Raw genomic sequence first — 144,179 nt, forward strand, 5'->3', positions numbered from 1 at the left:
ATCAAAGGGAAAAGTTTAAAGCAAATGTGCAAGGCAACTCTTTTTACACAGAAAGTGATGGGTGCCTGGAATGCGTTGCCAGGTGGTAGTGGAAGTAGATACAATAGTTATGTTTAAAGCTTTTGGATAGGCACATGGATATGCCGGGTATAAAGGGGATATAAAGGGCATCATGTTCGACTTTGTCATTGTGGACTGTGGGCATGCTCCTGCGCTGTAGTATTCTATATTCCATTAGGAGCAAACGGATGACTTAAAAATGGACTTTATTACACTCAGTTGATCAGATCCAATTATCTCTTGTCTTTTCCGGTCATCAGATTACTCACTTGGGCCTCATCTACAGACGGGCCAAACTGCAATAATCTAGAATGTATGTTAAAAGTATTCGAGATATATTTCTTAAGGCTACTGTGTTCACTGGATTCAGTCCAGAGATGATGAATTTGTTATTATTATTTCAAGTTTTTCCACGACATATGAATGAACCATTTAGACAATTGGGCCTTTGGCAGAACTCTGAGCAACTACTATTCTTTCATTGTAATCTATTCTCTCTATCTATTCGCCTTGACCAGGAGCAATTTATAGAAGCCAATTAACTTACCAACCAGTAGATGTTTGGGATCTGGAGAAACCCATGGGGTTTCTAGAAGAATACTAACTCTATGCAGATAGTACTTGAGGTGGGGATTGAACCTAGGTCACTGAAGCTGAGAATGTGCCACAATGCTCTACCAACTTGTCATATGAGGAGAGATTAAGCAGACTATATCCATACACCATAAAACTTAAAAGAATGAGAGGTGATCTCATTGAAAATTACAGAATTCTTATGGTGATTGATATGATAGAAGTGAAGATAATGTTTCCGCAGGGTTGGGATATCTAGAACCGGCGACCATAGAATAAGATCTCAAAATAAGGGATTGGCCATACAAAACAAGGATGAGGATTTTTCTTTCACCCAGGGAATGGTGAATCTAAGCACTTCTCTACCCAAGAGAGTTGTGAAGACGAAGTATATGTAGGATAAATATAGTTATTAAGATATGAAATTAGTGGGTGAAAATAGCCCTGCGTTAAAGATCAGCCATATTCTTATTGAGTGGCAGAGAAAGCTTAAGAGAACAATTAAAAGTAGTCCATATTTATTTAAATAAAGCTCATCCCACAAAATTGAGATCAATAGACTAATCGGTGAATGAGTACTTGCATCACTGCTGAAAGCCCTGCAAGGACTGAACAAACTAAAGGTATCCTCCAGACACAAAAAACAATTGATAATTCAATACTGGACTGCATATTACCAATAACTTTAAATATTAGATTAGATTGACAACATAAACATCACGCAATTTCCTTGCATCTTCCCAAGAAGACTCACTTGCGCATTCTAAATTATTCTGTGAAAATGAGTCAGCATATATATTCAATAAAATATTTAAATGAGTAGGATGTGTAGGAAGGAACTGGAGATGCTGATTACACCGAAGACAGACACAAAATGCTGGAGGGGCAGGCAGCATCTCTGGATAGCAGAAATGGGTGACGTTTCAGGTCGAGACCCTTCTTCAGACTAGAAGGGTCACGACCTGAAATGTCACCCATTCCTTCGGTCCAGATATTTAAATAGGATTCTCTTTGAATTTTTTTCAGCATTGTTATCTTTTTCTTTTTGCTGCAGGTTCAGCACCTTCAGGAATGGCAGGTGTCCACGACCCATAAAGAAAATGAACTACTGCTTGCGAATGCTACAAAAGAACCCATACTTCTGCAGCCTAACGTTATTCATCCTTCTGCGCACACATCCTTGAATAACCATAAAAGCCTCCCTTCCAGACCAAATGCTCACTCAGAGGTCTCACTGCAAGCATTTCCAGATTCTGGCTTTCACTCTTCAGACATCACCCACAATTGTTTACAAGATTCTCAGAATTTTTGTAAGAGTTCCTCAGATGAGAGTATGAGCACAGTTTTAGAAGCCACATGTGAGCTTAAAAAAATCGACACCAAGTGTTTTAAGAATGATCCTGCCGAGCAAGAAATCCAAGAATCCGTCCACACAAAATGGAATAAGGAGAACTCCAATGGCGAACAGGACAGCAGCCTTATACAGCAGTATCTCAATTCTGTAAGGCAGCTGGAGGCTGCAGAGGATGAATCCAATTTTAGCGGGAGAACAGAGTGTAATAGTCAAAATGATGTTCATGATTCCCTTTGTGGTTCTCCAATGGAAATGCCTGAAGATGACTGCACTGGAATTCCAGATTCCTTATGTCAAGCAGAAGAATGTGTCAGTGATGGACAAGATAAAGACATCGAGTGAATCGTTGACATTATGAGTTGATGGCGATAACTGAAACTGATCATGTAAGAGCAATGCTAATAAGCCCAGAATATTTATGTGAAAGCAATACTAAGAAGGCCTAAATTGTCTAAAGTGCAGGAAAAATATCGGATTCAATGCTTGTTCTTCCAAAGAAACCTATTCCAAATTGTTATTGTGCTAATTAAATTTGTTAGTTTAGTTTTATCTGTTGGCATTCCACAGCATTGATTTGTATTCAAGGTCCACTTTTTAGACTTTCTTTGTTGATTATTATTTTTTCTGACAAGTATTCTCCATTCTCTTCTGGACTTCCAGTTATCTATAATTTGTGGTTCAAAGTATGAATGTGCAATTCTACATCTCTCATTTCAGCATGAGCACGATCAAGATTATTAACTTTTTGCATCTTATTTGGAAGGGGCAAAATTGTATTGTGTTCTATGACAAAACGTTGTATAAAAGCTTCATTATTTATTTTGACATGTTGCGTGGAATGATGATCTGATCTTAAGAGTCCAGGTCTATGTTATTAAACCTATATGTAACTATGTCTGAAAAAATATGATTACTTCCCTTTATTTGAGTAATTTATTTTATTTACCAAAAATGCAAGTGCAAATGTATATACTTGTAAAATTAGGATCAGTGATAAATGCATAAAGATCTTCCTTATTAACATATTTATTTAAAGTCATGGTAAATAATTGAACACTAAAATATATTTAAGTTTGCTCAGAAAAAAATGTACGTTTATAATAGCAGTTTCGAAATAACAAAATCCAGACACTTCTCAAGTGATCAATTTTATTTTATTTATGGTTCTGTGTATTTTCAGTGGCAACTCTTGCTGTTTATCATGCAAGATACAATATTTCTGGCCCATACTTTGTTTTATTTTATTAAATGAAGAGCTCTCATCAGGGAAGTTAAATGGCAAGGGTGCAAACTTCATCATTAATACTGTCTTGCCATCATGAATGGCTAACTGTACAAGGGGGTAGAAGTTGAGATAATCCTACAAATTTAGTATATAATCGTCATAGAATGAACAAAAGTTGTGGATACATCCCAATACATTATACATTAAGTATTCTAAATTTTCCACATGGAAGTTTCATGGTGCCTTCACCATTCTAACCTGAAGGGATTTAAGTCAGTCAAAATTGTTTATTCTTGGATAAAAAGCATTATGCTCAGATGTGTACAGAAGTGAAAATGCAAAAGACTTCCCCTTAAAGGGACACAGATTTAAAATGTTATGTCAAACATACAAGCAGGAATAAAGATATTTGAATTCTGAGAGTTTCTGAGCACTTCAAACATCTTTTTTTGCAATGTTTTTTGTGAAAATTATTATTTTGTTTCTTTTTCAAACATTGCATCCCTGTAGGATCAATGATACTTTGATCAATAAAGCATACCATTATTGAATTTCAGCTCTACAGTCATCTTTATCTGGATAGGCAATGTAATATTCTGCATTCAACTTAAACATTAATGTTTCTGTTTATATTTGACACTGTAAACAGGTTTTGTGATCTTTGTTTGGTCTTCTAAAGACTGTCCTCGGGATTCATTTTATATTATCTAGTGTAAATACATCAGCGAGGAGGTTGACTGGACTTTGGTTCCTTCCCTCACAATGGGGACTTTGGTGCCGCTGTGGGGATGTTTGTGTTGTGGACTATTGTGCTCGGTGTTTTTGCCTTTTTTTTTTATTCGTATGACTGTATGGGAAATAGCATTTTGTTGTCTCTTACTTGAAGACAATGACAATAAATTGAATCAAATCAAATCAAATCAAATATAACAGGGTCAGTCCAAAAATCAAAATATTAAAACAATTCATGAATTTCCAATCATACTTTGATTCTAAAATGTTATATATGATATGAATTTACTTAAGGTTCAAGTAATTAGAGATCATCATCCTTGTGGGTCTGCCTTTCAATTTTGCCCCAAGTTGATCATAATTCCTCTGGCGTACCTCCTTAGTTCTACCTACGTTGTTGGTGCCGACTTAGTACATTATAACTGGACCCACCCTTTCAAGTTCTACTCCACTTCACAAGAGATGTCCTTAATCCTGGAGGGAGAGATAGCCTTCAGGACTCTGTCCTGGAGAGAACAGTGTCCTTTTCCATCATTATACCTTCTCCAATGGCTATTGCATCACTCTTTACTCCCCCCCCCCCTCTGCCATGGTGCAACAGACAGTGTGCACATCATCCATGCAGTCACCACCTTCAAACACACTGGGAACAAGAAACTCTTATTTGTTAGACAAGGTGAAGGGCTGAGATTCCTCCAAGACTATCTTTTGAATCACTCTATCTGTAGTTTTTATAATCACACCCTCAAATCTCTGACCACTGAACATATTTGAGCAAATTAATCTAAAGGTTGTGACGGCCACCTGGAACCACGTACCAGGGTTATCTGTCCCCTCCCGCCAGATGCTTTTCTGCACTTTTTCTAGGTGCAAATCCTTTTCACACCTGGAGAGGGTGCAGAACAGATTTGCATCTGTAGTTGCAGGGATCGGTGATTTCAGCTAAAGTTTAGGTGGTTCTGCTTGGAGCATAGAAGATCAGATAGTGGTACACGAGACCATGACTGGTTTAGGTAAGGTCTTCACTTTGGAAGGTGGTTTGGGAACAAGGGACACAGATTTAAAATGTTATGTCAAACATACAAGCAGGAAGGTTATTTACTCAGATGATAATTCTACTGAGGAACTAACTGTCAATAAGAGTAGTGGAAAGAAAATAATCTTCAAAATGGAATTGAATAGGCGTTTGAGTGGAAAAGAATTTGCAGGTCTCTAGTAAAAAGGAACAACCCAATTGCTCTACTGGGACCTAAGAAGGATCTGATGAGCTAAATGGCCTCTTTCTGTGTTGGATCAGTTCTACATTTTTTTATAGATCATACATTTTGGAGGACAAACAAGAAACAGAAATAATGAAAAGAGTACTATTCTAATGTGCATTCAGGAACGGGGATAGACACAAAATGCTGAGTAACTGCAGTATAACAGGCACCATCTCTGGAGAGAAGGAATGGGTGACATTTCGGGCCGAGATCCTTCTTCAGATTGATATCTGGGGAGTGGGCGGTACAGACATAAAATGTAGTCGGAGACAGTAAGACTGGTGGGAGAACTGGGAAGGAGGAGGGGTTGGAGAGAGAGGGAAAGCAAGGGCTACTTGAAGTTAGAGAAGTCAATGTTCATACCACTGGGGTATAAGCTACCCAAGCAAAATATGAGGTGCTGTTCCTCCAATTTGCACTGGGCCTCACTCTGACAATGGAGGAGGCATACAGCGGATACAGTAGATGAGGTTGGAGGAGGTGCGAGTGAACCTCTGCCTCACATGAAAAGACTCGGGGTCCTTGGACAGTCGAGGGATGAGGTAAAGGGACAGGTGTTGCATCTCCTGCGGTTGCAGGGGAAAGTACCTGGGGAGGGGGTGGTTTGGGTGGGAAGGGACAAGTTGATCAGGGAGTTGCGGAGGGCAAACAGAAAGCAAAGAGTAGGAGTAAACGGGTCCTTTTCACAATGGCAGGCAGTGACTAGTGGGGTACCGCAAGGCTCAGTGCTGGGACCCCAGCTATTTACAATATATATTAATGATCTGGATGAGGGAATTGAAGGCAATATCTCCAAGTTTGCGGATGACACTAAGCTGGGGGGCAGTGTTAGCTGTGAGGAGGATGCTAGGAGACTGCAAGGTGACTTGGATAGGCTGGGTGAGTGGGCAAATGTTTGGCAGATGCAGTATAATGTGGATAAATGTGAGGTTATCCATTTTGGTGGCAAAAACAGGAAAGAAGACTATTATCTAAATGGTGGCCGACTAGGAAAAGGGGAGATGCAGCGAGACCTGGGTGTCATGGTACACCAGTCATTGAAAGTGGGCATGCAGGTGCAGCAGGCAGTGAAGAAAGCGAATGGTATGTTAGCTTTCATAGCAAAAGGATTTGAGTATAGGAGCAGGGAGGTTCTACTGCAGTTGTACAGGGTCTTGGTGAGACCACACCTGGAGTATTGCGTACAGTTTTGGTCTCCAAATCTGAGGAAGGACATTATTGCCATAGAGGGAGTGCAGAGAAGGTTCACCAGACTGATTCCTGGGATGTCAGGACTGTCTTATGAAGAAAGACTGGATAGACTTGGTTTATACTCTCTAGAATTTAGGAGATTGAGAAACTTACAAAATTCTTAAGGGGTTGGACAGGCTAGATGCAGGAAGATTGCTCCCGATGTTGGGGAAGTCCAGGACAAGGGGTCACAGCTTAAGTATAAGGGGGAAATCCTTTAAAACCGAGATGAGAAGAACTTTTTTCACACAGAGAGTGGTGAATCTCTGGAACTCTCTGCCACAGAGGGTAGTCGAGGCCAGTTCATTGGCTATATTTAAGAGGGAGTTAGATGTGGCCCTTGTGGCTAAGGGGATCAGAGGGTATGGAGAGAAGGCAGGTACGGGATACTGAGTTGGATGATCAGCCATGATCATATTGAATGGCGATGCAGGCTCGAAGGGCCGAATGGCCTACTCCTGCACCTAATTTCTATGTTTCTATGTTATAGTGTTTGTACTGCAATGAGATGACACAGATGGTGCTGCAACTCTTACATCCGTTTTGGTATCTTTTAGAGTATTTTGTGTAATTTTGTATCCTTTGGAGCAATTTGTTATGATTCTGCCAGAGTCAAAATAGTCAGCCAAAATCCAATTACACAGAGGGCTGCGGAAATTAGAAAAATAGAAAATAAGTGCAGGAGGAGGCCATTCGACCCTTCGAGCCAGCACCGCCATTCATTGTGATCATGGCTGATTGTCCTCTATCAATAACCCGTGCCTGCCTTCTCCCCATACCCTTTGACTCCACAAGCCCCTAGAGCTCTATCTAACACTTAAATCCATCCAGTGACTTGGCCTCCACTGCCCTCTGTGTGGCAGGGAATTCCATAAATTCACATCTCTCTGGGTGAAAAAGTTTTTTCTCACCTCAGTCTTAAATGACCTCCCCTTTATTCTAAGACTGTGGCCCCTGGTTCGGGACTCGCCCAACATTGGGAAAAAATTTTCTGCATCTAGCTTGTCCAGATAAGGACAAGATTTTTGCGAATATAAGCCTAGTCTTTTAAATCTTTCCTCATTTTTATTGTTTGACATGATACCATACCACTTTGACCAAGACCTTGTACACTGAGGGGCTTGCTTTATCAACTGCAGAATTGGGTTCAGAATATATGGGGGACAGAAAAGTACTTGGTTGCTGAATCCTGAGCATAACCTGGGGGGGGGCCTTCTGGAGCGCTAACATGGGTATTGTGGGCTGAAGGGACTGGTTTCCAGAGGACTAGTATGGACATTGTGGGCCAAATGGATTCTTGGGGTGACAGCCCAGTCACTCACGCCTGATGTGCTGGCAGCTCACTCACGGCTGGTGGGCGAGCAGTTGACTTATGGCTATTCCTTGAAATTCCATTTCAAGCAGGGTGCAAGGCCACCAAATTCAAATGCAGTTTCCTACCATTTCAAGCAGGGTGCAAGGCCACCAAATTCAAGTGCAGTTTCTTACCACTTCAAGCAGGGTGCAAGGCCACCAAATTCAATTGCAGTTTCATGCCACTTCAAGCAGGGTGCAAGGCCACCAAATTCAGGTGCAGTTTCCGACCACTTCAAGTTGGGTGCAAGACCACCGAATTCAAGTGCAGCTTCATACCACTTCAACCAGGCTACAGGGCCAGCAAACTCAAGTGCAGTTTCCTACCATTTCAAGCAGGCTGCAGGGCTACCAAACTCAAGTGCAGTTTCCTACCACTTCAAGCAGGGTGTAGGGCCACCAAACTCAAGTGCAGTTTCATGCCACTTCAAGCAGGGTGCAAGGCCACCAAATTCAAGTGCAGTTTCATACCATTTAATGCAGGGTGCAAGGCCACCAAATCCAAATGCAGTTTCTTACCATTTCATGCAGGGTGCAAGGCCACCACATTTAAATGCAGTTTCATACCATTTCAAGCTGGGTGAAACCACCATAAAACCACACAAAACATCACATAAACACCACACTCACAGTTCGGTAGACATTCAGTGTGTTCAGTTGATTCACAGCTCAGACAGTCACGACCTCTCCCTCCCCCATCTTGCAGAGATTGAGCCACACCCACACTTCTGGGTTTATAATCCCTCCCCTCCTACCGGAAGGGGCGTGGCTGACAGGAGAGAGATTCTCAACATTTTTTTAAACACTAATAACACTTTTATTTTCCATTGATGAGAAGAATCCTCTGCACCTGATGAGCAGAGGGGGACTGAGTAAATGGCCAAAAATCACAGCCGTAAGTGGTAGCGTTTTATCTAAAATCAATATACAGTGCAAACAGGAAGTTCAGATTCAGATTCTATTTTATTGTCATTGCACTTTTCAGTGCAACAAAATGTTTTAGCCTGCAGTCATAACATAGAATAAATAACAAAACACACACTCAACACAGTTTAACATCCACCACAGTGAGTCCACCAGGCACCTCCTCACTGTGATGGATGGCAAAGAGTCCCAAAGTCCTCGTCTGTTCCCTCCTTGCTCTCCCTCTGCGCTGAGGTGATCCAGGCATCCGATGTTGTGACCCCGCCGGGTGATGGTAAGCATGTCCCGTGGCTGAATCCGAGCTCCGCGAAAGGGCTGGTTCAAACTCCGCGGCCCGGGGCAGTCGAAGCTGCCGAAGCTGCCACCGTCCAGTCCAGCAGACGAAGCTGTTGTTGCGGGAGCGCCGGAAAAACAGGTCACCAACTTGTGACCTGCGAGCTCCCGACGATGTCATCCACTGAACCCGCGGCCGAGCATTCGAGGCTCCGAAGTCGGGTCGGAATTCGGGTCGCAATGCCACCACAGCACCGAAATCGGCCAGCCTCGCATTGGTAAGTCCTGGTTCTGCCTGCGGAACCTCGAGGTCGGTCCCAGTTGGAGGCCGCCAGCTCCGCGATAGGCCTCAGCACAGACAGAGACGGAGACAGGGAATACGGCAAGAAAGGTCGCATCCCCCCCAAAGGAAGAGTCAAAAACAAGTTTCTCCCACCCCCCCACACATACACAAATAAATTAAACCAAAACAAACTGTAAAAACGGGACAAAGGAAAACAAAAAAAGAAAAATATAAACGGACTGCAGGCGAGCCGCAGCTGCAAGTTACCACCACCAACAGCCATTTGCAAGTGCAGCATTTCAAATCCGTTACCACCACCAACAGCCATTTGCAAGTGCAGCATTTCAAATGAGTTACCACCACCCACAGCCATTTGCAAGTGCAGCATTTCAAAGCAGTTACCACCACCAATAACCATTTGCTGTGCAGCATTTCAAAGCAACCACATTTTCATTTTCAAACCACATTAAGGGCACTCACAGTTGAGTAGACATGAGTTCAGTGTTATCAGAGAGACATGACCTTCTCGCTTCCTCCATCTTGCAGAGACTGAGTGAGGCACAACACTTCCGGATTTTATAGTCCATCCCCCCTCCCACCAGCAGGGGCAGCAGAGAGAATGTCAACATTTTTTATACATTAATAACTCTTTTATTTTTCATAGATGGGAAAAAATCCTCTTGTCCTGCACAGCAGAGGGGGGCTCTGAGTAAGATGGCCAAAAATCACAGCCGTATGTGGCAGTGTTTTTTTTTCCAAAATCATGAACCAGAAAAGCAGGAAGTGGTCAAGATCTTACTTTTAGTAATATAGATTGTCATATGAATTGAGGTACCAAACGAGCCTGTGCTTGGTCTCGCCGATATAAAGGAGTAATACCTTGGCTTCATGTTCAGGTCAGAAATTTTACAGGGGGAGAGGGCGGGGGGAGAAGGGGAGAGGAGGGGGGAGAGAGGAGGGGGAGAGAGGAGGGGGAGAGGAGAGCAGCGGGGTCGGGGAGGAGCGGGTTGCAGCGGGGAGGAGCGTTTGGCAGCGGGGAGCGGCGGGGAGATGCGGGTTGCGGCGGGGAGGATCGGGTTGCAGCGGGATGAGCGGGTTGCAGCTGGGAGGAGCGTTTAGAAGCGGGGGGGGCAAGGAGGAGCGGGTTGCAGCGGGGGGAGGAGAGCGGGTAGAGCCGGGGAGGAGCCCACTTGCTCGTTCGTTTTGCATCTTTTGAAGAACCGGGGAGAGGGGGAAGGTGGTGACCACTCCTGGAAATCAGTGCCCAGCATTGATTTGAAATTGAAAATTCTGCGTAGCTTGCCGTGAGGAGCAGAGGCATTGTTACTTCATCCAGCTCACTTCAGCACGTTAGATTTTAAAAAGATCTCAGATTGGTGAACAATTTTAGTAAAAAACTCTGTAAATAATTAATCATATTTTCAGACGAGGCGATTTTCGACATCATGAGGTAAATCTCTACCGGAATATGTAAGAATGTTACGATTAGCGCGTTGGGTCTTGGAGAGGATGTGATTCACAAGCAAACTAACAAAAGATGAGATCAGAGGTTTATAAGTATACTAGAACAAGTGCAGACCCATGGGGTCTGTTCCCCTAATACGTGTTTGCTGGGGGAGGGGCGGGCGGGGTGGCATGCGGCGACACACGCACTAACCACCCCCACACACACACTAGCTACCCCCCTTGATATTATATTAATATTATTAATTTGCTCCTTTACCCCAAAACCGCCCTATCCACTGACGCATAGCCCCCAACTCGCAGGCGCGTCTAGAGAGGGGGAGGGGTAGAGAGTGAGGGCAGAGAGAGAAAGGGGAGAGACAGAGAGAGAGGCAGAGAAAGAAGGGCAAGAGACAGAGGGAGGGGGGAGTGGAGGGGAGGAGGAGAGGGGGGGGGGGGTGGGTGAGGGGGTGAGGGTGGGGGAGGAGGGGAGAGAGAGATGGGAGGAGAGAGAGGGGAGGAGAGAGAGGGGCGGAGAGAGAGGGGAGCTGAGAGGGGGGCAAGGGAAGGGGAGAGGGGGTGGGAAGAGAGGGGGAGAAGTGGGGGGAAGGGAGGGGAAGGGGAGGGGGTGGAGGGAAGGTGAGAGGGGAGGGGGTGGAGGGAAGGTGGGAGGGGGTGGAGGGGAGGGGGAAGGGGGTTTAGGGGAGGGGGAAGAGGGTTTAGGGGAGGGAGGGTGGGAGAGGGCAGGGGGGTGGGGGAGAGGAAGGGGGAGAGAGGGATGGAGGGGGAGAGAGAGAAAGGGAGGGGGTTGAGAGAGAGGGAGGGGGAGAGAGAGCACGGGGAGAGAGAACGGAGAGAGAGAGGGGGAGAGATGGGAGAAAGAGGGGGCGAAAGAGGGGGGTACAGAGGGGAGAGAGAGGTGGGGAGAGGGCGGAGAGAGATGGGGAGAGAGAGGGGGGAGAGAGAGAGGGGGGAGAGAGGGCGGGACGGAGAGAGAGGGGGAGAGAGAGAGAGGGAGAGAGACAGGGGTGGAGAGTGAGGAGGGGAGAGAGAAGACGAGAGTGAGAGAGAGAAGAGAGAGAGAGGAGAGGGGTGGGGAGGCAGCTCGTGGGGGCCCGAGTGAGGCACGGAGCGATCTGTGGACGGTGAAAAACAGCGGGGGCACCAGCCGATCGTGGCTTCTGCAGAAGGAAGCACACCCACCAGCGTGACAGAGCTGAGCCAGGGTTGGGGGGGGGAGGGGGTACAGAGGTTGTCCCCTGTGACGGGTAGAGAGGAGAGCGGAGAGCGGGAGGGAGGAGAGGGGAGGAGGTGAGAAGACAAGGGGGGAGTGGGCGGACATTTGCCGTGGAGATTTAAAGATCCAAAATATCGGGAATTATCGCGTTTGCTCGCTGCATTTCATCAAAAGTAAGGCATTATTGACTTTTTATCTTTATTCATTTGTTATATGAAAAGTATTAAAAGTTAAAAATCCGTCAGTAAAATTGCAAAATCGCCCATGGTTCTCAGGTGGGTTTTAACATGCAAAATGAAAACGCTTCTGATGCTCCATTTACCATTTAAATAATCGTAAACTATCAATGCGTTTTGAAATAAATTTTACTGAGATGCAAGCTGTCAGCTGTTAGTTGGACAAAAGCAGGACATTTTATTATTTGCCAAAATATATTTCTCAATGTTTCTTGTTTAAAGCCTACACAATCACCCAAACTACTTATTTATTTATTTATCATCTAATAACAGACAAGCCTGCAGCATGGAATGATGTCAACAATCCTGATTGGGCACCCACTGTGAGCAGGATAGACAATGTGCACAAGAACGCCATGCACGTGCAACAAGAAGAGAGTATTAAAGCAGTTTTGGTTGTAGCTCAATCATCTATAGCTCTGCAAGTTGATGGCGTTCTTGTGCACATTGTCTATCCTGCTCACAGTGGGTGCCCAATCAGGATTGTTGACATCATTCCATGCTGTAGGCTTGTCTGTTATTAGATGACAAATAAATAAATAAGTAGTTTGGGTGATTGTGCAGGCTTTAAACAAGAAACATTGAGAAATATATTTTGGCAAATAATAAAATGTCCTGCTTTTGTCCAACTAACAGCTGACAGCTTGCATCTCAGTAAAATTTATTTCAAAACGCATTGATAGTTTACGATTATTTAATTGGTAAATGGAGCTTCAGAAGCGTTTTCATTTTGCATGTTAAAACCCACCTGAGAACCATGGGCGATTTTGCAATTTTACTGACGGATTTTTAACTTTTAATACTTTTCATATAACAAATGAATAAAGATAAAAAGTCAATAATGCCTTACTTTTGATGAACTGCAGCGAGCAAACGCGATAATTTCCGATATTTTGGATCTTTAAATCTACACGGCGAATGTCCGCTAGCACTTCCGCTGTATTTACACCTTCAGCTCCCTCTTGAATTTACCTTAGTTTCTATCTTTTGTTTGGACTGTAAATTTAGGTAGCTGTTCCTCACGGTCACCCCGACTAGTACAGTAAATTGCAGCTCAAAACCGGGCCGTTTTCGATGTTTTTAACGGGTGTGAAAGTGCGTGTTTTCCCATTCACTAACATGTACCGGAAGTGACGCTTGTCCCCCAGTTAAAAATTTCGGTCAAGTGGGTGCGGATCTACGCTCCAGTGACCTTTCGTGAAATCACCCTATAGGGAGAGAGTAATCTCTCTCCCTCCCTCCCTCCCCCTCAGAAGTGATGAGAATGGGTTCTAACTTGCTGCTGGTATCCGTTTCGATCCTTTTGATTTCCTCCTTCAGGGAGGAATTCACCTCCTCTATGTGAACTTGTACCGTGTCAATCTTATCACAATCTTATCACAATCTGATCACCGTTGGTTCCCATGTTCACACGGGAGGGCTGGTCCCCTGACGCAATATTCCACCTCTCCACCAATTCCAATATTGGTGGCCAGTGGGGGGGCTTTCTGGAGCACTGGTATGGGTTCTTGGGGTGGCAGCTCAGTCCCTTAAGCCTGATGTGCTTGCAGCTCACTCACGGCTGATGGGCTGGCAGTTGACTTATGGCTATTCCTTGAAATTCCATTTCAAGCAGGGTGCAAGGCCACCGAATTCAAGTGCAGTTTCCAACCACTTCAAGCAGGGTGCAAGGTCACCAAATTCAAGTACAGTTTCAAACCACTTCAAGCTGGATCCAAGGCCACAAAATTCAAGTGCAGTTTCATACCACTTTCAGCAGGGTGCAAGGCCACCAAATTCAAATGCAGCTTCATACCATTTCATGCAGGGTGCAATGCCACCACATTCGAATGCAGTTTCATACCATTTAATGCACGGTGCAGGGCCACCACATTCAAATGCAGTTTCATACCATTTCAAGCAGGGTGAAACCACCATAAAACCACACAAAACACCAAACTCACAGTTCAGTAGACATTCAGTGTGTTCAGTTGATTCACAGCTCAGGCAGAGCCGTGACCTCTCCCTCCTCCATCATGCAGAGACTGAGTCACACCCACACTTCTGAGATTTTATAACCCCTCCCCCTCCCACCGGAAAAGGTGTGGCCTTCATGGCGTGATTGACAGGAGAGAGATTCTCAACATTTTTTAAACACTAATAACACTTTTTTAAATTGATGGGAAGAATCCTCTGCACCTGCTGAACGGAGGGGGACTGAGTAAGATGGTCAAAAATCACAGCCGTAAGCCATTTGCAGGAGTGCCTTTTAACTTCAAGCCAAAGCACCCAAACCACCATTTGCAGGAGTGCCTTTTAACTTCAAGCCAAAGCACCCAAACCACCATTTGCAGGCGTGCCTTTTAACTTCAAGCCAAAGCACCCAAACCACCATTTGCAGGCGTGCCTTTTAACTTCAAGCCAAAGCACCCCAACCACCATTTGCAGGAGTGCCTTTTAACTTCAAGCCAAAGCACCCAAACGACCATTTGCAGGAGTGCCTTTTTACTTCAACCCAACCCCCCTAAACAACCATTTGCAGGAGTGCCTTTTTACTTCAAACCAACCATATTTTCATTTTCAAACCACATTAAGGGGACTCACAGTTGAGTAGACATGTGTTCAGTGTTATTCAGAGCTCAGAGAGACGTGACCCTCAGGCTTCCTCAATCTTGCAGAGACTGAGTGAGGCACACCACTTCCTGGTTTTATAGTCCCTCCCCCTCCCTCCAGCAGGGGCAGCAGAGAGAATGGTGAATTAAAAAAAACATTAATATCTCTCTGATTTTTCATCGATGGGAAAAATCCTCTGGTCCAGGAAGGCAGACTGGGCTCTGAGCAAAGTGGCCAAAAATGACGGCTGTAGGTGGCGCCGTTCTCTTGGAAATCGCACCACAGTGGGCCAAAAGCTGTCAAGATCAGACTTTTAGTAATATAGATTTCTGATCTACCAGCAGCAATGATCAGCTTTACGGCAGTAAGTTGCTCACCCAGTTTCGTGTCCAGCTTTTTGAGCTTTTCAGCCAGTAAATCTTTGATATCTTGCACCAAAACTTGTCTTAATGTTTGCTGTTGTTCTTGTTCCATAGTCAGAGTAGAGACTTCTTCCTCAGAGACTTGAGAAACTTCCTCACCTTCCCCTTATAGTTTTTTCCCTCGTGTGGTTTTGGGTCTTCTCGGAGGTGGCATGGGAAGATTCCTTTTCGGCTACCATCTACTCATTTAAGATACCGGAGTCGAGTCGATTTCTGCTGACGTCACTTACGCGAAAGCGGGTATCTGCCGTAAGCGTTTTCTTCAGTCCGTTTTATATTTTCGGCCTTTTTTGCAAGTTTTGCGGAGCGGAGCTAAATGGCGCACATCTCAGCTCTGCATAGCGCCACCGGATGTTCACCCATTCCTTTTCTACAGAGATGCTGCCTGTCCTGCTGAGTTACTCCAGCTTTTTGTGGCTATCTTCTGTGTATGGTATGGCGTCATTACCTAAAAAAAATGATAAGGGTTTGCATAGCAGGCTGCACGGATACAGAAATGGCATCATGGAAAGAAGCATAGCGTGTGGTGGAAGGTTTTTTTTTCGGCCTGGAGGCCTGTGATTAGTGGTGTGCCTCGGGGATCAGTGCTGCGCCCATTGCTGTTTTGTGATTCATATCAACGATTTAGGTGTGATTGTGCAAGGTGTGATTACTAAGATTGTAGATGACCTTAAAGAAGGTGGTATCGTAGATGAGTTACACGTGTACCAATTAAGATACAGAGATATGCGAATTACCGTACAGCCATACTAAAAAAAAGCAACAGACACACCTTTACCACCTCAGGCAATTGAGGAAATTCAGAGTGTCTCCAAGGATCCTCCAGTGCTTCTACTCAGCGGCTGTGGAAAGCATTTTGTCCGGAAATATTACAATCTGGTTTGTGAATTGCTCTGCCCAGGACAAGAAGGCTCTGCAGAGAGTAGTGCGTTTGGCCGAACGCACTATGGGAACTTCACTCGCCCCCCTGCAGGAACTATACATCAGGAGGTGCAACTCCAGAGCCAATAAAATCATGGGAGACCCCTTCCACCCCTGCAACGGCCTGTTCCAGCTGCTACGGTCAGGCAAACGCCTCCGTTGCCATGCTGTGAGAACGGAGAGGTTGAGAAGGAGTTTCTTCCCAGAGGCCATTAGGACTGTAAACTCCTATCTCACCAGGGACTAACTTTTACTGTACCACTCTACTGCTTTTTTTTAAATTGCTGTTTTTTTCTCTTTTTCCTTCCGCCCACAACATTTAATATGTAAAATAATATGTGATTCTGTTCCATTCAGTTTGTAGTTTGTTTGGTTGTTTGTTTGTTTGTTTTTTTGCACATTCCTCACTGTGATGGAAGGCAATAAAGTCCAATCTTCTTCCTCTATTCTCCCACGGTCGGGGCAGTTGAACCATCCATCGGGGTGATCGAAGCTCCTGCAGCCGATGGTTGAAACCCCAGTCAGGGCGAAGCTCCCATGTCAGGGCGGTCAAAACTCCTGCGTTGGGGTGATCGAAGCTCCGACGTCGTGGCGGTCGAAGCTCCTGTGGCTTGGATCTCCCGAAGTCGGCCTCTAACCAGAGACCGTGAGCTCCATGATGTTAAGTCTGCAGGTTCCCGTGGCTGGAGCTCAGAGGTCGATCCCTGGCAAAGGGAACGCGAGCTCCGCAATGGTAAGTTCGCAGGCTCCCGCGGTTGGAGCTCCTTACGTTGGTCTCCAGCAAAGGCCGCCAACTCCTCGATGTTAGGCCGCAGTGCGGATGGAGATGGGATAATCACATCTCAGTCGAGGAAGAGACAGATAGACTGTTGGCGAGGCAGCCATTGCTTGCGCCACCTGGTGATTTCTAGGGAAAATGGTTGTCAAAAATTATAGCAGGGTGTGTGAGCTAAAAAAATGGCTAATGGAGTTTAATGCAGATAAGTGTGAGGTGTTGCATTTAGGGAAGTCAAAACAGGGCAGAACCTTCACAGTGAATGGTAGAACACTGGGGAGTGTTGTAGAGTCCCTGAAAGTGGCATCACAGATGGATAATGTGCTAAAGAAGGCTTTTGGTATATTGGCCTTCATGCTTCAGGGAATTGAGCACAGTAGTTTGAACGTCATGTTACAGTTGTAGAAGATGTTGATGAGGCCGCATTTCGAGTACTTTGATCACTTTTGGTCATCATGCTATAGGAAGGATGTCATTAAGTTGGAAAAGGGTGCAGTGAAGATTTTGATGATATTGCCAGGAATTGAGGGCCTGAGCAAAAGGGAGTGATTGGGCAAGCTAGGACTTTATTGCATGGAGCAGAGGAATCTAAGGGATGTTTTTATTGAGGTGTACAAAAAATCTTTGACCCAGGGTAGAGGAATCAAAAACCAGAAGACATAGGTTTAAGGCTAGAGGGGAAAGATTTAATAGGAAACGGTGGGGCACTCTCACTCTCACTGATGGGCATTTGGAATGAGTTGTGAGAGGAAGAATGTGTTGGAGGGAACTGCAGATGCTGGTTTAACCTGAAGATAGGAACAAAATGCTCAGCATCCAGACAGCATCTCTGGAGAGAAGGAATGGGTGATCTTTAGGGTCGAGATCCTTCTTCAGATGGAAAGTCACGGGAAAGGGGAACGAGAGATATAGATGATGCAGACAGAGAACAAACGAATGAAAGATATGCAAAAAATTAACAATGATAAATAGAAAGATTAAACGAGAACTTACCAGTTTGAAGTTTGATCTTTATTTTATGAGAAGTTGCGATGAGGGATTACGTGAAGAAGCCCGCCAGCCCGCATTTGCGTCAACCTTCAAAGCAGCGGTGTGAAATCACAGAAACAATTGCTGAACTGATTATAGGAAGATTCGAGAACTAGAACTACCACATGATCTTTTTGAGAAGAGGGTTGGGAGTGGAGGGCACGTAATCCCTCATTGCAACTTCTCATAAAATAAAGATCAAACTTCAAACTGATAAGTTCTCGTTTAATCTTACTATTTTACTTCAAAGTCACGTGAGTGACTACGTGAAGACTTTAAAGCTCTGTAATTTCATGCCGCGAACTCGAGTCCATGCAACACACTGCATTAGTTGACCAGAAATGATTGAAAAGACAATGCATTCAGACATGACATAGATTTAAAGCATGCTGATGGTTTTAATAAACAAATGATAATAATAATAATAGTGATCCCTTACATCCGGGAAAGCAAATTATTGAACAGAACTTAAAATTGAGTTGGCAAACGAACCCGGCCTGGCAATCGTTTTTTTATAAAAGGTTTGGAAAGTCCGCTCATTCGACCATCCTGCTGTCGCTAGGATACGGCCCAGCGGAACCTCCATGAACCTCGCTGCTGATGTTGTTGCAGCCCTGGTGGAGTGAGATTTAAAAGCATCAGTGTCCACTCCTGCACAAGCCAATAACCATATACCATATACCAATTACAGCACGGAAACAGGCCATCTCGGCCCTTCTAGTCCGTGCCGAACACTTATTCTCCCTAGTCCCATCTGCCTGCGCTCAGACCATAACCCTCCATTCCTTTCCCGTCCATATACCTATCCAAATTATTTTTAAATGATAAAATCGAACCTGCCTCCACCACTTCCACTGGAAGCTCATTCCACACAGCTACCACTCTCTGAGTAAAGAAGTTCCCCCTCATGTTACCCCTTAACTTCTGTCCCTTAATTCTCAAATCATGCCCTCTTATTTGAATCTTCCCTACTCTCAATGGAAAAAGCTTATCCACGTCAACTCTGTCTATCCCTCTCATCATTTTAAAGACCTCTATCAAGTCCCCCCTTAAACTTCTGCGCTCCAAAGAATAAAGATCTAACTTGTTCAACCTTTCTCTGTAACTTAGTTGCAGATACCCAGGCAACATTCTGGTAAATCTCCTCTGTACTCTCTCTATTTTGTTGACATCCTTCCTATAATTTGGCGACCAAAAGTGTACACCATACTCCAGAATTGGCCTCACTAATGCCTTGTACAATTTTAACATTACATCCCAACTTTTATTTTGTTTCCAACTGCGGCAGGACATCAACCACCTCAACCTTTCCACTCCCTAACTTATTCTAACCTCTCCCATCTTGAACGTACAGCCTTCCGCTCACTCTGCAGCAACCCCGGCTGGGTGATCAAACCTGCCGACAAGGGAGGTGCCGTGGGAGCCTGGTGCGCTGACCTCTAACGGGCTAAGGCCAGGCGACAACTCTTAGACACCTGCTACCTACTTATCCTTGGACCATGACCCCACACACAAGCATCAGACCTTAATATTACACACCATTTCTGATTTTATTACTTCCAGCTCTCTGCCATCCAAAGCCTCCAACCTTATCGTTCCCCAGCCCCGCACGGCCTGATTTTATCTAATCCCCAAAATCCACAAACAGAACTGTCCTGGTGGACCCATTGTTTCTGCTTGTTCATGTCCCACTGAATTCATTTCCACATACCTTGACTCCATCCTATCCCCCCTGGTCCAATCCCTCCCTACCTATGTCCAAGACACCTCACACTCCCTTCCGTTTCTCCAATAACTTCCATTTTCTAAGCCCCCACTCCCTCATCTTTACTCTCGATGTCCAGTCACTCTACACCTGCATACACCACCAGGAAGGTATTAAAGCCCTCCATTTCTTCCTCGACCGCAGAACCAGACAATTTCTATCCACTAAGTGATGAATGCTGTGGTGGATGTTTGTGTTACATTTTTATTGTGTATTGTGTGTTATTTTTATATTGTACCGCTGCTGGCAAGTTCATTTCACTGCACTTTATTATGCACATGACGAATACATCTGACTTGACTGACTTGACTTGACTAATACTCTCCTTCGTCTAGCAGAGCTGGTCCTTACCCACAACATCTTAGAAACATAGAAACATAGAAAATAGGTGCAGGAGTAGGCCATTCGGCCCTTCGAGCCTGCACCGCCATTTGATATGATCATTATTATTATTATATTATCAATACATGTCTTAACCATCTGGAGATGGTCTGCACTGATACCCTCTTGTGTGGTTTTTTGTGGCTAACGAACATTGCCAGCTCAGTGCCTCTAAGGTTCTTTGTAGCCTTAAAATATTGTTGAATATGTGTGACAACACACAATCTATGGTCCATAGGATATGCCAAAAATTCCAGCTTTAGACCTAACACCCCCGGTCTGCTTTGTTTAATTAGCTCATTTACATAGAACGTTATTTTGTTGGTAGATATAACCATTCTGTCCAGCCGTAGTTTATGCAATGACTGGACGCGTTGCGCTGAAACTAGCGCCATGAGCAAAACTACCTTATATGTGAGCCGGACCAAAGATAAGGATGTAGCTGGAGCCCACCGGTGAAGCAGTGTTAACACAATGTTAACGTCCCATACTTCCGTGTACCTGGGCCTGGGAGGATTTGTGTTAAAGATACCCTTCATAAATTTGGATATCAGAGGGTGAGACCCGACAGAGTGGTGTCCCAATCCCAGCAGCAAGTATGATGACAAGGCACTTATGGCACAGTTAATGGTACTATAACTTAATCTTTCGTCAAAGAACAATTTTGAAAGAAACTCTAAGACATCAGTTATCCGTGCCGTATTATACGTTATATTAGAATTTAAACAAATAACGTCCCATCTATTGATGTAGGAAATGTACTGCTTCTTGGTGCTATCCCTCCAAGCTGCAGTGATCACATCCACGGTTCGGTCTGACAATCCGAGCCGCAGAAAAGGTCTTCTTGAACTCTGCAAATCAATAAATTGATTCTATCATGCAGAGGGTGGGATTCCCGAGTCACGGGATGAATCAGCAAATCTTTGTGTTTAGAAATAACCATATAAGGTTCTATTATCATTCCCAACATCAGCGGGAACCATGGCTGTGTAGGCCAGTCAGGCACTACCAAAATGCCTGAAGTGGAATCTTGCTGGATTTTTTGCAAGCACTGACTGATGAGGCAAAATGGAGGAAAGGCATAAAAGAACATTCCTCCCCAGTGTAGCGAGAATGCATCTATCGCCGCTGCCCCTGGGTCTGGCTCCCATGCAACATATTTTGGCAACTGGTGATTGAGCCTGGGTGCAAACAAATCGATATCCGGTGTTCCATACCGAGCAACAATGTCGTTAAATATTTTGTGATCCAACTTCCATTCTGTGTTGTCATTAAATCTACGTGACCTAGTGTCCGCCACCATATTAAACCTACCTGGCAAGTAGGTAGCTGAAATCCAAATGCTTTATTCGATACACCAGTGCAAAATGAGGTTAGCTAAACTATTACAGGATACTGACTTGATTCCACCCATGTGATTAATATATGCCACCGCTGTAGTGTTGTCAATTTGTAGTTAAACATGCAGATTATGCATATTCCCACAATAAGCCTTTAACCCATAGAATGCCCCCAGCATCTCCAGGTATTGATCCCATATAACTGAAGAATTGGTAGCTCATGCACATCCCATCTGCCACCACAACTAGAGATGGCATTAGTAGCTCCCCATCCTTGAGCACTCGCATCAGTTTGTAATATAACTGAAGGTTTACTGACCAAAATGTTATTGGAGCAATGCTGAATACTGGTCATCCATCATTGTAATTCTGATATAGCTTCAGCTGGTAATAGCATAGGTCTGTTAAAATGACCTAAATGGTACTTGAGTGCTTGTTCCTTTGCACGCTGTAAATTCTGATAATGCAAAGGCCCAAATTGTGCAGCTGGAAAAACAGCCACTATTTTGCCAATTACACTAGCCACCTGGTGAATAGATGGCTGCTCCAGAACAACAAGGTTGTTACAGGCTTCTATTAATTCTAATCTCTTGCCCCAGGGCAGAGTCACAGACATATTAATAGAGTTAATGGTAAATCCCAAATAATTAATAACTCTAGTTGGTATCAACCTGGATGGATGAGAAACCCCAATTTCTCAAATATGAGTTTTGTGGCTGAAACAGCTAATTTAGCCAAATACAGCATTTTCCCTATAATTAGAATATCATCCAGATAGGCCATAACAATGTGTTTTTGAGCTCTGAGCAGCCCAAGCACTGGCTTTAGTAATTTGGTAAATAACCTGGGAGCTGAAGTTAACTCATTAGGCAACGCTTTAAATTGCCATTGTTGCCCCATCCAGCTAAATTTCAAATATCTCTGGTGATCCCTGTGAATGGGAACTGAATAGTATGCATCTTTGAGATCGATACATGCCATAAAGCATCCTTTGGAAATCAGTTGTTTGGCAGTAACAAAGTTTTCCATTTTTAAATGTCTATACTGCACATGTGAGTTAAGTTGTGTTAAATCAAGGATGATCCGACATCCTTCATCTTTCTTTTGCCTAGAGAATATATTGGAAACGAATTGATGATGTTCATGACTTGACCTCGATTACCCCTTTTGTGTGTAATGTATGAATTTCTGCTTGTATATCCAAACCTTCTTGTTTGGAATGAATAAATACACGACTTGGTGTATGTTGTGTGGGTGGCAATGAGTTAGGAAGAAATTCAATTTTGAACCCTTGTATACCGTGCAGTATAAACGGATCTGATGTTATCCACTGCCATTCGTGCAAAAACAAGTGCAATCTACCACCAACTTGTAACTGGTCCACACACCCCATGTTCCGGAAAGAACCAGACCTCACCTACCTCCATGGTTACCGGTGGTCCAATAGTAGGCCCAACGTCCCCTAATACGGGTTCTATTTCCGTCCTCAAGGTTTGGAGGGTAGGACTGCTAGGGTGCGAGGATTGCGCATTTTCCATGCCGGCCGGCCTGGGCCTTGGCCTAAAAAAGACCTCTGCCCAGAAAAATCAACTTTCGAGCTGCCACCAGCTTCAGCTAACCGCTTATTGCTGATGGAGGCGTAGGGGTGTTGTCGCCGAAACAGTGAAGCTTTGCTTGTCGTGGGTGCTTTGATTAACCCGACAGCTTTGGCTTCCTCATCCAGGTCTTTTACTTGTTTGGGTAGGTCTTCCCCGAACAGAAGATTAGGCGGCTGGACATTGCTGGACTTACATAGGCCTGCAAATTTTGGATTTAAGGCAAGCCTGATGGCGTTCTTTCGGACACAGTTCATTTCAAAGTGTGCATTACACATTAACGCCATGGCATCCTGCTGAACATCCGATAATGGCCTGCTATCCACAGATCTGGCAAACGCCGTGATGCCTGAAGCCAGTAATTTTTAAATTCGCTAGAGCTTCATTTTCTGGGCCTTGATGCCCCCTCCAATGTATCCCCAAATAGAACTGTTGACTGCCGGCACTTATAGGGATGCACAATTTACAGGCGTGTGGTATTTTGCAGCCGTTTCAACCATAATCTGTTCTTGTAACTGATGTGACATGAGGTAGTTGATGCTGGAAGCCAGCTCTTCTTGAAGCGGCTCCCCTGTTTGCGAGGGTATCACAAATCTCGACGCCATGACAGGCGCCTCCCGCATCTCATGCATCCCAGTATGTTCCACCGACATACCTCCGAATTCAGAGTCAGTCATATACTGACCCCTGACACTCCTCTCCTCAGAGTGGGAGGCATTAAGCAGCCCTGGACCAGGCACTGCCGCAGGCACGCAAGGAGACCTGCGCTGATATGTCTCCGTATCACGGAGCATATTATGATGGAGCATCCTCTCCATGAGGTGCTCCATCCGGGATAAACGCCCGAAGACGTTATCCATGGTTGTAGGAGGGGAATCCTCCTGGCTTGACTCGTCTGAGTACACAGGCCTCTCAGACTTGCGTTTGGCTTTGCCCCCTTTCGGGGTTGCCAAAGTGCTTTAGGCAAGCACCAATTCTGAAGTCACTGTCAGCGACTCTGACGGCGAAACAGACAGCCGCCGGCTACCCGCACTCCCGTGGTCCTCCGTAGCCGGTTTCCCCGCGGCCTGTCTGGATTTCGCCCTGGACTTATCCATCCTCCGTCAGCAAACACTGTAAAGCCAAGATTTCCAACAGAAAACACGACCTCAGAATAAGTTTGAAACTTACCTGCGAGGTTTTTAACTTACCGCTGGAGGAGCGACACTCCTCCCAGCCAGTCGTGCGCCATGCGTTAGACGTATTGATGCGCATGCGGGCTGGCTTTATCCTTGGAAACCTTGCTATTGCTATTGATGTAATGAGGAAGCAGCCATGATCCCAGCGTCCTCGCTGCCTGGCGATCATAAAACAAAGCGCGGGATTGGCCAATTTGTGTCTGACCTCAATGTCAAACCTGCATTGATTGGGCAATTACTACTCAGAAAATTTGAGGTTTTTCTCATATATCTTAAAAATGTGCAGGTTTTGGTCTTGACGAGTTTCAGGTATGATTTATATATTTTTACACAATATTTTAAAAATTCAGGTAGTTCTGTGAGTTGGGTCACAAAACTAAGCTCCTCGGCCCACACCTAAAAGGAAACATGCCCTGCTAGATGAGGTAGTTGGGGCAGGAACAACAACAACAACATTTAAAAGACACTTGGACAAATAGATAGGAAAGATTTAGAGGGCTTTGGGCCCAATGCAGACAAATTAATCTAGCTTAGATGGGACATTTTGGTCTGTCAACTACCCACTCTGTCAAGACTCTCAGGATCCTGTATTGGGGGGTTGCACGTTAGGTCATCGGGTCAAAGGGCGTGAAGCACAGAGCAGCTCAATCCTTCTGGAGGACATGGCGGCCTCCAGCATAAACTGCTAACACACGAAACGAGTACTTTCTTACCTGTTAAAAACCGCCAAAATGGTCAATTTTTGCGGTGTAAATAATTGTGGAGGGTGACTGAGCACTCTGAACAAATGCTCTAGTATCTTTGCTCTGAACCCAAGCAAGGTGTAAGCGGCCGAAGGAGCTCATCCACTCTTTATTATTTACTATTTATATTAATAGTCTAGATCATAAAGCTCCGAACGCAAATTTTCACTTTTATGCTGACGACACAGTGATATATTGCTCTGCGTCTACCCCAAATCAGGCTCTCTGTCAGCTCCAAACTGCTTTTAACACTGTGCAACGTAACCTGTGTGATTTAAAACTTGTTTTAAATGCTGACAAGACAAAGCTCATGCTGTTCACTAAAGCTAAATCAAAGCCCTCGGACCTCCCTCCTATCACCACTTTGCAGGGCTCTGTGGTTGAATCTGTGTCTCAATATAAATATCTGGGAATTATAATTGACGATTCTCTCTCTTTTAAACCTCATATCCAGCAACTTGTGAAAAAACTAAAGATAAAATTAGGTTTTTACTTTAGAAACAAATCTTGTTTTTCTTTTGAAGCCAAAAAAAGACTTGTTGCTGCAACGTTTATGTCTGTGTTGGACTATGGTGATGTTTTATATATGAATGCATCTTCAAAATGCCTAGTCTTTGGACACGGTCTACCACGGAGCACTGAGATTTGTTACTAATTTTAAAACCCTCACGCACCACTGCACTTTGTATGCTCAAATTGGATGGTTTGCCCTGTCCACCCGCAGACTCCATCATTGGCATATCCTTATTTATAAGACTATCCTCGGTGTTCTTCCTTCATACCTGCAGAAGTATGTAATTTGAAAAAGCACAGGAACTTATCAGCTCCGCTCTGAGGACTTGTTCTTACTAACTGTACCTAAAGTCCGTACTGAACTGGGGAAAAGAGCATTTAGTTATGCTGTTTCCTTCACATGGAACCAGCTGCAGAATGAACTAAAACTTAAGGAGCTGGTTTCTATAAACAGATTTAAATCCCTTCTTAATGATGTTGAAGCGGGCTCTTCTGTCTGTACATGCTTTGTTTGATGATGTTATGACTGTGACTCTATTTATATGTTCTCTGTTGTTTTTAAATTATTGTCTGTAACTGTGGAACTGTGCTGCTGCCTGTCTTGGCCAGGACTCTCTTGTAAAAGAGATTTTTAATCTCAATGAGACTTCTCCTGGTTAAATAAAAATAAAACTCTCCCTCTGGGGTCAGCGCTGTCTGGCCACGGTCTCCCCCTGTGCGGCCGCACTGTCACAGGCTGTAGGTTGGCGGGGAGCCGGGTAGAGCTGGGCCGTTGTTCTGGTCAGCGGACACATGAGGACGAAAACCTGGCAACGTCCCCGTCAGCTGCAGCAGAGTTGGGGACAGTCTGGTCCCTCCGCCCACCCAGAGTCACTGACCGCGTTGCACCGGCAGTTGATACATGGACAGAAGATCGGCCCGCTGTGCTGGAAATCTCAACATTTTGTAACATTGCTACAATACGAGTACCTACAATACCTCGACTGCCGTGCAACCTCCCTATATTTTAATCGTTCACCCTCTCTGCTCTAATCTCATGTGGATAGAAAACACAAACAGTCGAAAGTGCAAAATCGAGTCCACGTTTTGGAAGTTCTGGAGCTCCCCTGATCCAGGTAAGCCGAAGTGAGTCCAACGAACCCAACGTCTCTCTCCTCAGCTGACCGCATGTTGTCCCGGGAGGGGCGCATCCTACAGGCGCTGGAGATGTTTCCCCATTCCCTCTCCTCCCGGTTCACCGGGAGCTTCCCTTCAAATCTGCAAGTCGAACGGCAGCTTATTACTATAAGCTGCCGTTCGACTTTTCCGAGCCAACATCAAGGAAGATGCACCCTTCCTCTGCTGATTCGCATACTCCTATTTAAATGTGAATGTCTTAATAATAAATCAGATGATAACGCATCGCTATATTATTTCTCCACACTTGCAACATTGAATACTGGTTGCATGCATTTGTTCTTGCCTTGTATCTGCGCTTTTTAGTACACGCTGCCCTCTAGAAGGTCGCTACCATTATTTGCATTTCCTATCTGCCTGGTTTAAATACACCACACTCTTCAACACTGCATTCCTTGTACCCAAGTCAAAGTCATTTAATAATACGGTACAATAATCAGTTACAGAAGCAGAGAAAGACGATTCAACGTAGGCTATTGCGGTTATAGAAAAATTACAAGGAGAACTGGTAATTTGGCACTTAGCGATGAACATAGGGCAATGCAAGTTCCTTTACTATTAATAAATACTCCTAAAAACTTCTCTGAAGGTTGCAATCTTCGCGTTTTTCGACTGCGGATGCGCAGATGTCGATTGCGCTTTAAGGCCGCATGACAATATCGGCATTTTGCTGCAGAAACCTGGGGGGTTGAATTATACTCCTCGCCCTCGTAGCAATCAAAGGTAGCAATCACGAAAGCGTTTCAACCCCCCCCCCCCCCCGCCCCGACGATTAGAGACGGATGGTTTAGATTGGTTGGGGTTTTTTTTGCAGTCGAATAATTCCTAAAATCTGAAGGGATTTGAGAAAGAAGTAGCTTTCCCTTGCCCACCGTGTAGAGGCAGAGCGGGGGAGATAGGATCTCTCCCCCTGCGATCAGGTCAGTCAGATAGGCAGCGGCTCTGTCAATCTTCCGGGTGAGAGGAGGCCGTGCCTCCAAACCCTGCTTTGGAGTGACACCACCAAAGATAGCTCCTCTAGTATCTTTGGACACCAGGCTCACTCCGCCTTCATTGATAAGGGGTTAGAGCAGTTTTGCAGCGGTATAAAGCAAAGATCTGTGGTATAAAGTACTGTCAATTGCGAAGCACTGCGGCGCGGATGTGAGGTCGGAGCTCATCCGTGTGACACAAGGCAGCCACACTAGCTCGCCGTTACATTCTGGTAAATCCCGCATCCCTTTTTGCACGATGTTGTTTCCTGCTCGAAATACTGGAATCTGTGGCGCAAAACGAACCGACCCCCCACCCTAAAGTGTAGGTCGAGGTGTGTGAGGATTGGGGCTGGATGTGCTATTTGCAAATACAAAAAACCCGAGCTGAATTTCTGGTGTACATTGAACATGTTTGGACTCCTCACCTCGAATCTGCATTGTTGATGACTTCGAGTCTTTCAAATCTGCAAACGTTTGTTAATGCACCTGCAAGACTTGTGCATTGTTGGTTTTAAAAGTAAGTAGTATTTTGTTTGTAAATAAGACAATATTTAAGTGTAGGTTTGTTAATTGATTTCTGCGTGCAGACGGGAAGGTCCCTCTAACTTTCCTTCAGCGGTATTAGGCATTCTGTTGTTGCTCAGTGCATCTTTTATCAATGCATCTCAATGTAACTTTTATCACCGCCTGTTCTAGATCAGCCTACCTTTTCATCAAATAAACTTGTATTGGTTTATTGGTGCGACGAGAGTATTTCGTTCTTATGTGCCTCGAAACAGAACAATGAAATTCTTGCTTGCAGCAGCAGCACAACGGGTTTGTACGGAAGAGTAGTCATAGAAGCATAGAAAATATGTGCAGGAGTAGGCCACTCGGCCCTTCGAGCCAGCACCGCCACTCAATGTGATCATGGCTGATCATCCATAATCAGTACCCCGTTCCTGTCTTCTCCCCATATCCATTGATTCCTCTAGCCCTAAGAGCTCTATCTGACTCTCTTGAATGAGGCAGTGAATTCCACAAATTCACAACTCTCTGGGTGAAAACGTTTTTCTTCATCTCAGTTCTAAATGGCCCACCTCTTATTCATAAACTGTGGCCCGTGGTTCTGGTCTGCCCAACATCGGTAACATGTTTCCTGCGTCTAGCTTGTCCAATCCCTTAATAATCTTATGTTTCTATAAGAATCCCTCTCATCCTTCTAAATTCCAGTGAATACAAGCCCAGTCATTCCATTCTTTCATCATATGACAGTCACGCCATCTCGGGAATTAACCTCCTGAACTTACGCTACACTCTCTCAATAGCAAGGATGTCCTTCCTCAAATGAGGAGACCAAAACTGCACACAATACTCCAGGTGTGGTCTCACCAGGGTCCTGTACAACTGCTCCTATACTCCTCTTTGCTCCTATACTTAAATCCTCTTGTTATGCCAATAGCTTTCTTCATTGCCTGCTGTACCTGCATGCTTACTTTCAGTGACTGATGTACAAGGACACCCAGGTTTCGTTGCACTTTCCCTTTTCCTAATCTGACACCATTCAGATAATAATCTGCCTTCTTTTTCTTGCCACCAAAGTGGATAACATCACATTTATCCACATTATACTGCATTTCCCCACTCTCCCAACCCATCCAAGTCACCCTGCATCTCCATAGCATCCTCTTCACAGTTCACACTGCCACCCAGCTTTGTGTCATCTGCAAATTTGCTAACGTTACTTTTAATTCCTTCATCTAAATCATTAAATATATTGTAAATAGCTGCAGTCCCAGCACCGAGTCTTGCGGCGCCCCATTAGTCACTGCCTGCTATTTTGAAAGGGACCCGTTAATTCCTACTCTTTGTTTCCTGTCTGCCAACCAATTTTCTATCCATGTCAATACCCTACCCCCAATACCATGTGCTCTAATTTTGCCCACTAATCTCCTGTGTGGGACCTTATCAAAGGCAGCAAAATGAAAGCATGGCCCTGATGGTATGGTTCTTTGATGACCTTCACTGCTTTCTTGAGGTAGTCCTGTAGACCCCATCAATGGTATGGGGCCAGTACCAATGAAGGACCGGACATTGTTCACCAATTTCTGCAGCCTCCTTTGTTTTTGGACGTTCATGTTACCAAACCAGGTCATGTTGCAGCCAGTTGATATGTTTTCCACAGTGCACCCGTAGAAGTTTGATAGAAGATGATATGCTGAATCTCCTCAAGTTGCTAGGTGTAATTAACTCCATGGACACCCAAAGGGCTATAATGCTGAGAACTATATTTTACACTCTGTATCTTCCCCTTTGCTCTATCTACTGTACTTGAGTTTGAACTGATGTATCTATCTATGTATGGTATATCTGATCAGTTTAAATAGGATCCAAAAGAAAGCTTTTCACTGAACATGTGACAATAATAAATCTAAACCTAAAGGTGGTATTCTTAAACCAGGTGTGAGCCTTGGATTGGAGTAAGGAGAGGTTAAAGATGTCTGTAAATCCACTTGTCAGCAGGTCTGGGCTGGGGCTCGATATGGGCCAGTAGCTTTCTACGGGATCACTCTCGGCAAGGCTGATCTGTTGTCGACGGCAAGTGCACCCAGAGCTGTTGAAGTGAGTAATGTCGTTCCACTGACCCGCTGCTAAAATATGAGCATATAATGCATTGTGCTTGTCGTGGAGGGATGCATTGCAGCCAGCAATACTACGTGACTTAATGTGGCCAATGCAAGGCTTGTCGAAAAAAACTTCAGCTTTTTGTGTGGAATTTTCTCTTGGCATCCTTGATGACAAGGTGAAGGTCATCACACATGTTCCCGATGTTGGGTGAGTCCAGAACCAGGGGCCACAGTTTAAGAATAAGGAGTAAGCCATTTAGAACGGAGACGAGGAAACACTTTTTCTCACAGAGAGTGGTGAGTCTGTGGAATTCTCTGCCTCAGAGGGCGGGGATATGGGGAGAAGGCAGGAACGGGGTACTGACTTGGGATGATCAGCCATGATCACATTGAATGGCAGTGCTGGCTCGAAGGGCCAAATGGCCTACTCCTGCACCTATTGTCTATTGTCATGCCTAGAATTTCTGTACATTTTGGGATTGCCTGTCTTGAACACCACAGTTTTTTTACTTCAGGGCATGGATCACAACCATGGTTTTCAGTTGGGATTCTCTTCTTGGGCATTAAATTGGCAAGACTTCTTTAGGTATGTGAAGAAGAAAAAACTAGTTAAGGCCAAAGTTCGCCCCTTGTAGACTGAAAAGGGTCAATTTATTATGGGGAACAAGGAAATAGCAAATGAGTTGAACAGGTACTTTGGATCCGTCTTCACTGAGGAAGACACAAACACTCTCCCAGATGTACTAGTGGCCAGAGGATCTAGTGTGACGGATGAACTGAAGGAGATTCACATTAGGCAGGAAATGGTGTTGGGTGGACTGATGGGACTGAAGGCTAATAAATCCCCTGGGCCTGATGACCTGCATTTACTCAGAGCTCCCGTGGATTTTGAAGCAACAGCAACAAAGAGAAGCAGGAGAAAACACTGATTGTCTCTAACCCGAGTGGTAGGAGAGTTAGAAGTGAGTCAGAGGGGGAAAACATTTGAAAAGGAGAGGCAAAGCACAGGCAGACTTTACTCAGAGCTCCCGTGGATTTTGAAGCAACAGCAACAAAGAGAAGCAGGAGAAAACACTGATTGGCTCTAGCCCGAGTGAGAGGAGAGTTAGAAGTGAGTCGGGGAAAACAGTTGAAAACTGAGGAATTTAGTTTGTAAATTGGTAAATTAGGCAATTTATCAGTCAATATAAGCAAGACGGCTCTTAGGGAGCGGCAGTGAGGGAAGTGCCTTGTGATAAAAGTGCGAGTCTTTGGCTCGAGAGTCTTCGGCAAGGAGGCTGAGGAGAGGAGGCTACGCAAAATGCTGGAGAGGGAGAGATGAAAGAAGGAGATGTCAAGCAAGCTGATTCAGTGTGATGCTTGCAGTATGTGGGAGGTCAAGGACACTGCTGGTGCCACTGGCTGCTACAAATGTGAGAAGTGCATCCAGGTACAGCACCTGAAGGACCGTGTTGGGGAACTGGAGAAGCAAGTGGATGACCTCAGGTTCGTCTGAGAAACTGAGTTGTTCCTCGACAAGTCCTACAGTAAGATTGTTACACCTAAGGTACTGGAAGAGAGTAGGTGGGTGACGGTGAGAAAGGGAGGGAAACATGGAATGCAAACGTCCCCGGGTGTTGTACCTCTTGTGAACAGGTTCACCCACTTAGAAACTGTCGGGACAGAAGACATTAATGCACTGAGTGGCGGACTGGCTTGCGAAGCAAAAAGGGCTGTTGAGCCAAAACCAAAGAGGCCAACATCAGGCAACGCCATTGTAGTTGGAGACTCCCTTGTGAGAGGTACGGACAGGGGTTTCTGCGGCAACAGACGGGATTCGACGATGGTGTGCTGCCTTCCTGGTGCCAGGATCCAGGTTGTCACGGACAGAGTGCCGAAAATCCTCAAGGGCGAAGGTGAACAGCCGGAAGTGGTAGTGCATGTCGGCACAAACGATGTCGGAAAGAAGGGATGAATATTCTGCAGCGTGACTTTTGAGAGCTCGGAAAAATGCTGAAAAGCAGGACCTCCAGGGTTGTTATCTCCGGTTTGCTTCCAGTTCCTTGTGTTGCCGAGAGCAGGAACAGGGAAATACGGGACCTGAATGTGTGGCTGAGGAACTGGTGCAGGGGGGAAGGATTTAGATTTTTAGATCACTGGCATCTGTTTTGGAGTAAGGGGGAACTGTACAAAAGGGACGGATTGCATCTTAACAGGTGGGGGACCAGCATTCTGGCAGGCAGGTTTGCCACTACTACACGGGTGGTTTTAAACTGAATAAGGTGGGTGGGGTGTCAAATGGGATAGTTGAGGATGGAGTTAAAGGGAACGAGTAAAGGGATAGTTAATGACCCCAAAATTAATGGGAAAAGAAGCTCACAAAGGGATAGGAGAGTATGGCCAAGTGTAATAGGGATCGATGTGAAAGGTGAGATGCGTAGGGAATTAAAAGTATTGTATATGAATGCGCAAAGTATAAGAAGTAAAGTAGATGAGCTTGAGGCTCAGTTAGAGGTTGGTAGATATGACATTGTGGGGATTACTGATACGTGGCTGCAGGAGGATCGGGCCTGGGAACTTAATATTCAGGGTTATACATCCTACAGAAAGGGCAGGCAGGTGGGCAGAGGAGGGGGGGTAACCCTGCTGGTGATGAATGGAATTCAGTCCTTTGTGAAAGGACAGAGGGGGCAGACATACCCCCATCCATATAAACGGGACTGATGTGGAGCGCGTCTCCAACTACAAATTCCTCGGGGTACACATCTCGGAGGATCTGTCCTGGTCCCTCAACACCTCCAAGCTGATCAAAAAGGCGCAGCAGCGCCTTTACTTCCTGAGGAGGCTCAAGAAAGCTCACCTGTCCCCCCAGATCCTGACCAACTTTTACCGCTGTACCATCAAAAGCATCCTGACCACGTGCTTCACGGTATGGCACAGCAGTTGCACCGTAGCGGACAGGAAGGCACTACAACGGGTGGTGAAAACCGCTCAGTACATCATCGGTGCCCCGCTCCCTGCCATGGATGCCCTCCACCGAAAACGGTGTCTGAGACGGGTCGGGAAGATCATCAAAGACCCCTCCCACCCCAACCATGGACTGTTTGCCCTCCTCCCATCAGGGAGGCGGTACAGGAGCCTCAGTTCTCGTACTAGTAGGATGAGGAACAGCTTCTACAACAACACTATCACATTGCTGAACTCGGAGTCCCGCCGATAGATTTCTCCAGTCTCTCCGTCCACATTGTTTGCTTATTCTGTATTTTTATTTCTATATTGCACTATTACTACGGACTGACGCTAAACTGCATTTCGTTGTACCCATACTTGTATCTGTGCAATGACATTAAAGTTGAATTGAATTGAAGACATAGGGACTGACGAGGTAGAGTCACTGTGGATTGAGTTGAGGAATTGTAAAGGCAAGAGAACACTAATTGGTGTTATTTACAGACCCCCAAATAGTAGCCCGGATGTAGGGTGTAAGTTGCAGCAGGAGTTAAAACTGGCAAGTAACAAAAGTAATGCCACTGTGGTGATTGGGGATTTCAATATGCAGGTAGACTGGGAAAATCAGGTTGGTTCAGGACCCCAAGAAAGAGAGTTTGTAGAATGCCTCTGAGATGGATTCTTAGAGCAGCTTGTAATGGAGCCGACCAGACAAAAGGCAATTCTGGATTTAGTGTCGTCCAATGAACCAGATATGATAAGAGAACTCGAGGTAAAGGAACCGCTTGGAGGTAGTGATCATAACATGATTAGTTTTAATCTGCAATTTGAGAAGGAGAACGTTAAATTGGAAGTGGCAGTGATGCAGTTGAACAAAGGATACTATGAAGGCATGAGAGGGGAGCTGGCCAAAGTAGACTGGAAAGGGATCCTAGCAGGAATGACGGTGGAACAGCAATGGCAGGAATTTCTGGGCATAATCCAGGAGACGCAGGATCATTTCATTCCAAAAAGGAAGAAAGATTCTAAGGGGAGTAGGAGGCAACCGTGGCTGACAAGAGAAGTTAGGGATAGAATAAAACTAAAAGAAAAGATGTATAACACAGCAAAGAGTAGCCGGAAGCCAGAAGATTGGGAAACTTTCATAGGACAACAGAAGGAAACAAAACGGACAATACGGGCTGAAAAGATGAAGTACGAGGGGAAGCCTGCCAGGAATATAAAGAAGGACAGTAAAAGCTTCTTTAGATATGTTAAGGGAAAAAGAGTAGCAAAGTCAAATGTGGGTCCCTTGAAGGCAGACACGGGTGAAATTATTATGGGCAACAAGAAAATGGCAGAAGAGTTGAATAGGTACTTCGGATCTGTCTTCACTAAGGAAGACAAACAATCTCCCAGGGGTACTGGAGGACAGAGGATCTAAGGGGGTAGAGGAACTGAAAGAAATTTTCATTAGGCGAGAAATAGTATTGGGTAGGCTAATGGGACTGATGATGATAAATCCCCTGGGCCTGATGGTCTGCATCCCAGGGTCCTCAGGGAGGTGGCTCCAGAAATAGTGGACGCATTGGTGATCATTTTCCAATGTTCAATAGATTCAGGATCAGTTCCTGTGGATTGGAGGATAGCTAATGTTATCCCACTTTTCAAGAAAGGAGCGAGAGAGAAAACGGGGAATTACAGACCAGTTAGCCTGACTTTGGTGGTGGGAAAGATGCTGGAGTCAATTATTAAAGAGGTAATAATGGGGCATTTGGATAGCAGTAAAAGGATTCTTCCAAGTCAACATGGATTTATGAAAGGGAAATCATGCTTGACTAATCTTCTGGAATTTTTTGAAGATGTGACAAGTAAAATGGATGAAGGGGAGCCAGTGGATGTAGTGTATCTAGACTTTCAGAAAGCCTTTGATAAGGTCCCGCACGGGAGACTGGTGACTAAAATTAGAGCACATGGTATTGGCGGTAGTGTGTTGACATGGATAGAAAATTGGTTGTCAGATCGGAAGCAAAGAGTAGGAGTGAACGGGCCCTTTTCAGAATGGCAGGCAGTGGCGAGTGGAGTGCCGCAAGACTCGGTGTTGGGGCCGCAACTGTTTACCATATATTAGTGATTTGGAAGAGGGAATTAGGAGCAACACTAGCAAGTTTGCGGATGACACAAAGCTGGGTGAGAGTATGAACTGTGAAGAGGATGCTATGGAGAAGCAGGGTGACTTGGATAGGTTGGGAGAGTGGGGAGATGCAGTATAATGTGGATAAATGTGAGGTTATCCGCTTTGGTGGCAAGAACAAGAAGGCAGATTATTATCTGAATGGTATCAGATTATAAAAAGGGGAAGTGCAACGAGACCTGAGTGTCCTTGTACATCAGTCACTGAAAGTAAGCATGCAGGTACAGCAGGCAATGAAGAAAGCTATTAGCATAAAGAGAGGATTTGAGTATAGGAGCAAAGAGGTTCTTCTGCAGTTGTACAGGATCCTGGTGAGACCTGGAGTATTGTGTGCAGTTTTGGTCTTCTAATTTGAGGAAGGACATTCTTGCTATTGAGAGAGTGTAGCGTAAGTTCAGGAGGTTAATTCCCGAGATGGCGGGACTGTCATATGATGAAAGATTGGAATGACTGGGCTTGTATTCACTGGAATTTAGAAGGAAGATCTTGAAGGATGAGAGGGAATCTTATAGAAACATAAAATTATTAAGGGACTGGACAAGCTAGACGCAGGAAACATGTTACCGATGTGGAATTTTCTGCCTCAGAGGGTGGTGGGGGCTGGTTCTCTGGATGCTTTCAAGAGAGAGATAGATAGAGCTCTTAGGGATAGCGGAGTTAAGGGATATGGAGAGAAGGCAGGGATGGGGTACTGATTGTGGATGATCAGCCATGATTACATTGAATGGCTCAAAGGGCCCGAATGGCCTACTCCTGCACCTATTGTCTATTGACTGAAGTAGCAATCTTCAATTATCTGGTCAGTGACTTTGTGCTTTTGCAAGGTGGGGCAAAACTCTTTGCTGTTTATGCTTTTCCACCAATCTAAAATTGTTAGATCTTATACTATTTCAGCCCATCTGCTGAACTTCGCATGCGTCACTTTGTTGCCTCGACACTCCAAACTCCAGTTTGATTTCTCTGTTACACTTGAAATGACATAAAGCTCCATGACTTTACTTGCACTGTCCTGCTTTCCTATCAACATGCCAATGCTTGCTCCGGGTAAAACCATGCCTTGGTGTTTAAAAAAACCACGGCATGGATGTTAGAAATGGGAGAAGGAGAAGATCGCTCTACCCCTTGAGCCCAGACACTCTCCGTTTGCATAAAAGGAGCAAACGGCATAGCTCCAGTTGTGTTCCTCCTGCAGTTTGGTTTTGACTCCAGAGGCCAGCAACTATTGTCTCTTGTGTCAATGTATGTGTGAAAGAAATTAGAAAAGCTAAAAGAAGATATGAGGTTGCTTTGGCAAGTAAGGTGAAAGTAAATCCAAAGGGTTTCTACAGCTATATTAATAGCAAAAGAATAACGAGGGATAAAATTGGTCCATTGGAGAAACAGAGTGGGCAGCTATCTGCAGAGCCAAAAGAGATGGGGGAGATATTGAACAATTTCTTTTCTTCGGTATTCACCAAGGAGAAGGATGTTGAATTATGTGAGGTGAGGGAAACGAGTAGAGTAGTTATGGATACTATAATAATAATATAATAATAGATTTTATTTAATGGGCGCCTTTCATACATCTCAAGGACACCTTACATAGTAATCGGAATAAAAACATATAATCGGAGTAAAACAAGTAATTAAAGACATCACAATGACACAAATTAAAAACAGAATTCAATCCAAAAACAGAAAATCAAAAACACAGTGTGAAGAGAGAGCAGCGGCAACCAAATCGTGCCAGCGTCCACTCTCTCTTCACGGCAGCCATCTTGGACACAGACCTACAAGACTACAGTTAGACAAAAAAAATCATCCCCCCACAGTGGATAGCACTGTGGAGGAAGGCACAATGTCCAGTCCCCACCCCATGTTCACCCCAAAGTCAGGCCTATTGAGGCCACCGCAAGTGCCTCTACGGAGGCCCGATGTCCCTGGCCGTTCTCACCGGGTGGTCTTGCCCCGGCGTCGGGAGAGTCCTTTCGGCGGCTGGGCCACTTGGAACGGCCGCTTCTTGGTTGGAGCCCGCGGCTGCCGAAGCCGACAAGGCCGCGTCGGTTTGGCGCTCCCAGGCTCCAGATGAAAAAGTCGGCGCCCGCTCTCCTCACTGCCGCCTTGCCGCCTCTACGCACGCCGTCTCTCCGCACGCCGCCTCTCCGCTCCGCAAACCCGCAGCCCGGAGATGTTGCTCACGGCGGTCCAGCTCGCCAGAGCTCCAGCGCGGCGACCCAGGCAAGGCATCGCCCGCTCCGCTCCGCTCCGCTCCGCTCCAGCGCTCCAGCGCTCCAATGCAGTGCCGCCACCCAGGCCGAGGTGCTGGGTGGTTCCCGCCAAGAAACGGCGCTCCAAGCCCGCTGGTAGGCCACGACGACGGGTCGACGGGCAGCCCGGAAAAAAGGCTGCCACACCGACCAGGTAGGGACCTATAAATAAAGTAACACCTACCCCCCCACATTAAAAGACCATATCCCCTACAAACAAAAAAACAGGACTCACTAAAAACTAAAAAAAAAACGAATTTAAGACGGACGGCTGCTGCTAGCAGCCGTTCACCAAGATGGCTCCTCCTCCAATGAGTTTCTATGAGTTTCAATGTAAAAGAAGTACTGACACTTTTGAAAAATATAAAAGTGGATAAGTCTCCAGGTCCTGACAGGATATTCCCTAGGACATTGAGGGAAGTTAGTGTAGAAATAGCCGGGGCTATGACAGAAATATTTCAAATGTCATTACAAACGGGAATAGCCCCCGAGGATTGGCGTACTGCGCATGTTGTTCCATTGTTTAAAAAGGGTTCTAAGAGTAAACCTAGCAATTATAGACCTGTTAGTTTGACTTCAGTGGTGGGCAAATTAATGGAAAAGATACTTAGAGATAATATATATAAGCATCTGGATAAACAGGGTCTGATTAGGAACAGTCAACATGGATTTGTGCCTGGAATGTCATGTTTGACTAATCTTCTTGAATTTTTTGAAGAGGTTACTAGGGAAATTGACGAGGGTAAAGCAGTGGATGTTGTCTATATGGACTTTAGTAAGGCCTTTGACAAGGTTCCTCATGGAAGGTTGGTTAAGAAGGTTAAACTGTTGGGTATAAATGCAGGAATAGCAAGATGGATTCAGCAGTGGCTGAATGGGAGAAGCCAGAGGGTAATGGTGGATGGCTGTTTGTCGGGTTGGAGGCAGGTGACTAGTGGGGTGCCTCAGGGATCTGTGTTGGGTCCTTTGTTGTTTGTCATGTACATCAATGATCTGGATGAAGGGGTGGTAAATTGGATTAGTAAGTATGCAGATGATACCAAGATAGGGGGTGTTGTGGATAATGAAGAGGATTTCCAAAGTCTACAGAGTGATTTAGGCCATTTGGAAAAATGGGCTGAAAGATGGCAGATGGAGTTTAATGCTGATAAATGTGAGGTGTTACACCTTGGCAGGACAAATCAAAATAGGACGTACATGATAAATGGTAGGGTATTGAAGAATACAGTTGAACAGAGGGATCTGGGAATAACCGTGCATAGTTCCTTGAAGGTGGAATCTCATATAGATAGGGTGGTAAAGAAAGCTTTTGGTATGCTAGCCTTTATAAATCAGAGCATTGAGTATAGAAGCTGGGATGTAATGTTAAAATTGTACAAGGCATTGGTGAGACCAAATCTGGAGTATGGTGTACAATTTTGGTCGCCCAATTATAGGAAGGATGTCAACAAAATAGAGAGAGTACAGAGGAGATTTACTAGAATGTTGCCTGGGTTTCAACAACTAAGTTACAGAGATAGGTGAATAAGTTAGGTCTTTATTCTCTGGAGTGCAGAAGGTTAAGGGGGGACTTGATAGAGGTCTTTAAAATGATGAGAGGGATAGACAGAGTTGATGTGATCAAGCTTTTCCCTTTGAGAATAGGGAAGATTCAAACAAGAGGACATGACTTCAGAATTAAGGGACAGAAGTTTAGGGGTAACATGAGGGGGAACTTCTTTACTCAGAGAGTGGTAACGGTGTGGAATGAGCTTCCAGTGGAAGTGGCGGCGGCAGGTTCGTTGGTATCATTTAAAAATAAATTGGATAGGCATATGGATGAGAAGGGAATGGAGGGTTATGGTATGAGTGCAGGCAGGTGGGACTAAGGGAAAAAAGTTGTTCGGCACGGCCTTGTAGGGCCGAGATGGCCTGTTTCCGTGCTGTAATTGTTATATGGTTAATGTTATTTCCTGATTGCTATGTAGTCTAGAAATCTATCCATCTGAGCTTTGAATGTACATTGACAGAGTCTCCATGACTCCTTGGAGTAAACAATTCCAGACGTTCACCATTCTCTTGAGTGAATGAAATTATTTGCATTGGTATCAGCTGCCTCCTACTTATTCTGAAACTCTAATCCCTGGTTCTAGTCATCTGTTCAGAATAACTATGTTTCCCCGTGTCTCATTTGTCAGGACCTTTTAAAGAATTTTAACATTGCAAAGAGTTCTCCTTTTAATTTTCAAAACTCCAGAGAATGCAGTTGAATGCACCCTATCTCTCCAAAAACTCTCGGTTGCATTCCCTTCTGTGGCAAGTAAATCCTCTGTCCTCTGAGATCAAAACTGTACAAAATTCTCCAGGTGTGGTCAAATCAAGCTCCAATGCAAACGTAATAAAATGTAGTTTAGAGATACAGCACGGAAACAGATCCTTCGTCCCACTGAGTCTGCACCGACGTGTGATCCCCACACACTTACACCATCCTATACACACTAGGGCCAATTTTACTTTCATGCCAAGCCAATTAACCTACAAACCTGTATGTCTTTGGAGTGTGGGAGAAAACTGAAGATCTCAGAGAAAACCCACGCAGGTCACGGGGAGAACGTGCAAACTCCGTACAGACAGCACCCATAGTCAGGATCGAATCCGGGTATCTAGCTCTACTGCAGTGTCACAGGTTTATTCCTGTATACAAATCCTCTTTTAATAAAATTAACCATTTAATTTGCCCACCTAATTGTTTATCTATTTGCATTCACTGCGGACTCTTTTGAATGCTCTCAATCCCTGATCTCCACCAAAAACAAATACTGCGCTCTTCTGTTATGTGACTCAAAGTGGATACCCTCTCATTTTCCCACACTGTTCTGCCTACTTACCATGTTTATGTTGCCTTGAAGCATCTTTACATACTTTGAACTCACAACCCACCTCATTTTAATATTGTTAGCAAACATGAAAGTGTAACATTTTACCCCCTTGATCAAGTTATTGATGTAGATTGTAAAAAGTTGGATACCAATTGCTGCGTTACCCCTCTAGTCACAGCCTGTCATTCTGAGAACAATGTGTTATTTCTTTTCAAGATTTCTGTCTGATAGCCTGGGTACCGCCATGTGTAGTTCTTTTGGACACACAACTGTGCTCTCCCTCTCGTGAGAATCTTCATATGTTGCCATGAACCTACCGGGCCACATTCCTTCCTTTGTACTTTGATGATTGAGAGGAATAGACATCTTAGTATTGGCAGTAGTGGTGGAATTTACAGAGCGCTACATTGCAATAGTTAACCGTGCAAACAAGTGTATGATTAACTTCACATTTCTGCTATCAAAAAATGATATAAAAATGATAGTTCTTATCGTGGAGTCACACTTGCTTTTCTATAAAAATTTTGACCTATGTGGGGGGGGGGGGGGTAAAGGACGGGGGGGTTTAAGTTGCCCCTCGGGTTCCTATTGAATTTTGCCCCTCTCGTCTTCAATTTATATCCTCTAATTCTTGATTCCCCTACCCTGAGAAATGGAACCTGACGGGCAATTCCCCCCACCCCCACATAGAGGTATCAGAGGAAGTGAGCACAAGTCCTCAAGTCCTGACAATATCCTTTGTAAATCTTCTTGACAGCTTTTCTAGCTTAATGGTATCTTTCCTATTACAGGGTGCCCAAAACTGAACACGATGTTCCAAATGCAGCCTCGCTAAGGTCTTGTACACAACTGCAACACAATGTCCTAAACTCTATACTTGGGTTCCTTGACGGATGAAGGGCAATGTGCCAAAAACCACCTTCCCTACTCCATCTACAATGCCCTCCATAATGTTTGGGACAAAGACCCATCATTTATTTATTTGCTTCTGCACTCCACGATTTGAGATTTGTAATAGAAAAAAAAATGACATGTGGTTAAAGTCTACATTGTCAGATTTTAATAAAGGTCATTTTTATACATTTTGGTTTCACCATGTAGAAATTACAGCTGCATTTATACATTGTCCCCCCACATTTCAGGGCACCATAATGCTTGGGACACAGCAATGTCATGTAAATGAAAGTAGTCATGTTTAGTATTTTGTTGCATATTCTTTGCATGCAATGACTGAAGTCTGCGATTCATGGACACCAGTTGCTCGGTGTCTTCTCTGGTGATGCTCTGCCAGGCCTGTATTGCAGCCATCTTTAGCCTATGCTTGTTTTGGGGGCTAGTCCCCTTCAGTTTTCTCTTCAGCATATAAAAGGCATTCCCAATCGGGTTCAGATCAGGTGATTGACTTGGCCACTCAAGAACTGACCATTTTTTAGCTTTGAAAAACTCCTTTGTTGCTTTAGCAGTATGTTTGGGATCATTGTCTTGCTGTGGAATGAACCAACAGCTAATGCGTTTTGAGGCATTTGTTTGAACATGAGCAGATAGGATGTGTCTATACACTTCAGAATTCATTATGCCACTACCATCAGCAGTTGTATCATCAATGAAGATATGTGAGCCAGTACCTTCAGCAGCCATACATGCCCAGGCCATAACACCCCCTCCCCCATGTTTCACAGAAGAGGTGGTATGCTTTGGATCTTGAGCAGTTCCTTCTCTCCTCCATACTTTGCTCTTGCCATCATTCTGATAGAAGTTAATCTTCTGTTCACAAGACCTTTTTCCAGAACTGAGGTTGCTCTTTTAAGTACTTCTTGGCAAACTGCAACCTGGCCATCCTATTTTTGTGGCTAACCAGTGATTTGCATCTTGCAGTGTAGCCTTTGTATTTCTGTTCATGACGTCTTCTGCGGACTGTGGTCATTGACAAACCCACATCCGACTCCTGAAGAATGTTTCTGATCTGCCAGACAGCAATTTGGATTTTTTTTCTATTATAGAGAGAATTCTGTCATCAGCTGTGGAGGTCTTCCTTGGCTTGGCAGTCCCTTTGCGATTAGTAAGCTCACCAGTGCTTCCTTACTTCTTAATGATGTTCCAAACAGTTGATTTTGGTAAACCTAAGGTTTGGCTGATGTCTAACAGTTTTATTCTTGTTTCTCAGTCTCATAATGGCTTCTTTGACTCTCATTGGCACAACTTTGGTCCTCATGTTGATAAACAGCAATAAAAGTTTCCAAAGGTGATGAAATGACTGGAGGAAAGACTAGGTGCTGAGAACTCTCTTATACCTGCATTAAGGAGGCAATTAAACAAACCTGACCAGTTACAAACCCTGTGAAGCCATGTGTCCCAAACATTATGGTGCCCTGAAATGGGGGGACTATGTATAAGCACAGCTATAATTTCTACATGGTGAAATCAAAATGTATAAAAATGGCCTTTATTAAAATCTGCACTTTAACCACATGTGATTTTTTCTCTTTACTGGAACATTTTACTGGAACTTGTTGGATTCCTTTGATCATCAATACTCCCCAACGCTCTTGACATTCACTGTAAAAGATCTGCCTACGACTTCCCAAAAGTCTCACACTTAACCGAGTTATCTTCCTGAACCATTCCTTGGCCCACTTGTCCAGCTGATCAAGATCCTGTTGTAATTCTTGATAACCAGCCTCACTGTATACGATGCCACCTATTTTAGTCATCTGAAGCATGCCTTATAGATCCTCTTCCAAATTATTGATGTAGATGGCAAAGGACAATGGGCCCATCACTGATCCCTGGAGCACACTGCTAATCAGAGGATTCCAGTCCAAACAACAACCTTCCACCAATACCCTCTGCTTCCTAACGTGAAGCCAATTCTGTATCCATTTAGCTAATTCTTCCTGGATCCCATGCAATCTAACCTTCCAGATTAGCCAACAATACAGAAGCTAATCAAAGGCTGTGCTTGTCCATGTAGGCTACATCCACGGGGAAGTCCAGAACGAGGGGTCACAGTTTAAGGATAAGGGGGAAATCTTTTAGGACCGAGATGAGGAAAACTTTTTTCACACAGAGAGTGGTGAATCTCTGGAATTCTCTGCCGCAGAAGGTAGTTGAGGCCAGTTCATTGGCTATATTTAAGAGGGAGTTAGATGTGGCCCTTGTGGCTAAAGGGATCAGGGGGTATGGAGAGAAGGCAGGTACAGGATACTGAGTTGGATGATCAGCCATGATCATATTGAATGGCGGTGCAGGCTCGAAGGGCCGAATGGCCTACTCCTGCACCTATTTTCTATGTTTCTATGAACCTGCCTGCATCAATTTTCTTGGTTACTTCAAAACACTCAATTCAATTTGTGAGCCATGACCTCCCACATGCCAAGCCATGCTGATTATCCCTAATCAACCCCTGTCTGTCCAAATGCATTTTTATATTATAAAGGTAGACACAAAATGCTGGGGTAACAGAAGAACTGGTAGCATCTCTGGAGATCTCTTATTACTCAGAATCCTTTCTGGTAACTTTCCTAATGGAGATACTTGGCTTACTGGTCAATAGTTTTGAGTTTTTCCTCTGTAGCCCTTCTTAAATAGAGATAATATATTAACCACTTTGCAGTTTTCCACCACCTCTCATGTTCAATAATGATTCATGTATCTCAGCCAGGACCTGTGCCATCTCTTCTCTTGCTTCTCTTGCACAGTCGTCTTGGATTTATCTAATCAGGCCTGGGAGATTTATCTAATTTCATACGCCTTGGGACATCCAGCAACTCCATGACTGTATTATGGACTGTCCTCGAGACATCTCCATTAACTGTTTTCATGTTCCCTTGTCTTGTTTCTCCCCATCTTAAAAATAAGAGATAGACACAAAGTGCTGGAGTAACTCGGTGTGTCAGGCAGCACCTCTGGAGAAAAAGGTTGGGGGACGTTTCATGTCGGGACCCTTCTTCAGACAGAAAGTAGAGGGAAGGGAACTGGAGGTAACAAAAGGCCAGAACAAAGCAGGTCTGGTAACAGATGATCAAGGAAGGGTGGAGCCCATTGTGGCCTGTTGATGGCTGGAGAAGATGTGATACAATGATGCGGACAGTGGAACCAGTAGGACAATTTGGACAGAGGGGGGAAGGGGGGGAGGGAAAGAAATGCAAGGGTGACTTGAAATTGGAGAAATTAATGTCCATACCATTACATTGTAAGCTGTCCAAGCAAAATATGAAGTGCTGGTCCTTATTAAAAATTACACATAGTGATTGGGGGCCTTGCACATATATGTTTCCACAAAAGTTGACCACTTTGGTTTCTGATGGGCCCCAAAGCTCTCTCTAATTACCCTAGCCATCTCATGCTCCCTATTTGCTCTCCTGATGTTCTTAAGTTTGCTCATCAAACCCCTATGTTCCAGGGAGATGCTTGATCCCATCTGCCTATTACCTGTCATGCTTGTGTTTTTTTTCCTGACCAGAGCCTCAATTTCTCTTGCCATCCAGGGTCCCTTACTCCTACCTGTCTTTCCCTTCACTCTAGCAGTGACATGCATATCTTGAACTCTTGCTGTTACACTTTCTAAAAGCATAATGCCTGCAAATTACCTACTTTTGTAAGTTCCTATTTAATACCATCAGTTGATTTTACCCCAATTTAAAACTTTAATGTGGGCCAGCCTGTCCTTATCCATATCTATTATAAAGTTAATAGAGTTGGTTGTTGGTCCCAAAAGACACTTGCCCTTCCCAATTCCCTAAAAGTAGGTGAAGCCCTAAAAATTCATAAATTCTGGGAGCAGAAATAGGCCAGTCGGCCCATCAAGTCTACTCCGCCATTCAATGATGGCTGATCTATCTTTTCCTCTCGACCCCATTTCCTCTCAACTCCTGCCTTCTTCCCATAACGCCTGACACCCTTGCTAATCAAGAATCTGTGAACATGTGATTTTAAAATATCCATTGACTTGGCCTCCACAGCCATCTGTTGCAATGAATTCCACAGATTTGCCACCCCCTGACTAAAGACATTTCTTCTCATCTCCTTTCGAAAGGTCCTTTTACTCTGAGGCAATGGCCTCTGGTCCTCTAGACTCTCACACCTGATCAGATCCAAAAACTTGCTTCAAATCGGATCACAGTTTATGCAAAATTGATCTGTACACGTGCATATCAAAAACTTAAATTAATTTTATCATCCTGTTGTTGTACAGAACTCCTTGGATTAAAGGACCTTTGTGTGCAAATGCTTTCCTCGTTATTTTTGATCTTCTGTTCCTTTGTGCTTATACTTGGGGAATCTTGTGGGCTTTGTATTATGAGCAAGTACATCCTGGATATATTAAATTAATTATTTATACCTTTCTGTTTTCCAATTACTGTGAGACATGTACATCACATAGGCCTCTTCCAGCTCTAACTTCATACTGGGATCTCGTATCTATGTTTATTGTGTTGCTTTGTTTATCATAAAACAGTGCTTGATGTACTTAGAACTTTAGAAGGGCGTTTCAGATCAAGACCTTCCTTCAGATTGATTACTGAGTGCTTTTGTTTCACACTCAGCCTCCAGGTATCTATTGCTCAATTGTTTTACTTTTAGCCACATAGATTTTGTTTGTATGTGAACACTTGCAGCTTAAAGGGCCTGTCCTACCAGCATGTGATTGCATGCGTCTAGCGCGACCAAACGTGGTGGCTTGAGGCGCACGGCCTCGCGGGACCGGTCCCACTTCCAACCGCGGAGCCGTCTGGAGTTGTGCGGAGCTGGTCCCGACATCATACTCACCAATCAGCTGGGCAGGCGGGCCGACTGGATTACGGCGTCGGGCGGCTACGTCATCGCGCAACGGCATGCCAGGCGGTGACGTCATAGTGCGACGCCACGCGCTAGGCGTACGCCGCCAAGATGCTGCGTACGGCGTCAAGACGCTGTGTACAGCGTTAAGACGGTGCGTATGGCGTCGAGACGGTATGTACACCCGTCGAGGCGCTGCGTACGGCCTCAATGTGGCTGCGGGCCGACAGGCCGTTGCCGCGCGGAATTTTTGGACAGTGTCAGTTTTTCGGTGCCCCGGGCGATGTCGGGACCAGATCCGCACAACTCCATACGGCTTCGGCGATCGAAGTGGGACCGGCCCCGCGAGGCCGTACGGCTCAAGCGACCACATGCTGGTGGGACAGGCTCTTAAGTTTGTATCTAAGGAATATTGTATGACCGTTCTGATAAGATTACTTCGTAATTTTCTTTAGATTTGAAATTGCACAATTCATTGCACTTTTTAGGAATGAGATGACTGGGAGGAGAAGAAAAGACACAAGGGAATCATTGATCAGTTAAGATAGACACAAAATGCTGGAGTAACTCAGCGGGTCAGGCAGCTGGAGAAAAGGATTAGGTGACTTTTCGGGTCAAGATCCTCCTTCAGATTGAGAGTCGGGGTGAGGGAAACTAGAGACATGAAATGGTACAGAACAAATCTGAGCCAGTACTGATGGCCAAGGAGTCCACAATGGTCCATTGTTGGCTGTGGTTTATAAATTATAGGAGCAGAATTAGGCCATTTGGCCCATTGCCACTCTGCCATGCAATTGTGGCTGATCTATCTTTCTCTCTCAACCCCGTTCTCGTGCCTTCTTCCCATAACCCCTGACGCGCTTACTAATCTAGAATCTGTCAATCTCCAACGAAGGGACATGAACAGTGAAACTAGCAGGACAAGTAGGGTGGGGGAGGGATGGCGAGAGAGAGGGAATACAAGGGTTACTTAAAATGAGAGAAATTGGTATTCATACCGCTGGGTTGTAAGCTGCTTAAGCTAAATATGGGATCAGGCAATTTAATTCCTGCTGTTGACAGATTACCAGAGTCTGTGGTTAAGAAAAATCCCCTTTCCTATGCCCCTCTTTCTAATTCCATCTAGCTATTTAAGACACATTTCACCCACAGGTTTCCACTGCCCTGAGCATCCCAGGTGTTACTTTGCCCGCAAACAACCTACTCCAATCGACCGTAGCAAACTATTGTCTAATAGCTTCAAAGTTAGCCTTGCCCCAATTCAGAATTTTAGCTTGTGGGCCCACCCTTCCTCAGTCAATATTTATTATATCCGTTTCCCTCTGCATATTATGTTAAATTGATTCTGCTCCTTAACTGAAAATAAATAACCGGATCATCAGCAATCTGCAACTGAACTTTAAAATCCACGGTGAGAAACGGGATGGAAGAAACAGATGGAGGCAGCTTATTTATCTAATAGACGTTTGTATAACAGGAATGGGTATGCCAATTGTGTAGACAGGGAGAAGGGGGAAGGGCAGCTGTGCTAAAACGACAAACTGCTGGAGAAACTCAGTGGGTCCAGCAGCGGTTGTGGAAGCAAAGGAATAGTCAACGTTTCAGGTCGAGACCCTGCACCAGGACTGAGTGTAGAAGGGGTAGGAGGGAGGAGTGAGATGGGAACTGGAAGGTACCAGGTGAAGGGGGAGAGGAAGGGGGATGTTTAGAGACAAAGGCTGATGAGTGATAGGTAGAAACAGATAAGGAGAGAAATTCATCAGATGGGGCGAGGGGAGAGAGAGGTGCCAGAAGCTGGAAAGAGAGTCCAGAATGTCTTAACTGAGTTACAGCAAATGTTCATGAAATGGAGGAGATGTGAGTGAGGGCAACGTCAACTATGGTATTCGAAAAAGGAACTAATATATTTAGGGTGATGGACACACAAATGATTAATATTTCAATAGAAGGTAAATAAAATAAAAAGTCAAATTGAAAGCAAAAAATTGCAAGGAAAAGAAAATAATTCTGTCGGCACTTAAACAACAAAAGAAAAATTAAGATCGGGATAAGTACATACCATTTCCCGGCAATGAAGACGCTATTTTTTACCCAAAAATAAGGCACGATAATTTACCTGTGTCTTGGAAGCCGAAGGTTAGGTTGTTAGCCAAGAAAGATAGACTTGGCTATCCCTCAGTACAGCAACAACAAGAACGGTGTGCTGTACTGAGGGATAGCCAAGTCTATCCCTCATTGCTGGCAGCTGATTTGAAGCGGCTGTAAAGTGGGAAGCAGCTGTAAAAGGACATCGCCACTGGGGGGGGATAGTTCCTTTCACAGCGTGTGGGGAGTCTGGCCCGGGTCAGCACAGCCTGGGCTGCACAAATTGACTGGGCAGCCAGGGGTAAACTTGCGGGGAGGGCAGGAGTATTGAGAAGGAGGGGGTCGGGGATCATGCCAGTAACTCACTCACCGCTACCGCGCACTCCGGGCGCGGAGCCACCGCGTTGCGGCCGCCAGGATCAGACAGAGGAACCGGCCGCCACCTCAGCGCCTTCTGCCGGCCCACCCGCCAGCCAGCCACGGTGTCCTTTGGCACAGGCGCAACTAGTGGAGGTGGTGGTTGGCGGGTAGCTACTGGGCGGAAGGCTGGCTACTACGTCCCGGGCTCGCGCTCTCTCTCTCTCTCTCTCACCCTCTACTAGTCCCAGGGCTGACGACCTGGGCGCTACAGCCAGTCCTGGGACGAGAGGGCCGACCTGGGCGCAACCGGCAGACTGGGGCACGCAGCCGACCTGGGTGTCATAGCCAGACCTGGGGCAAGCGAGCCGACCTGGGCGATACAGCTAGTCCTGGGGCAGGCGACGTGAACTGCAGCTAGTCCTGGGGCTCGCAGGCGACCTCGGAACTGCAGCTAGTCCCAGGGACGCGAGGGATCTGGGAACTGCAGCCAGTCCCGGGCGCACACAGGCGATGTTGCCGACCCCTGGATTAAACCAAGCCCTTGATCCTGTCCCGCCATCATTTTTTTTAAAATTTAGCAACTTAAATTGGGGATGCATCTTTGATGCAGGTGCCTCTTCAGTGCCGGGAAATACGGTAAGTCTAGTTTATTGTCACGGTACAGTTTAAAGCTTATGTCCCGTGCTAACCAGTCAGCCGAAAGACAATACATGATTACAATTGAGTAATTTATAGTGTATAGATCATGATAAGGGAATAATGTTCAGTGCAAGGTAAAGTCTGATCAAAGATAGTCCAAGGGCCTTCAATAACGTAGATAGTGGTTCAGAATTGCTCTCTGGTTGTTGGTGATAATAGATGCTGTCTCACAGGGCCAACCTTAGGGAACAATTTTGGTGAGCCCCAGGTTCCCAGCCAAGGTCTGTAGATTCATAGAAATCTAATTAAAGTCTATTATAGACTTTATATCTCTATGGTAAAATGGACAGTAATCAAAATGTGCGCTTAAAAAGTGCCTGCGACTTAATGGACCAAACAGATCTAAGCTACATCTATATATTACTAAAAGTCTGTTCTTGACCGGTTTTGGCTTTCTGTGCTGCGATTTCCGAGAGTACGCCGCCACCTACGGCTGTCATTTTTGGCCACCTTGCTCGGAGCCCCCCTCTGCCGCATGTGTGCCGAGGATTTTTCCCGTCGATGAAAATTGACAGAGATATTAATCCTCCCCCTCTCCTCCTCCCCCTCTCCTCCCCCTCTCTCACTCCCCCTCTCTCACTCCCCCTCCTCACCTCCATTAGCGTGAGTGCGGGGGGGGGGGGGTAGTTAGTGTGTGATGCTGCATGCCGTATCCCCCCCCCCACAACCGCACATTGGGGGAACAGACCCAACGGGTCTGCACTTGGTCTAGTTTTAATATAAAATTACATACATGTAAGCCTACAAGTAACAAACAAAATGTGTAGATCTACAAGTAAAAATGTGTAAACCTACGAGTAAAAAAAGTATCAGAATTTTCCATGGCGACCTTTTACTCGCGGGCATTTTTTAACATATTGAAAAAAACGCCGCGACCTAGCTGAGGCCTCGTGTATGCGGAGACCACTCTCGAGCATGAAGGAGAGTTACGAAGACCTCCTACGACCTGCGAGTATGAGTCGAGGGCACCCCGGCCTCGCGGATTAGGTCGCCCAAGTGGGACTGGCCCTTAACTTCCTATTTCCGCTGCACACCAAGATTCTTGGCAATAAAATATGAGAGTGATTTTCTGTACTGTTTATAGGAAAGTCATCTTTTATTGTGATGGAACAGATGATCTTGACATAAGATAAAATAGAAAGATTAAACGAGAACTTACCATTTGAAGTTTGATCTTTATTTTATGAGAAGTTGAAGTGAGGGACTACGTGAAGAGCCCGCCAGCCCGCAGGCGCGTCAATCTTCAGAGCAACTGTATGAAACCACAGACCACCTGAACGAACTTAAACTATAGAAAGATTAATAACCCTAGACTTACCGAATGATCTTTATTAGAATCAGGGTTGGGAGTGGGCACGTCACTTCAACTTCTCATAAAATAAAGATCAAACTTCAAACGGTAAGTTCTCGTTTAGTCTTTCTATTTTATATCGAAGTCACGTGAATGACTATGTGAAGCCTTCGAGGCTCTGTGGTTTCATGCAGTTAACCAATCTGTGTGTGAAACACTTAAACAGATAAACCATAAATGGTAGAAAAGACATAGGCTATTAACAACATGATGCTAACTTACATACATGTCCATGCCCTTAATCGGACCAGACAATAACTCATGCAACATTGTTCTGAATTCTATCTGAAACCATCCAGACATGTTTAACACAATTTATAACTTCTGAAAGTGCACTATGATAGCCTCCTGCTGTTGCAAGAAGATGATCAAAGGGGAATATCCATTCTATTGGCTGCTAATGAACCAGCCCCCCCCCCCCCCCCCCCCCCCCCCCGTAGTGAGACACTTGAAATTATTTGAATTCACTCCCGCTATTAGCCGCTTACACACTATTCATGTTGAGATAGTCTGCACCAGTAATTTCTTGTGAAACTATTGAATAACAACGATGAAATCTATCCTTCATCTCAAAGGTACTAGTAAGCTCAGTGTACCTGTATATTTAATAAACACCCCCAATCTCCGATCTGGTAGGTATGCTGTCAACTCCAAATTGTACCAAGCTGTGCCCGTTTAGCTTTATGAGATCATTCCCATAACATGCTACCCTCATGTCATATATGACCCAGAGATGCAGCCGGAGATTGAGTAAAGTCTGTGTTCTTTCTGCTGAAATCAGTTGCTAACAACATAATTAACTTAAAAGATACTGCTCCACTTTAGGAATATAGTAGATGAATATCTGCATACTATTTTTTACATACATATTCCACACTATTATGAGTTTAGGCTTTAGAGTGTTCATATAAAAGACACCTTGCATAATGGAATTTTTTTAGCGTAGATTTTAATGGCTGGCTCAGTGGTAGAGTGCTCGGCTCATATCCGCAAGGTCGCGAGTTTGCGCCTTGATCCCGGCAGTAAACTCGGTCGCGAGTTTGAGTCTTCAATGTAGTTTTTTCTTGCAGAATAAATGTTTGTATGAAATGCAGTGTAGGAGAGGTGTACTGACTGTGTGGGCAGAACTTTGGAAGTGATTGCCCACCAGTCTAAAAAGCCGCTGTGCCCTGTCCCTGGGATAGCAGGGGGCGATCAAACAGCACAATACTCCCTGTCCCTGGGATAGCAGGGGGCGATCAAACAGCACAATACCTCCCTCCCCCTCCAACTCCAGAGGAATCCGCTCCCTAATGGGCCGCTACGGCGACAAGTGGCAGTATGCCCACAGCCCGAGCTGCGCCCCCTCATCCGCCACCCCAAGAACAAGACGTACCTTGCACACCATCAGCTTCTGCCCCTACGTGTTCCTCTGGAGTTGGAGCGGGGCTGGGCTGGAGTTGCTGCTGGCTGTGCGTCTCTGGGATCTCCGTGCTTGCAGTGGGCCTGGGGGTCGGTGTCCCGTTGGTCCTGACGTCTCCGGCCACCCCCCTGGACTGGAGCTGAGACTGGAAACTGTACCGCCCTTGCCCCCTCCCTCTGCAACTGCAAACAACCCCACTCTCCTGCAAGGGCGGTACGGTTCCCGGAGGATGGCAGGTGGCCGGAGACGTCAGGACCAACAGGAACCCGCTCCCCGATGGGCCCCTACGACGCCCCGAGCTGCGCCCCGTCATCCGCAACCCAGGTTCCTCTGTAGTTGGAGCGGGGCTGGGCTGGGCTGCTGTTGGCTGTGGGTCTCTGGGATCTCCGTGCTTGCAGTGGGCCTGGGGGTCGGTGTCCCGATGAGGGGGCGCAGCTCGGGGAACGGCTTCTGGTGGTCCTGACGTCTCCGGCCAGTTTGCAATTTTCCTCTGGAGTTGGAACGGGGCTGGGCTGCTGCTGGCTGTGGGTCTCTGGGATCTCCGTGCTTGCAGTGGGCCTGGGGGTCGGTGTCCCGTTGGTCCTGACGTCTCCGGTGACAGTGCAAAGCCCCCGCGCCGGTGCAATGAGCGGGGAGCTGGAGAGGGGAGGGAAGGGGTCACACACATGGCCGGGAAGCAGAGGGGTGTAGGTGGGGTGAAACTGAAGGGAGCGACAATCTGCTGCTGCCTGCCCCGCTGAGTTAAAAAGTTCCCACGCAAGACTCACGAAACACTGTGTATCGTGAGTCTACCGTGGGAACATTTTAACTCAGCGGGCAGGCAGCAGCATATTGTCAATTATTAACCCTCCCGCGCAATATACCCTCACCTTCTCTTTTATGAATGGGGATTTAGTTCCCCTTTCTTCGAGGACCGACCGGAGGTTCCGCTGTCACCTCTGCGGGCCGCCCTCGGTGAACGTTTTCAAGGACCTTTCTTCAAGGACCGAAAAAATGTCCGCTATTCGGAGGTTTTCGTTATTTGGATCTTCGGATAAAAGGTTGTGCACCTGTACAACCGTACAGAGCTAGCTGCATGAGGAATAGGCTGAATTAGCCACACTCGTGACTTTGAGTAATTAGGAGGTTCTTTCAGCCGCCTTTTACAATGGACGCCCTGAATGAGTCTGCCAAATTGGCACTGTTAAAATTTATGTCGCCTCATCTTTAATATCGTAAGAGACATCTACTGATAAAACCCCTGAGTCTTATCAGCTACAACAGCATGTCGTCTATAAACTCCATGACACAATGCCCTTTTGATCTGAGTACGGCAGCATTAACTTTAGAATCTTTGTAAATAGGCTAGGCCAGAACCCCTAGGTAGAGCCTAAAATTTCCACCACTGGCTTTGGCATAAAAAAACACCATATATATCTGTGCCTCTCATGTAAAGATATGGAAAAGTATGCATCTTCAAGATCGACTGAGGCCCTAAATCCCCTGAATCAGCTAAATTGCTGAATGACCATTATCCATCTTAAACTCAGAACTGCTGTAGTTTTTTTTATTTTTTTTTTATTTTTTATTTATTTATTTATTAGAAGTAGACATATTATACAATGTAATTACATATTATAGTAGAAAAAAAAAACTTTTCATATACATCAGTCATACATTATTAAAATTTTCCATTATCAATTACTTCTGCTTCTAGTATTTTTATTTTTTATAGAAAGCGAGAAAAAGAGAGGGTAGAAAGTTACAAATAAAAGAGGAAGCAAAAAAAAAAAAAAAAAAAAAAAAAAAAAAACCACAACAGAAAAACAAGGAAGGTGGAATGGGTTACCTGTGATACATCAATGGAGATAGGTTCGTAGGTTATAAAGTATAGAGTATAGTTTTTCATCTGTTCCTGAGTTCAAGTTTCAGCTGGGTCCTCGTGCTGTGCCAGTCTATCCCTTCAGATAGTTAATGAATGGAGCCCAAATTTTATGGAAAAGATCTTGTTTGTCCATTAAGACAAGTCTAATTCTTTCTAAGTATAGGGTCTCCGACATTTCCGTAATCCACATTTTGATTGTGGGGGTTGTAGGGCCTTTCCAAAATTTTAATATTAATTTTTTTCCGGTTATTATACTGTAATTGAGGAAGTTTCTTTGGTTTGTTGTGAGTGTTAAGCTTTGTTCTGATATTCCAAGTATTATTAATTTTGTGTCTGGGTCCAGTTTTGTATTAATAACTTTTGAAGTTATTTCAAAAATATCTGTCCAGAAATGTTTAAGTTTTATACAGTTTGCAAAAGTATGTGTTAAATTAGCCTCTAAATGTAGACATTTATCACAAATAGGAGAGATTTGTGGGAAAATTCTATTTAGTTTTATTTTAGAGAAGTGTAGTCTATGTAAGACCTTGAATTGTATTAAAATATGTCTGGCATTTAATGAACATTGATGTATTTGTTGTAAACTTTCGTCCCACATATCTTTCGTGATAGGATGACCTATTTCAATTTCCCATTTGTATCTATGTAGTTCGGTCGGTGGTACCTCGTTATTTAGTAGGGTGTTATAAATATAAGCTATTAGTTTTTCAGTATTAGGATGCTTGTTCAGACACTCATCAAGAATTTCTGATTCCCTATTCTTGTAAACTTGTGTATTAGATTTAACATAATCTCTAATTTGTAGATATCTGAAAAAATTATTTGAGTGCAGTCCATAATTCAGTTGTAACTCTTGAAATGAAAGAAAAGTACCTTTCCCATAAAGATGTCCTATATTTTTGATTCCATGATTTTTCCATTGTGTGAAACCTTTGTCCATAAAGGATGATTTGAACAAAGGATTATTTACAATGGGAAGGCAGAGTGGTATATTATTCAATTTTAAATCTTTTTTTATTTGTTTCCAAATTCGTATTCCACTATGTATTATGGGGTTTTCTTTATAGGTTTTTTTGTGCTGTTTTGTGGGGGCAAATATGATCGGTCCAATTTCAAAAGGTAGACAGTCTTCCTTTTCCATCATTAGCCAATCTGGTTGTTGGTCCATTTCTTCCAGCCAAAAATTCATGTTTTTAATATGGACTGCCCAAAAATAAAATAAGAAATTTGGCAAAGCCAGACCTCCATTTATCTTTGATTTACATAAGTGTTTTTTACTTATTCTATGATTCTTATAATCCCAGACAAAACTTGTAACAATGGAGTCGACTTTTTTGAAAAAAGTTTTTGGGATATATATCGGAATTAATTGAAGTAGGTACAGTAGTTGCGGTAAAAAAATCATTTTTATAGCATTAATTCTCCCAAGCATTGAAATGGGGAGTGTTTTCCAGTATTGAATATTCTTATGTAGTTTATTCAGTAAGGGTGGGAAATTTAGTTTAAATAAAGAGGTATATGTCTTAGTTACCCAGATTCCTAAGTATTTAAATTTATCTTTAACTATTTTAAAAGGGGATTGTTGTATTGTATGTAAATTAAATTTTGTTATTGGCATGATTTCGCTTTTATTCCAATTGATTCTATATCCCGAAAACGGACCAAATTGAGTTATTAGATTTAATAGGTTTGGAATACTAGTTTCTAATTTTGTAATATATATTAGTATATCATCTGCATATAAGGAGATTTTATTCCTTGTGTCTCTAGTATTGTATCCAAATATTCCTGGATGGTTTCTAACGCTTTCTGCTAGGGGTTCAATTGCAAGAGCAAATAATAGTGGGGATAGTGAACATCCTTGTCTACAGCCTCTAGAGAGATTAAATTTAGTTGATAACATTTTGTTTGTTAATATTCTAGCTGTTGGGTTAGAATATAACAATTTAACCCATGTGCAGTACTTCTCTCCTAGTTGAAATTTTTCCATCACCGAAAATAAATATGGCCATTCTACCTGGTCAAATGCTTTTTCAGCATCTAACGAGATAATTGCTAGCTCTGCGTTGGGGATTCTATTGGAGTATATAATATTAAATAATCTTCTCAGATTAAAAAATGAATACCGTTTGGGGATAAACCCTGTTTGGTCAGGATGTATTAATTTACTGATCACTAAGCTCAATCTATTAGATAGAATCTTAGTTAATATTTTCTGATCAGTATTTAAGAGGGCTATAGCTCTGTATGAACCTGGGTCTTCAAGATCCTTGTCCGTTTTTGGTATAAGTATGATTGTTGATTCATTTAGAGTTTCTGGGAGTTTCTGTTGAGTATAAGCATATTTGTACATTGTCTGTAGGCGTGGGGAAAGCAAGTCATAAATTTTTTTATAAAATTCCGAATTTAGTCCATCGGGTCCTGCCGACTTTCCATTTTTTAAGGACTTTATTGATTCTTCAATGTCTTTTATCGTAATTTCAGCCCCTAGCAATTCTCTCTCTTTCTGATCTAGACCCGTAAACTTACAATTCTGTAAAAATGTTTCCATTCCCGTTGATTGTTCTGTTATTTTAGATGAATACAATTTTTGATAGTATTGTAGAAATCTATCATTAATATCTTTAGGCAATGTTAATGTTTCTCCCTTATCTGTTCTAATTTTGTATATTGTTTTTTCCCCGTCCAATTTGCGAAGTTGACGCGCTAATAGTTTTTGTGGTTTGTCACCAAATTCAAAATTTAATTGTTTTGTATGTTGATAAAGTTTTATAACTTGGTCTGAGTAAATCTTGTTTAATTTATATTTCAATACTGCAATTTTATTGTGTTTTATCGTGGATGGTGCTGCTGCATTTTCTGTGTCTAATTGCTTTATTTCCATTTCCAGTTTCTTTTGTTTGGCCCTATTCTCTTTATTAAAAAATGATTGGGAAGAAATTAATGCTCCTCGTACAAATGCTTTAAATGTTTCCCAAAGAAGCGAGGCAGAGATTTCAGGGCTATCGTTAGCCTCAAAAAACATTTTAATCTGTTTTACTAGATATTCATTACATGACTTATCTTTTAAGATTTGGGGATTAAATCTCCATTGTGACTGTGTCTCTGCCATTCCGTTTACTTTGATCATAAATGTTAATGGGGCATGGTCTGAGATTATGATGTTGTGATATTGTGAGTTATAGGTGAATGGGATAAGTTTTGAATCTACCAAAAAATAGTCTATCCTTGAGTAAGTTTTATGTACTGGTGAGTAAAATGAATATTCTCGGCCCGATGGGTTTTCAATTCTCCAGACGTCCTTAATATTAGTGGTATTAATGTATGAATTTAAAAATTCACTTGATCGAGATTTTAGTTTTCTTTGAGTTGATGATCTGTCCAAACAAGCATCCAATGTACAATTTAAATCTCCACCAATTATTAAGTTTTGTTGTGTACCTTCCGGGATATTGTTAAGAATTCTCTTAAAAAACAGAGGGCTATCAAAATTTGGTCCATACACATTGAGGAGAGTCACCTTTTTTAAGTATAACTCCCCTATTATTATAATATATCTGCCTTCAATGTCTTCTATCGTTGATATATGTTTAAAGGGTATACCTTTACGAATTAATATTGCAACACCTCTTGATTTATGTGAGAATGAAGAATGGTACGCTTTAGCAATCCATTTTGCTTTCAGTCTATGTTGTGCTTCCTTTTTAAGATGTGTCTCCTGGAGAAATATTATATCTGTTTTCAATGATTTTAAATGTGCTAACACTTTGCCTCTCTTGATAGGTTCATTAATTCCCTTAACATTCCAACTACAGAATTTAATTCCCTCACCCCCAATTTTTATATTCATGTCTTGCATCTTGTGATTAAGTGGTAGAGCAGATGATTCAGCACACTCAACCCTACCTTATACTTGAACTTCAGGTAGATGAATTTTAGGTCACGTCTGTTTTCCATCCGAACGTATCTCCTTAAATAAAATATGCAATTCCATTCCATATACAAAATATAATGTGATATAAGATAAAAAAGGTGATAGCTAATAGGGTTAGTAAAGTGTGGAAAGTAAGAAAGAAAAGCAACTACAACTACAATTAGTGCAGTTAGTGATAGCCACCCTAATGTGGCTAAGCATCTATGGACTTCCGTAGCTTTTGGTTTATAAAAATACTAGCTCCGTGCTTTCCTTAAAAGGAAAGTTTCCAATTCGATGCATACAATTTGTGGGGGGGAAAGAAATATTGATTATATTCCATTAATGGTATAATTAATAGTCTCAAATTGAGATATTAGTTTTGTATAATCTAAACATTTATCAAAGAATAATCAAAAACGAAAACATCAGGGCAAGGGCCATCAGACATTTCTCATTATAAAATACCTGAATCATACTTTACTTATATTTCATACTTTTAATTAATTCTTAAATAATCTAAATAATCTTGTTATCATTAGTTAGTGTTAGTTAATATTCTTGATTATTAATAGTTGTTAGAGGTTAGAGGTTAGTACTAGAATGTTAGTTTTATATATATCCGTTGTAGGAAATATACCCAATTCTTATTGCGAATTTTAGGCAACTCTTAAATATAATAGTTTAAAGTTTAGAGTTCCATATCTTCTCTGCGAGATAGGTAGGTGTTAAGAGTTGAATATTTTTCAATCTTCGATCTTGTCCTCGACGTTCTTGGCAAATTCAAATGCTTCCGTGTGCTTGATGAAGAAGTATTCCTTCTTCTCGTAACTGACTCTCAGTGTTGCGGGGTATAACAGTCCATATCTCAGATTCTTTATGTTCTTCAGTATTCTTCTTGTTTCTGTGAACAACGCTCTTTTCTTAGCAACTTCCACGGGGTAATCTCTGAATACGCTAATCTTGTCTCCTTCATATACAAGATTTCTGCTTTTACCAATTTTCCTCATCATGTCATCCAATACATGGTCATATTGGACCTTTACTATCATTATTCTTGGTCGGTCGCCCACCTTTGGGCGACCCACTCTGCGCGCTCGGGCAAGTAATGGCGCCTGATCCAGGTTCAAAATTGTTTTCAGTACTTCTGCAGCAAATTCACGGGGGTCACGAGTCCCCTCTCTGCCTTCCTGGATGCCCACGATTCTTAAATTCTGACGCCTCTGTCGTCCCTCCAAGTCTGTACATTTTTCAGTTATTTGATACAATAACTTTGATAGGCGTTGGTTCTCAGTGATGAGTTTTTTTGTAGTTGCGGTGCTTGTCTCAGCAAGTTCCTCAAGTTCTTTTACAATCTTGTAGTGTTGGTCTAATGTCAGGAGAATAGGTTCAAGTTTAGAATCAAATCTGGATTCCATCTTATTCAGTTTTTCATTTACTTCTTCAACATTTTGGGTCATATCTCTTTCCATATCTAATTTCCAGTCTTCAAGGACTTCGTAGTTTTGGGAGCAACAGCAGCAGGAGTTTAGCAAGAGATACGACTGATTGGCTCTAGCCCAAGTGGGAGGAGAGAAGTGAAAAACAGTTAAAGTAGAGGCCAAGGGCAGGCAGACTTTGCTCAGAACTGCTGTAGCTTTGGGAGCAACAGCAGCAGGAGGTTAGCAAGAGATAAGACTGATTGGCTCTAGCCCAAGTGAGTCAGTGCTGGGAAAACAGTTGAAAACTGAGGAATTTGGTTTGTAAATTGGTAAATCAGGCAATTTATCAGTCAATTTAAGCAAGACGGCTCTTAGCGAGCGGCAGTGAGTGAGCGGCCTTGTGAGGGAAGTGTGAGTCTTTGGCTCGAGAGTCTTCGGAGGCTGAGGAGAGGAGACTACGCAAAACACTGCAGAGGGACAGACGAAAGAAGGAGATGTCAGGCAAGCTGATTCAGTGTGATGCTTGCAGTATGTGGGAGGTCAAGGACACCGCTGGTGCCTCTGGCTGCTACAAATGCGAGAAGTGCATCCAGGTAGAGCTCCTGAAGGGCCGTGTTGGGGAACTGGAGAAGCTAGTGGATGACCTCCGGTTCGTCCGAGAAACGGAGTCGTTCCTCGACAAGTCCTACAGTATGATTGTTACACCTAAGGTACTGGAAGAGAGAAGGTGGGAGACAGTGAGAACGGGAGGGAAGCATGGAATGCCAACGTCCCCGGGTGTTGTACCTCTTGTGAACAGGTTCACCCACTTAGAAGCTGTCGGGACAGAAGTGTGTTTACACTGGGCGGCGGACTGGCTTGTGATGCGAATAGGGCTGTTGAGCCAAAACCAAAAAGGCCTAAGGCAGGCAACGCCATTGTAGTGGGAGACTCCATTGTGAGAGGTACGGACAGGGGTTTCTGCGGCAACAGACGGGATGCGAGGATGGTGTGCTGCCTTCCTGGTGCCAGGATCCAGGATGTCACGGACAGAGTGCAGAAAATCCTCAAGGGCGAAGGTGAACATCCGGAAGTGGTAGTGCATGTCGGCACAAACGATGTCGGAAAGAAGGGGATGAATATTCTGCAGCGTGACTTTAGAGAGCTCGGAAAAATGCTGAAAAGCAGGACCTCCAGGGTTGTTATCTTCGGTTTGCTTCCAGTTCCTCGTGCTGGCGAGAGCAGGAACAGGGAGATACGGGACCTGAACGTGTGGCTGAGGAACTGGTGCACGGGGCAGGGATTTAGATTCTTAGATCACTGGGATCTGTTTTGGGGTAAGGGGGAACTGTACAAAAGGGACGGATTGCATCTTAACAGGTGTGGGACCAGCATTCTGGCAGACACCACTGCTACACGGTTGATTTAAACTGAATAAGGGGGGTGGGGTGTCGAATGGGATAGTGGTGGATGGAGTTAAAGGGAAAGGGTTTCTTAAATGTGTGAGCGTAGAGACAGAGGGGTGTAAAATGAGGGTAGAAGCAATAGGTAGCAAGGTGAAAAGTAAAAGTGGCAGGCCGGCAAATCCAGGGCAAAAATTAAAGAGGGCCACTTTTCAGCATAATAGTATAAGGGGTAAGAGTGTTGTAGAATCAAGCCTGAAGGCTTTGTGTCACAATGCAAGGAGCATTCGTAATAAGGTGGATGAGTTGAATGTGCAGATAGCTATTTATGACTATGATATAGTTGGGATCACGGAGACATGGCTCCAGGGTGACCAAGGCTGGGAGCTGAACATCCAGGGATATTCAATATTCAGGAGGGATAGAGAGACAGGAAAAGGAGGTGGGGTAGCGTTGCTGATTAGAGAGGAGATTAACGCAATGGAAAGGAAGGACATTAGTTTGGAGGATGTGGAATCGGTATGGGTAGAGCTGCGAAACACTAAGGGGCAGAAAACGCTGGTGGGTGTTGTGTACAGGCCACCTAACAGTAGTAGTGAAATTGGAGATGGTATCAAACAGGAAATTAGAAATGCGTGCGACAAAGGCAAAACCGTTATAATGGGTGACTTCAATCTACATATAGATTGGGTGAATCAAATTGGCAGGGGTGGTGAGGAAGAGGATTTCTTGGAATGTATGCGGGATAGTTATCTAAATCAACATGCAGAGGAACCAACGAGAGAGCAGGCTATTTTAGACTGGGTATTGAGTAATGAGGAAGGGTTAGTTAGCAGTCTTGTTGTACGTGCCCCCTTGGGCAAGAGTGACCATAATATGGTTGAGTTCTTCATTAGGATGGAGAGTGACATTGTTAATTCAGAAACAATGGTTCTGAACTTAAAGAAAGGTAACTTTGAGGGTATGAGACGTGAATTGGCCAAGATTGACTGGCAATTAATTCTAAAAGGGTTGACGGTGGATATGCAATGGAAGACATTTAAAGACTGCATGGATGAATTACAAAAATTGTTCATCCCAGTTTGGCAAAAGAATAAATCAGGGAAGGTAGTACATCCGTGGATAACAAGGGAAATCAGGGATAGTATCAAAGCGAAGGATGATGCGTACAAATTAGCCAGAAAAAGCAGCATACCGGAGGACTGGGAGAAATTCAGAGACCAGCAGAGGAGGACAAAGGGCTTAATTAGGAAAGGAAAAATAGATTATGAAAGAAAACTGGCAGGGAACATAAAAACTGACTGCAAAAGTTTTTATAGATATGTGAAAAGAAAGAGATTAGTTAAAACAAATGTAGGTCCCTTGCAGTCAGAAACAGGTGAGTTGATCATGGGGAACAAGGATATGGCGGACCAATTGAAAGACTACTTTGGTTCCGTCTTCACTAAGGAAGACATAAATAATCTGCCGGAAATAGCAGGGGACCGCGGGTCAAAGGAGTTGGAGGAATTGAGTGAAATCCAGGTTAGCCGGGAAGTGGTGTTGGGTAAATTGAATGGATTAAAGGCCGATAAATCCCCAGGGCCAGATAGGCTGCATCCCAGAGTACGTAAGGAAGTAGCTCCAGAAATAGTGGATGCATTTGTAATCATCTTTCAAAACTCTTTAGATTCTGGAGTAGTTCCTCAGGATTGGCGGGTAGCAAACGTAACCCCACTTTTTAAGAAGGGAGGGAGAGAGAAAACGGGGAATTACAGACCAGTTAGTCTAACATCGGTAGTGGGGAAACTACTAGAGTCAGTTATTAAAGATGGGATAGCAGCACATTTGGAAAGTGGTGAAATCATTGGACAAAGTCAGCATGGATTTACAAAAGGTAAATCATGTCTGACGAATCTTATAGAATTTTTCGAGGATGTAACTAGTAGCGTGGATAGGGGAGAACCAGTGGATGTGGTGTATCTGGACTTCCAGAAGACTTTCGACAAGGTCCCACATAAAGATTAGTATACAAACTTAAAGCACACGGCATTGGGTGTTCAGTATTGATGTGGATAGAGAACTGTCTGGCAAACAGGAAGTAAAGAGTAGGAGTAAACGGGTCCTTTTCACAATGGTAGGCAGTGACTAGTGGGGTACCGCAAGGCTCAGTGCTGGGACCCCAGCTATTTACAATATATATTAATGATCTGGATGAGGGAATTGAAGGCAATATCTCCAAGTTTGCGGATGACACTAAGCTGGGGGGCAGTGTTAGCTGTGAGGAGGATGCTAGGAGACTGCAAGGTGACTTGGATAGGCTGGGTGAGTGGGCAAATGTTTGGCAGATGCAGTATAATGTGGATAAATGTGAGGTTATCCATTTTGGTGGCAAAAACAGGAAAGCAGACTATTATCTAAATGGTGGCCGACTAGGAAAAAGGGAGATGCAGCGAGACCTGGGTGTCATGGTACACCAGTCATTGAAAGTAGGCATGCAGGTGCAGCAGACAGTGAAGAAAGCGAATGGTATGTTAGCTTTCATAGCAAAAGGATTTGAGTATAGGAGCAGGGAGGTTCTACTGCAGTTGTACAGGGTCTTGGTGAGACCACACCTGGAGTATTGCGTACAGTTTTGGTCTCCAAATCTGAGGAAGGACATTATTGCCCTAGAGGGAGTGCAGAGAAGGTTCACCAGACTGATTCCTGGGATGTCAGGACTGTCTTATGAAGAAAGACTGGATAGACTTGGTTTATACTCTCTAGAATTTAGGAGATTGAGAGGGGATCTTATAGAAACTTATAAAATTCTTAAGGGGTTGGACAGGCTAGATGCAGGAAGATTGCTCCCGATGTTGGGGAAGTCCAGGACAAGGGGTCACAGCTTAAGGATAAGGGGGAAATCCTTTAAAACCGAGATGAGAAGAACTTTTTTCACACAGAGAGTGGTGAATCTCTGGAACTCTCTGCCACAGAGGGTAGTCGAGGCCAGTTCATTGGCTATATTTAAGAGGGAGTTAGATGTGGCCCTTGTGGCTAAGGGGATCAGAGGGTATGGAGAGAAGGCGGGTACGGGATACTGAGTTGGATGATCAGCCATGATCATATTGAATGGCGGTGCAGGCTCGAAGGGCCGAATGGCCTACTCCTGCACCTAATTTCTATGTTTCTAGACTCATGATCAGACTAGCCAAATCCTAACCTGATTTGGCATGTTCCACTTTTCTTCAACCTTGAGAAAATATTAGAAATATTCTTGTTCTTGGGCAGACTACTCATCCTTTGTGAGATGTCTGTTTCCACTTGGGTAGCCATAGTTTCCTCTATTACCCGTAAGGACGGAAATTTTTGGCTTCTCTTGCCGCGGAGGAATAATCAACCAGAAACTGAATCTAATAATCGGTTGTGATTTGTAAACTGGAAAAATTCCGGAGGATATCTGCCCCCACCTGTTTGTAGAACCCCGACTTGAATATCGACAGCAGCTCTCATAATGTAATAACATTCGCATGCTCAAACCACCTCTAGCCCATTGTTGCTTTGCTGTCCATGACAAGAGAGACGATGACTGAAGATGAGATCAAGGCAGTTTCTGAGAAAGCACTTGCTATAAATCCACCAAGAAGATTCTTGGCCTCAGACAGAAGACTAACAGTCAGCTGATCCTAGACATTGCTCTGTCCCTTTGCACAGATATCATCACACGCTGGGGACGGTACTGAGCATGAAGAGAGCACAGCAACCATGGTGAGCGCTGACCCTGCGGATAAAAAGCCCTCTGGCTTTGATAGAAGAGTAGGCCTGTTGCTCCAACCAGCCTCCGTGGAGGGGTATCTGCCACTCACTAGGGTAGAGCTGAAAAGTATGCAGGGAAACGGAAGTTTACCCTCAAAAGGTGTATTATTTGATAGGCCTCAGGCCTATACCATCCTAACAGAATTGAGTTTAGACTGCGTATAACACAGAAGATCCTCTACTGACCTTGTAAAGGCGAATCCTTCCCTGAGAAATCTCAAAACTTTCTGGGGTTAAAGCCTTTCGACTTTGATTTTGCCTCAACTGATGGCATTAACCTACAACCTCCAGTGTCTGACCGCCTCAGAACATACATCAGCTCCTTATGCGACTAGAATTGAAGCATAGCATCCGCTTGGTGTGGGAATACGAGTTTCCTGTCAACTCCTCACACTCAGAATCACCCTCAGGGTGGAAAATATCATTATGCAACCCTGAACTAGGAATTTCTGCCACAGTCCTCTGGCTGGAAACCCTATCTCAGTCACCAGAGAGCACAACACATTCTCTTCACCACAGTGAGCGCCATGGCCCTGGGCTGAACAAAGGCTTCTGGCTAGGTCTGAATTTAGTAGGCTTGGTGTTCCAACCAACCTCAGAGCAGCGATTCCAGCTGTTAGTTTATATATATAGAGGTGATATGCCCGCCGGGATACTGGAGCCCTACCCACATAGGATGGTTCCACCACCCCCGCAGCCGCCTACATTTCTCCGTGCAAGTCTTAAACTTGCTAACATAAGTCCTCTCCGAAGAGATACATTGCAGGCTGCATGTTACTGGCCCTGCATAAATGAGCAATTTTGGTGGGAATTACCTTTTAGCTTCAACTGTGTATTACATAGAAGTGCTAAAGCAACTTCTGCACTATCAAAAGCTGAACCCATCTACTGCCCTTGCAAAGGCTGAAATGGCATCAGTTAATAGAAACATAGAAAATAGGTGCAGGAGTAGGCCATTCGGCCCTTCGAGCCTGCACCGCCATTCAATATGATCATGGCTGATCATCCAACTCATTTCTTTGGATACGCTGAAATTGTAATTCCTGCCCACGTATCACCACTGAGACATCCTAAATGGTGAGATTGACTTTTGGAACATCCAAAGTCTGGCAGTTCATTTGGACTGGTGTATTTCCCAGCCATATCCAACACATACCCCTCCTTAGCTGATGAGAAGCTAAATCACTGATGCTCTTAGCCAGATCTCCTCCAGTGGATCTCTTATCCCCAAAGGGATGGCAAATTGTGTGACTCCTTCATATGATTAAACTGAAACATATCCCCCATAAGTTCAGGGGATTCGAATTCCTTGTCGATATCCCCATAGTCAGAGTTAGTTACATGTAATAATCTCCAGTACTCCCCTCTACTGAGCTGGAGATAAAAGAATGCAACCCTGAACCAGTTGTTGCTTCCCTTCATTTGAGCGGGAGATATTGTAACGCAAACCTGAGCCAGGTATTGCTTCCCCTCTGCTGAGCGGGAGATATATAACGCAATCCTGAGCCAGGTGTTGCTTCCACAGGCAGGAGCACAATTCTATTATACTGTATACTCACAGGACAGGTTGCGCCTGCTAATGACTCCGAGTCCGGGCTTGCTCCCTTCTGGAGCCTCAACGGAGTCTAGAGGGGAGGAATATAATGCCACCTTGAGCCAGGTGTTGCTTCCTTCAGGCATTTGGCTGGCTCTCTTTTTGAGCCTCAACCAGTCGCCTGCTCCCTTGGAGCCCCAAACTGCTCCTTCTCGGAGCCTCAATGGCGGTAGCCGCCAGCTGTGCCGTCAGCCGACTGAATTGGCCCGCCTGCCTTAATGGCAATAGCTGCACCAGCCAATAAATTCAAGGCGCCAGCTCCTTTACGGAACCTCCATGGCGGTCGCTGCACCGGCCAAGCCGTCAGCCGATTAATTTGAGCCGCCAGCTTCTTACGGAGCCTCCACGGCGGCAGCCGCACAGGCTGTGCCAGCTTCTCCGGGCCCCCTGCACCTATTTTTGGAACAGCGGCCCGTTCCTGAAACAAAAATCCCTTACCTGCCGGAACAGCTTCGAACTGCTCCGATTCTCGCGCCATGCGTCGACGTATTGACGCGCATGCGGGCTGGCGGGCTCTTCATGTAGTCACTCGCATGACTTTGATATAAAATAAACATGGTACTTGGTGAATCAAAGGACGATTAATGTTGCAACAAAAAAACTGCTGGAATTCTAAAACATGAACCAGGAATGCTGGAGACACGAGTAGGTCGGGCAACATCATTGGGTGAGAAGGAGTTGATTTCAGGTCTATGACCTTTCATTGGAAATGGAAATGTGTGTTAAGTTGCAGAGAGAGAGAGGTAGAAAAATGAAAGGAAACATCTGTGATAGACTGCTGACCAGCATTATCAAGGCAGTGATTACTTACAAATCTGCAGTTGGATTCGAAAGGAGAACGGAACTGAAACACGAAAAGCTACATCTGCAGAGAGGCATGAAGAAATTGTGGTTGGATGAGGGGGAGGCATGTGGAAATAGTTAGGAAATAGTCCCAAAGATTGCAAAGTGTTTAGAGGGAAGTTATGGCGCTGTTCCTCTGGCTTGTGCTAGTATGACTTCAGTCTCCAGTTTCCTACGTTAACCCAACCATTTGGGTTAACGTAGGAAGCTGGAGACTGACGTCATACTATGCGTGGATCAGAGAATTAAAGTGGTAGGCCACGGGAACACCAGGGTCGCTCTTGTGGACTGTATAGATGTGTTCTGCAAACCAGTCATCCAGTTTGCATTTGATGTTTCCACTGTAAAGTGGTCCCGTGTAAATACCCTAAGCTACTCCAAGTTTTTTAGCTTGGACAAAGTGAATGGTGAATGCGCCAGTGTCTTCGGCCAGGCAAATAAAAGTGATGCTGCATGGTGTTTGATAGATTTTTGTTCAAGACCCCCAAGATGCCTAATCCCATCACCGTGTTACACATAAAGAAATGTGTGGAGGACTGCATCCCTACAAAAACCTTCCGAGTGTTTCCCAATCAGAAACCTTGGATGAACTTTGAGATCCGCACTCTCCTGAAGTCCAGACACAGGGCATTCACCTCCGATGATACAGTGGCCTACATGAAGTCCAGATACGACCTTGGTAAGGCCATCAAAAAGGCCAAAAGGGACTTCTGCTCCAAACTGGAGGACGAGACAGATGTTCGGCAGCTGTGGCAGGGTCTGAATGCAATCACCTCCTACAAGGCAAAACCAGGAGGCAGCTCGAATGCCGGTGTAACATCACTCCCTGACGAGCTCAATGCGTTTTACGCACGCTTTGACAGGGAGAATACTGATGTGCCTTCCCGATCCCCCATTCGCTGCGATGGCATTTCAGTCTCAGTCACAGAGGCCGATGTCAGGAAATCCTTCAGAGGGTTGAACCCCCGAAAAGCACCTGGACCTGATGGTATACCCGGTCGTGTTCTAAAAACCTGTGTGGACCAACTGGCGGGAGTTTTTACGGACATTTTCAACCTCTCACTTCTGAGGTCTGAGGTCCCCACCTGCTTTAAAAGGGCATCAATTATACCGGTGCCCAAGAAGAGTAAGGTGACATGCCTCAATGACTATCGACCAGTGGCACTAACGCCGGTGGTGATGAAGTGCTTTGAGAGGTTGATCATGGAGCAAATCAACTCCTACATCGACAAAAACCTGGACCCACTGCAGTTCGCGTACCGCCACAACAGATCAACGGTGGATGCGATCTCGCTGGCCCTCCACTCCGCACTGGACCACTTGGACAACAAAAACTCATATGTCAGGCTGTTATTCATTGATTACAGCTCGGCATTTAACACAATCATCCCCTCCAAACTGGTTACCAAACTCGCAGAACTGGGTCTCTGCGCATCCCTCTGCAACTGGATCCTTGCCTTCCTCATCCACAGACCACAGTCTGTTCGTATTGGTGGAAATGTGTCAGCCTCAATAACAATCAGCACGGGAGCACCTCAAGGCTGCGTGCTCAGCCCCCTGCTGTACTCACTCTATACCCATGACTGCGTAGCGAACCACAGTGCGAACTCCATCATCAAGTTCGCTGACGACACCACTATTGTGGGGCGTATCACTGATAGGGATGAGTCAGAGTACAGAAGAGAGATCGAGCAACTGTCCATATGGTGCCAGCGCAATAACCTGGCCCTCAACACCAGCAAAACCAAGGAACTGATTGTGGACTTTGGAAGGAGTAGGAGGGGGACCCACAGCCCCATTTATATCAACGGGTCGATGGTTGAAAGGGTCAAGAGCTTCAAATTCCTGGGCGTGCACATCTCTGAAGATCTTTCCTGGTCCGAGAACACTAATGCAATCATCAAAAAAGCACATCAGCGCCTCTACTTCCTGAGAAGATTACGGAGAGTCGGATTGTCAAGGAAGACTCTCTCTAACTTCTACAGGTGCACAGTCGAGAGCATGCTGACCGGTTGCATCGTGGCTTGGTTCGGCAATTTGAGCGCCCTGGAAAGGAAAGGACTACAAAAAGTAGTAAACACTGCCCAGTCCATCATCGGCTCTGACCTTCCTTCCATCGAGGGGATTTATCGCAGTCGCTGCCTCAAAAAGGCTGGCAGTATCATCAAAGACCCACACCATCCTGGCCACACACTCATCTCCCTGCTACCTTCAGGTAGAAGGTACAGGAGCCTGAAGACTGCAACAACCAGGTTCAGGAATAGTTACTTCCCCTCAGCCATCAGGCTATTAAACCTGGCTCGGACAAAACTCTGATTATTACCAACCACTTTCTGTTATTTGCACTATCAGTTTATTTATTCATGTGTGTATATATTTATATCATGGTATATGGACACATTTATCTGTTTTGTAGTAAATGCCTACTATTTTCTGTGTGCTTAAGCAAAGCAAGAATTTCATTGTCCTATACAGGGACACATGACAATAAACTCACTTGAACTTGAACTTGTTGAATACATGGGCTGAATCAGTTGCAAAGAGTTGTGGAAACAGTGAGGTGCCAAAAATCATCTGAGTTTTTTTTAAGGTCAACATAAAAATGTTTATGTTGACCATAACTTTTTTTTTAAAACTGTATTTAAAATGCAAGAAGAAAGTTTGTTTCATTAAGGGTGGCACAGCGATAGAGTTGCTGTCTTGCGGCATCAAAGTCCCAGGGTCTATCCTGACTCCATGTGTTGTCTGTACGGAGGTTGTATGTTCTCACTGTGACCATGTGGGTTTTCTTCAGGTGCTCTGGTTTCCTCCCACACTCCAAAGCTGTACAAGTTTGCAGGTTAAAATTTGGTTAAAATTCCCAATATGTAGGTCAATGCTAGTGTTGATCGCTCTTCGGTGCGGACTCAGTAGGCCAAAGGGTCTGTTTCTCCACTGTATCTCTAAAGTATTAAAAAAAGGTCAAGGAAAAAATGACGTTCAAGCTGTTAATCACCTATGGATATCCAAGATAGATTAGTAACAAACTTGCATGCAATATTCTGATATTGACTAGGTTGGCTGTATAAGAGCCTACGCCGCCCATGTCTCTGCACTTTGCATTTGCTAATCAGAAAGATTACAGCATAATTCAAATGTGAAATGACCATCTGGTTTTATAGCCTGGCAGCAGAGCTGCATCCCAAATACATGTGAGTTGGCACTGCGGAGGTTTAAAAGGCAGCTGTTCGATCGGCTCATTGAAAGATACAGCATGAAGAAGGGAAGCTACAATGGAGTGGCTGTGCTGGGAGAGGTTGTGTATTGAGGCGCAAGTGCTGTCTGCAAAGGTAAATATTGAGGCTTGGGCACTTCGAGGCTGAGCGTAAAATAAGATCAGATCTTTTATTTTCACAGGTTTCTCTCGTGGTCGTGCAGTGAAAATGGCAGTTAGGGCTTTGGTATGTTCCTGCAGAATGCAGGGAGTCGGAGAGACCTCCAGTGTCCCTGAGCATCTCGCACGTGGGAGGTGCGTCCAGTTGCAGCTCCTTACTAACCGCGAGAGGGGAAGTGAAAGCGTGAGGGAAGAATGAGAGTTATAGTCAGGTGGTCATACCTGAGATGCAGGTAGAAAGCAGATGGGAGTACTCAAAGAACGCAGGAATGCCCTGTGGCCATTCCCTTTCCAAACAGGTATATCTTTTTGGATATTGTTGGGGAGAGGGAGGGGGGGGGTGACTGTTTAAGGGAGAGCACCAGCAGCAGTCAGTCTGTGGCAACAGGCCTAACTCTGAGGCACAGCGGGGAAGGTGAAGTACTAGGTGTTAGAGGGACAGACGGGAGATTCTGTGGCTGCAAACGGGACTCTAGGATGGAGTGTTGTCACCCTGATGCCAGGTGTCCAGGATGTCGTGGAGTGGCTGCACAACATTCTCAAAGGGAGAGGGTGGGCAGCCCGAGTCATTGCGCACGTGGCCACAAATGGCATGGGTATGAAAAGGTATGAGGTCCTGCAGAGTGAATATAGGGGATTAGGCAAAAGGTGATGAAGCAGGACCTTGAGGTACTACATGCAAGTGAGGATAGGAATGGGAAGATAGGGTAGACAAATGAGTGGCTAAAGAGTTGGTGCAGGAGGCAGAGATACAGATTTTTGGACCATTGGCATCTCTTCTGGGCAGCGGTGATCTGTACAAGAGAGACGGGTTGCACCTGAACTGGTGGGGAACCCACATCCTTGCAGGAGGTTCTGCTAGTGCTACTTGGGAGGGTTTAAACTAGAGAGGCAGAGACAGGGAAGTGGGTACCAGAGCAGTATGTCAAAAATTGGAAAGAATGTATGAAGCTAGAGGTTATGACCAGTAAGTCTCAAAGGAAGGGCAGGCAGAGAGTGGACAAGGAACATGGTGAAACTGATGGTCTGTAGTGTGTTTATTTCAACACGAGGAGTATTGTGGCTAAAGCAGATGAACTACAGTGCTTCTTAAACTGGTGAATGGTTCACCCAAGGGTGAATTAAATTATTTTGGGGTGAATGAGTTAATTTATGTTTTTTGCTCATGTGACAAAATAAATTATATATAAAATTATACACAAGGGAGATTATGATGAAAATTACCAAAAAACATAAGGAAATTTAGTCGAGGGTGAATTAAATTTTGTGATAAAGACTCAAGGGTGAATGACACTGAAATAGTTTATGAGGCACTGAACTAGGATCGTGGATCAGTGCTGGGGACACTGGTGTTGTGGCTGTTTTGGAGACTTGGTTGCGAGACGGACACAACAGGGTCATCATTGCACGGTTTTGATGTTTCGGATTTGATAGAGGGAGGTAAAAGAGGTGGTGGATTTACTCAACTAATCGGGGAGAATAACACTTAGAGAAGACCTTCAGGAAGACAATCTGGGTAGAGCTGAAAAATTGGAAAGGTGCAGTCACTCTCATGGGATTGTACAATGCGCCTCCCATGTATATCTCTTGTCTTTGTGGTCAGGATTGATATGGATAATGTGCAGGAGGAGGAGATGAGCTAAACTTGGCAACATGTTTGGCATGCACATTGTGTGCTGAAGGGCCTGTTATTGTACTGTTCTATGTTCCGGAATGAATAATCAATTCATTTAATGGTTGCAAATGACTAGATGTAATAAGAGTTGTGTGTGCTGGACCATGGAAGGAATGATTTGTATATAAATTAGCTTGTGGACACTGCAGATACTGGAAGTTTGCTTAGAGTGCTGGAGTAACTCAGCGGGTCGGGTACCAACTCTGAAGGGCATGAATAGGCGATGCTTTGGGTCAGGACTCTTTAGGCTAAATGAGCTTCCTTAGCTGCCAAACCATTGATCAGTGTGAAGAAGTGTCCCAAACCAAAGTGTCACCTATACGTGTTCTCCACAGATGCTGCCTGACTCGCTGAATTACTCCAGTGCTTGGTGTCTTTCTTTGTAAACCAGCATTTGCAGTTCCTACTACCAGCTACATTCAAAATCCCCAGTGAAATGAATGTGGCAATTGAACACCATTGCCAATCACTTAATGCAATTCCTGGATGAAATAGCAGTGTATTTGAGTGACCCAGGAGTATAAATCTGAGATATAATGATCACGGTATGTTCCCTTTCTGTTGTTTCAACTCTTCATACTCTGCTTCATATTAATATGGTAAGTGATTGTTGACTTGGTGCCAAAATCCCAGTCGATTACCTGTGGAAAATTTAAGCATGCTTGAAATATCATACCCAAAGGTTCAAGTCCCTGACCTACATTAAGGAAATCCTGTAAGTCAGAGGAAGGCAAAGATGCGGTGCCAATTGCTTGCTAACAGTTTAAATTGACTGTGAACACAATTGGAAGTTGAGTGTCCGCAGTGACAAGAACTTCTTGTTCTGATAAGGTTGAGAAGCTCCTTAATCTCTGGATGCATAAAATGACTGATATGGGCAGCACAGTGGCACAGCGGTAGAGTTGCTGCCTTAGTGTCAGAGACCAGTGTTGATCCTGACTACGGGTGCTGTCTGTACGGAGTTTGTACGCTCTCCCTGTGACTGCGTTGGGTTTTCTCTGGATCTGACATTGGCCTTGATATGTGAGATTAATGTTGTCTGAGACTATGGGGCCCCACGAGAAGGCACATCGATGTTCTCTCTTGCGAAGCAAGCTTAAAAAGCATTGAGCTACTACTTGGTTTCGCCCTGCAGGAAGCAAGGGCTTTTTCAAAACCAGCCTTGTTGAAGTCTCAGGCTGTGATGAGAAAGGTGTTGGGATGCACCGTACTGTGTTTGTTGACCAGGGTGTGCTGCTCTTCCAGTGCTAACCGAAAGTCAGAAAGGGGGAATTATGTTGACTGCAGTCAGGATGATGGAGTTGAATTCCCCAAGGTGGTAGCTAGGGCAGCACTTCACAGCTAAATGCTCCAAGCGCAGTCAGCTTGAGTTGGACAAGACTGCTATGTTCGAGCACTGCAAGGCTTTCCCATGAGTCAGATGCAGCTGCCTCTCCAACTGCAATATAGCAAGCAGTATGCTGCCTTTTATTCCAAGAGTTCGGTACAAGTGTAAATCCATCTCATTGAAATGTATGAAATTCTTGTAGGGTATGACAGAGTAGATTCCCCTCTGGATGTGGAGTTTAGAAACTCACAGTTCACAGTCTTGAAACAATGGGGCATATTATTCGGGATGGCATTTCTTCAGCCAGCAGATGGTAAATTTTTAGCATTCCCTATGGGAGAGGCTGTTGAATTAAAATACAATGTTCAGGACTGTGTGTTTAATGGGTGTATAAGTGTTTAAGAAAATGTTCAAAGTGCATATAAGCGAATCTGAGTAAAGATCAGCCATAATTTAGTTAAATAGCAGAACAGACCAAAATGGAGAAATGTTTTACTTTTAGCTCTCAGCTCTCCTTCATTTCTCCTCATAAAAGCAACAGCCACAACCTGCTTCCTTGTGTGTGAAGTGTGATTCCAAAAGATCAATCTAATTGATGGTTGATCAATGTTGTACTATCTTTTGCAATCCTTTAATAAAGAATTCATATTAACTTCAGCTGCTTTCTCTAGAAGCTGTCGGGACAGAAGAGGTGTTTACACTGGGCGGCGGACTGGCTTGTGATGCGAATAGGGCTGTTGAGCCAAAACCAAAAAGGCCTAAGGCAGGCAACGCCATTGTAGTGGGAGACTCCATTGTGAGAGGTCAGGGGTTTCTGCGGCAACAGACGGGATGCGAGGATGGTGTGCTGCCTTCCTGGTGCCAGGATCCAGGATGTCACGGACAGAGTGCAGAAAATCCTCAAAGGCGAAGGTGAAACATAGAAACATAGAAACATAGAAATTAGGTGCAGGAGTAGGCCATTCGGCCCTTCGAGCCTGCACCGCCATTCAATATGATCATGGCTGATCATCCAACTCAGTATCCCGTACCTGCCTTCTCTCCATACCCTCTAATCCCCTTAGCCACAAGGGCCACATCTAACTCCCTCTTAAATATAGCCAATGAACTGGCCTCGACCACCCTCTGTGGCAGGGAGTTCCAGAGATTCACCACTCTCTGTGTGAAAAAAGTTCTTCTCATCTCGGTTTTAAAGGATTTCCCCCTTATCCTTAAGCTGTGACCCCTTGTCCTGGACTTCCCCAACATCGGGAGCAATCTTCCTGCATCTAGCCTGTCCAACCCCTTAAGAATTTTGTAAGTTTCTATAAGATCCCCTCTCAATCTCCTAAATTCTAGAGAGTATAAACCAAGTCTATCCAGTCTTTCTTCACAAGACAGTCCTGACATCCCAGGAATCAGCCTGGTGAACCTTCTCTGCACTCCCTCTATGGCAATAATGTCCTTCCTCAGATTTGGAGACCAAAACTGTACGCAATACTCCAGGTGTGGTCTCACCAAGACCCTGTACAACTGCAGTAGAACCTCCCTGCTCCTGTACTCAAATCCTTTTGCTATGAAAGCTAACATACCATTCGCTTTCTTCACTGCCTGCTGCACCTGCGTGCCCACTTTCAATGACTGGTGTACCATGACACCCAGGTCTCGCTGCATCTCCCCTTTTCCTAGTCGGCCACCATTTAGATAATAGTCTGCTTTCCTGTTTTTGCCACCAAAATGGAGAACCTCACATTTATCCACATTATACTGCATCTGCCAAACATTTGCCCACTCACCCAGCCTATCCAAGTCACCTTGCAGTCTCCTAGCATCCTCCTCACAGCTAACACTGCCCCCCAGATTAGTGTCATCCGCAAACTTGGAGATATTGCCTTCAATTCCCTCATCCAGATCATTAATATATATTGTAAATAGCTGGGGTCCCAGCACTGAGCCTTGCGGTACCCCACTAGTCACTGCCTGCCATTGTGAAAAGGACCCGTTTACTCCTACTCTTTGCTTCCTGTTTGCCAGCCAGTTCTCTATCCACATCAATACTGAACCCCCAATGCCGTGTGCTTTAAGTTTGTAAACTAATCTCTTATGTGGGACCTTGTCGAAAGCCTTCTGGAAGTCCAGATACACCACATCCACTGGTTCTCCCCTATCCACGCTACTAGTTACATCCTCGAAAAATTCTATAAGATTCGTCAGACATGATTTACCTTTTGTAAATCCATGCTGACTTTGTCCAATGATTTCACCACTTTCCAAATGTGCTGCTATCCCATCTTTAATAACTGACTCTAGCAGTTTCCCCACTACCGATGTTAGACTAACTGGTCTGTAATTCCCCGTTTTCTCTCTCCCTCCCTTCTTAAAAAGTGGGGTTACGTTTGCTAAAAGTGGGGTTACGTTTGCTAAAAGTGGGGTTACGTTTGCTACGTGAACATCCGGAAGTGGTAGTGCATGTCGGCACAAACGATGTCGGAAAGAAGGGGATGAATATTCTGCAGCGTGACTTTAGAGAGCTCGGAAAAATGCTGAAAAGCAGGACCTCCAGGGTTGTTATCTCCGGGTTGCTTCCAGTTCCTCGTGCTGGCGAGAGCAGGAACAGGGAGATACGGGACCTGAACGTGTGGCTGAGGAACTGGTGCACGGGGCAGGGATTTAGATTCTTAGATCACTGGGATCTGTTTTGGGGTAAGGGGGAACTGTACAAAAGGGACGGATTGTATCTTAACAGGTGTGGGACCAGCATTCTGGCAGGCAGGTTTGCCACTGCTACACGGGTGGTTTTAAACTGAATAAGGGGGGTGGGGTGTTTAATGGGCTAGTGGAGGATGGAGTTAAAGGGAAAGGGTTTCTTAAATGTGTGAGCGTAGAGACAGAGGGGTGTAAAATGAGGGTAGAAGCAATAGGTAGCAAGGTGAAAAGTAAAAGTGGCAGGCCGGAAAATCCAGGGCAAAAATCAAAAAGGGCCACTTTTCAACAAAATTGTATAAGGGGTAAGAGTGTTGTAAAAACAAGCCTGAAGGCTTTGTGTCTCAATGCAAGGAGCATTCGTAATAAGGTGGATGAGTTGAATGTGCAGATAGCTATTAATGACTATGATATAGTTGGGATCACGGAGACATGGCTCCAGGGTGACCAAGGCTGGGAGCTGAACATCCAGGGATATTCAATATTCAGGAGGGATAGAGAGAAAGGAAAAGGAGGTGGGGTAGCATTGCTGATTAGAGAGGAGATTAACGCAATGGAAAGGAAGGACATTAGTTTGCAGGATGTGGAATCGGTATGGGTAGAGCTGCGAAACACTAAGGGGCAGAAAACGCTGGTGGGTGTTGTGTACAGGCCACCTAACAGTAGTAGCGAAGTTGGAGATGGTATCAAACAGGAAATTAGAAATGCGTGCGACAAAGGCAAAACCGTTATAATGGGTGACTTCAATCTACATATAGATTGGGTGAATCAAATTGGCAGGGGTGCTGAGGAAGAGGATTTTTTGGAATGTATGCGGGATAGTTATCTAAATCAACATGTAGTGGAACCAACGAGAGAGCAGGCTATTTTAGACTGGGTATTGAGTAATGAGGAAGGGTTAGTTAGCAGTCTTGTTGTACGTGCCCCCTTGGGCAAGAGTGACCATAATATGGTTGAGTTCTTCATTAGGATGGAGAGTGACATTGTTAATTCAGAAACAATGGTTCTGAACTTAAAGAAAGGTAACTTTGAGGGTATGAGACGTGAATTGGCCAAGATTGACTGGCAATTAATTCTAAAAGGGTTGACGGTGGATATGCAATGGAAGACATTTAAAGACTGCATGGATGAACTACAAAAATTGTTCATCCCAGTTTGGCAAAATAATAAATCAGGGAAGGTAGTGCATCCGTGGATAACAAGGGAAATCAGGGATAGTATCAAAGCGAAGGATGATGCGTACAAATTAGCCAGAAAAAGCAGCATACCGGAGGACTGGGAGAAATTCAGAGACCAGCAGAGGAGGACAAAGGGCTTAATTAGGAAAGGAAAAATAGATTATGAAAGAAAACTGGCAGGGAACATAAAAACTGACTGCAAAAGTTTTTATAGATATGTGAAAAGAAAGAGATTAGTTAAAACAAATGTAGGTCCCTTGCAGTCGGAAACAGGTGAGTTGATCATGGGGAACAAGGATATGGCGGACCAATTGAATAACTACTTTGGTTCCGTCTTCACTAAGGAAGACATAAATAATCTGCCGGAAATAGCAGGGGACCGCGGGTCAAAGGAGTTGGAGGAATTGAGTGAAATCCAGGTTAGCCGGGAAGTGGTGTTGGGTAAATTAAATGGATTAAAGGCCGATAAATCCCCAGGGCCAGATAGGCTGCATCCCAGAGTACTTAAGGAAGTAGCTCCAGAAATAGTGGATGCATTAGTAATAATCTTTCAAAACTCTTTAGATTCTGGAGTAGTTCCTGAGGATTGGCGGGTAGCAAACGTAACCCCACTTTTTAAGAAGGGAGGGAGAGAGAAAACGGGGAATTACAGACCAGTTAGTCTAACATCGGTAGTGGGGAAACTGCTAGAGTCAGTTATTAAAGATGGGATAGCAGCACATTTGGAAAGTGGTGAAATCATTGGACAAAGTCAGCATGGATTTACAAAAGGTAAATCATGTCTGACGAATCTTATAGAATTTTTCGAGGATGTAACTAGTAGCGTGGATAGGGGAGAACCAGTGGATGTGGTGTATCTGGACTTCCAGAAGGCTTTCGACAAGGTCCCACATAAGAGATTAGTTTACAAACTTAAAGCACACGGCATTGGGGGTTCAGTATTGATGTGGATAGAGAACTGGCTGGCAAACAGGAAGCAAAGAGTAGGAGTAAACGGGTCCTTTTCACAATGGCAGGCAGTGACTAGTGGGGTACCGCAAGGCTCAGTGCTGGGACCCCAGCTATTTACAATATATATTAATGATCTGGATGAGGGAATTGAAGGCAATATCTCCAAGTTTGCGGATGACACTAATCTGGGGGGCAGTGTTAGCTGTGAGGAGGATGCTAGGAGACTGCAAGGTGACTTGGATAGGCTGGGTGAGTGGGCAAATGTTTGGCAGATGCAGTATAATGTGGATAAATGTGAGGTTCTCCATTTTGGTGGCAAAAACAGGAAAGCAGACTATTATCTAAATGGTGGCCGACTAGGAAAAGGGGAGATGCAGCGAGACCTGGGTGTCATGGTACACCAGTCATTGAAAGTGGGCATGCAGGTGCAGCAGGCAGTGAAGAAAGCGAATGGTATGTTAGCTTTCATAGCTAAAGGATTTGAGTATAGGAGCAGGGAGGTTCTACTGCAGTTGTACAAGGTCTTGGTGAGACCACACCTGGAGTATTGCGTAGAGTTTTGGTCTCCAAATCTGAGGAAGGACATTATTGCCATAGAGGGAGTGCAGAGAAGGTTCACCAGACTGATTCCTGTGATGTCAGGACTGTCTTATGAAGAAAGACTGGATAGACTTGGTTTATACTCTCTAGAATTTAGGAGATTGAGAGGGGATCTTATAGAAACTTACAAAATTCTTAAGGGGTTGGACAGGCTAGATGCAGGAAGATTGCTCCCGATGTTGGGGAAGTCCAGGACAAGGGGTCACAGCTTAAGGATAAGGGGGAAATCCTTTAAAACCGAGATGAGAAGAACTTTTTTTCACACAGAGAGTGGTGAATCTCTGGAACTCCCTGCCACAGAGGGTAGTCGAGGCCAGTTCATTGGCTATATTTAAGAGGGAGTTAGATGTGGCCCTTGTGGCTAAGGGGATCAGAGGGTATGGAGAGAAGGCGGGTACGGGATACTGAGTTGGATGATCAGCCATGATCATATTGAATGGCGGTGCAGGCTCGAAGGGCCGAATGGCCTACTCCTGCACCTAATTTCTATGTTTCTATGTTTCTATCATCTCTGCTCTATTATTTTTGTAATGAATTTCATCAGGTTTAGTCACGTATGCCTTGTCATTGATCAACCTTGTTAACGGTTCCTCGTGCTCTTTAATCAGACAATATTTTTCTACTGCTGAATTGCGACTGACTAGTCCTGAATGACGTCCTATTCCCACGTCCCCACCCTTACTGGATCTGAGACAGAGCCTGGCATTAATATTGTTTCTCCAAATCTTTTACAGACAAGATGGTCCTTGGGATTGAATTGGACGTTACATAGATTCCCATGATTTCCTGATCCTAAGATTATTTGTTATTTTTCAATTGCAGATTTACCGCGAGGAGGATACGTGGATTGATTATGCATTGGAGCATAGCAACCTTCCAGCATGGATCAAGCTGCACGACAAATGTCTCTTGCCATCTCCCTACAGCGTCCCATCTTCATACTGCTTATGCTGGTGACAGTGTTTATGCTGTATATAAGCTTTCCAAATGTGAAGGTGTGCAAAATGAATAAATGTTTTCCGATAGTCTGAATCACCAACTCTGCCTCCCTCTACATGAGTGCTCTGTTGATAATTCTCAGCTTTTATTTGATATTTTAATTTGCAACAGATGGTCTGTTTAAAAAAATAAAATAACTTTCTAAAACCTTGGAGTGGTCCCCTCCCCCCCCACCATTCTTTTAAAATTTAATATATTTTGTTTTGTGATCTGGGCATTGTGGGCAAGGCCAACATTTATTGCCCATCCCTTATTACCCTTGAGGGAAGTTGGTAGTGAGCCTCTGCCATGGACCACTGCAGTCATTAGATTCATAGCGTGATACAGTGTGGAAATAAGCCCTTCGACCCAACGTGCCCACACTGGCCAACATGTCCAATCTCCACTAGTCCCACTTGCTGCCGTTTGGTCCATATCCCTCCAAACCTGTCCTATCCGTTCTGATGAAAATATTTCCGCAATGATATTGGGTCAAGAGTTCCAGGATTTTGATCTGGCAATGATGATATTTCCAAGTCAGGATGTTCTGCTTGGTGAGGAATGGTTATTCACTATGACCCTTGTCCTTGGTCATAGAGGTGAGATTGGATGATGTTGCTGCAGTCACCCAACATTATGTTGACTGCAGTCAGGGTGATGGAGTTGAATTCCCCAGGGAGGTAGCTAGGGCAGCACTTTACAGCTAAATGCTCCAAGCGCAGTGGGTTTTATAGATTGGTACACGATGCAGTGTCAAACTTTACAGAATCAAGCTAAAGTAGGGATGGAATAATAGGCATTTTGATGATGGAGAAGCTGTAGTTGAGAGTATCTGACCATCTGGTGTTGTAGGAAATGTGCTGGTGATAGTTTAATAATAATAATAATGGATGGGATTTATATAGCGCCTTTCTAATACTCAAGGCGCTTTACATCGCATTATTCATTCACTCCTCAGTCACACTCGGTGGTGGTAAGCTACTTCTGTAGCCACAGCTGCCCTGGGGCAGACTGACGGAAGCGTGGCTGCCATTCTGCGCCTACGGCCCCTCCGACCACCACCAATCACTCACACACATTCACACACATTCACACACAGGCAAAGGTGGGTGAAGTGTCTTGCCCAAGGACACAACGACAGTATGCACTCCAAGCGGGTTTCGAACCGGCTACCTTCCAGTCGCCAACCGAACACTTAGCCCATTGTGCCATCTGTCGTCCCTAGTTTGGCAGTGACTTCTTCAAACTAACTTTGTTAAAAGATATTTGGACCAGTACATGGATAAGAAAGGTTTAGAGGAATACGGGTCAACCACAGGACATGGGGACTAGCGTAGCTGGGGCTTCTTGGTCGGCATGGCAAGTTGGGCCAAAGGGCCTGTTTCTGTGTTGTGTGACTTTATGAAACACTGGTTTTTATGAATTATTGACTTCAATAAGGAATTTACAAAGTGACCTGGTTGTGTTTATGCACATGTTTATTACACTATTACAATCCATGTTCTCAGGATATCAATATCTAAATCCAAATTTTATTAGTTATTTATGTTATGACATCGGTTGTGCATACCAAATCTCGTTGCGCTTATGTGCAATGACAATAAAAGATATTATTATTATTATTATATTATTATTATTATGGAGGCAAACCGCCAAGTGCTGCCGGCAAATGTTATGTTAACTTTTAGAACAATATATTTGATGACAGAGGTAAAGAGATCATAATGCAATTGTTTAACACCCACAGATTGCACCTGAATAAGATAAAATTCCTGGACACATACTTTATGTAGATGGGTTGGTTAGTAAGTTTGCAACCGACACCAACATTGGTGGGAGTTGCGGACAATGAGGAGGGGTGTCAAAGTACACAGTGGGAAATAGATCTGCTTCAGAAATTGCAGATGGAGTTTAATATGAGCAAGTGTGAGATATTCCACTTTGAGAGAAAGTATATAGTTAATGGCAAGACATTTAACAGCATTGATGTACAGAGGGATCTTGGGGTCCCGGTCTATAGCTCCCTGAAAGTAATATCACAAGTAGATACAATGGTAAAGAGGATGTATGGTATTTAGACAATAGGTGCACGAGTAGGCCATTCGGCCCTTTGAGCCAGCACCGTCGTTCAATGTGAACATGGCTGATAATAGCCATTAGACAATAGGTGCAGGAGTAGGCCATTTGGCCCTTCGTGCCAGCACCGCCATTCAATGTGATCATGGCTGATCATCCCCAATCAGTACCCCATTTCTCCCCATATCCCCCGACTCCGCAATCTTTAAGAGCCCTATCTAGCTCTCTTTTGAAAGTATCCAGAGAACTGGCCTCCACCGCCCTCAGAGAATTCCACAGACTCACAACTCTCTGTGAGAAAAAGTGTTTCCTCGTCTCCGTTCTAAATGGCTTATCCTTATTCTTAAACTGTGGCCCCTGGTTCTGGACGCCCCCAACATCGGGAACATGTTTCCTGCCTCTAGCGTGTCCAAACCCTTAATATTCTTATATGTTTCAATAAGATTCCCTCTCATCCTTCTAAGTATACAAGCCCAGCCGCTCCATTCTCTCAGCATATGACAGTCCCGCCTTCCCGGGAATTAACCTTGTAAACCTACGCTGCACTCCCTCAATAGCAAGAATGTCCTTCCTCAAATTAGGGGACCAAAACTGCACACAATACTCCAGGTGTAGTCTCACTAGGGCCCTAAACAACTGCAGGAAGACCTCTTTGCTCCTATACTCAACTCCTCTTGTTATAAAGGCCAACATGCCATTCGCTTTCTTCACTGCCTGCTGTACCTGCATGCTTACTTTCATTGACTGAAGAACAAGGACCCCCAGATCCCGTTGTACTTCCCCTTTTCCCAACGACACCATTTAGATGGTAATCTGCCTTCCTGTTTTTGCTACCAAAGTGGATAACCTCACATTTATCCACATTAAACTGCATCCGCCATGCATCTGCCCACTCACCCAACCTGTCCAAGTCGCCCTGCATTCTCATAGCATCCTCCTCACAGTTCACACTGCCACCCAGCTTTGTGTCATTTGCAAATATTGCCCGCTGAATAATGAGGGTCTAAAGGAGTGAAACTTGCCACATTCAAGAGTAGCTAGATGAGTACTTGAAGAGCCACAACCTGCGAGTCCATGCCCATGAGCTGGTGGGATTAACCCAAGTTGTTGCTGGCAAGGGGTTGACAGGGCAATGGCCTTACTGAGCTCAAAATGACTATGATCCTATGAAAGGAGTCTTTGGATGGTGTCCAGGAATGGGAACCCTGACTGGTGATCCAATCTCTCCTTTACTAACTTGAGCGTGAGAAGATAAACATTGGGACTTTGCAGGTCTGGTAGTCTTGAGAGGTTGTCTCAAACTCATTGAGTTCACTGGAACTTATTGGGCAGGTGTTCTATGGGCTTATTTCTTCTCCTTTTAGTCCACAGTAGTAACACAGCTAGTGTTTTGATGAGAAGAGGTGTTTTTTTTTTTGTTGGGGGGGAGGAGGGGGGAGGAGGGGATGTGAATGTAATGGGTACAAACAAATCTGTTCATTACAATTCTTTCTGCAGTTCAATATAAATCTAATTTCTGGATCAGACTCGCACTGGATCAGATATCCGTCTCCAAAGGTTTATTCCACAATGCAGCTAGCTGGTCAGAAGACTGATTGGATACACAAACTGGTACAATTTGGCTATCTGAATCACAGTTTCAGCCCTGAGGAGAGATCGGAGGGAACAATGCTGATGAATATGATTGGGTGGCCAAGGCCTCCCATTTCCAAGGTGCCCCTTTTGAAGAGCAGCGACCCATCGGGTGTTCACTTTGTTATTTTAGATTCTGGGAAGACTTTCTATGTCGGCGATCAAATGCAAGTGATGCTGCGTATGTTTGATTTTGAAGGAAATCCGAAACAATATGGGGGCGATTATATCCAAGCACGGATCCACACCCCAGAGTTAAAGGCCGGCTCAGCAGGAACGGTCATAGATAACCAAAATGGATTTTATTATATAAATTTTACTTTACTTTGGCCGGGGAAAGTCAAAGTGTCGGTTACCTTGGTTCATCCCAGTGAAGGGGTCCAAGTGCTTCACAGACTACGGGAGGAGCGGCCAGATAGAGTGAACTTTAAAAGTGCCTTCAAATTCGGGTCTATCTCGGAGACCACCGTGTGCAATCTTTACTTGTCTCCCACAAAGCCACTCTGCAACTTTACAGATCTCAGGACTGGGGAGCCCTGGTTCTGTTACAAACCAGAGAAACTTCCCTGCACTTCTCGTATCAACCATGCGAAAGGAGCATATGTGAAAGGCCTTTTAAATGGAGATGAGATTAGTTTATTCAGAAGGTTTGTGACCTCTTTTATTCATATTTTGTCTCTTTCATATTCTGAGCAAAGTTCTGACAACCAAGCAATGGCAACTGAACTATCAGCACTGGGATATGGTTAAACAACGACCATGCAATATTCAAAACGACACAAAGTGCAGGAGGAACTCAGTGGGTCAGGCAGCATCTCTGAAGAGCATGGATCTCCAGATTTGCATTTTGGGTTTCGCTGAGTTACTCCTACACTTTGTGTCCTTTTGTGTATTAACAAGCATCTGCAATTGTTTGTTTCTATATCTAGACCATGTAATCTTTCCTGGAGTATGACGGTATTTTACAATAACATGTATTGAAAGTCTGTTTAACATCAGGTCATAAGGGATAGGAGTAGAATTATGCCATTCGGCCCATCATGGCTGATCTATCTCTCCCTCCTAACCACATTCTCCTGCCTTCTCCCCATAAACTTTGACACATGTACTCATCAAGAATCTATCTATCTCTGCTTTAAAAATATTCACTGACTTGGCCTCCATAGCCTTCTGTGGCAAAGAATTCCACAGATTCACCATCCTCTGACTAAAGAAAATTTTCCTCAGCTCCTTCCTAAAAGAACGGCCATAGTAAAAAAATTCCTTTGGGTTTTATAGAAGTATTAACCTACAAAACTGGACTCCAAGCCTTGTAAGGACATAATGGAGCAGATGAACAAAAGGTCTGTTTTAAGAAACATGTTACATTTTATGAGTCAAGATAGCTGGAGTAAATCAGTGGGTCAGGCAGCATCTCTGGAGAAAATGGATAGGTGATATTTCAGGTGGCGACACTTCTTCAGAGTCGAAGAGAGTCAAGGTTTGGGGAAAGAATTCCAGGACCTGCAGGTGTAGCTAAAAACAGCAGCAAGATTGGGAGGAGAGGAGAGATCCACAAGGTCAAAACTTGAGTTAAGCAGAAAACTAAGGGTTACATGATGGGGAGGAATGATGCGATGGAAAGATTTAAAAGCCCTCTCTACATTGATTTTGGTTCTTATTTCTTTGAATAATTTCAGTTGCTTTCCCAGTGAAGAATGTAGAATTACAAAGCAATGAACTACTGTTTTGGTGTGCTTATTATTGTCACATGCACTGAGGTACAGTGAAAATCTTTGTTTTGCTTGCTGTCCCAACAGATCATATAATAACCTACGGAAATATAATCATCAAACTTCAGTACAATAGGTTAAACAAAGCGCAAGATACACATGCAGAATATAGTTCTCGGCATTGTAGTGCAGGGCGGTGAATCTGTGGAAATCTTTGCCACAATAGGCAGTGGAGGCAAAGTCAGTGGATATATTTAAAGCAGAAATAGATAGATTCATAATTAGTACAGGTGTCAGAGGTTATGGGGGAGAAGGCAGGAGTATGAAGTTAGGAGGGAGAGATAGATCAGCCATGATTGAATGGCGGAGTAGACTTGATGGGTCTACTCCTACCACTTACGATCTTATGCATCAGTTTCATAGAAAAAGGCCAATGGCTGCAATGGGGTAATCAGCCAGTACCCTTACCTTATGGAAGTCTGTTAATGGAGGGGAAGAGGATGTACCTAAGTCTGGTGCATGCTTTCAAGCTTCTGTATCATCTGCACGATGGGAGCGGGGGGAAGGTGGAATGACTGGAATGGGACGTCTTTAATTATGTTGGCTGCTTTTCTGAGATGCTCAAATTGTGAGATTAATTGGGACAGACTTCCCATGTGATTCTTAGATGAGATATTGCCATAGACAGTTATCCCATGGATACAGCTGCGGTAGATGTTTAGGCCACTGGGTACGGCTCTGGTCTCCTTTTTATAGGAAGGGTGTCATTAAACTTGAACGAGTGCAAAAAAGATTTACAAGCCATGTTACCTGGCCTTCTTTCCCCCTGTTACCAGCTTCTGGGCCCTTCCATGACCCAGGGTACTGTCCGATTCACCTCTACCCCTTGAAAACATTAAACTTGATCTATGGAACTGATGTGCTACAATGCTGAAGGCTATATTCTGCACTGTTTCTTCCCCTTTACTCTCTCTATTGTACATGAGTTTGACGATTGTATTTATATAAGGTATACCTGGTCTGTTTGGATAGAATGCAAAACAAAGCTTTTCACTGTACCTCGGTACATGTGACATTAATAAATCCAAATCTAAATGTATGACTATTAAATGCTTTTGACTCTCATTGTGGGCCAGGGCTAACTGGGTGGGTTCCCTTCTGGCCCATTATAATTATTACACTCTGTACTCAACTCCAGACTTTAGGACTATCCTGATCCCAGGGCCTACTCTCCCCACTCTTTTTGTGTCTTGACTTCCCCGACCATTATTCTTTCTCTTTCCTCCACCACATTCTGCTTCCCATTCTTCTACCCAACTATGAGTGTGGCTATCCATTGACACGGATGACTGATAAGTTCAAAGATTTCTGAAATAATACAAATGGTGCCCTGCAGTTGATATCCACAGTTTCCCTGGTGAAACTCCTCCCTATCCGTCCCATAATAATAACTGGCACTTGCATGATTTTAACTTATCTTTGGGATAATACTTATCTTTGGGATAATATTGACTTAAGTAGATATTAAGTTACTTTGAGGGAATGGACTGGATTCAGGAAATATTATGTATCTATGATAAGTTTTTAATTGTACTAGCAGTGGTTAAAAGTTCACCATGTTTTTCTTTCAGGGGATCCAACCTCAAGCAACCTATGTTACCCAATAGCTTGGGTTATATAACAGTAGAGCCTTCACCTCATGCAGGTAAGTTAGGATGTAAATTATTGACTATTATTGGAGCTGTTATATATGTTCTTCCAAATTTGTGTTTTTAATTGAACTTTAGGGTAGCACAATGGCTATGCAATTAGAGCTTTGGTCTTTTGGTCCAGGTTCAATGATGACCTCTGGTGTTGTGTGTGTGACGTTTGTACTGAGTTGTTTTGGAAATGTAACCAAGAGGTTGAATGGGGAAGAGTTGTAGGAGTGGTATATATAAACTTGAGCCTTTATGGTTCCTCATGGTAGGTTGCTCTGACAGGTTAGATCACATGGGATCCAGAGGGAGCTAGCAAACTATACATACTTGCCTTCATGGTAGCCTCACCTCAAGCAGAGACTGGTGGGGGGAGTTTGTTTTGGCCTGTGACTAGACGTGTACTTTGGGTATTGGCCGGGCCGTTTGCTGTTTGTCATCCACGGGAATGTGCAAGGCATGATTAGCAACTTTGCAGTTGACCCTATAGTAGGTGGTATCTTAGTCAGTGAAGTTTGGTTATCAAGACTTACAGCAAGATCTTGAACTGTGTGTTCAATCCAGATCAGTCTGAATTTGCATTTTGGGAATTCAAACCAAGACAGAACTTTAAAAGTGAACATTGTGCAGAGGGATTTTGTAGTACAAGTACACATTGCCCTAAATTAGCATCGGAGCTAGAAATTGTAAAGAAAGCTTTCGAGATGTTGACTTTCATCAGTCAGGGTATTGCACATAGAAATTGAGACAATATTGCAGTTGTTCAAGATGCTGGTGGGGCTGCACTTGGTGTATTGTGTTCAGTTTTGGTCACCCTGTGATAGGAAGGATGCCATTAAGTTGGAAACCATGCCGAGATTTATGAGGATGTTACCAGGATTTGAGGGCCTGAGCTATAGGGAGAGGTTGGACAGGCTAAGACTTTATTACTTGGAGCGCAGCAGGCTGACAGGTGATCATATAGAGGTGTTTAAAATCAAGAGGGAATTAGATTGGGTGAATGCACGGTCTTTTTCCCAGGGTAAGAAAAGCACGAACTAAAGGGCATAGGTTTAAGGTGAGATGGGAAAGATTTAGTAGAAACCGGAGGGGCAACATTTTCACTGAGGGTGGTGGGTATATGGTACAAGCTGCTAGAGGAAGTTGTGGAGGCAACAATTGAGAGAAATGTGAATGTGCACATGTATAGGAAAGGTTTTGAGGTATATGGACCAAATTCAGGTAAACGGGACTAGCTTGGATGGGGCATCTTGATTGCAGGGCCGGTGCTAGGAATTGCGGGGCCCAATTAGAAAACTGATGGCGGGGCCCCTACTCTACAAAAGTAAAATGCTCGTCTTTAACCAAAAAAAACATTAAATGCTTGATATACTAAGATTTTGAAAAACTATATGAAAGTTTTATTTTTTTTAATACAAAGTAAGGCAATTACAGACATACTGATTATACACAGGTCTTTTAGAAAAATACTTTTCTGGCTTTTTTATTTGCAAAGTCTCTCAAAATATTTTCAAGGTCAATGGTTTTAGCAATGTCATTTTCTATAGATATCATTGCCAAATTGTTTAGTCTCTCTTGTGAAATTGTTGACCGTAAGTATGTTTTAATCAGTTTTAGTTTTGAAAAACTTCTTTCACCTGATGCGATTGTTACAGGCATTGTTAAGTAAATCCTCAAAGCAATAAAAACATTAGGAAATGCTGTAAATCGATTGTTTACTATCAGGTATTCAAACAGAGCATGAGGCTTAATGATACTGGAGGGAAGAAAAGGTTTCAGAGCTTCAAGTTCTTCAGCCAATAGGATATGTTTACATTAATTACATTCATTACAAACAGGTAATTCCTAGCCAAACCTACCGCTAGATAAATTTTGAGTCGTCTAACGAAACCAAACCAAACCAAACCTAACCTGCGATTGAACTTTTCATAATATAACATTAATTTAGGCCACATGTCGCGGACTACTTACCCGGGCGGAATGATTTGGCGGCGCCGGGCTGAAGGATTTGCCGACGGTAATGCGGTGCGTTCCCCAAAAGTAAAAACTACCCTATATAAGTATCCATGGAACACGAAAAATAATCATTATATTCAGAATCAGCTATTCCACCCACAAGCCATTTTTGATGCATTGTTTACATTCATGACAGCTGATCGTAGGCTAGACATATTTCCATTTCCATGGCTAATTTCGTACTGTTCTTATGTAGTCTTTCTCTATGATATCCCAAACACTCTCTAACACTGTCATATTATTATCATGCACTAAATATATATAAATATCCATGGAACACGATAAATAATCGGTATATTCTGAACCAGCTGATCACTCACCAACCATTATTTCGTCTTCGGAGACGCACAATATTCACAGTCATATGTCATTTATATGGCTAATTAGCCCACTCTTTCTGTTTCGTTTTTTTCTATACACTAATGTTTTGTAAAATTATGTTGTTACAGCACAATATATCCTTAAATACGTGACAAAACACGATATATCCAAAGAGCAATGATACTCACTTGAAGAAAACAGTCTTTACACAATATACAAGGAACTTAAAGTACGACACATAAAAAATGAGTCGCTATTCAGATAATAGTCTACTTTCCTGTTTTTGCCACCAAAGTGGGTAACCTCACATTTATCCACATTATACTGCATCTGCCATGCATTTGCCCACTCACCCAGCCTATACAAGTCACCTTGTAGCCTAGTTTAGAGGGGTTTAAACGGTTTAGAGATGTTTAGAGGGCTTCAGATAGGTTTAGAAGTGTTCAGAAGTGTTGTAGAGGGAAATAGGGGGGCTAGAGGGGGTATAGAGGTGTTCCGAGGGTACCAGAGGGGTTTAGAGACGTTATAAGCCCCCCGTAAGAAATTGTATTTCTCTGAAATTGAAGATAGACATAAAGCTGGAGTAACTCAGCAGGACAGGCAGCGCAGCGACTCTGGAGAGAAGACCCTTCTTCAGACTGAATTGAACTCTCGTCGGTGAGAGTACTTGTGATTGTCTGAAGACGGGTCTCGACCAGAAACGCAACCATCTCCCCAGAGCCGCTGCCCGTCCCGCTGAGCCACCTTCAACTTCAGAGCCAAACAAAAAACACAGAGTGCTGGAGGAACTCAGCGATCAAGGCGGCTGCCTCACCCGCTGTGTTTCTCCAGCATTTTTGTCTACCGCTAAACGTCAATGATTCCTGGAATGCTGAGGCAGCAGGGTGATAGTGAGGGAGTGGGAGAGCTAGAGAGAGACGAGATGGTGAGCGGGAGAGAGAGAAGGAGGGAGAGAGAGAGCAAAACACAGGGAGACACAACGTGGGTCGGTAGGTGAATGACCAACCTGCCCACCAGGAAGAAGCCCCTTCTCGCAGTCCGGGACCCTCACTCATGATGGTGGGTTTAAAGAAATTCTCAACGTGTCATCGATCTACATTCCTCAGTAAATGTAATTGTGTTTTAAACAAGTATTTATGACGCCGCGTGAATTTTATACAAAGGAACACGGCGTCATTAATACTCATTCAAAACACAATAACATTCACTGAGGAATGTGGATGGATGCAGATTGATATAACAACTTGTTAACTACTTCATGTTAAGAAGTGCTAACAGTACTAGTTAACAAATCGGTCATTATGGATTCAGATTTAAATTTCGACAGTCACATCAAATCAGTAACAAAATCGGCCTACTATCACCTCAAAAACATAGCAAGATTAAGAGGACTCATGTCAGCTCAAGATTTAGAAAAACTTGTACATGCCTTTATTAATAGTAGGCTAGATTATTGCAACGGTCTCCTTGCAGGTCTTCCAAAAAAAACTGTCAGGCAGCTACAGCTTGTTCAGAACGCTGTTGCTAGAGTTCTAACAAAGACCAAAAAATTTGAGCATATTACACCAATTCTTAAATCCTTACATTGGCTCCCTGTATGTCAGAGAATTGATTTTAAAATCCTGCTGCTCACCTATAAATCACTACATGGTTTAGGGCCAAAGTATATCACTGACATGCTTCCACTATATAAGCCTTCTAGACCGCTAAGATCTTCTGAAACCAATCTGCTAGTGATTCCCAGAGTAAATACAAAACATGGGAAAGCAGGATTTAGTTACTATGCAACAAATAGCTGGAATAAACTTCCTGAAGATTTAAGACTTGCCTCAACTTTGACCACTTTTAAAACAAGACTGAAAACTTTTATGTTTACTTTAGCTTTCAGCTAAATCTTAACTACATTGCACCTTTAACTTTTGCACTTTTTATAATGCATTTTTAATTTTGTTTTTCTTTTCTTTTAGTTCTTCTATTTTATTTCATTTTATTGTTTCATTTGTTGTATGACATGTTTTTATGTGAAGCACTTTGAGTCTGCCTCGTGTATGAAATGTGCTATATAAATAAAGTTGCCTTGCCTTGCCTTGTGTCTGATGGCCGTGCAGCGGTTGTTATACATGTTCGTTTAAAAAAAAAATCCGGATGGCGAATTAAAAAAAATACGGAACATTAGTGCGGGGCCCCCATTAGGCGCGGGGCCCAATTGGGGGCAATCGGTCAAATCGGCTTAAAGCCGGCCCTGCTTGATTGTCATGGATGAGTTGGGCTGAAGAGCTTGTTCCATGTTGTATAATTCTATGAATCTATCACTACCCCTAATGTAAATGGGTGATAGGGGTTGATGGGCATATGAGAATGTGGTACTGGAAAATAAGCGGGCAAATGGGACATTGCTTTTGTTACAATGCGACCAGGCAGTGAATAGGTGCTCAGTATGGTGTCAAGATTACATAAGCACAGTTGGATGCTTGTTTGTGAACTCTTCTATAGGGAATCCATTTGTAGTTGGTGCTATAAGCAGAAAAATGTATGCTTTTCAAAAATTGTAACTGACAGTTTCCTAGTCATTCATATCTAAGCTACGTAAATGGATAACGTCTCTCATTTCTTGCATGATCAGATTTTTATTTTTTGCAGTTGGAGTTTCCAAAGAATGTGTCCGAGGAATGCCATTGCTGTCACCGTCTGGCTATTATTACAAGGACCTGTGGAATCCAATTACCTGCAATATTCGTCGCTTTGAGACCTCTAAAAAAATTACAGACTGTCTTCGTGGGAAAAAGGTTTATTTATTTGGAGACTCGACTATACGTCAGTGGTTTGAATATTTGACAATGTTTGTGCCAGGTTAGATTTAACTGCTTTTCTGTGTCTTTTTATTGTAACTACCTGTATTTATTGTCGTTTATATGTATTGATTGCACTGTTTAAGAGGTGGGTGATTTTTTAAAGTGCTTTGGGGATTTAAAATTAATATAGGGATTAATTTGAACTGGAAACATCAGATAGAAAATTGTAGACGTGAGATCTCTCAGGAGAAGCATGAAGGAGAAACATCTCTCATGAAGTATTCTGTCTTGGATGTGGAAATGTATGAATTGGGAGCAGGACCTGGCTGTTCGGCCCTTCAAGTTGCTCCTGCATTCAGTAAGATCAGTGCTAATCTATCCTCTGAATTCTGAATTTCTGATTACATGTGATAACCTTTCAACCCCTTGCTAATCATGAATCAATCCTTAAATTCCCTTAATTCTCTGTTTCCACCATTTTTATAGAAGGAGGGTTCCAAGAGTTAGATATTCTTAGCAAAAAAAAATTGTCTTGCTGCATGGCTGAGAATTTAGTGGCAGCAGTTTTACCGACCTATTTGATGTCATTCTTATGACCATCTAGGGCAGCACAGTGGCCCAGCGGTAGAGTTGCTGCCTTAAAGCACCAGAAACACAGCTTTGATCCTGACTATGGGTGCTGTCTATACGGAGTTTTTACGTTCTCCCCGTGACCTGCGTGGGTTTTCTCTGGTTTCCTCCCATACTCCAAAGACTCCGACTCTGGTTTGTAGGTTCATTGACATGGTATGATTGCAAATGTTCCCTAGTGTGTGTAGGATAGTGTTAATGTGTGGGAACCGCCTGTCGGCGCGGACTCGGTGGACTGAACGGCCTGTATTAAACTTTTTGGGTGTTGTGCAGTAGAACCATAAATCTTCCAGTGAACCTGGAAAGTTTGAAGGCAGTGCAAGAACCAGTTCCCAGATTGTTAGTCATAGTCATACAACGCAGAAAATAGCCCTTCAGCCTACTTCATCCGTGCCGATCAAGATGCCCCATCTAAGTTGATCCCATATCCCTCTGAGCATTTCCCATCCATGTACCTGTCCAAATGTCTTTTAAATGCTGTTATAGTACCTGCCTCAACTACCTCCTCTGGCTACTTGTTCCATACACCCACTATGTGGAAAATGTTGCTTCTCAGGTTTATGTTAAATTTTGCATGAATTAAAACAATGGCCTTACCTGAAGGATGTCAAGATATCTGAAATAAATTCTAATGTTGATCTACTTATCGGAATGAATGTTTTGAAGGCTTTGGAACCTATACAGATTGTTAGGAGCCAAGGTGAAGGACTGTATGCTACGAAAACCCGACTTGGATGGGTTATCTATGGCTCCTTGAAAAGGAACCACGAATTTCTCACAATTTTGTTAGCCCTTGCTGTCTCCTCCCCTTCCTACCTCTCCCTCAGCCCTCGGGCTCCTCCTCCTCCTTTTTCCTTTCTTCTCCCCGCCTCCCCCCCACCCCCCATGAGTCTGAAGAAGGGTTTCGGCCCGAAACGTTGCCTATTTCCTTCGCTCCATAGATGCTGCTGCACCCGCTGAGTTTCTCCAGCATTTTTGTGTACCTACTGTGTATCATGTTGTCACTTGCGGGCAGAGCACCAAGGGAAATTCCTTGTATGTGAATATGCTTGGCCAATAAACATATTCATTCATTCATTTTCATCTTGAGTTCCTCAATGAGTGCACCGACGACATGACTTTGCATTGCGGAAAATACCGATAAGGTCCTTTTCTGGTGCACGTGTCAGCTGGGGAGAGCGTAATGATGGATAAAGAGAAGGAAAAGGGAGACCACAAGTAATAATAATAATAATGGATGGGATTTATATAGCGCCTTTCTAATACTCAAGGCGCTTTACATCGCATTATTCATTCACTCCTCAGTCACACTCGGTGGTGGTAAGCTACTTCTGTAGCCACAGCTGCCCTGGGGCAGACTGACGGAAGCGTGGCTGCCAATCTGCGCCTACGGCCCCTCCGACCACCACCAATCACTCACACACATTCACACACAGGCAAAGGTGGGTGAAGTGTCTTGCCCAAGGACACAACGACAGTATGCACTCCAAGCGGGATTCGAACCAGCTACCTTCAGAAGTGGTATACCCTTTCTGAACTTTGCCAGTCTGTACTTACTGCTGTGCTCCACTGGGCAATTTCTGTCTTTTAACTCTTCGTTAGATTAGCCGGCTGCTATTTCTCTGACTTTGTGGCGTTGCTGAAGTGAACCTCCCCAGTTTCAAGTCTGCTATCGTCAGCAAGGTTATGACTAACTAAATCCAATAATGTCTTTTTGTTGTTGTTTTTTTTCAGGTCTCAGGAAATTGGATCTTGGCAACTTGGAGAAGATTGGCCCTCACCTGGCAGTGGACACGAAAAACAACATCATTGTGAAATACTGTCCCCATGGCCCACCCATCCGATTCACCACCATATCGAGCCCGGACCTGCGCTACATTGCAAACGAGCTGGATGGAATTAAAGGAGGAAAAGACACCGTTGTAGGCATCACCTTATGGTCCCATTTCAGTACCTTCCCCATTGAAGTGTATATCCGAAGATTGCAGAATATCCGGAGATCCATTTTGCAACTGCTGGGCAGGAATTCGGATACGGTGGTTGTGCTGAGGACTGCTAACCCCCAGGCCCTTCCAGGAGAAGTTAGTCTCTACAACAGCGACTGGTTCTCCTATCAGCATGACACCGTGATGAGGAAAATGTTCACGGGCATCAACGTGGCATTTGTGGATGCATGGGAAATGACAGTAGCCCACTACCTGCCTCACGAGCTGCACCCCAAAACTGTTATTATAAAGAATCAAATGGATGTGTTTCTTTCACATGTCTGTCCTGCTAGAAAGAAATGATTTTTTGCACTTGGGTTAAGCCAAGAAGTCACATGATCCCGCCACCAGTCACACTTTCTGCTTTCTGCAGAGACCGCTCTCGTTGTAACTCCCTGGTCTGCTCATCCCCTCCCCTCCATGTTCCCTTCAACTTCCATGTTCCGTTTACTTTCCCTTCCAACCGTAAGGAGGCGTAAGATCTGACCCTTGAAGTCCTCCCCCTCCCCATCCAGGGACCTAATAAGCCCTTCCAAGTGAGATGGGTATTCACCTGGAACTCATCCAATCTACTACACCATCGAACTCATCCAATACACTACACCATCGAACTCATCCAATACACTACTACATGTGCTGCTCATGCTGTGGCTTTGTCTACATCGGCGAACCCAAGTGTGGTCTATTGTGACCAATTCGTGGAGCATCTGTCCCCTCTCTCCCTCTCTCCCTCTCTCCCTCTCTCCCTCTCTCCCTCTCTCCCTCTCTCCCTCTCTCCCTCTCTCCCTCTCTCCCTCTCTCCCTCTCTCCCTCTCTCCCTCTCTCCCTCTCTCCCTCTCTCCCTCTCTCCCTCTCTCCCTCTCTCCCTCTCTCCCTCTCTCCCTCTCTCGATCGATATTTCATCTCTTATTTCCACTCTCGCACTATCCTGCCAGTCCTAGCACTTTAGAAGAAAAATATCTTCTGCCGCTTACAACCCAATGGTATGAACATTTTAATTTTGGGTAACCCACACTTCCTACATATGCTTACCCATCCATCTAGCTTTCTTATCCCTTTTTCCACCTGTCCCCTGCTGTGTACCATAAATCACCGGATTCAGGCAACAGAGTTTGTAATAGCAAGGTGTTTTATTGCACTACCAAACAAGGCACATACACTCACGTTTATGCGTGCACAATAAAGCTCGTCCCCGGGTGGTAACCTGGTGACGATCTCCTGGCACCGTTTGTGACACGCTCCAGGGCCAGGGTTCTCTCCTGAGATACGATATTATAAAACCTTATTTACCCCAGGAGGGAAGTTGATCTGCCAACAGTCATAAAACACATGAAACATGAAATTAAAGTGACGAGTGGATAGGATTGGGGAGGGGTGGGGAGGGGAGTCAACCTACCCCACGACAGAAGGGGGAGGAGTTGTACAGTTTGATAGCCTGACACGGTCCTTTTTGCGTTTCACGTCCATTCAGACCGTGCAATACCCCCTCCTGTGGGCCAGTCATTAGCCCGTCCCAACAGGCCGTGCCACACTGGTTCTGCACTACTTGCAGTCGGGGGCAAAGGTGGTCCGCCCAACTATTACTCAGCAAACCCAGACATTCCCAGACTTGTTTGGGAACATCTTTGCAAACATCTACTTGTTTTTGAAGGGTTTGGAATGCTGTGCTGCTAATTTAGCTGACATTTTAGCGAAAATGATCTATTTGACCCTTGCAATACATCCCCAATCTCCCACCCCCCCCCCCCATCTAGTTCTATCTACACATCATCTCCCACCCTGATTTGCTGCACCATCAACAACCAGCCTGTGTACCATTCCTCTGTCAGACTGCTATGTGCTGGCAATCTTTCCTCTTTCCTTTCAATCCTGATGCAGGGTTTTGCCTGAATCAGTGACTTCACACCGGTTGCCTCCACTCGTTCCACTAGACGCGCTGAGTTCTTCCATCTTTCTGTTTTACTTTTGGCTCCTAATTGCAGCACCTGCTGTCACATTTCCCGTACAGATTATGTTTAGATTTTGAATTATCTGGTGAATTATTTATAGCACAATAAATTAAAGGAATCATGATAAATTAAAGGGATCATAATTTAAAGGAAAACTAGATTTGGCAATTTCTAAATGCTGGGTATATTTTTTAAATGATAATTTTCAACTGACATGATTATGGCATTATTTATTGTGATTGCAGTCAAATGCACTTTTGCATGCTGGAGTGTACAAATGCATTTTTTATTAAAACAAGTACTGTACCATATTGTGGAGGAACATTCCTCTCTTGTAGGACACGGCATTACCTTTGTGCATCATCTGAGGGTTCTTGTGTCAGTTTTCACAGGTCATTGAATGGAAGCTCAGAGTCCTGTCATGCTCTCAGCCTGCGGCCTTTTGAGCTTGTAATGAGATTTGTAATGAGTTTGTGACCATGTAATGAGAGGCCACAAATGCAAGATGGTCATCAAGAAATACAGGCGAGTTTTGCTCGGAAACTTCTCGCCCAATGAGTCGTGAGAATGTGACATCTACTATCAGAAGCTGAAATGAGGTATTGCATTTAAAGAGGCGCTGCGAATGGGAAGTGAATAGACTGATAGGTAGGTCAATAAGGAATAGCTGAATTAGCCCATTCGGCCCATCCAGTCTACTCTGCCATCCAATCATGGCTGATATATCTCTCCTTCCTAACCCCGTTCTCCTGCCTTCTCCCTATAACCACTGACACCTGTACAAACCAAGAAACATGTGGGAAGGTGCTTGCGTGAGGCATAATAAATAGCATGGACAGGGGAGGCTGTCCTGTAAATTGGTCTGATTCTAGCTGAATGACCTGCTCTACGCTGTGCGAAGCTTGCCATCCTCAAAGATCATAGAGCGGAGCAAGATACTTCACTCCTACGTAATCCAACGCACTGAGATGTAGTACGTAACCAAGCGTCACGGCCGCCATTTTTCAATGCCACACGCGGCTTCCGTTATGCCTCTCGCAGTGTAATCTATCATCTTTGGTGTAATCAGTGTTGTAGGGGAACAGTTGCGTGATATAGTTCATCTATCACTTCACATATTTTAGTTAATTTTTATTGTAAATTTTTTCCCTTGCCCATTTCCCTCCCATCCTTCCTCCCATGCCCCCTCCTTTGCGCAGTTTCCCTTGCATTGTATTGTGCAGTTTCCCTTGTATAGCTTTAACACACACGGTGCACAAAATTAAATTCAACATATATATAAATATATATATATATATATTTGTGTGTATGTATGTGTGTGTATATATATATATAATATGTGTGTGTATATATATATATATATATATATATATATATATATACTAGACCAAGTGCAGACCCGTTGGGTCTGTTCCCCCAACGTGCGGTTGTGGGGGGGGGAGGCGGCATGCAACGTCACACACTAACTATCTCCCCCACACCGCACTCACGCTAATTACCCCCCTTGATATTATATTAATATTATTAATTTGCTCCTTTTATCCCATAACCACCCTATCTACTGACGCATAGCCCCCAACTTGCAGTCACATCTAGAGGGGGGGGGGGGGGGCGGGGGTAGAGAGTGAGGGCAGAGAGAGAAGGGGCAGAGACACAGAGAGAGACAGAGACACAGAGAGGGGGGCAAGAGGGATAGGGGGGTGGAGAGGAGGAGACGAGGGAGGGTGGGTGAGGGGGGAAAGGTGGGGGAGGAGAGAGAGGGTGAGAGTGAGGGGGAGAGAAAGGGGGTGCTGAGAGGGGGAGAGAGGGAGGGTGGAGGGAAGAGGGGAGGGGAGGGGGTTTAGGGGAGGGGAGGGGGAGGAGATAGGGGGGAGGGGGAGAGAGAGGGTGCGCTGAGAGGGGGGTGAGATGAGGGGCGGGGAGAGGTGGGGAGCACGGAGCGGGAGGGAAGGTGGAGGGAACGGGGTAGGGGTGTGAGGAGGGGAGGGGGGTTTAGGGGAGGGACGGTGGGGGAGAGGAGGAGGGGGAGAAAAAGAGGGGAGAGAGAGAGGGGGGAGAGGAGATGGGGGGAGAGGAGAGGGGGGGAGTGGAGAAGGGAGGGAGTGGAGGGGGGGGGGGGGGAAAGGAGAGGGGGGGGGGAGAGGGGGGGGAAGAGAAAGAGGGATAGGGAGAGAGAGAGGAGGGGAGAGAGAGTGCCTTGGGGAATGGGGAATTTTGTAAAAACATTAATATCTCTCATTATTCATCGACGGGAAAAATCCTCGGCACACATGTGGCGGAGGGGGGCTCTGAGCGAGGTGGCCAAAAATGACGGCCGTAGGTGGCGGCGTTCTCTCGGAAATCGCAGCACAGAAGGCCAAAAAGCGGTCAAGAACAGAGATTTAGCTCTATATATATATATATTAATAATATATATATATATATATATATACTATATATATATATATATAGATATTTGTATGTGTGTGTATATATATATATATATACTTGTGCTTGTGTGTGAGGCAAGTTAGAGATAAATAACCTCATGGATCAGAAGCAACTTTGATTTAAAGCTTCACTTACTCTCTTTATCTTATTTGTCAGATGATGTACATAAACCATAAAGGCAATTATATTTATAATTATATAATATAAATATATGCATATATATATAATTATATTAATTCACATAAACACACACACACACACACACACACACACACACTTATATATATATGTGTGTTACAAAGATGCACACAAAAATATGACATATGGGGTCAAATTTCAAATTCCTTGATAAGCACTTTATTGGGTTCATGACTAACATAGTATCAACAACAAATATAAGAAAAGATAGCACATTGATGGCAAGTTTCCGAAAAGGGCATCAGAATACACAAATACATTTTGTGTAACGGTCATCAGGTGGTGTCCACCAGTGACCTGGTTGGCACAGTAAGTGCACGCATTTCTTATTCCTTTCTATGTTGATGAATACCACATGGAACAACAAACACCATTTCCACTTAATTCACCTGATCATGTAGTAGAATACTGCATCCATCTGAGTGGACACCACATGTGATCTAAATGGCACATTACCTTATGGATCTGAGTGACATAGATGGCCGATGAGACAATGTGTTACCAAATTGAAGATTGGCTCTGTTTCTTAGTTTTGATGACCAATTTATGTAAAAAATATGTGACATAGATGTATATATACACACACACATATATACATTTCTCTAGTTTCTTGTGATTTCCTCTAATTTGTTTAGCAGCCTTTTTCTTTCAATCGCTCTCTCTCTCCCTATATACACATATATATACAAGACTAAGTGGGACCCATTGGTTCCCAGCTTCACAAGGGAAGGCTGGTCCCCCAACACAACATTCCACCTCTCCACCAATTCCAATATTGCTGGCCAGTGAGGAGGGGCGGGCGGGCTTTCTGGAGCGCTAGCATGGGTGTTGTGGGCCGAAGGGACTGGTTTCCAGAGGGCTAGTGTGGACATTGTAGGCACACACACACATTCACACATACACACACACACACACACACACACACTCCCACTCGCTCACACACACACACCCCCACACACATTTGCACACACATACCCACACACACATACCCTCTCACAAACGTACACACACACACACACACACACACACACATACACTCACACATACACTCACACACATACACTCACAAACACACACACATACACACAAACACTCACACACTCATACACTCACAAATGCACACATACACACACACGTACCTCACAAACATACAGACACACACACAGGCACGCACACACACACACACACATACATTCACACACACACTCACAGACTCACACCATATATATAGCAGTAAACTTTCTTGAATACTCACATGGCTGGGGCTTTGGGGCTTACGCAGTCAGCGGCACTTACGCAATCAGCGCGACCTCTGCACTCACCGGAAATTACGCAATCGGCGCGACATGTCCACTAAGCGGAAGTCACAAAATGAGTGGTTCTTTCGGACCTAATAAAGCATTTATTCCTTCCAAACACAGTCGGACCTAATAAAGAATTGCAGTTTCAAGCACAGGCAGGGTAGCAGACCACACAACTCATGGCATTGTCATTAAGGGCTAACAAATCATTTATTGCAAGTACATTGCAGACTCACAGTTCAGTTGATTCACAGCTTAGCATAAGAGTCGTGGCCTCTCCCTCGCGATCTTGCAGAGTAACTGAGTCACGTCCAGGTATCCGGGGTTTTATAGTCCTGACCCCCCCCCCCCCCCACCCCCCGGAAGGGGCGTTAACTTCCTCGCGGTGAGAGGATCTCAAGGTTTTTAAACACTCATAACGTTTTTATTTTTCATCGATGGGAGAAATCCTCGGGGCCTGCTCAGCGGAGGGGGGCTGTGAGTAAGGTGGCCAAAAATCATAGCGATACATGGTAGCGTTTTTTCTAAAATCAATATACTGCGCAGACAGGAAGTGGTCAAGATGAGACTTTTAATTTTATATATATATGAAATCATAATATTGTGAATAAAATATCCATGAACACAATGTCAAAATATTTTTCAATTCTATCATTCTATGTTAGCGTAATACAATGTAGTGCATACATATCTATATATTTAAATTCAGCCGTTATGTTGGTCAAATAACATGGGGACCTTCTTGCTTTTTTTTGAGTCATGGATTTTCAAAATGTGAATGTCTCATAACGACACATTTGTGGGTCACCAAGCCCCCACAATTTCAAATAATTCTAAATTGAACTGAATAAACAAGGAAATGGAACAAACAATGGTGAAAGTAAAATGTATGAAAATACCCTTTAATAAAATCTGACAATGTGCACTTTAACCATGTGTGATTTTTTCTATTACAACTCTCAAATTGTGGAGTACAAAGGCAAATAAATAAATGATAGGTCTTTGTCCCAAACATTATAGAGGGCACTGTAGCTGCAACATGACTTGCCAACTTTTGTTCTCCATGCCATGACCGATGGATGCAAGAATGCCATATACCTGCTTTACCCCCTTACCCACGTGCTGTTGCCACTTTCAGTGAGATGTCGTCCAAGATCATGTCCAACCCTCAGTCTTCCAGAAGTCGGAGTTTGCACATGCACCCTCAAAGCATCTTGATCTAGAGAAGGTTACAGTCTTTGAAGACTGCGTGTGATCTCTTTGCCTGATGCACACCAGCAAAGGAGAATAAAATATAGTTAGCTCTCTTTGAAGAGCAAGTGTCAGTAACTACCTTTAGGCAGCAGTGAATGATGAAATATAAGTTAGAAATACATCCAGCTCCAACCTAGATATTACAGCAACATTAAAGTGGGAGGCACGATGGCACAAAGGTAGAGTCGCTGCCTTACAGTGCTTATGGCACCGAGACCCGGGTTCGATCCTAGCTTTGGGTGCTGCCTGCATGGAATTTGGATGTTCTCCCCATGACCGCGTGGGTTTTCTCCAAGAACTTCAGTTTCCTCCCACACTTCAAAGGTTTGTAGGTTCATTGGCTTGGTATCAGTATAAAAATTGTCCCTAGTGTCGGATAGTGTTAAATTGCGAGGTTTTCTGGTCAGAGCTAACTCATTGTCCGAAGGGCCTGTTTCCGCGCTGTGTAGGGGTTTTGCGTTTCCCTTTACTCCACAAAAGGATTCCCCTAGGTTCTAGACCTCGGAATTATGGTGGGATATGATAAAAAGGTTGAATTGACCAGAGTGTGCCGATGAGAGAAAACAGAAACCAAGATGGACTCAAAGCAAGTCTAAAATTTACAGGCTTTATTAAACAATGAGAAATCGAATCTCACCAACACTACACAATACGTGGCTAAACTTATGCTTTAAACTAAGACTATGGACGAAAACTATCGGGCACGTCGTGAAACTTACTTTAACACAATTTTACTTGCAAGCATACTTTTATCTTGACCTTTCTCCCCTCAACCTCCTATTTCGGGAACTTCACCAGGTCACCAGGATACTCACAGCTAAGTCGATGCAGGCCCACGAGCTGTCCAGCAGAGCAGGAAGAGCAGGAAGAGAGCAGGAAGAGAGAAAGAGTTCTGGCTTGACTTCGACTTTTATACCTGAGCTTCCTTTGAAACCCCCAGGTGGTCCTCTGGATAAAAGGGGTTCTTTTGATGTTTCCCAGTTTCGATCTGGCATGAACAATAGGCTTCCGATGATAAGGGGTTTGCTGATGTCATGATCCCTCAGCCTGATCGTTATCATCCCCGATGGTGATTGTGCTTCTGCTGGCCTGTTTACCACCGTCTGCTGAGGCTTGGTTCCTTCCTTTGTGTATCCAAGAGAATCTCGTTATCTCCGTCTCAGCCTTTCCTGTTCACACCGTTGTGTGATGTCCAAGTCCACAGGCCAGACGGGTTTGATTCTTTCTGTGGATTGGGGGGGGTTTTCCGTTGCAGCCAGCAAATTTGTCTTTTAAAATATCCATGTCCTTATCCAAGTCCGGATTGGCCCCAATAACTTACAGCTGTCTTCTTCTTCTTAAGCCCTTTGCTCCTCTAGGGAGCATAGGCCATTGACAAATGTCTTCCACCTCACTCAGTTGTTGGTAGTTCTTTCGAGATCTCCCCAGTTGAGTCCACGCTCAGGCATTTCTGTCTGGACACCTCTTCAGCTGTTCCTGGGGCGATCTCTTTTCCTTTTTCCTTGGGGGTTCCATTTCAGGGCTTGCCAGGTGATGTTTGTGGCAGGTTTCCTGAGGGTGTGTCCAATCCTACTCCATTTTATCCTTTGACTTGGTAAGTCAATGGGCTCCTGGCTAGTTCTTTTCCACAGGTCTACATTGCTTACTTTGTTTCTCCACCAGATGTTAAGTATTCTCCTAAGCCTTTCTAGCGTCCTTCGTCATCATGATGGCCACTTCCTCTGTATGCTTCGCTCCCTCCTCTTCCTGTCCGGAGTACATAATGAACCAATTTGATCTCCCCTGACTGTGTCCATCTTGTTTCAGCCAAGCCCAGGACTAAGAGATGGTAGCGCGCCATTTAGTTGGCAATTGTGGCAGCCTTGTCAGCCTGGACCATGGTTTGGATGCTCCATGTCCACACAAGGATGGATTTCTTTGGCGTCAGAGGGTGTGTCAGCTTCCCAGCGCCCTTGCTGGTTTGGCTGGGAAGCGTCATGTTCCCCATCGCTGGGGCATCTTCTCCAACCAAGTGTGTAATTTGCTTTTCATTCGTCAAAGTTTCTGTAACTCACACTTTTTTCCAGGGTGGGGTAGTTAACCCCATGCCCAACCCCCAACCTGGAGGGCCAGGGACTGCTTCGTCTGCCTCCTCACCTGAGACCTGTCCAGTTTGGTTGAACCTGCCAGGGATATGAAACCCCATCCGGCCTAGCTCTCAGGATCACTGGAGTACACAAGCCTCTCCTCCACGTCAAGGTTGCAGTCCAGGAGAGGATTTCCACGCTGTACCTCTAGACTTAACTAAGTTAATGGCCGTGCGCACAAAGTTTCTTTGCTTGGCTCTGAGGTTCTGGACATGATGACGCTTCACCATGTGAGGCTTCACACTCTTTCATATAACCGTATAACAATATAACAATTACAGCACGGAAATAGGCCATCTCGGCCCTTCTAGTCCATGCCGAACACTTACTCTCACCTAGTCCCATCTACCTGCACTCAGACAATAACCCTCCATTCATTTCCCGTCCATATACCTATCCAATTTATTTTTAAATGATAAAAACGAACCTGCCTCCACCACTTCCACTGGAAGCTCATTCCACACAGCTACCACTCTCTGAGTAAAGAAGCTCCCCTCATGTTGCCCCTAAACTTTTGTCCTTTAATTCTCAAATCATGTCCTCTTGTTTGAATCTTCCCTACTCTCAATGGAAAAAGCTTATCCACGTCAACTCTCTATCCCTCTCATCATTTTAAGGACCTCTATCAAGTCCCCCCTTAACCTTCTGCGCTCCAAAGAATAAAGACCTAACTTGTTCAACCTTTCTCTGTAACTTAGGTGCTGAAACATAGAAACATAGAAACATAGAAACATAGAAATTAGGTGCAGGAGTAGGCCATTCGGCCCTTCGAGCCTGCACCGCCATTCAATATGATCATGGCTGATCATCCAACTCAGTATCCCGTACCTGCCTTCTCTCCATACCCTCTGATCCCCTTAGCCACAAGGGCCACATCTAACTCCCTCTTAAATATAGCCAATGAACTGGCCTCGACTACCCTCTGTGGCAGGGAGTTCCAGAGATTCACCACTCTCTGTGTGAAAAAAGTTCTTCTCATCTCGGTTTTAAAGGATTTCCCCCTTATCCTTAAGCTGTGACCCCTTGACCTGGACTTCCTGAACATCGGGAGCAATCTTCCTGCATCTAGCCTGTCCAACCCCTTAAGAATTTTGTAAGTTTCTATAAGATCCCCTCTCAATCTCCTAAATTCTAGAGAGTATAAACCAAGTCTATCCAGTCTTTCTTCATAAGACAGTCCTGACATCCCAGGAATCAGTCTGGTGAACCTTCTCTGCACTCCCTCTATGGCAATAATGTCCTTCCTCAGATTTGGAGACCAAAACTGCACGCAATACTCCAGGTGTGGTCTCACCAAGACCCTGTACAACTGCAGTAGAACCTCCCTGCTCCTATACTCAAATCCTTTTGCTATGAAAGCTAACATACCATTCGCTTTCTTCACTGCCTGCTGCACCTGCATGCCCACTTTCAATGACTGGTGTACCATGACACCCAGGTCTCGCTGCATCTCCCCTTTTCCTAGTCGACAACCATTTAGATAATAGTCTGCTTTCCCGTTTTTGCCACCAAAATGGATAACCTCACATTTATCCACATTATACTGCATCTGCCAAACATTTGCCCACTCACCCAGCCTATCCAAGTCACCTTGCAGTCTCCTAGCATCCTCCTCACAGCTAACACTGCCCCCCAGCTTAGTGTCATCCGCAAACTTGGAGATATTGCCTTCAATTCCCTCATCCAGATCATTAATATATATTGTAAATAGCTGAGGTCCCAGCACTGAGCCTTGCGGTACCCCACTAGTCACTGCCTGCCATAGTGAAAAGGACCCGTTTACTCCTACTCTTTGCTTCCTGTTTGCCAGCCAGTTCTCTATCCACATCAATACTGAACCCCCAATGCCGTGTGCTTTAAGTTTGTAAACTAATCTCTTATGTGGGACCTTGTCGAAAGCCTTCTGGAAGTCCAGATACACCACATCCACTGGTTCTCCCCTATCCACGCTACTAGTTACATCCTCGAGAAATTCTATAAGATTCGTCAGACATGATTTACCTTTTGTAAATCCATGCTGACTTTGTCCAATGATTTCACCACTTTCCAAATGTGCTGCTATCCCATCTTTAATAACTGACTCTAGCAGTTTCCCCACTACCGATGTTAGACTAATTGGTCTGTAATTCCCCGTTTTCTCTCTCCCTCCCTTCTTAAAAAGTGGGGTTACGTTTGCTACCCGCCAATCCTCAGGAACTACTCCAGAATCTAAAGAGTTTTGAAAGATTATTACTAATGCATCCACTATTTCTGGAGCTACTTCCTTAAGTACTCTGGGATGCAGCCTATCTGGCCCTGGGGATTTATCGGCCTTTAATCCATTTAATTTACCCAACACCACTTCCCGGCTAACCTGGATTTCACTCAATTCCTCCAACTCCTTTGACCCGCGGTCCCCTGCTATTTCCGGCAGATTATTTATGTCTTCCTTAGTGAAGACGGAACCAAAGTAGTTATTCAATTGGTCCGCCATATCCTTGTTCCCCATGATCAACTCACCCGTTTCTGACTGCAAGGGACCTACATTTGTTTTAACTAATCTCTTTCTTTTCACATATCTATAAAAACTTTTGCAGTCAGTTTTTATGTTCCCTGCCAGTTTTCTTTCATAATCTATTTTTCCTTTCCTAATTAAGCCCTTTGTCCTCCTCTGCTGGTCTCTGAATTTCTCCCAGTCCTCCGGTATGCTGCTTTTTCTGGCTAATTTGTACGCATCATCCTTCGCTTTGATACTATCCCTGATTTCCCTTGTTATCCACGGATGCACTACCTTCCCTGATTTATTCTTTTGCCAAACTGGGATGAACAATTTTTGTAGTTCATCCATGCAGTCTTTAAATGTCTTCCATTGCATATCCACCGTCAACCCTTTTAGAATTAATTGCCAGTCAATCTTGGCCAATTCACGTCTCATACCCTCAAAGTTACCTTTCTTTAAGTTCAGAACCATTGTTTCTGAATTAACAATGTCACTCTCCATCCTAATGAAGAACTCAACCATATTATGGTCACTCTTGCCCAAGGGGGCACGTACAACAAGACTGCTAACTAACCCTTCCTCATTACTCAATACCCAGTCTAAAATAGCCTGCTCTCTCGTTGGTTCCTCTACATGTTGATTTAGATAACTATCCCGCATACATTCCAAAAAATCCTCTTCCTCAGCACCCCTGCCAATTTGATTCACCCAATCTATATGTAGATTGAAGTCACCCATTATAACGGTTTTGCCTTTGTCGCACGCATTTCTAATTTCCTGTTTGATACCATCTCCAACTTCACTACTACTGTTAGGTGGCCTGTACACAACACCCACCAGCGTTTTCTGCCCCTTAGTGTTTCGCAGCTCTACCCATACCGATTCCACATCCTGCAAACTAATGTCCTTCCTTTCCATTGCGTTAATCTCCTCTCTAATCAGCAACGCTACCCCACCTCCTTTTCCTTTCTCTCTATCCCTCCTGAATATTGAATATCCCTGGATGTTCAGCTCCCAGCCTTGGTCACCCTGGAGCCATGCCTCCGTGATCCCAACTATATCATAGTCATTAATAGCTATCTGCACATTCAACTCATCCACCTTATTACGAATGCTCCTTGCATTGAGACACAAAGCCTTCAGGCTTGTTTTTACAACACTCTTACCCCTTATACAATTTTGTTGAAAAGTGGCCCTTTTTGATTTTTGCCCTGGATTTTCCGGCCTGCCACTTTTACTTTTCACCTTGCTACCTATTGCTTCTACCCTAATTTTACACCCCTCTGTCTCTCCGCTCACACATTTAAGAAACCCTTTCCCTTTAACTCCACCCTCCACTAGCCCATTCGACACCCCACCCCCCTTATTCAGTTTAAAACCACCCGTGTAGCAGTGGCAAACCTGCCTGCCAGAATGCTGGTCCCACACCTGTTAAGATGCAATCCGTCCCTTTTGTACAGTTCCCCCTTACCCCAAAACAGATCCCAGTGATCTAAGAATCTAAATCCCTGCCCCGTGCACCAGTTCCTCAGCCACACGTTCAGGTCCCGTATCTCCCTGTTCCTGCTCTCGCCAGCACGAGGAACTGGAAGCAAACTGGAGATAACAACCCTGGAGGTCCTGCTTTTCAGCATTTTTCCGAGCTCTCTAAAGTCTCGCTGCAGAATATTCATCCCCTTCTTTCCGACATCGTTTGTGCCGACATGCACTACCACTTCCGGATGCTCACCTTCGCCCTTGAGGATTTTCTGCACTCTGTCCGTGACATCCTGGATCCTGGCACCAGGAAGGCAGCACACCATCCTCGCATCCCGTCTGTTTCCGCAGAAACCCCTGTCCGTACCTCTCACAATGGAGTCTCCTACTACAATGGCGTTGCCTGCCTTAGGCCTTTTTGGTTTTGGCTCAACAGCCCTATTCGCATCACAAGCCAGTCCGCCGCCCAGTGTAAACACCTCTTCTGTCCCGACAGCTTCTAAGTGGGTGAACCTGTTCACAAGAGGTACAACACCCAGGGAAGTTGGCATTCCATGCTTCCCTCCCGTTCTCACTGTCTCCCACCTTCTCTCTTCCAGTACCTTAGGTGTAACAAACGATCTCCTCTGCACTCTCTCTATTTTGTTGACATCTTTCCGAATATTTGGCAACCAGAATTGTACACCATATTCCAGAATTGGCCTCACCAATGCCTTGTACAATTTTAACATTACATCCCAACTTCTATACTCAATACTCTGATTTATAAAGGCTAGTACACTCTTTCAGTAGGAAACAAAACCAAATGTATGTGGTGAGACAGCTGACAAACCAATTTTCTTGCACATATTCAGTGCCAGAGACAGGCATATCCCTGGTACAGCCTTTTATACTGTAGTTCAGCTGAATGATGCTGGGCATCCAATGAATACATTACGGGTACATGGAGAAACACGGTGGCATAGCTGGTACTATTGCCGCCTCACAGCACTGGAGAGTGGGATTCAATTGGGTGCTGTCTGGAGTTTGCACATTCTCCCTGTGAATGTGTGGGTTTCCTCTGGGTTCTCTGGTTTCCTCTGACATCTCAAAGATATGTGGATTTGTAAGTTAATTCATCTTTGTAACATCACCCCTCGTATGGAAGCAGTAGAGGAAAAATGTTGATAACAAACAGGTGATTAATGTTTGGAATGGAAAAGGAACGTGTTTCTAGCTTCAGGTTCCTGGGAGTCAACATCTCCGATGACCTCTCTTGGACCCACAATACCTCAACTCTGATCAAGAAGGCTCACCAGCGTCTCTTCTTCCTGAGGAGACTGAAGAAGGTCCATCTGTCTCCTCAGATCCTGGTGAACTTCTACCGCTGCACCATCGAGAGCATCCTTACCAACTGCATCACAGTATGGTATGGCAACTGCTCTGTCTCCGACCGGAAGGCATTGCAGAGGGTGGTGAAAATTGCCCAACGCATCACCGGTTCCTCGCTCCCCTCCATTGAGTCTGTCCAAAGCAAGCGTTATCTGCGGAGGGCGCTCAGCATCGCCAAGGACTGCTCTCACCCCAACCATGGACTGTTTACCCTCCTACCATCCGGGAGGCGCTACAGGTCTCTCCGTTGCCGAACCAGCAGGTCCAGGAACAGCTTCTTCCCGACGGCTGTCACTCTACTCAACAACGTACCTCGGTGACTGCCAATCACCCCCCCACCCCCCGGACACTTATTATCACTTATTATTATTTATTTAAATCATTTGCTATGTCGCTCTTCCAGGGAGATGCTAAATGCATTTCGTTGTCTCTGTACTGTACACTGACAATGACAATTAAAATTGAATCTGAATCTGAAAAATTGAATCTGAATTGAATTGAATACATTTTATTTGCCAAGTATATGTACATGCAAGGAATTTGCCTTGGTGCTTTGCTCGCAAGTAACAACACGATATACAGTCGACAATTAAAAATAAAACATTATAATTTAAACGTGAAGAATGACATTAAATACCAGAGCACAAGGAGGCTACAGACTTTTGGCTGTTGAGTAAAGGTACTGCTCATGGAATAAGGCTGATTTTATGTCTGGCTGTTGCGGCTTTGACAGTCCGTTGTCGCCTTCCCGAGGGAAGTGCTTCAAAGAGATTGTGTCCAGGCTCTCTACCTGGCCCTTGCCGTGTACAGTTTGTCGATGGGGGGGGGGGGGGGGGGGGGGGGGGCAAGGTTGCAACACACGACCTTCTCGGCTGATCGAATGATGCGCTGCAGCCTCCAGATGTCATGCTTGGTGGCTGAGACAAACCAGACCATGACGGAGAAGGTGTGGACAGACTCTATTACTTACTTATTTACTGCCTAATATGCCTCCTGGCATGTAGGGCAGTAACGAAGGCCCTCCACTCAGCAGTGTTGATTCCTTCAGTTGTTGTTTCCGTAACATATGTGTTTTATGAGACAGGGTTGTTAGCCCTGTGCTCAACCTCCAACCTGGAGGACCAGTGGATCGCTCTTCATCTTGCCTCTACCCTTCAACCTGTCCAGCATGGGAGACCCTAACAGGATACTAATCTCCTGCTGGCATAGCTCTAGGGTTCACTGAGACACACAAGCTCCCCGACCACAACAAGGTTGCAATCCAACGGGGAGACAGACAGACTCTATGATGACAGTATAAAACAGGACCATCATTGCCTGTAGCAGATTGTGCTTTCTCAGCTGCCACAAGATGTACGTCCTCTTTTGGGCCTTTTTTGACTGTGGAAACTATGGTGGCTTCCCATTTAAGGCCCCTGGAGATGATTGTTCCAAGGAACTTAAATGACTCCACAGCTGTGACTGTGGTGTTGTTGATGGTGAGTGGGGTGAGGGGAGGGGGAGCTCCCCTAAAGTCTACAATCAATTCCACCATCTTAAGAGCATTGAGCTCCAGGTTGTTGCGATGGCACCAGGACGCCAGCTCAATACAATACAATACAATACAATACAATACAATACAATACAATACGGTTTATTTGTCACATTACACATAAAGTGCAAGTGAAATGAATTGGATAGGTATATGGACGGGAAATGAATGGAGGGTTATTGTGACACTTCCTGTCTGTGGGCAGATTCCTCCCCATCCTTGATCAGTCAATCAGGGTTGTGTCGTCCGCAAACTTGAGAAGCTTGACAGAGGAGACTGTGGAGATGCAGTCGTGGGTGTAGAGAAAGTAAAGGAGAGGGGATATTACACAGCCTTGCAGTGCTCCTATGCTGCGGGTCAGCGGGTCCGAGGGGCTTGTTTCTCCTATCTCTTTGGTCTCCTCAGGCACTTCCCCCTTGCAACTGTAGGAGATTCAACACTTATCCCAACACCCTCCGCACCTGGAACCACCAATCTCCCACACTTCTCCATTTTCACACATTTTATTCCCTCTAGCTCAGGATCTGGCAGTGCAAGTACATAGTTTGTTGAAAGCAGTGTCACTGGTTGATAAGCATGGTCGTCGGCTTTTGGCACTGGCCTTCATCAGTCAAGGTACTGAGTACAGAACTTGGGACGTTATAATGCAGTTGTACAAGATGTTGGTGAGGCCACAGATATTTTTGTAAAAGTTTGTTTATTTACAGGTACGGAATGACAGTGAAACCACTACTCTAAAGAGTCATCTATCTAAAATGAACAATAAACATATACGTATCAAACCAAAATGTTGTTACTGTAGCAGCACCTGCTGGCACGCGCAGATATCGAACCCGGCGTTCGGAAGCTGCGGTCACGTGACTCGGGAGGGGCTGCTGTTTTTGCGCGATTTCGCTTTCGCGCGGCAGTTGTGTGCTGACCAACGTTGTGGCCAGACGTGTTTGTAAGGACCTGTGAATCAAGAAGTTATTTTCGAAATAATTAAGTTAATAAAACTTGGTTGTCGTTCTTGCAACCGCCAAATTACTTTCATTTAAGAATCGCTCAACCACCCCCTGCTGTGCCAGGTGGCCATGGTGCCCGTTGACACAATATGCTTCCTCTTTAGGGACACCCCAATGTTCTCAATGGTTTCTTCATTATCATGTGCACCAAGGAACAGCGAAACACTTTTTTTTTTGCATACAGATCAGCAAGGCGATCACCATGCATAATGCAGAATCACCATGCACCATGCAGAACACAGTCCCCTGGTTAGTACATATGTACAAAACAGTATGCAAGAGTCGCCATTTTACAGTCCCAATAGCAGCTGATCACAAAGGCTTGTTGCAGCAGTTTCCTCCATTCCGGTTGTCCCACGAACTGTCATCTTCTTAGACAAAAGTGCTGGAGAAACTCAGCGGGTGCAGCAGCAACTATGGAGCGAAGGAAATAGGCAACGTTTTGGGCCGAAACCCTTCTCCAGACTGATGAGGGGAGTGGTGGGGGGGGGGCGGCGGGGAGAAGAAAGGAGAAAGGAAGAGGAGGAGCCTGAGGGCTGAGGGAGAGCTGAGAAGGGGAGGAGACAGCAAAGGCTAAATATCCAAATATCCAAAAATATTATTTTTGCTGGTACGATACAATATGATATGATAGAACTTTATTTATCCCAGGAGGGAAATTGAGCTGCCAACAGACATGTAACACACACTACATGAAACATCAAAAAAATGATGAGTGGAAAGGATTGGGGAGGGTTGTCTACTGTTGTCTACTGTCCTGCATTGCTGTTTTGTACATTTTCTATTTACTCTTTTGTACTTTAGTAAGGAAGGTTTTGCACCATGTGTATAGCGTAGTATATCCATATATGTAGCATGTTGTCCAATTGTGTTCTATGTAGCATAGAGTTTCTAGGGAAACGCTATCTCATTGCACGGTGTACTGTGTATACGGCTGTAATGACAATAAACCCTCTTGAATCTTGAATCTTGAATGTGTCAGCACCACCAGTCTGTAGTCATTGGAGGATCTGGGATGCGTCCTCTTTTGTACAGGAACCAGGCAGGATATCTTCCACATCACAGGAACCCTCTCCAGGCTCGAGCTCAGCTCTTTCCTCATCTGCGCAGCCTTCATGGTCAGATGCAACAAGGAAAGGGCAGAGGAAGTGGGCCAGAGGGGTTGAGGGGGAGAGTCTGTCAGGGAGCGGGGGCAAGGGTGGGCAGCGGCCACACCATCAAATCTATTCAATAGACAATAGACAATAGGTGCAGGAATAGGCCATACGAGGGGGCGCCCTCGAGTATTGCTGCTCTGCCTGCAGCTGTTTGTCCTTTTCACTCTTTTTTTTTGTTTTTAGTGTCTTAATAGTTTTTGTTTTGGAAGTCTAGTCTTTTGTGTGGTGGGTGGAGTGGGGGGGGGGGGGGGGGGGGGGGGGGGATGGGGAAGGGGGAAACTGTATTTCTGGTCCCTACCTGGTCAGAGTTGCGGCTTTCCTCCGAGCCGCATCTTCGCCCCTTCCTCGCGGCCAACAACGGACCTGGAGCGGCGTTTCCACCATAATTAAAATACATTATTATTATTATTATTCGGCCCTTCGAGCCAGCACCACCATTCAATGTGATCATGGCTGATCATCCCCAATCAGTAACCTGTTCCTGCCTTCATCCCATATCCCCTGACTCCGCTATCTTTAAGAGCCCTATCTAGACCTAACCCTACTCTCTTGAAAGTATCCAGAGGACCGGCCTCCACCGCCCTCTGAGGCAGAGAATTCCACAGACTCACAACTCTCTGTGAGAAAAAGTGCTTCCTCATCTCCGTTCTAAATTGCTTACCCCTTATTCTTAAACTGTGGCCCCTGGTTCTGGACTCCCCCAACATCGGGAACATGTTTCCTGCCTCTAGCGTGTCCAAACCCTTAACAATCTTATGTTTCAATAAGATACCCTCTCATCCTTCTAAACTCCAGATTGTACAAGCCCAGCCGCTCCATTCTCTCAGCATATGACATCTTCTTCTTGCGTATGGCGTGCACAGCCTAAAGTTGTAGGACAACTTGTTCTATTTGATCTTATTTAACTGTGCACACCGGGTTGATTGCATTTGTCGAAACAGGGCGGATCACGTGAAGGTTGCAATCTCCCACCCCAGCATATGACATAAAAAACAGGTTTAGCTTGTTGGCCCAGTCTTGATTGCTTTCCCTCCCCAGGCACTGGTCTTCTTGTAGCCTGTAATGCTCCTCATACCGTTCCACACATCCCTCATGTTGTTCTGCTGAAGTTTCAGCTCCAGCTTCCTCCTGTAATCGTCTTTGCCCAATCTCAGTCTCACCTTCAGGTCTTTCTGCACCCGTTTCACCTCCTCCCTGTCACCATTCCTGGTGGAATGGTACTTATTGACAAAGTTGGGTGCTGGACACCTCCATTAAAGAGGCAGGATCTGAGTTGGAAGAAATATGTGCCCCAGAATTGGCAGCTGAACTTAAGTATTCAGGGAATGGGTACGATGGAAAAAGTATAGGAAAGAGGAAAAAAGTTTAGAAGAATGCTTGCAGAGAAAGGCCATGTAATCATTGATGGGTACACTATATCGTGAAGGGGAATGTCGAACAGGATGTGGGATACACAATGTAATTTAGTTGTGTTTAGTTTAGTTTAGAGATACAGCGTGGAAACAGGCCCTTCATCGGCATACGAATCCACATCGACCAGCGATCCCCGCACATTAACACTATCCTACACACACTAGGGACAATTTACACTCATACCAAGCCAATCAACCTACAAACCTGTATCTCAGCGAAAACCCATGGGGAGAACGTACAAACTCCGTACAGTTTCCGGGGAGACTTTAAACTAGAATGGTTGGGGCGAGGGACTCAAATAGAGAAAGCTAGTAGACAGAATGGGAGGCAGGAAGCAGAAAAGGGAAGCACTCGGACACAAGAGGAGAAAGAAGAAAAAGGAAATAAACAGAGAATAAGAGGCGGGGGGTTTCTTAAATGTGCATATTTTAATGCTAGGAGCATTGTAAGAAAGGTGGATGAGCTTAGAGTCTGGATAGACACCTGGAAGTATGATGTTGTGGCGATCAGTGAAACATGGTTGCAGGAGGGCTGTGATTGGAAACTAAATATTCCAGGATTTCGTTGCTTCAGGTGTGATAGAATTGGAGGGGCAAGAGGTGGAGGTGTTGCATTGCTAGTCAGGGAAGATATTACAGCAGTGCTTTGGCAGGATAGATTGAAGGGCTCATCTAGGGAGGCTATTTGGGTGGAACTGAGAATTGGGAAAGGGGTAGCAACACTTATAGGGGTGTATTATACACCGCCAAATGGGGATCGAGAATTGGAAGAGCAAATATGTAAGGAGATAGCAGATATTAGTAGTAAGCACAAGGTAGTGATTGTGGGAGATTTCAACTTTCCACACATAGACTGGGAAACACATTCTGTAAATGGGCTGGATGGTTTGGAGTTTGTAAAATGTGTGCAGGATAGTTTTTTGCAGCAATACATAGAGGTACCTACTAGAGGAGGGACAGTGCTGGACCTCCTGTTAGGAAATGAGACGGGACAGGTGGCGGAGGTATGCGTTGGGGAGCACTTCGGGTCCAGTGATCACAATACCATTAGTTTCAATATAATTATGGAGAGGGCCAGAACTGGACCTAGGGTTGAGATTTTTGATTGGAGAAAGGCTAACTTTGATGAGATGCGAAATGATTTAAAAGGAGTGAACTGGGACATTTTGTTTTATGGGAAGGATGTAGAAGAGAAATGGAGGACATTTAAAGGGGAAATTTTAAGAGTACAGAATCTTTATGTTCCTGTTCAATTGAAAGGAAACAGTAAAAATGGGAAAGAGCCCTGGTTTTCAAGGGAAATTGGACATCTTGTTCGGAAAAAGAGGGAGATCTACAATAATTATAGGCAGCATGAAGTAAATGAGGTGCTTGAGGACTATAAGGAATGTAAAAAGAATCTTAAGAAAGAAATTAGAAAAGCTAAAAGAAGATATGAGGTTGCTTTGGCAAGTAAGGTGAAAGTAAATCCAAAGGGTATCTACAGCTATATTAATAGCAAAAGGATAACGAGGGATAAAATTGGTCCATTGGAGAGACAGAGTGGACAGCTATCTGCAGAGCCAAAAGAGATGGGGGAGATATTGAACAATTTCTTTTCTTCGGTATTCACCAAGGAGAAGGATATTGAATTATGTGAGGTAAGGGAAACTAGTAGAGTAGCTATGGATACTATGAGTTTCAAAGTAAAAGAAGTACTGACACTTTTGAAAAATATAAAAGTGGATAAGTCTCCAGGTCCTGACAGGATATTCCCTAGGACATTGAGGGAAGTTACTGTAGAAATAGCCGGGGCTATGACAGAAATATTTCAAATGTCATTAGAAACGGGAATAGTCCCCAAGGATTAGCGTACTGCGCATGTTGTTCCATTGTTTAAAAAGGGTTCTAAGAGTAAACCTAGCAATTATAGACCTGTTAGTTTGACTTCAGTGGTGGGCAAATTAATGGAAAAGATACTTAGAGATAATATATATAAGCATCTGGATAAACAGGGTCTGATTAGGAACAGTCAACATGGATTTGTGCCTGGAAGGTCATGTTTGACTAATCTTCTTGAATTTTTTGAAGAGGTTACTAGGGAAATTGATGAGGGTAAAGCAGTGGATGTTGTCTATATGGACTTTAGTAAGGCCTTTGACAAGGTTCCTCATGGAAGGTTGGTTAAGAAGGTTCAACTGTTGGGTATAAATGCAGGAGTAGCAAGATGGATTCAACAGTGGCTGAATGGGAGACGCCAGAGGGTAATGGTGGATGGCTGTTTGTCGGGTTGGAGGCAGGTGACTAGTGGGGTGCCTCAGGGATCTGTGTTGGGTCCTTTGTTGTTTGTCATGTACATCAATGATCTGGATGAAGGTGTGGTAAATTGGATTAGTAAGTATGCAGATGATACCAAGATAGGGGGTGTTGTGGATAATGAAGAGGATTTCCAAAGTCTACAGAGTGATTTAGGCCATTTGGAAGAATGGGCTGAAAGATGGCAGATGGAGTTTAATGCTGATAAATGTGAGGTGCTACACCTTGGCAGGACAAATGAAAATAGGACGTACATGATAAATGATAGGGAATTGAAGAATGCAGTTGAACAGAGGGATCTGGGAATAACCGTGCATAGTTCCTTGAAGGTGGAATCTCATATAGATAGGGTGGTAAAGAAAGCTTTTGGTATGCTAGCCTTTATAAATCAGAGCATTGAGTATAGAAGCTGGGATGTAATGTTAAAATTGTACAAGGCATTGGTGAGACCAAATCTGGAGTATGGTGTACAATTTTGGTCGCCCAATTATAGGAAGGATGTCAACAAAATAGAGAGAGTACAGAGGAGATTTACTAGAATGTTGCCTGGTTTCAACAACTAAGTTACAGAGAAAGGTTGAATAAGTTAGGTCTTTATTCTCTGGAGCGCAGAAGGTTAAGGGGGGACTTGATAGAGGTCTTTAAAATGATGAGAGGGATAGACAGAGTTGATGTGGACAAGCTTTTCCCTTTGAGAATAGGTAAGATTCAAACAAGAGGAAATGACTTCAGAATTAAGGGACAGAAGTTTAGTGGTAACATGAGGGGGAACTTCTTTACTCAGAGAGTGGTAGCGGTGTGGAATGAGCTTCCAGTGGAAGTGGTGGAGGCAGGTTCGTTGGTATCATTTAAAAATAAATTGGATAGGCATATGGATGAGAAGGGAATGGAGGGTTATGGTATGAGTGCAGGCAGGTGGGACTAAGGGAAAATAATTGTTCGGCACGGCCTTGTAGGGCCGAGATGGCCTGTTTCCGTGCTGTAATTGTTATATGGTTATATGGTTATATGGTACAGATAGCACCCGTAGTCAGGATCGGACCAGTGTCGCTGTGCTGCTCTGGCCAACATGCAGCCCAATGTAGAGCGTGCGGGATTGCCTTCTTTGTCTCAATACCCAACAGGCAGCATTAGCAGCTGATATGATTTCCAGGTGACATTTGATAAGAAGCAGCAATACAACATCAAAGATTATTGTGTAAATGTTACTGGAAGGAAACTGGGAGCAAGAGAAAATCAGGACAAATCAGATCCAGCAACAGATAACCTCTGATATGCCAGCTGTCATAAGGTCATATGGAATAGAAATAGAAATAGGCCATTCAACCCATCAAGTCTACTCCACCATTCAATCATGGCTGATTTATCTGTCCCTCCTAATTTTACTTCGGAGTCACGTGAGTGACTACGTGAAGAACCCGCTCAGTGCGCAGGCGCGGCATTACGCCAGCAGTGCAACAGCGGCTGCCACGGGAACTAGGCACTCTCGTTACAGGATGAACCGGTCCGTCAGGTGAGTATCCTGAGGTCGGGTTTTCTTTACAGGTGAGCCTTTTTCTGCTTGTGTTTTACAGGCAGAGAAAAAGGCTCTGGAACAAAACTGTCCCCCGTTTTCCCGTTGGGGAGGGGGGCAGCAACGGCGGTAGGAGCGACCCGGTGTTCCGTAATTCCCCGACACCGTGCCGAGGCCAGCCCGCTAGTACCTGAAGCAGCGGGCTGGACGCATAGCCACTCGAAAGGCATCCGGCAGGTGTTTCCCGATGTCGGACGGGACGTCTCTCCACCCGCACGGGGGGAGAGAGAGCCGCCTGAGCCGCTGGAGCGGCTCACGGAGCAGATGCCTGCGAGACGCGCTGCTTGAGGGGCGCTCTCACTACTACAAGGCAAAAGCTCCAGAAGAACCTGTCCCCCGCTCGACTCCAGCGGAGGAGCGTTCCATTGCAAGGGGGGCAGCAACAGGCGGTAGGAACAAATACCGGTCGCCCCGCTATCCCCATCACCGCGCCGAGCCCAGTCCCGCTAGTGCCTGAACTGCGGGCTGGATATCTAGCCATCCGAACAGGCATCCGGCCGGTGGCGTCCGATTCGTCGGACGGGGACATGTCTCAACCTAAATGGAGGAGAGACAGCCGCCTGAGCTGCATCCAACAGCAATTGGAGCAGCTCCAGCGAGATGCGCAGAAAGAGCGCTCTCGCGGAGGGAGGTCAGGCACCCCCTCCACAGTGCCTCATGCACTGCCCTTTGCTCCCTCATTACTGGAGGGCTAGCATTGGTGACCAGGGCTGGGCTGGTCTGGAACAGGGGCAGGCGGACGAATTCGGGAGTATGCCAGGGGTGCAGGAACATGAAGAGCTGTTGGGTGTGATGGACCGCTTGTAGCAACCCCACGGGCTGGAGCACCGCTGGAACCAAGAATGGCGGCCAGCATCAACCATTACTGGAAAAGGTGCTCGCTGAGGTGCTGAAACAACACAGCACCAGAAAACGGTGAGGCCCTCAAAGTAAAAAGTGTCAACAGCCAAATCTGGGGGCATGTGGGTCACACATCCAGACCCAAGAACTCAAGCTACAGCGGATCCTAAGGCTCCTGACGTCAGCCATCACAGCCTTTGCTCGTTCCGTGGAGACCACGGAGATGGATACCTGCCAGCAGGATGTGCTGGCATTAATGTGTACCACACAATTTGAGATCAACAATCTCCGGAGGGAAACATAAGACCTGCCCTCAATCCCAAATTTGCTGGCTTGTGTAAAGCCCCAGCTGCGGAGACGGACGCGCTGCTATTTGGGAAAGATTTCAATAAAAACTGAAGGAGATGCAGGAAGCATCAAAAACCTTCGGCCTAATGAGGGCAGGCCCCGGGACGAGCAAACCAAGACCTCCGATACCCAAGTGGCAGCACCCCACGGCATCCACCAGTCGACGTCCGCAATATGGGACTGGTGAACGCTTGGGGTCCGCACATTATCCCCAAAGAGCTTTCAGATCAGGGCCCGCAGCAGACCCTCTGGAAAATGCGCCTCCCCCCAACATCGCCAGCACGTCAGAACAAAATCTTCAGGAAAATGAAGAAACAGAATCGCCAATAACCATGGAGGTAGGTGGGTCTGGTCGCTACCAGCATATAGAGAATAAGGGTGCTTTATTAACAAGGGGGAGATTACACTTGTTTAAAGAAGCATGGGGTATGGTCACGAGTGACAAGTATATACTCAACAACATTACAGGATATAAAATACAATTCATGTCAGAAAAAACGCCGCCAGTTCAACAATGGCCCCAAAGGGTATTTCTCCCTCCGTCAAAGAGAAACGTGAGGGACAAGCTGAACTGGTGAGACTTATCACAAAGGGGGTAATCGAAAAGACCAAACATGAACCTTTGGAAATTGTATCGAATATATTCACTAAAACCAAAAAAGATGGTGTCTGTCGCATCATCATTGACTTAACATCACTAAACAAATTTGTTAAGTATATACATTTCAAAATGGAGACATATGTTACTGCCAAACAACTGAATTCCAAAGGACACTTCATGGCAAGCATTTATCTTAAAGATGCTTACTATCTAGTACCCATATACAAGGATCATCGCAGATACCTAAAATTTATCTGGATGGTACAAAGCATTGCCCTATGGGCGAACTTCAGCCCAAGATTATTCACCAAAATATTGAACCCAGCCATGGCAATACTAAGAAAACAAAACATATTGTCATGGCATATCTGGAGGATATTCTCATAGTAGGTAAAACGATGGAATTGGCTGTGGCAGCAGTATCAGCTACAAAACAGCTCCTCGAAACTCTGGGGTTCGTCCTACATCCAGATAAATCTAAGTTGAAGCCATCCACTATCATGGACTACCTGGGCTTCACAATTAACTCAGTCCATATGACTGTTACCTTGCCAAAGGCAAAAATGGTTGAATTAGCACAATCATGCAACAAATTAATGGTCAACGAGCGACCAACTATTCGACAAGTAGCAAGAGTAATTGGGGAAATGGTAGCAGCATTTCCGGCTACACAATTCGGACCTTTGCACTATCAAAAAATTTACAGAGAGCAAAGGTACGGGCAATAAAACGACATACAGGTCACTATGATCGTGTCATGAACTTACCCACTGAAGCAATATCAGAGCTACAGTGGTGGGCAGAAAACGTTTGGCATAGTTTCAGCCCTATCTTTATCACTAACCCTACTTTAGTTATTCAAACAGATGCCAGTGCTCAAGGCTGGGGAGCGACTAACTCCATATCCAGCACAAGTGGTAGATGGACTAAACTAGAGTCATCATTACTACTTATACTGGGCATTAACTATCTAGAGATGTTGGGCGCCTTTTATGGTTTAAAAGCATATGTATCTAATATGCAGCACTTGCATGTTCGGTTACAAATTGATAAATACTACGGTGATGGCTTATATTAACCATATGGGTGGCATAAAATCATTATCATGCGACAAATTGGTCAACATGATTTGGCAATGGTATGTCGAAAGACATATTTGGCTATCAGCTACTTACCTACCAGGTAAGCTAAACACCCATGCCATGAGAAAATTAAACGTCTGGGTTGCAAGTTTGAACAGACCTTACCTGGAACTGGGATTGTCCAAACAAACCATCACCACCATGTCGGCATCCCTTCGAACATCCACCAAGAGGCAGTACTTAACCAGCATCAAAAAAGGGAGAAGTACTGCCAGGAAACATGGACAACATACGCAACAGCTACAGCCACCAACATACTGGAGTTCCTGGCCATCTACACCACGATGTAGGGATCAGCTACAGTGCCATCAACACAGCGCAGTGCTCTTTCTGCTTATCTCAAACCAGCGGCAGGACAACAGGCGATGGGATCCCATCCACTGGTGGTAAAACTGATGAAGGGCATTTACAATATCAAGCCCTAAGCCCAGGTATACCCATATTTGGGATATCAGTGTGGTCCTGACATATCTCAGGGAATGGCCACCAGCCAGATCCCCCGGCCTCGAGCAAGCTACACTAAAGACGCTTAGGTTGATGGCACTTGTATCCGCTCAGTGGGTCCAGTCACTACACCTATTGCGACTGGACAACATGATCACAGCTCCAGACCAGATCTGTCGTTATCCAGCGACTGGTCAAACAGAGCAGACCAGGAACACCCAATCCAGTCGTGGCTTACCCACCAGAACCACGGTTATGTGCCATGACCTACCTACTATCCTACATAGACACAACCAGAATATTCGAGGGAGATGAAAAGCCTTGTGGGTCAGTCACAAAAACCTTATGGTGGGGTACGAGCCAAACCATTGCGAGATGGCTCAAGCAGGTGCTAGAAACTGCTGGGATAAACACTAACATGTACAAATTTTATTCCACCAGGGCAGCATCCATGTCGACGGCTAAAGAATGGACATGCCTATAGACCACATCCTGGCTACAGCAGGATGGTGGGAAGGGAAAAGACCGTTCAGGAATTTTATAATAAGCCGTTGGCAAAACCTGGTTTATTTGCAGTAAAGATTTACGAACTGCAAATATTTAATTTAAGCCCAGGGGAGCAACTTAATTCTTTGTTGTTATTGTTTAAAAAATACCATTGTGTTTTTCTACAAATAGACTCATTGGTTCATAACGATAACACTTCCTCCCTCAAGAACTTCGGCAGTGAGTGAAATGAAACTGTTACACGGTTTGAAATCACAGAGCTTTGAAATCTTCACGTAGTCACTCACGTGACTCCGAAGTAAAATAGTAAGATTAAACGAGAACTTACCAGTTTGAAGTTTGATCTGTATTTTATGAGGAGTTACGATGAGGGATTACGTGCCCTCCGCTCCCACCCTCATTATATGGATCAAACTAATAAATTGATGTCTCCTTATCTTTACTATGTTTACTTCAAAATAACTGTGTCTATCTGTGATTCCACACCGCTGCTTGGAAATATGCCGCGCCTGCGCACTGAGCGGGTTCTTCACGTAATCCCTCATCGTAACTCCTCATAAAATACAGATCAAACTTCAAACTGGTAAGTTCTCGTTTAATCTTACTATTCTCCTGCCTTCTCCCCATAACCTCTGACACCTGTACTAATCAAGAAACAGTTGGCTAGAGATGGAGTGATACATTATTGCAAATTGTGGAACTGGTTAACCGATATTTGGTGGTGGAAGGGGAGCGGAAAAAGAGAGGGGAGGGGAGAAGGGGGATATTTATAGTGGTTACCTAAAATTAGATGATTTTTGTGGAAGTTACCTAAAATTAGAGAATTAGAAAAACAAACCAGCATCTGCAGTGCTTTTTACTTACACCATTACTGCACATGTTTCAGTTTTACAAAGGCTTCATCACAAGTCATGTCCCAGTTTCCATCCCCTTTCCGAGCAATCCCAACAAAAATGCCTGAACTCCCAGAGGTAGCTTGTCTGTTTTAGAGCCACTACAACCTTGTTTTGGAAAGCTCCTGTACAGCCCGTTGCTTAACATACTGTCGGACAGGTTTCATAATCTTTTCCTTCTTATCTGCGCCTGGTTTTAGTTTAGTTTAGTTAAATTTAAAGATACAGCTTGGAAACAGGCCCTTCTGCTCACCGAGTCCGCACCGACCAATGAACCCCGCACATTAACACTATCCCACACACAAACTAGGGACATTTACAATTTTTACCAAGCCAATTCACATATAAACCTGTATGTCTGGAGTGTAGGAGGAAACAAGAGCGCCTGGAGAAAAAACACACAGGTCACGGGGAGAACGTACAAACTCTGTATGGACAGCACCCGTAGTCAGGATCGAACTCAGGGTTTCTGGCGCTATAAGGTAGCAAATCTACCGCTGCGCCACCGTGCCACAATTTAATTATTAATTCCATGATACCAACAGTTCCATAAGGAGCTTCAATCTTCTATATTGTTATCTGTGAACTATGAGATATCATCCTCGTGTTGCCAGAGTTGCTGTGACTGACTGACCCTGGGAGACAGTCCCTAGCATACTGGTGAAAGATGGCTTCTGTGAAACCCCTGTACATTCCCTCTCTCTCCTTCTCCTCGTCCACCACACTCTAGCCATTCTGCTAGTTTCACTGTTCATATCCCTTTGTTATCACCTCTTCCACAGCCAACAATGGACCAATGTGAGCTCCATCTGTCCTTGGTCATCGGTGCCGGCTTTGATTTATTCTGTACATTTTTATACCTCTAGTTTCCCTCTTTCCTGACTCTCAGTCTGAAAAAGGGTCTCGACCGAAACATTACCTATTCCTTCTCTCCAGAGGTGCTGCCTGACTTACTGAGTTACTCCAGCATTTTATGTCTATCTACAAGTGTTGCTATCTATCTCAGTGTCCCTTGACCTACCATGACTGAACTGCCCTTTTCCAAATTACGTTCTGTTTTTCCAGTGAATAAATATTGTCTGGAACCTTTACTCAACCTATCCCCTTGGATCCTCACTTCTACAGAGAAGATTTGCACACAGATATAATTGTGAGTGGTGAATGCCCCGGGAATTCCCTTTATCAGTGTTTGCTATCAGCGATCTGTACTGTGACCATTGAATTCCCCCATTCTAGGTTCTCTCATACACATCACCCGCGCCTCTCCAATTCCATGCCGACAATCGATCACTTCTGCAGTTCTTTCCTGCACACTATTTCACACTAGTTCTACACTAACCCATTTCGCATCTACCCCGACACACTAGGGGCAATATGTAGGCTCCAATTAACCTGCAAATCTTTGGGATGTGGGAGGAAATCGAAGCATCCGAAGGAAAACTTGTCGGTCACAGGGAAAATGTGCAAGCTCCACACAGACAGCACCTTACGGATCGAACCTGGGTCTCTGGTGATGTGAAGCAGCAGCTCTAACAGCTGCGCCACTGTGCCGGCCGATATACTGTGAACAACTTGATTTTGCGTGGTATCCAGGTAAATTATATCATGCAGTGCAAAATAATAAAATAGCATTTCAAGTATAGTGCTGCAAAAAGTGTAGATAAAAATCCCTTTCAAGAGCTGCAACGAGGTAAACGGGAATGTGAGATTCAAAAATCACAAATGCTCTTGAGACAAATTCAGACAAAGAAGTGTTTTTATTAATTTCATATTCTGCAGAATAGGTGCCTCTCCACTGATGTCCCCTAGAGGCACACCGAGGATCGGGATGTCTTCTATCTTTATACATTTCTTTTCATTATTATCACATTCTCATCTCTCCCCATTGAGCTTCTTCCAATCATAACATAAAGCCCAGATTCCCACGAGAACGTCGTGGAACGCCCACCCAACGTCAAAGGCACCTCCCCTATCAGGCATCGCATGTGCATTTAAATTAGGCATCTGGTCATAGTGGGTGTGAGTACATTTTCATGGAATCTTATCAAGCAAGCCGAGTACAGAGTAGTCCATGCCCCTTCCCCCAGTTATCGTTATGTTCTTGTCTGGCTGTGGTTATCTTCTGACTCTCATCCTTGAAATGTCACCATCTGTACTTGCTGCTATTATCTAGAATTTCTCTCTGTTCTTTATATTGTTACTTTCTATTCTACCAGCAGTCTGGCTTCTGCTGACACCTTATTTCTTTCTAAGTTATATTTCTATCCCTAGTCTAAATCAACCATGTCTGTTAACTCTTTCCTCACAATCCATCCTTTTCTTTTTGCTACGCACCCTTGATTTATACTATCTCCTCCTTTTCTAATGCTAGCAGAAGATTCTTCACCTCCCTATCCTCCTCTCGTTGGTCATACTGTGTTCTGAAGGCCATTATGGTGGCAGCACTGTTCTTCGTCAGGGCTGTTTCTATCAATCGCTGAGCCAATCCCCGTACGCAGGGAATGATACAACATCCGAACAAACACAATAACCCTGCCATGACTATCACTAATGTTAGGGCTGATGTAAAGATGTGCTTCCATTTCCCAAACCAGGAGTCTAGAAACCCGGTCCAGGAGGTGTCTACTCCAGAGTTCTCAGCCAATTCGATAGACAGAGAGGTGAGACCTGCTAGGGCTCTTGATACTGACCCATCCGGAGCAGTGTTGTTGGGGATGTATGTGCAACATTGTTCGCCAAACATTACACACACCCCTCCCTTCCCAGCCAGTAGCATGTCCAAGGCCATGCGATTTTGCCAGGCCATTTGGCTGGTAGCTGTCAGTTGTTCCGCTAATCCTTCAACTGCATCTCGAGTGTAATTTATAAAGCGTTGTTGATTGTAGTATAAGTAGTTGATCCAGTCCACATTTTTATTAATTGTGGACCACCAGAAGAGTATGGACTCAAAGCCCGCAGCTATCTGATTTCTGGCTTTAAATTCATCGGGTACCCCTCTTGGCACCCCTATCGCATCTATATAGATGTGTGTGTCGAATGATCCTCTCACCTTTCTCTTTTGTCGTCGGCTTCCTTTATCGAGTTCTACAGCATGTTCTACTGCTATGGTGAAGGGCATCATCAGTTGTATGAGGGTACAGGTTCCCGTCCATGACCCTGGTAACCGGGGCCACAGGGTATTCTCCCCGCACCACCACCAGACATCGGCTCTACTGACTATCTGCTTTTTCAGCCAGGAGCTATTGAACAGCGGCCCCTGTTCCTCAGCCGTTATATTATACGTCTTATAGCAGTTGAGCACCTCCCCCATGTCCTGTCCCTCTGGGTTATTTCTTGTATAGCAATCAAACCCCTCCTCCCCAAAAGGAATGTTAAATGGAGGAGGTCAAGGGTCTTCCCTTCGGCCCTTTGTATTGTTGTTGCTGGCCGGAAATAGGTAATGATAACTCTGGCATATCACATTCTTTGGTAAGAGGGGATTCGTGAATAGCTGTAGTATACATGTCATAGCCCTTGGTGTTCTATCCCAATTCAGGGGAAATGGTACTGGGACCAGCTGAGGCCTAGCTCCAGCGCAGGCGTAACAATTGGTTCGTTGCATACTTCTGGCTGTGTACATCATCCAGGCAAGCCAGGTGTTGGCTCCTTTTCCCCCTGTTGGTATTCCTTTCTTATATAACTGCCTTAATCCTGTTTCTCCTGCTACTATCATTATCTTCAGATCCTTAGACTCATTTTCCCTGGTCACATTGCTGACTACTGGTGGTGCTGGTCTTGCCCCGGGATCCCTATTCTGACTGTCATCTATCTTGAACACCTCTCCCCTATCCTCGTATCTTCCCATCTTCCCATCTCACTTTACTTCTATCTCAAACTTCAGACATGTGTCCTTCCCTGTTGTATCTGCACATATCCAATGCCTACCACTTTCCTGTATTTGGACACTCTGTATGTTCACATATACGCGTCCTGGCAATTTCTCGTTCGGGTTTTGATATACTCTCCACCTATCAGTTTGATGGGTGGTCCGATGCCACCCATATTTTGATGAAGTAAACACCGCGTGTCAATCTTTACATGGATGGGTGCATACATACATTCTATAGCCGCACCACCATTTTCCTTTACATACATTAAATGGGATGGTGGTGGACCTTCTATTCTGTGGTATTGTGATTTTTATGCATGTTACATTACTTACAAGTTGGGTAACCACCCAACACACGACCCACCAACACGAAATCTTCATTTTTCCTGCGGGTTTTGGGTAAATGTTAAAGTCAATAGTTCCTCTCCTTTGCGCACAGTCCACGGGCTGATATCGTCTGGTGGGGCCTCTACAGGACCCTTAACTCGACTTGCGTGAGTCCACCCTTTCTCTTTTGTTCGTACTGCTGTCTCTGTGATTAGTAACACCAGGTAGGGTCCAGTCCACTTAGGTTGCAGCTTTTCTTCTTTCCACGTTTTTATTAATACCCAGTCTCCAGCCTTGACTGAGTGAATCGGAAAGTCCAGTGGTGGGCTCTGGGCCAGCAATCCTTTAATTTTTAGTTCTGCAAGAGATTGGGACACTGCCAGTAAATAGTTCCTCAGGAACACATCGTTCCCTTGTATTGTTGGGACTCCTTCTATCTTCCCTAAGTATGGGAGCCCGAATAACATTTCATATGGTGATATCCCTATCTCTTTTCGAGGTGCTGTTCGGATTCTCAACAGGGCTATCGGGAGGCACTTAGTCCAGGGGAGTCCCGTTTCCTCTATCAACTTGGTGATTTGGGTCTTTAAAGTGCCATTCATTCTTCCCACCTTTCCTGAGCTCTGGGGATGCCATGGTGTATGCAATTTCCATTCTATTCCCAGTGCTTCACATATCATTTCATGTGTTTTGGAGGCAAAATGGGTCCCTCTATCCTCATATCTGGGTATAATTTGTTCTAATAATATCTTGGCTACCGCCTGTGAGGTGGCAGTTGCCGTGGGGAATGCCTCTACCCATCTGGTGAAATGGTCCACTACCACTAACAGGTACTTCCATGTTCGTACCCGGGGCAGCTCGGTAAAATCTATCTGTATTCTTTGGAAGGGCCTAACTGCTAATGGTTGTCCTCCTCCTGGGACTGCTCTCATGATTTTCTTATTAATTCGCTGACATATTACACAGCCCCTTATGACTTGTTTGGCCATGGTAAACATCCCACAGCAAGCGTAGGTTCTGAGGAGGGTGTCACAGAGAAATCTAAAAGAACATCAAGAAACGATTTTTACAACTTCTCTTTTTCAGGTTACCAGGATACAAAGAGTTAATTTTTGCAGCTTGTTCGCAATCCCCCACGGCCCAAACACAGTGGGAATTCCCACCTCCGCCACGGGGCGTCTGTGTTCAATTTTACAACTTGCTCATTTCAACCATTTGTTCCAAACCGGTTTTCAAACAAATCACTTCGTTTCATTCTTAATTCAAATAGATTATTCAATTTATATTATCCCCCTGCCTGCACTCTTGTCCCCGGCCTTTGCCGTCTTCTATCACATCCCCCTTTCGCGGCCTCTGCCGTCTTCTTATCTGCTACTTTCGGGTTAAGTCCCTTATCATCCTGTCTCAGGAACTTTCCTGTCTCTATCTGTTCCTTATTTCTTCCTTACATCAGGCCAGGATTTGGTCACGAAATTGGCCCTAAGCAATTGTTGTCCTGCCCCTGAGTCCGGGTCTATTCCGGAATACTGTTGCATGTTCTTCCTGAGTCTCTGAAGGAACACTGTCGGGACCTCATCTTTCTGCTGTCCATTCTCAAATGCTCGTTCGAAATTCTGTCCTTTGGGTACTGCCTCTCTTATATCTTTTATAATTATCTCCCGCAGGTCCTTCATATTCCTTCGTCCTGCTTCAGTTCCCTTGTCCCAATCTGGCTCTTGTACTGGGAATTTATCTGCTGCCGCTGCATTCTGCTGCCCTGGAGGGTTCTCCTGTTCCCACTTTTTCATTGCTGCTGCCCTAATCATTTGCCTCTCTTCCGATGTGAAGAGATTCCCCATAATGGTGATCAACTCCTCCCATGTATAAGTGTTTGGCCCAAGGAATTGATCTAACTGCTCTGCCAGACCTAAAGGATCCTCTAGGAGGCTTTTCATCTCCTTCCTGAAGTTCCTCACTTCGGTACTGGTTAAGGGGACATTAACAAACCCCCTTCCCCCTTGGGGTCCTCTCCTAGGCACCTCCCCCAGGGGTCTAATTCTCTCCTCCCTGGGTATTCCTGTCCCCAGTGGCTCTGCTCTACATCTACCCCAGCCCCTGTATTCTCTCTTCCCTGGGTATTCCTGCCCCCAGCGGCTCTGCATTTGCCCCAACGGACTATTGGGCAGAATGCGGGGATTTGGCCTACAGCCTTTCCCCTCCCTTTCAGGTTTGCCTTGCAGCCCCCTGAATCCTTCAGGGCGTTAACCACAAGGTCTTATATTCTTAATACCGTGTTCATCGTACCGTGTTCATCATTCTCAATAGCCCAGGAAGTACTATAATAGTCAAAGTTTCTTACCGGGGTCTCTGCACAGAATCACTCGATTGATTTTTCGCGATTTCCGACTACTCCCACTTCTTTGTCGAGTCTCTGTGTGGTCCGGATACTACTGCTTAAACAGCTGACAGCAAGCAAGGAGTCTGAGACCGCTGAACCCTTCGTCCGTCTACTCCCGTCAGCTGTCTAGAGTATTGGATCTCGGAAACGAGCCCCCAAGTTGTGAGATTCAAAAATCACAAATGCTCTTGAGACAAATTCAGACAAAGAAGTGTTTTTATTAATTTCATATTCTGCAGAATAGGTGCCTCTACACTGATGTCCCCTAGAGGCACACCGAGGATCGGGATGTCTTCTATCTTTATACATTTCTTTTCATTATTATCACATTCTCATCTCTCCCCATTGAGCTTCTTCCAATCATAACATAAAGCCCAGATTCCCACGAGAACGTCGTGGAACGCCCACCCAACGTCAAAGGCACCTCCCCTATCAGGCATCGCATGTGCATTTAAATTAGGCATCTGGTCATAGTGGGTGTGAGTACATTTTCATGGAATCTTATCAAGCAAGTGCAGTACAGAGTAGTCCATGCCCCTTCCCCCAGTTATCGTTATGTTCTTGTCTGGCTGTGGTTATCTTCTGACTCTCATCCTTGAAATGTCACCATCTGTACTTGGTGCTATTATCTAGAATTTTTCTCTGTTCTTTATATTGTTACTTTCTATTCTACCAGCAGTCTGGCTTCTGCTGACACCTTATTTCTTTCTAAGTTATATTTCTATCCCTAGTCTAAATCAACCATGTCTGTTAACTCTTTCCTCACAGGAAGATTAGAAATTCATCCTTAGCATATAAAGATCCGTTTATGAGTCTGATAACAGCAAGGAAGTAGAATCTTGAGTATGGTGGTTCTTTCAAGCATTTACAGTATATCTGTCTGACAGGAGATGGGAGGAGAGAAAATGACGGGGATGTGAACAGTCCTTGATTATGTTAGGAGGTTTCCCGAAGCAGTATAAATGATATCAATTGAGGGTTTGGGGGAGGAGGAAGTGGACACTGATCTGCGCAATGGATTGCACTGCATTCACAATGTTCCCTAATTTCTTGTGGTCTTGGACAGATCAGTTACAAACCGTGACATACCCAGATAGGATGCCTTATATGGCCATCTCTGGAGATTGAAAGCAAAGATCTTATAGCGGAGCAAGATCTTTGATTGAAAGAGTCAATTGGAGACATGCCAAATTTCATGTGTGGGAAAGAATTGCAGATGCTGGTTTAAAACCGACCCAAAATGTTGGAGTAACTCAGCGGGCCAGGTAGCATCTCTGGAGAGAAGGAATGGGTGATATTTCGGGTCAGGACCCTAATTCAGACAATTTCATGCCAGGTTCCTGGGGAAGTAAAGGTGTTGGCATTCTTTCTTGGCCATGACGTCATTGTGGTTTGCCCAGGACAAATTGTTGGTTATAGTTGCGCAATATTTACATTAAACAGGTGTACAAAGCTTGCCAGTTCATATTCAATCTGTCATACATCAAGAGACTTGTGACTATCTTCAACTATTACTTGCGTTGCCTCCAATTCCGCAGGTGGAGCAATTATTTATCATCCTTCTTCACTCTTATAGACAGAGCAAATCCGTGAGTGGAAGCCTTCTACTACGTGTCTAGAATCTCTAACAAACGTAATTTGCTTCAGCAACAAAGCCTGTGGATGTCACAATCTGGCTCGAAGGGCGGAATGGCCTACTCCTGCACCTATTGTCTATTGTCTATCTCTAGATAGTCAACATTCTAACCTTTCTTCTTGCTAATACCATACACTGTTGGCTGGTGGACAAAAATGCTGGAGAAACTTAAGGGGTGAGGCAGCTTCTATGGAGCGAAGGAAATAGGCGACAATAGACAATAGGCAATAGACAATAGTTGCAGGAGTAGGCCGTTCGGCCCTTCGAGCCAGCACCGTCTTTCAATGTGATCATGGCTGATCATCCCCAATCAGTACCCCGTTCCTGCCTTCTCCCCATATCCCCTGACTCTGCTATCTTTAAGAGCCCTATCTAGCTCTGTCTTGAAAGTAGCCAGTCTGAAGAAGGGTCTCGACCCGAAACGTTGCCTATTTCCTTCGCTTCATAGATGCTGCTTCACCTGCTGAGTTTCTCCAGCATTTTTGTCTTCCTTCGATTTTCCAGCATCTGCAGTTCCTGCTTGTTCATTGTTCAGGGGGCCTTAGGAGGTGCAGGGTCTAATTGGGAACAATTTTGGTGAGCCCAAGGTCCCCAGCCAATCATAGAAATACAAATAAAGTCTATCATTGACTTTATATCTCTATGGTAGAATGGAAAGTAATCAAAATGTGCGCTTAAAAAGTGCCTGCGCATTAATGGACCAGAGATCTAAGCTACATTTTAATATAAAATTGCTTACATATAAGCCTACAAGTAACGAACAAAATGTGTAGATCACCTCTGAAAAGTACAGTTACAATACCACTTCTTTTAGTGACTGTGAAATGAAAAAAAATTTGTTTAATTAACTAGATCCTGGAAAACCAATAACTATTGGCGAAAAACCAGTTCAGGCATTAAATTTTGGCCTTCAGCCCCATCCTACCCTTTGGGCTTCTACCCCATCCTAACTTAGTTGTGTGTGCATGTGTGCGTGCGTGCGTGCGTGCGTGCGTGTGTGTGTTAGTTGTGTGTATGTGTTAGTTGTCTGTGCGTTATATGTGTGTGTATGTGTGTGGGCTGGAAGGAGGGAAGGGAGGGAAGGAATGAAGGGAGGAAGGATAGAAGGGAGGGAAGTAGAGAGGAAGGAGAGAAAGAAGGGAGGGAGGGAAGGAGAGAAGGGAAAAGAGAGGGAGGGAGGAAGGAGGGAGGGAAGGAGAGAAGGGAGGGAAGGAAGGAGAGAAGGGAGGGAGGGAAGGGAGGGAGAGAAGGGAGGGAGAGCGCCGGCGGCAGGAGAGGATACCGGGGTCCGGGCGGACTGGTGTGAGCTGAGGCCGAGGTTTGTAAACAAAGCCTTCCTTGCATTGTTCACCGCGTCTCCGCGCGGAGAGAGAGAGGTGGAGCCGGGACTGTGTGCGTGAAGCACGGTGACTGGAGGGATGGGAGCGTTGTCCCGGGACCGTGAGGGAATGACCCACTTCCCCCTCCCCCCCTTCTCCATTCCCCCTCACACCCCCTCCCCGTCTATCACTTTCTTCCCCCTCCACCCCTCTACTCTCTCTCCACCCCTCTCTCCCCCCTCCACCCGGGGTAGATCTACCTGAGCCAAGAGTAGATTACTCTGGCGTGGGGCCTCCTTAGGCACAGAGCCCAATTGGGAGCAATTGGTCCAATGGTCTTAAGGCCGGCCTGACATTGTTGGCTTATCATTTGTAGATTCAACATAATTGTTCTGCCTTAGGCTGTTTCCAACACAACAGTATACATTCACAGTCATATTTAGTGTACTGGCTTTCATTGTTTGTAAATTGTAAGCACAATTTTGTTCCAGCACATTTCTCCAGGGAACATTTTTTTAACATGTAACTTCTTAACTTTACGCCATTCTAATCTGAAATAATGTGTGGCAATTGCTTAATCTTGGTTAAACAATATTGTTCCATTGTAACAACAGTATTAAAGCACATTGAGCATTTAAGGTGGACATATATTTTCAATCTTAACTTGTTCATTATTTTTATGTATATCAGAATCGGCCTGTCATCCATCGCTGAGTTTAGTTCATATTTTCTTTCTCTCAACATAATCAGTCTGTAAAATATTCAACAGTTAAAGAAGCATAATCTGATTTTACTTCGGAGTCACGTGAGTGATTCCGTGAAGAACCCGTTCAGCACGCATGCGCGGCATTACATCCAGCAGAGCAACAGCGGCAAGCGGGAGTCAGGCGCTCCCGCTATGAAGGTGAAAGAACGGACCGTCAGGTAAGCTGACGTCGGGTTTTTCTTTTACAGGGAGCCTTCTGCTGTCCGGCAGAGAAGAAAGGCTCTGCAACAAACCTGTCCCCCGCTCGACTCCACGGAGGAGCCTTCCACCTGGGGGGGGGGGGGGGCAGCAACATAACAGACCTGTCCCCGCTCGACTCCACGGAGGAGCGTTTTCCAGCTCGCGGGGGCAGCAACAAGGCGGTAGGACCACTTACCCGGCGCTCCGCTATCCCGACACCGCGCCGAGCCCAGCCCGCTAGCGCCTCAGCAGCGGGCTGGAAGTACCGCCACGGAGGCGTCCGGCTGGTGGCTCCGACTAATCGGACGGCGACGTCTCTCCACCCAGGCGGGGGAGAGACAGCCGCCTGAGCCGCGTGGAGCGGCTCTTGGAGCAGGAGCTCCAGCGAGGTGCACCCCAGGAGGGGCGCTCTCGCAGAGGGGGGTCAGGCACTCCCTCCACAGTGCCTTGTGCACTGTCCATTGCTTCCTCCTTTCCAGAGGATAGCTTTGGTGACCAGGACTGGGCTGGTCAAGAACAGGGGCAATGGCTGAAGATCTCGGGAGTATGCAAGGGGTGCAGGAACAGGAAGAGCTGCTAGGTGTGGTGGACAGGTACGTGGAAACCCCACGTGCAGGAGGCCGTTAAAAGCCTGACGACAGCCATCACATCGTTTTTTCTCCTCGTTCCATGGACAAATACGGAGATGACCACAACCTTCATAAACAAGTCATAAGACCTGCCATAAAATCCTACATTGTGGGGTTGTGCATACCCCAGCCATTGAGCCAGACCCACTGCTCTTTGGGGAAAAAACCTCACAAAGCATATGAAGGACATGCAAGAGGTTTTACAAAACTTTCGGCTCATGAGGGCAGGGCCGGGACGAGTAACCAAAAACAGTAATTCCTACGCAGCAGCACCTCATCGCATCCATCAGTCAACGTCTACCATATCAGACTGATGAAAGCTCGGGGTCCGCATCTATCACCGAAAGTCTTCTTTAGACCAGGGCCCAGAGCGGACCCCATGGAAAATGTGCCACCCCCCAACGTCACCGCCACGTCAGACGACGTGCAACACTCGTTGGACCGGCAGGAAACAGAAGAATACCCATAACCATGGAGGTAGGTGGGTCTGGTTCCTACCAGTATATAGAGTAATACTAACACATGGGAGTCTATCACGAGTGATCAGTATATACTCAATGGCATTAGTGAATACAATTCATACTAGAAAAATTGCCACCAGGTCAACATTCACCCCAGAGGGTATTTTTCCTCTCTCCATTAAGGAAACAAGAGGGACAAGCTGAACTGGTGAGAATAATCACAAAGGGTGTCATGGGAAAACCTGAACCCTTGCAATTCGTATCAAATACCTAAACCCAAAAAAGATGGTGGATGTCGCATCACCATTGACTTAACTTCACTAAATATGTTTGTTAAGTATATACATTTCAAAATGGAACCGGTTGTTACTGCCAAACAACTAAATTCCAAAGGATACTTCATGGCAAGCATTCATCTTAAAGATGTTTACTATTTAGTACCATTCACAAGGATCATCGCAGATACCTGAAATTTACCTGGATGGGGCAGCTATAGCAGTTTAAAGCGTTACCCAATGGGTTCACATCAGCCCAAGAGTGTCACCCAGACACTAAAACCAACTCTGGCAATATTCAGAAGACAAAAACTATATTGTCATGGTGATCTTGATGATATCCTAAATGGTAGGCAAGACCATGAATTTGACTATGTTAACTGTTCAGCTACCAAACAGTTATTCGAAACATAGAAACATAGAAACATAGAAAGTAGGTGCGAGAGTAGACCACCAGGTCCGTCGAGCCCGCACCGCCATTCGCTCATGGCTGAACACTAAACAGACACACTTACCCACAAACAGTAGACACAAGACACAGAACACAAGACACTACCCTCCCCTTTATACCGCTATCACCCCTCTCCACCCCAAGAACCTCGTGATCTCCTGGGGGAGGCAAAAAACCGGATAAAAACCCAGGTCCAATTCGGGAAAAAAATCCGGGAAATTCCTCTCCGACCCCAATCCAGGCGATCGACACTTGTCCAGGAGATCACTCAGGTCTTACTATACTAACCATACCTAGGTCCATATCCCTGCCCTCTCCCCGTAGCCCCTTATCCCCTTGGCAGCTAAAAAACCATCTATTTTAGTCTTAAATATATTTAAAGTTTCTGCTTCCACTGCTCCCTGGGGCAGTGAATTCCATAAATTAACCACCCTCTGGGTGAAGAAGTTCTTCCTCATCTCAGTTTTAAAAGAGCCCCCCCTTATTCTGCAACTATGTCCCCTAGTTCTAGTTTCCCCGATCATTGGGAACATCCTCGGTGCATCCACCCGATCAAGGCCCCTCACGATCTTATATGTTTCAATGAGATCGCCTCTCATTCTTCTAAACTCCAAAGAGTAGAGTTCCAGCCTACTTAACCTTTCCTCATATGTCAATCCCCTCATTGCAGGAATTAATCTTGTAAACCTTCGCTGCACTGCCTCCAGGGCTAGTACATCCTTTCTTAAGTATGGACCCCAGAACTGTACACAGTATTCCAAATGTGGTCTCACTAATACTGTGTACAGCTGCAGCAAGACCTCCGTGTTTTTATACTCAATCCCCCTAGCAATAAAGGCCAAAACTCCATTGGCCTTCCTGATTGCTTGCTGCACCTGCATACTAACTTTTAGTGATTCATGTACTAATACCCCTAGATCCCTTTGCGTTGCATTACAACGCAGCTCCTCCTCATTTAGAAAATAACTTGCCCTATCATTTTTTTTCCCAAAGTGAATGACTTCACATTTATTAGTATTAAATTTCATCTGCCAAGTTGTTGCCCACTCACCTAGCTTATCTATATCCTTTTGCAGACTCTTCCTATCCTCCTCATCCCCTACTTTTCCTCCCATTTTTGTATCGTCCGCAAATTTTGATATATTACACTTGGTTCCCTCCTCCAAATCATTTATATAAATTGTGAACAACTGGGGTCCCAGCACCGACCCTTGCGGAACCCCGCTAGTTACCGGTTGCCATCCCGAGTATGAACCATTTATCCCCACTCTCTGCTTCCTATTTGTTAGCCAATCCTCTACCCATGCTAATATATTACCCCCAATCCCATAATTTTTTATTTTTAGCAATAGTCTCTTATGTGGCACCTTGTCAAAAGCCTTTTGGAAGTCCAAGTATACCACATCCACCGGTTCCCCTTTATCCACCCGGGTTGTTACTTCCTCAAAGAATTCGAGCAGATTCGTTAAACAGGACTTCCCCTTCACAAAACCATGCTGGTTCTGTCCGATGAAGTCATGTTTATCCAAGTGCCCCGTTAGTGTTTCTTTAATAATTGTCTCTAACATTTTACCCACCACCGATGTTAGACTAACCGGTCTATAGTTACCCGCCTTCTGTTTACTTCCTTTTTTAAATATAGGTGTTACATTGGCCATTTTCCAATCCACTGGGACCGTTCCTGCCTCCAGGGAGTTTTGGAAAATTATCACCAATGCATCCACAATCCCCACCGCTATCTCCCTCAAGACCCTTGGATGTAATCCATCAGGCCCAGGGGATTTATCCTCCTTCAGTCTCATTAATTTCCCTAATACCACCTCCTTGGTGATCTTAATAGTATTTAGCTCCTCCATTCCTACCGCCCCCTGTTTATCCAGCGTTGGAATATTTTTTGTGTCTTCTATGGTGAAGACTGATACAAAATACTCGTTTAATGCCTTTGCCATTTCCATGTTCCCCACCAACAACTCTCCAGTCTCACCCTCCAATGGACCAACGTTCACCTTAGCCACCCTTTTTCTTTTTATATAGCTATAAAAACTCTTACTATTAGTTTTTATGTTGTTCGCTAAATTCCTTTCATAGTCTATTTTCCCCGTCTTAATTAATCTCTTAGTTATTTTTTGCTGACCTTTAAATGCTTCCCAATCCTCTACCCTCCCACTATCTCTGGCTACCTTATATGCCCTTGCCTTCAGCCGAATACTATCCTTTATAGTTTTACTGAGCCATGGCTGACTGTTCTTACCCTTACCCCTTTTTTTCTTCATAGGAATAAATTTTTCTTGAAGGTTATACAGTATACCCTTAAACGTACACCACTGCTCATGTACCGTCTTATTCTTGAGTCTGCTATCCCAGTCAACTTTGATCAGCTCAGTCCTCATACCTTCATAATCCCCCTTATTTAGACTAAGCACCCTAGCCTGAGTTTCAACCTGCTCCCCTTCTATTTGAATATGGAATTCGACCATATTGTGGTCACTTGTTCCCAACGAGTCCCTAACTATGACATTTTTAATTAATCCTGCTTCATTACACAGGACCAGATCCAAGATTGCCTCCCCCCTTGTCGGTTCTGTGACATACTGTTCTAGGAACCCGTCTCTAATACATTCTATAAACTCTTCCTCTAGTCTACCCTGCCCAGTTTGGTTTGCCCAATTAATATGAAAATTGAAGTCCCCCATGATTACAGCAGTTCCCTTTTTACATGCGTCAACTATTTGCAGATTTATGTTCTGACTAACAGCGTCACAGCTATTTGGAGGTCTATAAATTACACCCACTAGTGTTTTTTTCCCCTTATTATTCTCTATCTGTACCCAAGCTGTTTCCCTATCCTGATCCTTCAATGCAATATCCTTCCTCTCTATTGCCGTTATTCCCTCCCTTATTAAAAGGGCCACCCCTCCTCCCTTTCTTTCCTGTCTATCTTTCCTAATTGTCGAGTACCCCTCTATATTTAACTCCCAGTCCTGATCCCCTTGCAGCCATGTCTCCGTAATGGCCACGATATCATAACTATATATACTTAATTGCACCGTTAATTCATTTATCTTATTACGAATACTCCGTGCATTTAGATAAAGCACTTTCAGATGATTTTTACTACCCTTCCTTTCCGTTTTTGCCCCTTTTACATCTAGAGCTTTATCTTCACACATTCTGTCTCCTGTCACATTTTGACTTTCCGCTTCCCCACTGATACCCTGCTCTATTTCCTCTACCCCTGCCGTTATTACCCCCCTTGATACCTCCCCCCCGCTACTTAGTTTAAAGACCTCTCTACTGCCCTAGTTATATGATTTGCCAGGACCCCAGTCCCAGCACCGTTCAGGTGAAGTCCGTCCTTACAGAACAGATCCCCCCTGTCCCAGTACTGGTGCCAGTGGCCCAAGAAACCAAACCCATTATTCCCACACCAGTCTTTGAGCCACGCATTTAGCTTTTTAATTTTACGTACCCTCGCCGATTTGGCCCGTGGCTCAGGTAGCAATCCGGAGATCAGTACCCTCGAGGTTCTGCTTTTTAATTTATTCCCTAACTGCTCAAACTCCTTCAGCAGATCCTCCTTCCTCGTCCTTCCTATGTCATTGGTCCCCACATGGACCACGACCACTGGATCCTCCCCCTCCCTCTGCAAATTTCTCTCCAGCATCGCAGAGATATCCTTAACCCTAGCACCGGGTAGGCAACACAGCCTTCGGGACATGTTCTGCTGGCCGCAGAGAACCTTATCTACCCCCCGAATAATACTATCCCCTATCACTACGGCATTTCTTCTAACTCCCCCCTCTTGAATGGCCTCCTGATCCACGGTGCTGCAGCCAGGTTGCTCATCCCTCCCACAGCCCCTGATCCCGTCCTTACATTGAGTAAGAGCCTCGGTCATGCTCGTCAGGGACAAGGGCTGTGGCTCCTGCCGCATCTCCTCCTGGTTCCCCCTACCTGCCTCGCTTATGGCCACACCTTCCTTTCCTTGCTCACTGCCTACTGAATTAGTTAAACTGGTCGGTGTGACCATCCCCTGGCACAAAACATCCAGGTAATACTCCCCCTCCCTGATGTACCGCAGCGTATGAAGTTGGGTCTCCAGCTCATCAATGCGGAGCTGGAGTTCCTCTAGCCTCAAACACTTACTGCAGCTGTAGGGATCTTCTACATCAATGGTGTCGACAAATTCCCACATCTCGCAGTATTGGCACATCTCCTGACCGCCCATCTTATATAAGTAATTAACTGGTCCTATTTAAGAATCCCCTACTGTATTGATACACCCCTTATTTATATAATCCTACCTCCTATAAATGGGAAAGTACTCACCCCAGCCGTAAATTACCTACTGGTTTGGCTGTCTAGTGGTAATTCCGTTCGCTCTTCCTGTCTGGTCCACTGCTCCCTTGCAGTGCGTGGCAAACCTCTTTGCCTCTGTTAGTCTCTGTTAGTCTCTCGAGCCGCGGCTCCGTCCGTCCTCCCTCGGTGACAGCACCTGTGGCACCGCGGTCGTGACGTCCCTTCCGTTCCTGCAGAGCCTTGCTGTCCTGGGCGGAGTCTGCAGCTAACTGTGTGCTCACGTCCGGTAGGGCTAGAGGTTTGGTTAGAAACCTTGGGGTTGTCTTACATCCAGATAAATCTAAGTTGAAGCCATCCTCTATCATGGACTACTTGGGCTTCACAATTAATTCAGTCTACGTGACTATAATCAAATCCTCCCTAAAAACACATTTTTATTCTTTGGCTTTCGACACTGGCTGAGGCATTGCTCCTGTTTTTAGTGCTTTTAATGTCTTTTAATTTTTAGTGTGATTTTTATAGTCCTTCGTTTTACGGTTTTTAATGGTTTTTAATTGTTTGTAATAGCTTTTTGTTCATGAGTTCTCATGTACAGCAATTTAATAATAATAATAAATTTTATTTAATGGGCGCCTTTCAAACATCTCAAGGACACCTTACATAGTATATCGGAATAACATATAATCGGAATAAAACAAGTAATAAAGACATCACAGAGACACAAATTAAAAACAGGATTCAATCCAAAAACAGAAAATCAAAAACACAATGTGAAGAGGGAGCAGCGGCAGCCAAAGCGCGCCAGCGTTCACTCTCTCTTCACGGCAGCCATCTTGGACACAGACCTACAAGACTACAATTAGACAAAAAAAATCATCCCCCCACAGTGGATAGCACTGTGGGGGAAGGCACAATGTCCAGTCCCCACCCCATGTTCACCCCAAAGTCAGGCCTATTGAGGCCACCGCAATTGCCTCTACAGAGGCCCGATGTCCCTGGCTGTTCTCACCGGGTGGTCTTGCCCCAGCGTCGGGAGAGTCCTTTCGGCGGCTGGGCCACCTAGATCGGCCGCTTCCTGGTTGGAGCCCGCGGCTGCCGAAGCCGACAAGGCCGCGCCGGTTTGGAGCTCCCAGGCTCCCGATGACAAAATCGGCGCCGCCTCTCCGCTCCGCAGACCCGCAGCCCGGAGTTGTTGCTCTCGGCGGTCCAGCTCGCCAAGCTCCAGCGCGTCGATCCAGCGCGGAGACCCAGGCAAGGGATCGCCCACTCCGCTCCAGCGCTCCAATGCTGTGCCGCCGCCGAGGCCGAGGTGCTGGGCGGTTCCCGCCAGGAAACGGCGCTCCAAGCCCGCAGGTAGGCCACGAGGACGGGTCGACGGGCAGCCCGGAGAAAAGGCTGCCACACCGACCAGGTAGGGACCTAGAAATTAAGTTTACTTTGTGGCAACTGTAGTTGTTTAAAGTGCTTTATAAATAAAGTTATTATTATTATTATTATAACATTGCCAAGAGACAACATAGTTGAATTGGCACAATCGTACAACAATTTAATGGTCACCAAACTACCAACTACTCGACAAGTAACAGAGTAATTGGGAAAATGGTAGCAGCATTTCCGGCTACATAATTCAGACCTTTGTACCAAAAACGACATACAGGTCATTATGATCGTTTCATGAAGTTACCCACTGAAGTAATATCAGAACTACAGTGGTGGGCAAAAAACGTTTGACATAGTTTCAGCCTATTATCATCACTAACCCTGCGTCAGTTATCCAAACAGATGCCAGTGCTCAAGACTGGGGAGCGACTAACTCTATATCCAGCACAAGTAGTAGATGGACTAACCCAGAATCATCGTTACCACTTACACTGGACATTAATTATCTAGAGATGTTTGGGTGATTTTTTATGGTTTAAAAGCATATGCATAAATATGCATCACTTGCATGTACGGTTATAAATAGATAATACTACGGTGGTGGCCTACATTAACCATATGGGCGGCATAAAATCGGTATCATGCGACAAGTTGGTCAATACAATTTGGCAATGGTGTGTCCAAAGACATATTTGGCTATCAGTAACTTACCTGCCAGGTAAGCTAAATACAGTGGCAGACACCAGGTCACGTAAATTTAATGACAACATCGAATGGATGTTAAAACCCCCAAAATATATATATTTTTTCACAAAAGTTATCAAGCAATATGGCACGCCAGATATCGATTTATTTGCATCAAGGCTAAATCACCAGGTACCTATGTATGTCGCTTGGGAACCAGACCCTGAGGCAGCAGCGGTAGATGCGTTCGCGCTGGATTGGGGAAATTTTTCTTCTATGCATTTCCTCCCTTCTGCCTCATCAGTCGGGGACTACGCACAGTACAAATGGACTCTGCTTCAGGTATTTTGATAGTACCCGACTGGCCTACACAACCATGGTTCCCAATACTCCATGACATGGTTGTTGAAACTCCGATGGTATTCCCCAGTGACCCAGAGTTATTAACACCCAGTGTCGGGCACAAGCCACCCGTGCCATGAGAAAATCAAACTCCTGGGTTGCAGATGCTGCACAAACCACTTCTGGGACTGGGGTTATCATAACAAACCGTCGACACCATGTCAGCATCCCTCCGAACATCCACTAAAAAACAGCACTTGTCCAACACCAAAAAATGGGAGAAGTACTGCTTGGATACAGGGACCACCTACTCAACCGCTACAGTTACCAAAGTACTGGAATTCCTGGCGAACCTTCACCACGATGAAGGACTCAGCTACAGAGCCATCAACACAGCTAGAATTGCCCTGCCAGTCTATTTAAAACCAGCTCCAGGACAACAGGCCATGGGGTCCCACCAGCTGGTGGTCAAACTAATGAAGGGTATTTACAACTCTAAACCCCTAGACCAAGGTACACCCATATATGGGATGTCAGTGTGGTCCTGACATACCTCAGGGGATGCTCACCAGCCAGATCCCTCAACCTGAAACCATCTATGCTCAAAACACTCATGTTGATGGCACTTGTAGCTGCACAGAGGGTCCAGTCACTACACCTATTGCGACTGGACACCATGCTCACAGCTCCAGACCAGATCTCTGTCGTTATCCAGGGAATGATCAAACAGAGCAGACCAGGAACACCTAATCCAGTCGTGGAATTCCGGGCTTACCCGCCAGAAACACGGTTATGTGCCATGACCTTATTATCCTACATAGACGCAACCAAAATATTCGAGGGAGATGAAAAGCCTTGTGGGTCAGTCATAAAAAACCTTATGGTCGGGTGACGAGCCATTTCGAGATGGCTCAAGCAGGTGCTAAAAGCTGCTGGGATAAAAACTAACATGTACAAAGTTCATTCCACCAGGGCAGCATCCACGTCGACGGCTAAAAGAATGGACGTGCCTATAAACCACATCCTGGCTACAGCAGGATGGTGGGGGGAAAGACCGTTCAGAAATTTTATAATAAGCCATTGGCAAAACCTGTTTTATTTGCAGGAAAGATTTTACAGACTGCAAATATTTAATTTAAGCCCAGGGGAACAATTTAATTTCTTTGTTGTTATTGTTAAAAAATACCATTGTGTTTTTCTACAAACAGATTCATTGGTTGATTACGATAACACACTTCCTCCCTCAAAGACTTCGGCAGTGATGTAGTAATAACTGTTACACGGTTTGAAATCACAGAGCTTTGAAATCTTCACGGAATCACTCACGTGACTCCGAAGTAAAATAGTAAGATTAAACGAGAACTTACCAGTTTGAAGTTTGATCTGTATTTTATGAGGATTACGATGAGGGATTACGTGCCCTCCGCTCCCACCCTCTATAATATGGGTCAAATTCATAAACTGATGTCTCCTTATCTTTACTATGTTTACTTCAATAACTGTGTCTATCTGTGATTCCACACCGCTGCTTTGAAGTATGCCGCGCATGCGTGCTGAACGGGTTCTTCACGTAATCCCTCATCGTAACTCCTCATAAAATACAGATCAAACTTCAAACTGGTAAGTTCTCGTTTAATCTTACTATTTTAATGCCACATGAACCTAGTTTAGTTTAGTTTAGTTTCGAGATACAGTGCGGAAACAGCTCAGTGACCAACGATCACTACCCTACACACTAGGGACAATTTACAATTTTTACCAAGACAATTAGCCTACAAACGTCTTTGGAATGTGGGAGGTCACAGGGAGAACATACAAACACTGTACAGAGTCAGGATTAAACCCTGGTCTCTGGCGTTGTAAGGCAGCAGCTCTACGGCTGCACCACCATGCCACTCTTAATTATTTGATCTCTCAGAAGTGTTGTCTTTGTTTTGCCATTCCTGATTGATTTCAGAATTGTGAGCTTTGGGTTAGAACAAAGGCTTCCTCTAGGAAATTGAAGAAAACATTTGTATAAAAGAAGATGAGTGTGAGACATTGGCGGTGACAACGAGGGAACAAACCTCGAAAGATGAAGAGACCTGAGTTTGAAGCTCAGAGAAGACTACCCTCTACCAACAGAGTGAATCTGACCAATTCTGTCACCAGCATCTGCAGATCCTTCCTCCACAATTTAGGGAAGCAATTGGTTTAGTGGCAGGCAGTCTGATCCAGGGCTATGCTGGTAAGGCAAGAGTGAGTCTGGAGTTCACAAATATAGCTGCTCCGAGAATGACGGATCAAGTTCCTTGCTCTCCGCCAAGTGGAACATTGTGCGGGGAGCGACATGGTCCCGCACAGCTGTGATGTGGAAGATAATC

The 144,179-nt window shown here is 44.7% G+C and overlaps 2 protein-coding genes across 4 annotated transcripts in view; both read left to right on the forward strand.

The window, feature by feature from the left end:
* cep97 (centrosomal protein 97) overlaps positions 1-3,763 on the forward strand; it is a 40,697-nt gene extending 36,934 nt beyond the window's left edge. Inside the window, exon 11 of the mRNA XM_033032706.1 lies at positions 1,688-3,763. Coding sequence (XP_032888597.1) covers positions 1,688-2,329 — 642 coding nt within the window. The 3' untranslated portion in view covers positions 2,330-3,763. The remainder of the gene's footprint in view (positions 1-1,687) is intronic.
* A 23,681-nt stretch (positions 3,764-27,444) lies between these two features.
* LOC116980455 (NXPE family member 3-like) lies at positions 27,445-95,226 on the forward strand. 3 transcript variants are annotated; one of them, XR_004413970.1, is made up of 7 exons: positions 27,445-28,106; positions 79,475-79,605; positions 83,204-83,985; positions 86,682-86,755; positions 91,725-91,934; positions 94,241-95,047; positions 95,100-95,226. XR_004413970.1 is itself a non-coding variant. In XM_033032708.1 (6 exons), the coding sequence occupies exons 2-6, from the start codon at positions 79,534-79,536 to the stop codon at positions 94,792-94,794; spliced, it is 1,734 nt and encodes a 577-aa protein (XP_032888599.1). In that variant the 5' UTR covers positions 27,446-28,106; positions 79,475-79,533; the 3' UTR covers positions 94,795-95,061. The 3 variants fall into 3 exon arrangements, 1 of the variants encoding a protein (XP_032888599.1); XR_004413969.1 differs by having other exon boundaries at positions 27,446-28,106; positions 79,475-79,647; XM_033032708.1 differs by lacking the exon at positions 95,100-95,226 and having other exon boundaries at positions 27,446-28,106; positions 79,475-79,647; positions 94,241-95,061.
* Positions 95,227-144,179: the final 48,953 nt, after the last annotated feature.

This window comes from Amblyraja radiata, chromosome 14, assembly GCF_010909765.2.
Source record: "Amblyraja radiata isolate CabotCenter1 chromosome 14, sAmbRad1.1.pri, whole genome shotgun sequence".
NCBI lineage: Eukaryota > Metazoa > Chordata > Chondrichthyes > Rajiformes > Rajidae > Amblyraja > Amblyraja radiata.

What these genes read in the sequence shown, in the direction of transcription:
- LOC116980455 (XM_033032708.1), top strand. Translation starts at nt 79,534, where the DNA reads ATGGATCAAGCTGCACGACAAATGTCTCTTGCCATCTCCCTACAGCGT. An exon ending in AGAGCCTTCACCTCATGCAG is followed by an intron (nt 86,756 to 91,724) that starts GTAAGTTAGGAT and finishes TATTTTTTGCAG; the next exon opens with TTGGAGTTTCCAAAGAATGT. An exon ending in TTTGACAATGTTTGTGCCAG is followed by an intron (nt 91,935 to 94,240) that starts GTTAGATTTAAC and finishes GTTTTTTTTCAG; the next exon opens with GTCTCAGGAAATTGGATCTT.